Genomic DNA, 144,179 nt, shown 5'->3' with positions numbered 1-144,179 from the left:
ACATTAACACTTTTTAACAAGAGCATTGCATCCAACTATTATATAAGACACACATTCTTTTCAAACACACATGGAATATTGACCACATGACAAATGGCTACGAACAAGGCCATAAAGCAAATCTCAAAATTTTTTTCTAGGTTTGGTATTGTTACATCATTTTACTACAATGCAACTGAGTTAGAAATCAATTTTTTAAAAAGAGAGAGAAAATCTGAAAGTTATAAGGACTTAAAAGAATGTAACAAAACTTACTCCGTGTGTATTATATGATCATAGGCATAAAAATTCCAAAATAATCTATAGAGCAATTATTAGTGCTAATAAGACCATCACATTTTTATACATCAGCAATAAACATCCAAGATATTCTTTATGAAAAAAGAAAAGGTGTGTGTGTATGTGTGAGTGTGTTGCCTAATCAAATATGAAGACCTTTTTTTTTTTTTGGCCACTCCATGAGGCTTGCGAGATCTTAGTTCCCTGACTATGGATCGAACCCAGGCCTATGACAGCGAAAGCCCAGCATCCTAACCACTAGGCCACCAGGGAACTCGCAAGACTTAATTAGAGCAGAATGATGATGGCACAGGAATACACAAAGTGACTAATGGGACAGAATAGGGAACTGAAAAACAGATCCATGCACGTATGGAAAACTAGTTCACGACTGGGCAGTTAAGACTATTGGGAAAAGGAGAGATTATTCAATGAATTGTGTGCTGGGACAACTGGTTATCCATATGGAAGAAAATTAAATCATATTCCTTCATCACACCATACACACAAATCTACTCCGGATACACTCAAATCTTAAAGAGAGAAAAAGTATAAAATTTTAGGAGGCAATGGAGGATAGTACCTTTGTTTCTATGTATGGGGTAAGGAATAATTTCTTAAACAAGCACTAGGAAAAGATTGAAAAATTCTACTATATTAGTAAGCACTTCTGATCTTCAAAAGATGCCATAAAGAAAGTGAAAAGTCAAGTCACAAATTGGGAGAAAATCATTGTAACACATATAAACACCAAATAAATATTATGTGGAAAATATAAGGAAGTCAATCAGAAAAATATTAACTACTGATATGAAAAATGGGCAAAAGACAAGAACATACATTTTGCAGAGGAAACACAAATGGCAAATAAATTTATGACAATGTACACAAACTCATTAGTAACCAGGGAAATGCAAATTAAGACCACAGTCGAAACCGGGAAAACAAAAATTAAGAAGTCTTGACTCAATAGTAATAGTTGGAGAAATTGTGGATGATAAATGTTCACTGCAAGTGGGAGTAAAAGTTGGCTTGATCACTTTAGATAACTATTTGGCATCACTCCATAAAGGTGAAGATTTATATACCCTACTTCTCAGCAGTTCCCCTCTTTGGCTACACCCCAGAGAAACTTCTGCTCAGTGGGAGACAGGTACAGAATGTTGAGAGCAGCTCTGTTCATAAAAGCAACACTAGAAATCATTAAAAAATAAACATTAGAAATCACCTCTGTATCCACCTACAGGAGAATAGATCATATGTGTTATGATCAACATATGAGAATAAACTGAAGCTGCATGCAGCAACATGCATGAATCTTAACACATAATGTTGGGTAAAAAAAAGATCCCTGGAGACTATCTACTCTATGATACAATTTTGTAAATCTCAAAAACAAGCAAAAATATATATACATAGGGAAACACTACATGCTTTTTACATGAAAAGGAAAAGCTAAGGTATTTAGAATAATGGCTACATCTTGAGCAGGAGGGAAGGTGTATTAGTCAGCTCAGGCTGCCATAACAAAATGCCACAGACTGTGGCTTAAACAACAGACATTTATTTTCTCACAGTTCCAGAGGCAGGAAGTCCAAAATCAAGGTAGTGGCTGATTTGGTTTTCTGGCGAGAACTCTCTTCCTGCTTTCTTGCTATGTCCTCACATGTCCTCTTGCTATGTCCTTTCCTCAGTGCCTGTGAGCCAAGAGAGGGCCCTGGTCTCTCCCCCGCCCCACCCTTGTTTTTGGCTGAGAGGCTTGCGGGATCTTAGCACCTGGGCCCACAGAAGTGAAAGCACAGAGTCCTAACCACTGGACTGCCAGGGAATTCCCTGTCCTCCTCTTCTTATAAGGACACCAGTCCTATCGGATTACAGCCCCATCCTTATGACTTCATTTGACTTTAATTACCTCCTTATAGGTCCTATCTCTAAATACAGTCACATTGGGCTTCCACATATGAATTTGGAAGGGACTCAATGAGTCTAGAACAGAGGAGAATGTGATGAGAAGAATCATATATACTGATACAAGTTATGTGTGATATTTGAGTTGGGTGATGAGTGAATATTTAATTTATTATTATGATTTATAACTTATGCTACATATATTCTTTATATCAAAAATTATATTTAAGATTCAATGCATCCTATGAAAATTCCAATGGCATATTTCACAGAAATAGAACAAATAATTCTAAAATTTGTATGGAACCACAAAAGATCCTGAGTAGCCAAACAATCTTGAGAAAGAAGTACGAAGCTGGAGGTATCACACTCCCTGATTTTAAACTATACTACAAAGCTACAGTAATAAAAACAGTATGGTACTAGCACTAAAACAAACACACAGATCAATGGAACAGAATTGAGAGACCAGAAAGAAACCCACATTTATATGGACAATTAATTTATGACAAAGGAGCAAATAACACAATGGAGAAAGAATGGTCTCTTCAATAAATGGTGTTGGGAAAAATGTACAGCCACATGCAAAAGAATGAAACTGGACCCTTATCTTCCACCATACACAAAAATTAACTCAAAATGGATTAAAGACTTGAATGTAAGACCTGAAACCATAAAATTCTCAGAAGAAAAAATAGGCAGTAACCTCACCAACATCTCTGTTTTTTTTTTTTTAAATGTTTGTTTACTCTTTTTTTTTTTTTTTTAAAGGGAACACTATTTATTTATTTATTTATTTTGGCTGTGTTGGGTCTTCGTTTCTGTGTGAGGGCTTTCTCTAGTTGCGGCGAGCAGGGGCCACTCTTCATCGCGGTGCGCAGGCCTCTCACTGTCGCAGCCTCTCTTGCTGCAGAGCACAGGATCCAGACACGCAGGCTCAGTAGTTGTGGCTCACGGGCCTAGTTGCTCCGCGGCATGTGGGATCTTCCCAGACCAGGGCTCGAACCCGTGTCCCCTGCATTGGCAGGCAGATTCTCAACCACTGCGCCACCAGGGAAGCCCTCACCAACATCTCTTAGTGAAGTTTTTGTGGATCTGACTCCAAAGGCAAGGGAAACCAAAGCAAAAGTAAACACATAGGACTACATCAAACTAAAAAGCTCCTGCAAGGCAAAGGAAACCATCATCAAAACAAAAAGGCAGGGGCTTCCCTGGTGGCGCAGTGGTTGAGAATATGCCTGCTAATGTAGGGGACACGGGTTCGAGCCCTGGTCTGGGAGGATCCCACATGCCGCGGAGCGGCTGGGCCCGTGAGCCACAACTACTGAGCCTGTGCGTCTGGAGCCTGTGCTCCGCAACAAGAGAGGCCACGATAGTGAGAGGCCCGCGCACCGCGATGAAGAGTGGCCCCCGCTTGCTGCAGCTAGAGAAAGCCCTTGCACAGAGGCGAGGACCCAACACAGCCAAAAGTAAATAATAAATAAATAAATTTATGAAAAAACAAAACAAAACAAAAAGGCAACCTACTGAACGGGAGAAAATATTTGCAAATCATATATCTGATAAAGGTTAATATCTAAAATATATAAAGAACTCATACATCTCAACAACAAAAAACCCAAACATCCCAATTAAAAATGGGCAGAGGATCTGAACAGACATTTTTCCAAAGAAGACATACAGATGGCCAACAGGCACATGAAAAGATGTTCAACATTACTAATTATTAGGGAAGTGCAAATCAAAACCACAGTGAGATAGCACCCCATACCTGTTAGAATGGATATTATCAAAAAGATAAGAAATAACAAACGTTGGAGAAGATGTGGAGAAAAGGGAACACTCATACACTGTTGGTGGGACTATAAATTGGTGCAGCCACTATGGAAAACAGTACAGAGATTCCTCAAAAAAAAATTAAGAATAGAACCACCATATGACCCAGCTATTCCACTTCTGGGTATTTATCCAAGAACACAAAAACACTAATTTGAAAAGATATATTGCACCCCAATGTTCATTGCAGCTTTATTTACAATAGTCAAGATATGGAAACAACCTAAGTGTCCATCAATGGAGGAATGGATAAAGAAGATGTGGTATATATACACAATGGAACACTACTCAGCCATAAAAAAGAATGAAATCCTGCCATTTGTGACAATAAGGATGAACCTTGACAGTATTATGCCAAGTGAAATAAATCAGAGAAAGACAAATACTGTATTACTTGACTCATATGTGGAATATAAAAAAAAAAAAGAGCAAACCAACAAACACAGATATAAAGATCAGATTAGTGGTTAACAGAAAAGAACTGGGTTGGGTGTAGGTGAAATGGGAAAAGGGGGTCAACTGTATGGTGATGGATGGTAACTAGACTTGTAGTTTATATAGACCGCTTTGTAGTGACCTCTTTGTAGTATATACAGATGTTGAATTATAATGTTGTACACTTGAAACTTACATAAAAATTATATTTAAAGATTAAAAGTTAATGAACTATAGCTGTGTGTATTAATATCAGTGAAATTCAAAATAAATGTTAATGCTGATTGTACGTTTATGATATGTGTGATTTTCTGTATGTACAAAAGATTTAAAAGTAACGTTTGGGTGAAAAAAACAAAAGCAAAAAGAATACTTACCATATGATTTTATTTATGGTAAGTTCAAAATCATGCAAAACTAAACAATATATCGTTGAAGCACACATGCATAGGTACTAAAGAAAATCAAGAGAAGAATAATTACCAAATTCAGGTTACCTCTGGGAGTATGGAAGGAGGGGCACCCAGGTTGCTTCACATTGCTGGTGATATTCTATGTTTTATGCTGGGGGAGGGAATATGGGGGAGGGGGAATGTTCATTTGAGCATTATACTTTTTTTACTCATATTAATTTTAATTAGTCAAAGATTGTATATAATTGGTTCCTTAAGATGACTATTTTCCAAATGCTTATACTCCCCTTTGAGATACATAAAAACGAACCTGTTTAGTTACTATTTTCACTTCTGTCCTCTTCCTGCTTTAGTCTAAATTCAGCAAACAATTAAATATTTGTCAAGTGAAATCAAGTGGTGTAATCTCACTCTTCCACTCAGATTGGCACCTGTAGGAGGAACACTGCACTCCTCTGCTATCTTGGAGATGTTTACATTTTGGCTGTAAAGCTCGGGGACATTATACCTGCAAGCCAGCTCCAGGTCAAGCTTTTGGGTTAGCTGGCTGTTGCAGAGGGACACTCAGAGGGATATTTTCTTGCTCTTTAACTCTTTCTGAAATACTCTTTCATAAACAGTCCTTATGATCTTTATTTGTTTGTTCTTATCAAACTGGAGTTTGTGTTCATTATGGAATTTTCAATTTTAAACTGGTTCTAATGGCTCTGTTTGATTTTCATTCTGAGGAGTAACCAGGACTATACCTGAAAGAGGGAGGGCAAAGATTCATGAGAAAAGGTTTTTGTTGCTTTGCAGTTCCTTCCTTTATTTATTTAATGAGCATTATTCTTTATGCTCTTTATGTATAATATATTTAACAAGAGGAAAGGAAGAAAGAAAGAAGGAAAGAAAGAAAGAAAAAGAAAGAAAGAAAGAAAGAAAAAGGGAAGGAGGGAGGGAGGAAGGGAGGAAGGAAGGAAGGAAGAAGGAAAAAGAGTAAAGAGAAGTCAGGATGACACGGGAGAGAGGTTAAGAAAGCAAGAGTCAGTTAATTCTTCAAAGAGCCAACCTGTGACTCATTCTTCCTTGGGTGGGAAGTCCAGAGAGATGATCTCTTGGGTTCCTTTATTTTTTGTTTTAAATGTATAATTTCATTATTTTCATTCCATTATTATAATAACATTAAAGGAAATTCTAAGGAAGAAAAACTAATCACCCCTAATTCAATTAATCTATTCTATTATCTTTGTAATAGATTTATAGCGTCTAGACTTACATCCATTGGTCCAGCAGGGGAGGTAGCCAGCTTTCCCCATCCTCCAGCAGGGATGCATTACTCCTTCCTCTGCAGTCTGTTTTTCTTTGCTCGTTCCTCAGCATATCCTGCCTTGCTTCCTACTTGAAAAGTTTGGCCAGGGACATTTCTGATGTGTCTGGTCTTTCTCTTTTGCCTTTCTACATAATTTAACATCCTCAGAGATTCTAGCCTGAGAGGTGAAATCTCCCTTCCCCATCCACTGAAGTCATTATATTTTTGGCCACCAGGGGGCATCCACAGACTTGCCATAGACTCAACCCTGCCCCTCCTCAGGATATACACCTCTGGGTCATTTGAGGAGAAAGAGGTCCTTGACTAATTGGTTTATCCCTGTAGAACTATTTTTAACTTTTGTTTCTGTTTTCTACAGCAAATCTTTCTTCTCCTTCCTTCTGATTGTCTCACATGCATGTGTGCTCCTAAGAGATTCTCTGAGACAGCTTCACACTCATTCATGTCTCTTTTCTCTTGGGACATTTGTCCTCAGATTTTGTGTATATGAGGTAGAAGTCTGGTCGTACTTCTGCTTGTCTGAACATCCTCTCTTGGGGGGAGGGGGAACTTCAGAAACTGCAGCACATTCTATTCAATGTCTCCGATGATGAAGAGTTGAAATCCTTTGAAGGTCCAAAGCTACTTAGAAGCTGAATCTTGGCTGTTAGAAGAGTGATCATCCTGGGTAATATTGTTTTTGACTCAAAATGTGGTCTGACAATAAAATAACAAGACTGATTTCCCCAAATGGCTCAGGACCTGGCCTTGGAAATCACTCTCAAATTGGAGTTTAGACATGGGTCCAGCAATGGAATAAGTGTTTTGTTTTCCGAGGTGACTACGCTGGAGGACAAAAAAATCAGGTCCCATTGCTTTGTTCTCACACCTCCTCTATATGTGGAGAAATACTTCTTCGATTTTACTTAGTGATTTGGAGATCTTAGAGAGGAGTGTGTAGGTGGTGAATCTAGTGGAACCAACAAACACATAGGGAAAAATGGAGATTCCAGGTTGGAGATTTGACCCTCTTACTGCCTTGAGCTCATGGGCCTCTTATTCTAATCATGAAGACTTCCTTGGTATTTGGTGGACATGAATTTGAGAACAAGATCGGTTTCTTCTTAAAACGGCTTGTGCTTATGCACAGGCTGTTCTGAGAAGTGGAATTGCTGGATCATTGGCAATGTGCATTTTAAATTTTAATAGAGATAGATAAATTACTCTCCCAAAAGGCTGTAAAAACTTACAATCTAAAGAAAATAATCCAATTAAAAAGTGGGCAAAAGTGCTGGACAGACATCTCACCAAAGAAGATATACAGATGGCACATAAGCATATGAAAAGATGCTCTGCAACGTATGCCATTAGGGAAATGAAAATTAAAACAAGTGAGATGCCACTACACACCTATTAAAATGGCTAAAATCCAGAGCACTAACAATACCAAATGCTGGCTAGGGCGTAGAGCAACAGGAACTCTCATTCATTGCTAGTGGGAATGCAAAATAATACAGCCACTTTGGAAGATAATTTGGCAGGTTTTTACAAAGCTAAACATGATCTCACCATATGATCCAGCAATTGCACTCCTAGGTATTTACCCAAATGAGTTGAAAACTTATGTCCACACAAAAACCTGCATAGTAGAGTTTTGGTAGCAGCTTCATTTATAATTGCCCCAAATTGGAAGCAATCAGGATGACCTTTAATAGGTGAATTGATAAACACACAATGGTACATTCACACTAATGGAATGTTATTCAGCGATAAATAGAAATGAGCTATCAAGCCACAAAAAGACATGGAGAAACATTAAGTGCATATTGCAAAGGGAAAGAACCCAGCCTGAAAAGGTTACATGCTGTATGATTCCAACAATATGACATGGAAAAGACAAAACTATAGAGACAGTGGCTGCCTGGGATTGGGCAGGGAGGGGAGGAGGAATGAACAGGTGGAACACAGGGATTACTAGAGCAGTGAGAATATTCTGTATGATACTATATGATATAATGGTGGAAACGTGACATTATGCATTTGGCAAAACCCATAGAACCATGCAACACAAAGAGTTAACCCTAATGTAAACTATGAGCTTTAGTTAATAATGTATCAAAATTGATTCATCAGTTGTAATAAATGTATCACACAAGGGCAAGATGTTAATTATAGGGAAATTGGTTGGGGGAAAGGAGTATTTAGGAACTCTCTGTACTTTCTGCTCAGTTTTGTTTTGTAAACCTGAAACTACTCCAAGAAATAAATTAAAAATAATAATAAATTTACAGACTCATCAAGAATGTATATCTCATTTCTACTATCTTTGTTTACATTGGTGACAGAATTTTGACAGATGTGCAAGTTTGGTCTTTTATTATTGTTTTAATTGCATTGCCCTTTGTTCTACGCAGATTGACAAGTTTTCCAGATCCTTGGACTTTCCAGGTTTGCTTGTTGTAAATCACCTGTTCCTTTCCTTTGCCTGTTTTTCCAGTTGATGATTTTTTTTTTTTTTGATGTGGAACTGTGGCAGTTAATTTTTTTCCTTTTTTTGCTTATTCATTCTGTTTTTTACATGCTGCAAATGTTTTCTCACAATCTGTCATTTGTTTTTCAACTTGGATAATGATGTCTTTTGTCCCATTAGAAAGTTTTAAATTTTGAAGGAGTTTGGCCCAGAAACATGCTCTGGGGAGACACGTGATGTGATCTGAGCCAGACCTCCAGATAAAGCCCATTTCTCTGGCCAGCCTTGTCTTTTTTACTCCTGATTCTTCAAGCTGAACCCAGAGCTCTCTGCTCCAGGGTGTCCATGGAGGCTCCTCTTGACCATGTTCTGAAACTGGCACGGCTTTATCTAATGGGATGAACCTGGCTAAAGAGATTAGCAAGATGTCTTGTGGATCCCACTTTTAATCTGCAGCCTTCAGGCTGTCCCTCCTCTGCTGGGAAGGGAGCTGCAGAAACGACACGTGGAGGACTGGCCCCTGCATGAGCTGTGACTCTGAGGCCCCTGCTCCCACTAGTGAGTTTACGGGGGTCCCAGGCTAGGGGACGCAGCATGGGCAGCCCCCAGAGCAGCTCCCTGCAGCTTGGGCCATCTGCACCCTTCCCAAGGCCCTGAGTCTTCAGGCTCCGGGCTTACTGAGGTCAGGAGTGAGAGGCTGCCTGGACTGCACTCTGCAAGTATGGCATTGCTGAAAGTCAAATTTGACCAGAAGAAGCGGGTGAAGTTGGCCCAAGGGCTCTGGCTCATGAACTGGCTCTCCGTGTTGGCTGGTATCATCATCTTCGGCTTAGGGCTGTTCCTAAAGATTGAACTCAAGAAGCGGAGCGATATGATGGACAATTCCGAGAGCCATTTTGTGCCCAATTCCTTGATAGGGATGGGGGTGCTGTCTTGTGTCTTCAATTCTCTGGCGGGCAAGATCTGCTATGACGCCTTGGACCCTGCCAAGTATGCCAAGTGGAAGCCCTGGCTGAAGCCATACCTGGCCGTGTGTGTCCTCTTCAACATTGTCCTCTTCCTGGTGGCTCTCTGCTGCTTCCTCCTGCGGGGCTCCCTGGAGAGCACGCTGGCCCACGGGCTCAAGAATGGCATGAAGTTCTACCGGGACACAGACACCCCAGGCCGGTGTTTCATGAAGAAGACCATTGACATGCTGCAAATTGAGTTCAAGTGCTGTGGCAACAACGGCTTTCGGGACTGGTTTGAGATTCAGTGGATCAGCAACCGCTATCTGGACTTTTCCTCCAAAGAAGTCAAAGAGTGAGTGGCCTCCAGTCCTGGGGTCAGAGTGATATGGGGACACGGAGACACGAGCCTGTGACTCCCCCTGTCCAGTGCCTTTTCCTCCCCATTGGGTGCTCTGTGTGCGCAACTTACTACTGCGTGTGAGGGTGTATTTGATTGGACCATATGTAATTGTCAATATTCTATCATTTTTGACCTATAAAAATAGCAGCTTCATATGGTCCAACCTAATGTTTGGCTAAGATGAGAGGAAAGTGTCAAGTTATAGAAACTATTTGAATGGGGGTCACCAGGGGGAGACCCAGCCAGGACTGTGTGTCTGCTTCGTTCAGGGGGAGGGAATTCATGGATCACATATACTGAGACTTTATCTGGCTGCTTGTCTCATTCACTCAAAGTGAATGGATTCGGTCCTAAAAGCATAAATTTCTGGGTTGGTTCCCTTGTTTTCCAACCTTTCAACCCTGAGCAACCATTCTCAAGGTGTTTGTCCTTGGATACAGTGGAAAGAGCAGAGGATGGGGCAGTCAGGGGGTCTAGGATGTAGTTTTGTCTCTGTTGTTAATTAGATGGTGATCTTGGATAAGTCATTTGACGCCCTGGGCCTTTGCTTGCCCATCTTTTAAAGGAAGGCACCAGGATACACAACTTTGGAGGTCACTTCCTAGCTCTGTCTAGAGCCTGGCATACAACAGGTGCTCAATAAATGCCTGCTGGTGTTTACTACTTAAATCATGATAGTGCAACTCGATCAAGTGTTTCTAAAGTGTTCTTAGCATGTGTAAATAAAATCCTGAGCGGCAGATGTAGCGAGGTGTTGGTGAGAAAGAGAATCTCACCCTTTGTGCTGATCCCAGCATACCCCTTCCCAGAGACCCACCATCGCGGGTCTTGAGTCGTTCTCCAGCGAAAGGTCAGCCTGTCCAGAGCCAGTGGCTCTCCCTCACCTCTTCCTTCTGTCCAACTCTACCCATTCCCTGCCTGAGGCTAGGGCTTCAATTGTTCATCCAGCTGGTTTATCCTCTGAGTGAGGCTGGTGAGTCCAAGGGGACATGCACCCTGGGTGCTGGGCACACTGGCATCAGGACATGGTTGAAGCCCGGACAACACTGGTGAACCCCAGATGGCTAGCTTAGCTGCTCCTCAGATGGAAGCGAAGTCAGACTGAAGGTCACTGCTTGGGATTGTATTTTCTCTGTGGGTGGGGATTACTGCTACAAATCCCTTGTCAAGGAGGCTTGTAAATCACTCTGCCCTTCCTAGGGGACAGATCCTCAGGGACAGCACAAAGGGGCATGATTTATATGAGTTGCCCTAGGAGGGTGTGAAGCCAGAGGGACAAGCAGAATTCCTGGGGATGGGGAGAGTGGGGGGAGCAGAAGCTGAGGGTAGAACTAGCCTTTGTGATGGACGGGAAGGGGCTTCTCATCTTCTCCTCTGTCATTTTCCTTGATCATCTTCTGCACAGAGTCAGTCCTTGATGAGACTTACAAGATCTCTGTGTAATCCTCAAATCCCCTTCTGTCCCCTGGGGTGGAGAAATGCTCCAGGGTGAAGAAATGCTCCAGGCTGCTCCACTCCCAATGGTCGGCATATCCAAATTTTCAGGCAAACGTTAAACTTGATCGAAATTACCTCAAGGCCCCACACCAACTTATGGGTGTGAAACAATCTTAACTCTATTGATTTGGAAAAAATTTTCTCTGCTACACACACACACACACACACACACACACACATACAAATATGGTCACAAAATTAAGAGAAACTGAGCATCCCTAACTGAGCCTGGCACTTGTGAGCTTGGACAAGCATGGAGGGACGGCTGGTTTTTGGAGATTTCTCAGGGGAATATTTAAGGTCAACAGCTGGTTCCTGAAGGCTCCTGATCTAAACATGGAGATCAGGTGGGAACAACTCAAGATTTTTTTACAAGAATTTACAAGCCTTTGACCGCACCCCACCCCCACCCCAGCCTGCCCTGTTGCTAAGTTGCTGGGTCTTTGGGGAGGAAAAAGGCCCTTATTTGGTGTGCACAAAACCTCTCCTGGGGGGTTTGTATTTTTGTTGTTGTTATTGTTAATCTCTATTTTGTGGATGAGAAATCTGAACCTCAGAGAGCTTAAGGGATGTTCCTAAAATCTCATAGCAGGAAGTGGCAAGCTGGGGTTGGGGGTGTGGGGCAAATTTTTGGAAAAACCAACCAACCACCTTTATGGAGATATATTCCACACACCATACAACTCACCCATTTCAGGTGTGCAATTCAATGGTTTTTAGTACATTCACAGAGTTGTGCAACCAATACTGAGGTTGACTTTAGAATGTGTTCACCACCTCACAGAGAAACCCTGCACCCTTCAGTGTTCACTCCGGCCTCCCTTGCCCCCAAGCCCAAGTAATCACTTCTCTACTTTCTGTCTCTATAGGCTTCCCTGTTCTGGGCATTTCCTTTGAGTGGAATCATATAATATTTGTCCTTTGGGGTCTGGCTTCTTTGGTTTAGCATACTGTTTTCAAATTTCAACCATGTTGCAGCGTGCATCAGCACCCACTCCTTCTTCTTTTGGGATGGTATCCCACTGTAGCGAGTGCCAGGTTTTGATTCTGCTCCTTCCACTCTGCCTCATACAGATTCGGTGTTAGGTGAGTGCTTGTTCTCCGACAGCTGAAACCTGGGGGGCGTTGGGGGGGGAGGGGCCTCAGGTCTTCCCTCTTCCTCTCTCTGTCTTGCTCTCTTCTTCCTTCTCCAGAGGGACAGTGGAAGGTGTGGGCAGATAAGATACAAGCTCGACAAACACCTGTGGATCGTGATGGGATTCTGGTCCTTCTGTGCCAGGGTCTCAGATCACCATGAGGCCCCACAGAAGCCAGAACTGCCCCCCCGCCCAGGCTCTTCGTGGGCTGTGGCACGTGGGGCCATGCTGTGCTCCATCCTCCTGCATCTGTGTTTCCCTTCTCACTCCCTCCCCAGCCTGGTGGTCCTGGGGTGGGGGTGGGCGGGGACACTCTGTTATAACTGGGGGAGGCCCTCAGAGGGAGGAGTCCAGGAATGCCACCTCCCTCAGCGATTCAGTCTTCAGAGCGAGATATCGGGATATAGATTTGTGATTCTTAACCACCAGAGCTGCTTTTTTTTTTTTGCATTTTCAACTTTTATTATGGAAGATTTCATGCATTCACAAAAGGAGAGAGATTATAACAAATCCCCATGTACCCTCGCTCCCCCATAACATTTTCCCCCTTCTGAGTATTAAGAAGCAAATCCAGGGCATTGTTTCCTCTTACCTGTAAACACTTTAGGAGGAATTTCTAACAGATAAAGAGGGTTTGCTTTATTGTCTTTTTGTTTTTAACAGAAGCACAATATTAATCATGCCTACTAACATTACTATCGTCTCATACCCAGCCTGTGTTCAATATTCTCTGATTGTCTCAAGATGTCTTTTACAGGTGGTTTATTCAAATCAGGATCTAAACCAGACTTTGCATTTGGTTGTTTGGTCTCCTAAGTCTCTTTTAGTCTAAATAGTTACCTTTTTCATGCCATGTGTGTCTTGGAGGAAGTTGGCCATTTGTCCTGCAGAATTTCCCACATTCTGGGGTTGGGCCATTGTAGCCAAGTGCTGTCTTCTAACGTGTTCTTCTGTCTCCTGTATTTCCCTGTAAACCAGTAGTCAGGGCTGAGGTGTGGCTGGATTCAGGTTCAGTTTTGGCAAGAGCACCCCCTAGGGTGCTGCTATGGGTACCTTACTGCATCACACCAGGAGGCACCTGAGGTCTTCAGCCAGTTTATAACAATTCCTTTAAAGTTCCCTCCTGTTTTCAGGATGAGCTGAGCTTCAGTGTCTTGGGGTGAGAGGCAGAGCATGAAGCAGCTCAGAGGTCTTGGCACTGTCAGCCTGAAGGAACTGTCAGCCAGGAAAGCCTGGCCTGGGGCCCTCAGTCTGAGAAAGAAGCTGGCACTAAGCTCTCTCACTTTACTGTCCTTCCCACGGAACCCACAGGCTATGACACCTGTTCCCTCTTCCTAAACAATTAATAGATATCTAGAGAATTCTGGACCTTGGCTAGGAGATTCCTGAGGGCAGGGCTGTGTCTCCCTTAAGATTGGGGCTCTCCAAGGCAGGGCTGTCTCTCCCCTCAGACCGGGGCTCCCTGAGGGCGGGGCTGTGTCTCCCTGAGGGCGGGGCTGTCTCCCCTCAGACGGGCTCCCTCAGGTCAGGTCTATTTCTCCCGACAAGACCGGACTCTGTTGCCATCTAGATCTCCCGTCGGATTGGTTCTCCCTGATAGCAGTGCTGTGTCTCCCCTCAGACTGGGGCTTCTTTAGGGCAGGGCTGGGTCCGCTCCTTCTTGTGTCCTCCCTCACCACCTGCAGTTCTTTATATCCAGTGACTACTCAAAAAAGAAATAAAATATTATTAGTATTTCAAAGAAATACTAATACTGCACTTGTTGTATACCAGGTGCTCTATGTGTATTATCTCAATTAATCACCACCACACCCGTCAGAGACTTATATTGTCATTTCTCAGGTGAGAAAACTGAGGCTCACAGAGGTCAAGTGAGTTGCCAAGATTCCACAGGTGCCACTCAGCTGCCATTTGGGTTGGGGATTGACACATTATCAGTTACACTCCAGGCTCCCTCCTCGCCCCTCCCCTGCTCATTTCCATATGGCTTTCCTTATTGATTTATTGATTCACCTACTAAATTATGTTGCTTTTTCCAGGAAAACTCCAACATGATTTTCCCAAGTCATATGTAGCTTGGCTATGGGAGAGTGGGCTAAAAGAAAGCCTTGTCTTAATTAAGACCCTTACAAGTCTTGGTGAGCCCTGAGCAGAGATTTGTAGCCTGGGAAACACTCTGATATAAATAGCCAGCTCACCACCTAAGGAGCTCTCCTCTGCCTGGCTCTGTCTTAAGAGGGTGAGTGGAGCCTTAATCTGTGGCTGGAACCAGGGCAAGTGCTAAGTCAACAAGACAATGCTTCTGATGGAGAGGGAGGGCTAGTTTCAGAGATGTGGGACCCAAGAGGTCCTAGGCTGGGGATCTGGGGGAACCCCAATGTCCACCAAGCCGGGCCTACCCTTAGGGTCCCCAGTCTGAGGGAAGACACAGCCCTGCCTCAGGTAGTATGAGGCAGATCTGTAGGCTTCACCCCACCTTAGGGACACCTGGAGAGTGCATAGGAGAGATGGTGGAGGACAATGAAGGGCTCCTGGGACAGGGAACAGGGGAGAGAACTCACACTTTCCTAGTAAGTTTAGCTAGAAAAGCCAACAGGCAGGAAGGACCTGAGAGGCTCTGAGGAAACTCAGAGGGGAGGGGTGGGCAACTGCTGTGGGCTGGACTTCCACTTACTGTGTAACTTTGGGTGAGGCCCTGCCCTGCTCTGGGCCCCACTTCCTCCTCTGTAGAACAGTCTGGTGGGTTGTAGGGTCCCCCCAGATGGCCATGAGTGGGGAGGAGCCAGCATTCTCCCAGGGCCTGTGTCAAGTGCATCCTCCTACTGCCTCATTTAAACCTCCCACGGCCCCTGAGAGGGGGTGTGATTATCCTGCCTCGCACAAGTCCACAGCTCACAAATGCATATTTGAGACTCAAAGGCCAGCTCTCTGTGCTCTACCCACTCCGCTCCACGGGGACACTGGGAATGGCCCAGGTGGGACCCTGTGCAGGTGGAAGCGGGCTCCAGGGACAGCCTGCAGGTCAGGAAGAGGGACGAACAGTGTTTGCATTTGGGGACCAGGCCTGCTGGGGTTGGTCCTAGAGGTAGGAGACTATGTCTGCTCAGTCCTGGGGGGGGTTGGCTGGTCCCTCAGGAGGGGGGTGGGAGCCCCAAGCTGAAGGGCCTCTGCTCCAGTCCTCCCACTGGGACCAACCAGGACCACCCCAGCCAGCGGAACCAGGTGCTGTGCGGGGCTGTGCAGGGAGAGCTGCTCCCATGGCGCTCGGTGCAGTTGAGCTTCAGCAGCGGCCACTTCCGTCACTGGACAAATGTCTCACAGACCCTGCCTCGGGCTGGCAGTGAGCTCTGCCCCTGCAGTCTTTTTTTTTTTAATTAAAAAAAAATATTCTATTTATTTTTGGCTGCATTGATTCTTCATTGCTGCACGGGTTTTCTCTAGTTGTGGCGAGCGGGGTCTGCTCTTTGTTGTGGTGCGCGGGCTTCTCATTGCGGTGGCTTCTTTTGTTGAGGAGCACAGGCTCTAGGCGCGCAGGCTTCAGTAGTTGTGGCAGGCGGGCTCAGTAGTGGCTCATGGGCTCTAGAGCACGGGCTCAGAGTAGTTGTGGCGCATGGACTTAGTTGCTCCGTGGCATGTAGGATCTTCCCGGACCAGGGCTCAAACCTGTGTCCCCTGCATTGGCATGTGGATTCTTAACCACTGCGCCACCAGGGAAGTCCCTGCCCTTGCAGTCTTGGTCACAGAAGGCACTCTTCTCCACAGCTGGCAGAGGCCACACCACCCACTCACAAGTGACTATTCCCCAGTGGTGTCATGTGGTCTGTTCCACTGTCACAGCTGCTCCCCGACGACACACAGAGCTCACGTGAAGTGAAGGCTCTTGTTCTGTCACCCTTCCCAGCCCCAGCCCAGGAGTCCACATTTCTTACACACTTAGTACATACCAAGCACTCTTCTTAGCCTTTTTACGTGGATCCCTTCATACAACTCTTATGTCAACTCCATTTTACAGATTAGTAAGCTGAGGCCTGGCGAGGTTAAAGAATTTTTCCAGAGGGATGAACCAGGAGTAAACTCAGGCTGTCCTGCTCTTATCATGGTCCTGGTCCTGGACCACCTGTGCACCCAGGGCCAGCTGTTCTCTGGGCAGTTGGTTCTGTCCATGAAGCAGAGGGCAGGGACTACAGGGTGTGTGGAAATACGGTCGCCATAACCCAGGCAAGGATTGTTCTGGAACCAAGGAGACCACATTTTTCAGAGCCTTCCTCAGGTCTTAATCATACCGATCAGCAGACAGTTCACTGAAAAGAATCCACAAATGGATCTTAAACACATCAAAAGATACTTAACTTCACTTATAATGAGAAAGATGGAAATCAGAACAACTCTGAGATACTATTTTTCATCTGTCAGGTTGGCAAAGATCAAAAACAGGACTTATGTGGGTGTGGCTGGTGGGGGTGTGACTGTACAACCCCCGAGAGGAGAAATATGGCAGAGGTCCGGTGCAATCACAGGTGGACCCTTTGATGCAGAGATGCCTCTTCTAGGAATTGATCATCTAGATATATTCCCTATATGCAAAATGACCCATGTCCATGTTTGTATTAATAGGTCACTGGGGGGACTTCCCTGGTGGCACAGTGATTAAGAATCCCCCTGCCAATGCAGGGGGCACGGGTTTGAGCCCTGGCCCGGGAAGGTCCCACATGCCACGGAGCAACTAAGCCCATGCGCCACAACTACTGAGCCCACACGTCGCAACTACTGAAGCCCGCGCGCCTAGAGCCCGTGCTCCGCAGCAAGAGAAGCCACCGCAATGAGAAGCTCGCGCACCGCAACGAAGAGTAGCCCCCACTCGCCGCAACTAGAGAAAGCCCGCGCGCAGCAACGAAGACCCAATGCAGCCAAAAATAAAATAAATAAATAAATGTTTAAAAAAAAAAGAAAAAAGAAAAAAAGAAAAATAACAAGACACTGGGAAAATCCCAAATGTCCATCAATAGGAAATGGACAGTACCCTATGGGCCATCTGCACAAGGGGGACACCATGCACCTCATTAAAACCTGGAGAACACTCTCCATTTAACAGATATAAAAAGATCTCTAAGGTATTGCTAAGGAAAAAAAAAAAGATTCAAGACAGTGTGTATATAATGCTACCATTTGGATAAACAAACAAACATACAGGAAGAATAAGAACTCTGCAAAATCTGAGCTTGCTTATCCATGCTTGAAGCTTCTGTGAAAGGATAGAGCTGGCCACAGTGAGGGAACTTGGGGGCCAAGGGACAAGAATGAGTGGGAGACTGTTTTGTATTGAGGGGATTTTATTTAGAAGTTGAACACGAACATCTTTTTTTTTAGAGTATAATTAACTACCATTTCAGTGAACATTGTTGGAAACAATTTCTATTATGAACAATTACATGCTTCCTATTCTTGTGCTGTAAAAGTCTGCTGCTATTATGTAATGCATTGTTCATGTGCAACTTAAAAAAAAAAAACTTTTCGGGCTTCCCTGGTGGCGCAGTGGTTGAGAGTCTGCCTGCCAATGCAGGGGACACGGGTTCGAGCCCTGGTCTGGGAAGATCCCACATGCCGCGGAGCAACTAGGCCCGTGAGCCACAATTACTGAGCCTGCGCGTCTGGAGCCTGTGCTCCGCAACAAGAGAGGCCGCGATAGTGAGAGGCCCGCGCACCGCGATGAAGAGTGGCCCCCGCTTGCCACAACTAGAGAAAGCGCTCGCACAGAAACGAAGATCCAACACAGCCATAAATAAGTAAATCAATAAATAAATTTAAAAACAAAAAAAAAACAAAAAAAAAACCACAAAACTTTTCTACTCAAGATAACATGCACACAGTCAAGGGTGCAAATCTTAAGTGCACAGCTCCATGAATTTTTTTTTTTTTTAATTTTTGGCTGCGCCATGTGCCTTGTGGGATCTTAGTTTCCTGACCAGGGATTGAACCTGCGTCCTCTGCAGTGAAAGTGTGGAGTCCTAACAACTGGACCTCCAGGGAATTCCCTCCATTAATTCTGACACATAAAGTTGCCTGGGTAACCACGAGCAGGTCAGATGGAACATACCCAGCCTGCCTGATGGGGAGGGAGTGAATTTTCATTATAACGATGGTTGCCCCTTTTGAATTTTGAACCTGCATGAATGTATGGTGTGCTCTAACCAAATATACGTATAAGTAGAGAGATGCAAAAGTTGTGCAAGTTGCATCCTTCAGGTGAGTATGGAGCTCCCACCCAGCTGGGGGCAGAGGTCAGTGTGGATGGAGAGCAAGCCATGGGCAAAGATCCATTCCCTGCTCCTGCAAAGGCCCAGGGACAGAGCAGGCCTTCTGGAAACATCTGTTGAGCAGAAGTGATCTGGCCAGAGGGGACCTTGGTCCCCAGTGATCTGTAAGGAGGAGATGAGGTTGGGGACGGGGCTGGGGGCTAAAGTTGATGGTCATGAATGCTAGGCAGTCTTGTCTCAACAGTCACCACCTGTCCTGCTACTCTTCCTACCAGCTTGGCATGGGCCCAAGAAATCACTGCATGCCAGGGCCTGGCAGCACACAGAGTGGTTGATTTTTTTAAAAAATAAATCTTTATTTTGCACTTTACAATGCAGTACTCCACAGACTGGTGTTAAATGTTGTCTACAGTGCAACATCCATGTTCCAACACACATAATAATTGCCAGGAGTACAGTGCTCTTGTCGATCTTGTATTCAGTCAGGTTAAAACAATGGGCAATAAAAGAATGAACACGTTTCTCATGTGTGTGACTCACTCTTGTCTAAATGCCCCAACTTGTGACTTCTTTACTATCTATACCGTTAGTTATCCAGGATCTTGAAGAAATCCTGAACCTCTAATAGGCCATCCTCTGGCAAATCAGTCCAGTGAACAGCATTCTGGATCTTAGTTTTACCAAAGATTGCTCAGAGGCTTCCAGGGCGTAAATGCCAGGCAGTTTCAGGATCAGCAGGTCCGCAGAATTCTCGAAATCTCATTGTAAGGTTTTGTTGAATCTCTATTGCTCCACAAGGGCTAGAATACATATGTTCCTTATTTACTTGTCTCTTGGTTTATCATCTATCTCAACCCTCTAAACATAAGCTTCAGGAAGGCTGGGGCATTGGCTCTCTAGGGTCACTGCTCCATCTTCAGCACCTAGAACAGTGGCTGGCGCATAGTCGGTGTACAGCAAATATTTCTCAAGACAGCAAATGAATGAATGAATATTCCAGATTTTCAGAGGTGGGGGATGGGAGGAGCTGGCCCCTGGCGAGAAGTTCAAGAAGCTGGTCGTAAGCCGTCTGTTTCTCCTCCAGTCGTATCAAGAGCAACGTGGATGGGCGGTACCTGGTGGATGGAGTCCCCTTCAGCTGCTGCAACCCCAGCTCGCCACGGCCCTGTATCCAGTACCAGCTCACCAACAACTCTGCACACTACAGCTATGACCACCAGACGGAGGAGCTCAACCTGTGGGTGCGCGGCTGCAGGGTCGCCCTGCTGAGCTACTACAGCAACCTCATGAATTCCGTGGGTGCTGTGACGCTCCTCGTCTGGCTTTTTGAGGTAGGCCCTGGGCCAGTGGGGGGCAGGGCAAGAGGGAGCCACCTGCCCCATTGGGATTTGATGGGGTGGAGCTGGGCCTGGGTCTCCCTCCTGGGAACCAGCCCTCTGCCCGCCGTGCAGGCAGGCCCAGGCTTGAATACCAGCACCTCTATTTTTTGTTTCTGTCCCGTCACTTAAAAAAAAGAATTTGTTGAGTTGTAATTCACAGCACATAAAATTAACCATTTTAAAGTGAACAATTTGGTGGCATTTGGTACAATCACAATGTTGTGTGACCACCACCTCTACCTTGTTCCAAAATACTTCCATCACCCCCTCAAAAAAACCTCATACCCATTAAGCAGTCAGTCCCCCTCCTCCCCTCCCCCTAAGCCCCTGGCAACCACCAATCTGTGTTCTGTCCTTGTGGATTTATCTATTCTGGACATTTCATATAAAAGGAATCATATACTATGTGACCTTTTAGGTCTGGCTTCTTTCACTTTGCATGTTTCAGAGGTTTATCCTGTGTCTCCACTTTTTGAGTCTAAGGACTTGGAAAGTTATTTAACATCTCTGTTATAGGGGGCTGCCAGCATTTAGCTTTGGAACTACTGGGAGGCAACAGGAGATACAGGCACATCAAAGTGTTCAGTCAATGATTTGTGCTTCTCTTGAGATTCTGGTAGCAATTTACCTGGTATTCTAATTATTTGTAGGTTCATCTTATCTCATCTGTTAGGTTTAATTCCTCTCTGTAGCTGCAGGGCTTGGAATATAGCAAGCCCTCATTCATTCATTTATTGAAGAAATAGTTCTCAAGCACCTACGAGTGCTGGGCGCTGTCCTGGGTGCCGAACGAGAGCCCACTGTCAGCGACGGGTAAACCAAGGTGGCACAGAGAGTGACTCATGGGCTCATGCTTTGAGCTGACAGCAGAAATACAAACTCCAAAACCTAAATGTACAAAACCAGAAACATTAGGTGGGGAAACTTTGCCCATCAGAGAAGATTCACTGAAAGGTTCCCTTAAGTAAGTCAATCTTTAGTGCTATGGAAATTCACACACAGCTGGGCTCTCAGCTGAGACGCACCACTTCTAACTTACCACATCACACCAGAAGAACTGTACTGCCTGTTGAGGGGGTGAGATGGGGAGGGAGGCCTTCTTTTCACATTAAGGCAAACGCAAGCATATTCATGATGATTTATTAGTCACCAGCTCCTTGAGGCAGAGTCTTGGGAATAAGTGGGTAGAATAAGGAGAGAAGCTTACTACTAGAAGTTCAGAAGTTTGCATCCCTTGAAAACGCATGAAAAGAAGACTGAAAGGATAACTGAAGTCAGTGGGAAAATGGAGTTCCATTGGCTGCCTCTCAGTTTACCCACCTTTCCAGGAACCTAGTGACTGCTTAAGAAGAGGAACTGTTCGCTGGGAACAGGGAGTTTGAATCCCCTTTCACTTTTCCCCTGAGGCTTTTAGTGGGCAGAGCTCTGTGATGGGCACAAGGGGGGCTGATAAGATTCTGCCCTCAGCCTTGCCCTCCTGGGTCTCACAATCCATGAGTCCACATCTGACTCATGAACCAAAGGGAGTACCATTACCTAGTGCAAAATTCAGTGCAACAGGGGGCCTTCTTGAGGAAAGCAGGAAGGAATCAGAGTGGGTACACGCACACCAGGAGGACTTCCTGGAGGTGAGTCTTTCCACTGTAAAAATATCTTATTAAACTTTCAGTCAACAATAACAATAACCTAAAACTATTAGTTACTATTATCATCTACTGTTGTAACTATAAAATGCTCCCAGAGCATTCATTCAACAGATGTTTACTGAGGCCCTACCACCACTGGGTGCTGTTCTAGGGGCTGGGACAGCAGGTGAACAAGATGCATCAAGGCCACCTCTGCCCTCATGGGGTGGATGTTCTCCATTAGTGGGCCTAGGCCTCTCACAGAGTTTGCTATACCATCAAAGGAAGACTGTAAGACGGCAAACCAGGAATTTGTGTAGAAACAAGTGGCTAACACAATACAGGGTTAGAAAAGTGGAAACAGTACTTACCACGCTCACTAATAACCAACTACAGCTGACATTCCTATTCATCCTTGCTGTGCACCAGGTACCATGCTCTACACATATTGAAGCATCACAGCATGCCCATGGAGCAGGCGGTACTTCATCTGAAAATCTGCAAACCAGATGAGTAAACTGAGGTTTCCTGGTCACATGGCTGGCTAAGTGCCAGGGCTGAGGTTTGAACCCAGGCATTTTGGCACCAGAGTCTGCTGCAGTGACTTCTAGTGAACAAATCCAGACAAATCACCCACTCATCCTCTAGTATCAAAATAACAGAAGTAGAGGGAAATCGTATTATCACTATTGTTTGCAAAAAAGGAGATGACTTTTTAATTCTGTCCAGCAAATAGTTGCTGAGCACCCGCTATGTGCCTAGCAACATGCCAGGAACGAGGTGGGGGTGGGGGTGGACACAGAGAGAAGAAGCCCAGGATTAATGCCCCCAGGAAGGGGGAGACCTGAGGGCAAGGAGGGGAGAATTCAGGAGCAGGGGCACCCATAATGTTCTAAGCAGAGAAAACAGCAAACGGTAAAACTGGAGAGGAGAAAGGCTGGGTGTGGGCAGGATCCAAAGAAACCCAGGGTGACTGGAAAGGGAGGAGAATGGGGTCTGAGATGAGGCTGGAGCACAGGCAGGTATCGCGAGCACCCAGGCCTTGCTGGGGCGGGCAGGGCCTCACCAACCCAGCCCCAACAGAACCTTGTTTGAAGGGCCCCCAGGATGAGCAGGCTGGTGGCTGCCACGGTTTCCTGGTAACCCCTGCCCCAGCTACTTCTCCCAGATCTCCTCTAAGTCTCCTCTCCCCACACCAGGTGACCATCACCGTCGGGCTGCGCTACTTGCACACAGCGCTGGAAGGCGTGGCCAACCCCGAAGACCCCGAGTGCGAGAGTGAGGGCTGGCTTCTGGAGAAGAGCATTCCAGAGACCTGGAAGGCCTTTCTGGAGAGCGTGAAGAAGCTGGGCAAGGGTAACCAGGTGGAAGCCGAGGGTGTGGATGCAGGCCAGGCCCCAGAGGCTGGCTGACGGTCGCGGGACCCCCTCCCCTCTGAACACTGAAAAGTAGTGGACTCCAGGAAACGCGGATACCCCCTTGATCCAATCTGAATCTCCCAAGGAGGGCGGCTGTCTCACAGAGACTCTTCTGGATGGTGGGATTTAAAATTCAGGGTCCCTAAAAATTTTCGTTGAATGACTGTCTCAAAATGTGAGTGAATGAGTCCCACTCAGGCCCACTGCCCTAGGACGCACCCTCACAGTGGACTCAGCGGGGCCTCTCAGTGGATGACTCTTCATGGCACAGGAATTCAGTTCCACCCTGAGGCTACTGGCTACACCTGAGGGCTGCTCCCTTTTTATGAGTTGGCTGTTACGATCAGCTCCAAGTTGCTTCATTCTATATCCAAAGTGTCACTTGATGCATAAGCTTAAGAGTCTGAAAAATGTACTGGTCATGCTGTCATGTTTTTCAAATGCGAAGATTGACACATCAGCCATTTTATTTAATTACAGAAGGTGAGGGACAGTTACACTTTTCTAAGAGTAATGGTCTCTCCAGAGCACTGAGGGCTCAAAAGAGGAATTCTCAATCATGAGGCAAGAGAACTTAAAGAGAGGGGATTATGTCCCTCAGCAAAAACACAGCTTTTGTGTCACCTTCACAAGCCCTCAGTCACTTAGCCAGGAGTGAGCCGCGGGCTGAAGGCATGTTCTGGCTAAACTGCCGGGTGACCTCCTTTGGCTTATCTGTGGAAGCACTGGGTTAGACGGCTGCCCTTCTGTGGAAGAGGAGCAACAATCAGACAAGAGTCCACCCTTTGGAGACCAGGCCTCACCTCCTGGGACGCCCACACAGGTGCCGTGACAGGCCCCACGGACAACACTGTCTAGAGTGCAGGACAGAGTCCTCTGTGAGCTTCGTCCTGCTTCTTGCCCCAGATACCCATCCTGCAAAACGATATTTCCCGAATGCCTCCGCATTAAAGAAGATTCTTTGAGACAGATCATCTTCTCATGCTAGCAACTGCGAAAGAAGTTTTTACTTCCTTCTGGAAAAAGAGAGAAAGGAAGCTTTCAGGGGAAGGAGGGAATGATTTCACTGCTGTCCTGAGTTTTCAGTGTGGACAAAATAAGACTTCTGGTGCTGCCTGGGGTATGTTCTGGGGCTCTAATTCTCCCAGGCTTAAGGCCAGATCAAAGATGTTTGGACATTCTGTCAGATTTTGGTCCCAGGTTTAATTCAATTCGACTTCTGAGTGTGGAGACCAAGGAATGACCCACATGGACAACACTGAGGGAGTCAGCCCCTCTGATGAGGGTCCCGGAGCTCTCCCCTCCCAGGAGCGCTGAGAACCATCAAGAAAATGCTGCTCTAGGCCCACACGTGTAACGATGCTGTTGACAGCTGTACGATAGACATTAAAAATTATACTGTATGAAAATCACTTTTGTTAAGTGCCTGTCTTAAATGTACGTGCTACATGTATGTAGCACAGGATCCCTGATTCTTGCTAACATTTGTTAACAAAACCAAACCAAACCTGACACTGAAAGGTAGCACTGCTAATGATCAAGGCAGCTGTTTCAACAGCGTGGGCGTCACCTCTCTCCCTCTTGCTATCTCTTATCTGCAAGAACAGGGACTATTAGGTTATCCAAATAATCTCAACATTTGCTAGTTTGGACCAGAGCTGAGTTCAATATTTTAGTATGTGGAATCTTAATTTAGTGATTTAAGCAAAAATTCCATTTTCTATCCCCCCTGCTCTGGTCAGAATCTGAGAGCTGTTGGGAGGATCAGGGGCAAAATGATCCCACAATAAACACCACCAGTTGGTTCAGAGCAGACTGTGCAGGGGGCCTGGAGCTGGTATACTGAATTAAGAACATGCAGATTATGACCCGCTGAATGAGGGGGCACAAGCCACCCACACAAGGTTGGCAGGTAGCTCCCTCAGCACCCCAGCTCCCACTTTGGCGAAGTGAAAACCCCAGGGTTGTTTTGATCAAAGGCAGTTTCAAGGCACTCATACAAAGGGAGTAAATTCACAAGGTCTATTACTCGCAGGTCCCAGAACAGAAGCGAGGGGTGTGTGTGCAATGAGCCAGTGGAAGGGTGGTCCTCCATTCCAGAGCAGGAGACAGAGAGCAGGGTAGCAAGCACCTATTACTTAAGAGGTGGTTGGGACGGGCTCCACTCTAAGTGGTTATTTTGAAACGTGCCTCGGGAAAAGCAAAGCAGGAATTCCAGGGACGGGAAACCTGAGCTCAGGTCCTTATCTAAATGTCCTGAGCAGGGCTGTCACACTGTAAATGCTCAGGCAGCAACTCACAATAGCTCTTTTCTCATTACACAGACTTAGGGTGGGCTGCATCCTCATAGTCTTCTCAGGTAGCCAGGTAGTTGCTAGAGGAAGCTGCCCATCTCATTTGGTCATCTACCAGTGCCCAGCAAGACTGGGACCAGGTTTTTCGTTATGTCTAACCTCAGTCTTTCTTTGGGCCAATGTAGGTTCATTTCTCCCAAGGGACTCAGACAGCTTTTCAAGTTCTGTCAGCCTAGCCCTGGGGAAGGGTGAGAGGTAAAGACAGTGCCTTAGAACTTTTATTTCTGAAACAATTACTCCATAGTGAAGTAGTAATAGCTACTTATTCCCAACATTTAGGAAAATAAGTGTCCTAGTGTCTGCAGCCTCAGCTCAAAGAGCCCATAGCCTCTTGCAACATTTTCAAGCCCAGGACTGAGCCACCAGCCAATAAACCCTTAGTAACCTCAATTCAAGTTAATAAGATTAGAGGCTTGCTCCGCACACTCCCCCGCCTCCCCTCATCCGGGCACCTGTAATGCTAGGTCAGCAGGTTTGCAGCTTAGCCAGGGGCCGGGGCGGGGGGGGGGGGGGGGGGGAAGGGGGCACTATGAAAATTATGGTCTCTGACCTGCTACTAGATAAAAAAAAAAGGCTCCTTATGTCACTGTGGCAAGCCAGCAGCACCGTGTGTTAAGGACTAGGAATGTGGGGGAATAACACGGAAGTTCAGGGGGAGAGCGGATGCCCTTTTGGTGTTCAGAGGACATGAGATTGGCTGGAGGGGAGGAAATATCAGCCCTTAACTCCTCATGGCATTATATCTTGTCCTTCAAATCAGAGGATGCGTATAAGTAAGCAGCAAAGTCAAAGTGCAAAGTGCAAAGTCAAAGTCAAAGAGGATGGTGTAGAGTGGATTAAGATATGAGTCAACTCCTAGCTATTTACCTGACGGGGATGAAAACTTAGGTCCATATAAAAACCTATAACAGGATTGTTTGTCATGGTTCTATTCATAACCACCCAAAACTGCCCAAATGTCTTTTACCTGGTGACTGGGTATACATCTGCACAATGGAACACGATTCAGCAACCGATTCAGCAACCAAAAGGAACGTGGACGGCTCTCAAATGCATCAGTCTTCTTAGAGAGAAGCCAGACTCAAAACTCTACATATATGATATATTTATATAACATTCTGGAAGAGGCAAGACAAAGGGACAGAAAAAAAATTAGTGGTTGTCAAGGGTCAGGATGGGGGAGAAGGTGCCCACAAAAGGGCATGAGAGAACTTTCTGGGGTGATGGAATTGTTCTATTCTTGAGTGTGGCTTGTTAAAACAACTGTATGCATTTGTCAAAATGCATAAAACCATCCACTAGAAAGGGTGAATTTTACTATTTGGGAAATAAACGTCAATAAACCTGACTCAAAAAACAAAAGTAGGGACAAAGCAAGGAAGGAGCATGTCAGAGGGAATTAATGAGTCCTGGAGCTGATGACATTAGGACCAGGGAAGGTAGTAAGCTAGCTAGGAGCAGCATTAATGACCAGGAGACACAGAAACCTATTTTTTTTAGTTTGATGCTTTCCTTTTAAGAGGATTTTCAAGAGCACAGCAGAACTTTCATAGGCAATGACTCCGTTGCAAATATAGGATGTAGCTTCCTTCGTACATGTGTCTTTTCTAAGCAGAAAGTGTCTGGGGAGTGTGTTAGAACAGGGACCTGGAGATCACTACGTAAGGATAAGCAAGAAGAGTTTAAACCTTCTTGGAGGAAATGACTTGGAGCTGGGAGAGACTTCGAGTGCCCTGTTTTCCCAGTGATTTGAGGTCCACAGTGGTTCAGAAAGGTCACAAGCTGTCATAGTCAGTGAATATGAAACTTAATCAGCTGAAATGATGATCAAGCTTTCTTCAGAAGGTCAAGATCGTTTGGCCAACAGCCATAACTGACACTAATAATATAAGCATCTTAAATTTCAAGCTAATACAGGTGTCCCACTTTATCTATAGCAAGGTGACATGCGGAACACGTCCACTGCATTTAACTGTGTGAAACAAAACAGAAAGAAAATGTAGGCAGATGCAAAGTAATGTCAACACCTAAGGCATTTATTTGGATATCTTTAAACTTTTTACATATGATACATTCCAAATTTTACAAGTTGTCCACAGATAATAAAGTTATAGCCAATTTTTTAAACAGATATGATTTTCCCTGATATGGAAAGCATGTTATATAAACATTTCTACAATAAACATAATACATGCGGAACAAATCATAAGACTAAGATGATTCATTAGTTAGGGAAGACAATTAGATTAATGATACACCCACCAGAAGATAAAAGGGCGCATGTGTTGCTATCTCATGTAAATTCATCTTCTCTCAGACTCCCTGACATTCTCAGAGAATGGAATCCAGGGACACCCTCTGCTAACAACAGGCTTATATGAAATCAGCTCTGAAAGCTGAAGTATTGTTATGATTTGGTGAACATGTTTATAATTCAACTACACAGGGAGAAACCTGGTCTTATCATTCTAAATTTAAGCTTGGTTAACAACTGGAGAAAAGCCAAAAGAAGCTGAACTTAAAAGCTAAAGGAATGAGGATGTGACAAAGGCCAAAATAAACATTAAAATCACGATGCCATCCACAGCCCATACCACCAGATCTTATGAATGGAAGGAAGGCCAGAAAAGGGGGGTGAGCGCTGTGTTCTAACGCAGATTTTCTTCCTCTTGGGTGAGAAGCGCCTCCCCTCAGATGGGTGACTCAGTCCCAGGCAAGAAGGGTCAAGGTCATCCTTTCAGAGGAAGGGGTTCTTCACACACCACCCTGGAGAAGCAGTGAGTGTGGCTTCTACATCTCCACTTACTTTAGCTGAAAAGTCTGGATTTCCAACCTTCCTCCTGGGTGTACCGTGGAGTGTGCAAAGCTGAGCAGGATGGAACTTTTAGATGCAGAGTTCAAAGAAAACTGAGTGAAAGGGTTATTTTCATTGGCTAAAAAAAATCCAAGAGCCTCTAATTATTCATTTATCCCTTAGCCTCACCTCAGAGAGGCTCTGTATTTATTCTTCCACCAAATCTGCCATCACTCTCCATGTACCCAAGCTCTCAGCACATGTGTATCACACAAGAGTGGTACATGGCATGTCATGGTTATAAACTATTTTACTAAGCGGCTATCAATCTAGGAAGGCACCTCTTAGTAAGAACAATAATGTTTAAAAATAATAAAAAGCCTGGGCGCACAGGTGTCCCAGAAATGTACTAAGTGAGTCAGCAGGTAAACAGCAATTCATCTATTCCAGGAAATGCTGGAAGGGGTGGGGGTGAGGGAATTTTAAAACACTGAATTCTCATTTTTTTGCTAGTGTTTGATTCTAGATGTATACACTCTTTCAACTTAGCCTTAGAAATAAGAGACTATATCATCTGAAAAATTAGGATACTCTTAAGTTTTCAATAAGCCCTTTAACATGAGTTTTTTTCCTCAAAGCCAAAAGTCTTGCAAAAAATAAAAGGGGGAGGGGCGGGGGAATCCCACCTTGTATAGCCCTGAAAATCACCCAGCACACAAAGACACCACCTTCTCTCCTTCTTCCCACAGTTTCCTCCAGCATGAGTGTCCCCCAACCCCCTCACAGCCGGTGGAGACAAGGGAATGCCACTTTTGAAATCCACTGTTTTGCTTAGAGGTAGGGTCCCATCAGCTGTGGGGACACTGACCCAGGCCCAACGTTGAGAGTCACTGAGAGGGATCAGGAAGTGTGACCCCAAAAGACCAGAGACTTTGTTTCCTGCTGCTGTTGCATCAGCTTCAGGCCTGGAGTTCCCTGTGTTCAGTAATGTGACACGGCTCAGACTACTGGGAACAGTCAAATGCAGTCAGATGCCCACAAAGGGGTTGAGTCCAGCCCAGGAAGAGAAGCTCCTTCCTGGATTCTAAAATTCAAGAAGTTACGTTTGAAGTACACAGCAAACGATGCAAGAAAATCTGCTGACAGAAGATGATTTTCATCAGTCTCTGGAGCCAGGAACTATAAAAATAAAACTGGGAAGAAAAGCTTAAATAAAGAATTTATTTCCAAATTCAGTAGAACCTATTTCCTATTCTCTTTCTTGAAAAGCGAACTGGGTTACAAAAATCCAAATTTATGTATTTGGTAGTGAAGTAATTATAAATGTTGCCAGTCAATGCCAACCAGTGTCTGATTTGCTTCCTGTGCATGTCCAATTTCCTCTGTGATACTGTGCTGGTGCCAGAGCTTCTGAATCTTCTTAAATCGCTCTCTGCACAAATGTAAAGGATTTCCCCGTCTAGAAAGAAGACACATGTCACTCAGGATGCATTCGGTTTATTCATCTATTATACTCCAACCTTTCCTGATTTAGGAAAAGTTACAAGTTATTGGTTTTAGATCCTCTGCAGAATATCTCTTTGGCAGGCGCCTGTGGCTATTAATGTGTTAGCTCTGACGGTTTGCTAGGAGCAGCTGAAGGGGAATAAGTGCTGAAAAGAAGAGGAAAATGAACACAAGCTACACCTACTCAGACTGGGGTGAGGAATTGGGGGTGGGGTTGAGCAGGAGGGTTTACGTTGAGAGGCTAAAACTATGCATTTATTATCCATTTTGTTGGTAAAACGTAAAACAGGGAGGGGCAGGGGAGACGATGGAAAAATTGCAGGGGTGAAAATGTTCTTCTAAGTACTGTCTTTCAGCTACAAAGTCTAAGCAAAGCAGTCAAATGTGAATAACTCTGGGGTCTAATTTAACCAAAGCACAGGCACTGGTGAGCTCATGCCTGGGGTCTTGGCTCCTGACTCAGAGTGCCAGTCCTCTCACTCTCCGTCCAGAGCTCTTCCTCCTAAGAGCCCACATTTCTCAGAGCAACGGTAAGAACCATCAACAGGTGGCACAAGCCCGTATCCTTGCAGTCAAGTGCCTGAGGAGCCCATCTACTTATCTTGCCTTGGTTTCCAGGCCTTCAACTTCTGCTCCCCAAGGCTGGGAAGTTACATCTAGGTTAAGACTTTTATCCCATTTGGGCAAAAAGAAATGGTCTGAAAGTTCTTTAACAGTGCTTGAAGAAACTGCTGTTAGCATTTTGCTTTTGATGTAACAGAAGCTACCAAAGTAGAAGTGATTAAGCCTCAAATACTGTTGTATTGCTCTATATGTTCTAAATCTTTGTTCTCTCAGATTCTTATGTAGTAAGATAAGCACATCTCTTATCAATCAAGATTTGCTCTTTTATATCACTTGAAGAGGACCGGGTCTCCCATACAAAGCCGCACAAGTTACAAAGAGCTATCCCTGCAGTGCTCTGATGCTGTGGATGCCACAGGACAATTCAAACAGCTCTCTGGAGTAAGAAATGGAAAAAGGTTGCACTCTGTCCCATTTTTTCCACAAAGCCGCACAAGTTACAAAGAGCTATCCCTGCAGTGCTCTGATGCTGTGGATGCCGCAGGACAATTCAAACAGCTCTCTGGAGTAAGAAATGGAAAAAAGTTGCACTCTGTCCCATTTTTTCCCCTTATGTATCTTGATGGCCTTCATGACACTCTGAGGGCTGGGAATGGGAATGTCAAACCAGACAGCCAGGGTAGCCTCCTTGGAAGAGTCCACAGACAACAGCCACTTGTGCTAACCCTTCAGGCAGTTAGCAGGCAGGCTTCAGGACCACAAGGTTCCTTGTGTTCACCCCATGCTGAAGGCTCCGGTGGCCCAGAGCCAGTCAACCTAGTTCCCCAGGATGGGCCTTACCTGAGTCCCTGGTCAGTCTCCCCATAGTCATCAAGGTAAGGAGGAGAATAAAAACAGCCTTTGGTTTTGCCAGCTAAAAATAGCACTTGACATTCCCGTACTCTGTAGAGAGACCATTTATACATTAGTAACCAAGGTTTGGATTCAGTTCCAAATGGACTGAAGTCTTATAAAAGTAAACAAAACCATTGGGAATACGGGGTTAACAGACACAAACTATTATACATAAAACAGATAAGCAACAAGGATTTACTGTATAGCACAGGGAATTATACCTAATAACTTGTAATAACCTATAATGGAATATAACCTGCAAAAAACAAAACAAAAAAACACTGAATCACTATGATGCACACCTGAAACTAGGGCAGTATCATAAATCAACTATATATCAATCAATAAATAAATATAAACAAACAAAACCACTGTTGGAAGAGAAGAAATGGCGTTTATAGCAGAGACACATGAAAAAGTATCAACACCCCTGCCTAAGTTTAAAAATAACTAAAAGGATTGTATTGTAACCAATATAAGGAGGGGGAGGGACATTTAGGATTAGGATTCGACAGCTCATATAATAGTGGCATTTAAAAAATTAAGTGTGAGAAAGTTAACTACTTTAAACATAAGGTAGTTATTTATGTATCAACCACTATTATGAGGAAATTATTCATTTAAAAAATTGTACACAGGGCTTTCCTGGTGGCACAGTGGTTCAGAATCTGCTTGCCAATGCAGGGGACACGGGTTCAATCCCTGGTCTAGGAAGGTCTCACGTGCTGTGGAGCAACTAAGACCGTGCACCACAACTACTGAGCCTGTGCTCTAGAGCCCGCGAGCCACAACTACTGAGCCCGTGCTCCACAACAAGAGAAGCCACCGCAATGAGAAGCCCGTGCACTGCAATGAAGAGTAGCCCCCACTCGCTGCAACTAGAGAAAGCCCGGGCAGCAATGAAGACCCAACGCAGCCAAAAATTAAAAAAAAAAAAAAAAAAAAAAAAAAGGTACACAAACATTACGAACTAGGTTGACCTGAAACACAAAGCAACACTCTACACGACTAAAAGAATTCTGAAATATGCCAAACAAGGTAAAATGCTACTTTTACATTTCTCCTAAGGGTTTTTAAAAAAATGTGTCTCCTGATCCCTTTGAGAGGTTTGCTTAACTTTTTCTGGTGTTAACAATTCAGCCCATCTCAACATTTATTGAGAACCTATCATATACAAGAAATTGTCAGGCACTGTGGGGTACTAAGATGACTAAGATGTGGATATAATCTATGCCCCAGAGGAGCTCAAACTCATGTCACTTCTCTCCTTCAGACCCTGCGATGGCTTCCATCTCATTCAGAGACCTCGCTAGGACACACCAGGCCCACGACTCTCCCCCCCTTGTGCTCTCTACTGCAGTAGCAGCAGCCTCCTTGCTGTTTCTTTTCTTTTTTTATTTTTCTTTCTTTATTTTTTGGCCATGCCGTGTAGCTTGTGGGATCTTAGTTCCCCGACCAAGGAATTTAACCTGCACCCTCAGCAGTGAAAGCATGGAGTCCTAACCACTGGACTGCCAGGGAATTCCTTTTTTTTTTTTTTAATAAATATTATTGAGGGATAATTTTTTTTAAAAGACCTATCCATTTTTACAGGACAGTTCGATGAATTTTGTCCTTGCTCTTTCTTGAACACAGCAGGCACACTCCCCAGCAATTCTGCACTTGCTGCTCCCTGCCTAGAATGTTCTCCCCACTTCTTTAGGTCTTTATTCAAGTCACGTTCCCAGGGAACCTTCCCTGGTTCCCTATCTAAAATTCAACTCTCCAGCTGCCATTTCATATTCCCCTCCCTAGTTTATTTTTTCTCTTCTGCATGCATCGCTTTCTAAATTCTTATTTTATTTTCTATCTCCCTCATTAGAAACTGAGCTCCATGAAGGCAGAGATCTTCGTATGCTTTGTTGACTACTGCATTCTCAATATCCATTACACAGTCACTGATAAGTATTTGCTGTATGTTGTCGAATATACACAACTACATACATCAGCCTGTGATATGTATGAATCCAACCATGAGGATACAACAAAAGGAGTAATTCTGACTGTGCTTGGGTAGAAAACCAAAGACAGCTAGAAGTTTCACATTAGAATGAGGCACAAAGAAAGAACAGAATTGTCATGGGGATGGAAATGATAATGAAAGAACAGCACAGAGTTAGCATGAGCCAAATATAAGATGTGTGGAGACAAGGCTCCCCATTTTCCTCAAATGAATAAAAGAGTGGCCTCAAATCTCTGCAATGTAGTAGTTTCTTGTTCCACCCCTCAACAGATGTCTACTGTGACAGATCCAAAGCTAGAAAGCTCCTTCCAGGGCCTTACCTCAGGAAGATGCCCACCCCAGAACCACAGGAGTAGGTGTGGGCGGTGCAAGCTCCCACGTCCTCCCCTTCCAACTCCGTCTGACAGCAGTAGCTCTGGGAGCACAGCAGAGTTCCACATACAAGGCACAGAGTTGGGGCTCTGCTCTTGTCACCACCTGATTTGGGGCACCTCCATGAAATAAAAAAGCACAAGTCAAGGCTCTAAAAGACTGGCTAAAGAGCTGAGGGTGGTAAAATTGCCCTGGAAAAAAATTCTGCAATACCAAGTAGAGCTGAAGATGCATACAGACTATGGACCAGGCAAATTTATTTCTAGAATAGGTAACATCTCACATACACACCAACACCAGGTACTGGAAACACTCAATCAACAAGTGGGGAAAAGAGAAATAAAATTATCAATAGGAGGAAAAAAATATGTAAATTAAAAAATTAAAAAAAAAATTACTGCTACTGCCATATAATGAAGTACTACACAATAGTGAAAACTGATGAATTAAAAATTATATGTGTCAAATGTACAAATAAATCTTACAAACAATGCTGAGTGAAAAAAGCTATAGGATAATGTACAATGCTATTCTAAAGCTTAAAATAATAATAATATATGCAAAATAATAATAACTGCTTAGGAATATAACCGTTTGTAGTTAATGTGTTATTTAAAGTGCAAATTGTTTAGATAACCTCTAATGAATCAAACTTGTCCCTCATCAACCCCTTTCTCATATCTTATTCTGAAACATGGAATCATGCTTTTTACAAGTTTGGTAGTACATGTTAGGTGGTACTACTGATGTTATGATTTACCTACCCAAACAAAAGAGAACAATGACAAAATCCTTCAAATTCTGTGTAGAGAAGTGAGTGTTTCCAGTGGTAGGAAGTGCTCAATAAGCTAATATAAAAACTTACGAGAAATTAGATGCTTGATTAATGAGGCTGCTGTAATCCTCTGGAAGGTCTATTAATTTGTTAGATCCTCTTGGATAGCTAAAACAAAACAAAAACCACACAAAAAACCCAGTTATTATGAGGACATATTGTAACAATGACAGGGAAACTCTTAACTTAGTCAAGATAAATAAAGGAAGACAATCTGAGTGACTGGGCACTACCACAGCAGCAAAAAGCCACAGTAAGAACTTTAAAATGCACGCTTAAATAACACAGGGCCTTAGGGTTCACATTTTTACTTGAAGAACTCAGGATGAATTATCAGGACAATAGGCTGTACTGTACACTTATATCCTGCTTCCTTCCTACTTCTTGCCTCCAACCAAGTCTTTGACAATCTTCAGCTTACCTTATAGCGTCTCTTTCACCTTCCAGGTATCTCTTAACTTCAATGTTATGACACCAACTTTAATGTAAATGGAGAAAAAAAAAATTTTTACTTTTGAAGGGCTAGAACTAAAAAATTTTCTTCTCTAAATCCAGTAAGAGAGAAACAGTCTTCTTGGCTTATTATATTTAGCTCTTCATAAGAAGCTTAGAGGAATACCACATATTTTGCCTACCATATTTTAAAATCAGAAGAATATGACCTTTGATTTTCTAAAAGCAACAATGTTTAACATATTAAAATTTGCTATTACCCCCACTAATGGGACACTCTGAAAAACCAGTCTGGGGAATTCCCTGGTGGTCCAATGGTTAGGACTCTGTGCTCTCATTGCCAAGGGCACAGGTTCAATCCCTGGTCAGGGAACTAAGATCCCACAAGCCACGCAGTGTGGCCAAAAAAACCAAACCAAAACCAAAACCAAAACAGTCTGAATCAATGAGAAGCTCTTATAATCTAGAGCTAGAACACTCACATAAAAATAAAAATTTTAAAATTGTGGTAAAATACACAGAACATAAAATTTACTATTTTAACCATTTTTAAGTGTACAGTTCTGTGGCATTAAGTATATTGAAGTTGTTGGGCAATCATCACCACCTCTGTCTCCAGAACTTTTTCAGCTTTCTCAAATGAAATTCTGTGCTTGTTAAACGCTAACCCATTCCTCCCCCCACCCCCAGCCCCTGGCAACCACCATTCTATTTTCTGTCTCTATGAATTTCACTATTCTAGGTACCTCATATAAATAGAAACATAATGTTTGTTCTTTTGTGACTGGCTTATTTCACTTAGCCTGCCTTCAAGTTTCATCCACATTGTAGCATGTGTCAGAATTTCCTACCCTTTTAAGGCTGAATAATACTCCACTGAATGTATATAACACATTTTGTTTATACATTCATTGGTTTATGGACATTTGGGTTGTTTCCACCTCTTGGCTACTGTGAATAATGCTGCTATGAACATGCGTGTACAAAATTCTATGAGTTCGTGCTTTCAATTCTTTTGCAATATACACCTAGAAGTGAAACTACTGGATCATAGAGTAATTCTGTTTAACTTTTTGAGGAATCACCATACTGTTTTCCAGAGCAGCTGTACCATTTTCTATTCCTACCGGCAGTGTACATGGATTCCAGTTTCTTGACATCCTCACCAACATGTGTTATTAATATCTGCCTCTTTCATTACAGCAGTTCTAATGGGTATGAAGTGGTATCTCACTGTGATTTTTATTTGCATTTCCCTGATGACTAGTGATGTTCAGTATTTTTTCATGTGCTTATTGACCATTTGTATATCTTCTTTGGAGAAGTCCTTTGCTCATTTTATAATGGGTTGTTTGCTTTTTTGTTGCGGAGATGTAGGAAATCTAGATATATATATTCTGGCTCTTACTCCCTTATCAGATATATGATGTGCAAATATTTTCTCCCATTCTGTGGGTAAATCAGCCAAATTTTATTCTTAACTTAGTCACTAACTTGACATGATTAACGGGTCAATTTCTCTAGACTTCAGTTTTCTCAAATATAAAGTGAGGACAGGGGGTCCCTGGTGGTGCAGTGGTTAAGAATCTGCCTGCCAATGCAGGTGACACAGGTTCGAGCCCTGGTCTGCGAAGATCCCACATGCCACGGAGCAACTAAGCCCATGTACCACAACTACTGAGCCTGCACTCTAGAGCCCGTGAGCCACAACTACTGAAGCCCTTGTGCCACAACTACTGAAGCCTGCACGCCTAGAGCCTGTGCCCTGAAACAAGAGAAGCCACCACAATGAGAAGCCCGTGCACTGCAATGAAGAGTAGCCCCCGCTCACCGCAACTAGAGAGAGCCCGCACGCAGCAATGAAGACCCAAAGCAGCAATCAGTCAATCAATCAATCAAATAAAATAAAAAAATAAAAATAAAGTGAGGATATTAGACTAGCTAACCCTTAAGGTTTCTTTCAGTTTCAAAAATCTACGGAACACAGTACTTAACAAGTAAGTTAATATGAGGAAATAAACATTTCCACCACTACTCTCCTTCCAGGCAAATCTGCTTATGCTATTCAGTAGGCCTGGCAAAAATCTTACCATAAAGGTAAATCCTTAACTAAGAAGGCCTAATAAATCACATGGATTGAATTCTGCCAGGCTAACTGAGAATTCTGTAAAATATGTGATAAACTGAAGTTTGTTTCCATATATATATATATATTCCAATATAAAGAAGAAAAGTGTATAATCATTACCTTTCAATCAGTAACTTCATTATCTCCTTATTTTCTTGAAAAAGGCAAATGAAGTTGTTTGGCAGGGAAAGATAGTTACATAAATGTTCAAAATGGCTTGTTCCAGAAGCTGCAAATAGAGAAGAAAACAGTTTTGCATATAACAACTAAGAGTAGATCCTATAGGGCAGTAAGCAACAGCAGAGCTTAAAACAAAAAAGGCACGAGATGAAAGAGTTCAATTTTGCTAGGTACATAACCTGTAGGAAGTAAATAAGATGGCACATGGAAGGGATCCACAGAAAATGCCATAACTGAAAGTGGAGTCAGGCGACTCCTTTACCAAACTGGTCACAATTTCTTGATGTTTCAGTTTTATCATCTGCAAAATGGGGTACCTGTGTGATATACTTCATGGGGTTATTTGTGAACATTAAATGACAAAAATAACATATGGGTAGCTCTGGAAAAGTATAAGGCAGTATAGAGAAATAAGATGATTTCCTCACTGAGAGATGGATTTAAACACTAACTTAATCATCACTGAAAATGATTAGGAAGGGTAAATTATTCTCTCAATGGTGCCTGGACAACTAGCTAAATGGAGATGCTATTCAACAAACTTTTAGAGAGCAGCATAACATGCAGGCACCCCATGACATGTGCCAGGCACTATGAGGTACAGTAAACTTTAAGTCTACCTTTACACTACTTTTATGAAATGAATTGAAACAAAACACAAAAAACAACTGTGAAATAGCAAATTCCTACATTAAAATCAGATTTATGGGGCTTCCCTGGTGGCGCAGTGGTTGAGAATCTGCCTGCCAATGCAGGGGACACGGGTTCAAGCCCTGGTCTGGGAAGATCCCACATGCCGCGGAGCAACTAGGCCCGTGAGCCACAGCTACTGAGCCTGCGCATCTGGAGCCTGTGCCCCGCAACAAGAGGGGCCACGACAGTGAAAGGCCCGCGCACCGCGATGAAGAGTGGACCCCGCTTGCCACAACTAGAGAAAGCCCTCGCATAGAAACGAAGACCCAGCACAGCCAAAAAAAAATTAAATAAATAAATAAATAAGTCAGGAGCTCTTAAAAAAAAAAAAAAGTAAAATAAAAATACAGATATATATAAAAAAAATCAGGGGACTTCCCTGGTGGCGCAGTGGTTGAGAATCCGCCTGCCAACGCAGGCGACACAGGTTCGAACCCTGGTTTGGGAGGATCCCACATGCTGCGGAGCAACTAGGCCCGTGTGCCACAACTACTGAGCCTGCGCTCTAGAGCCCGTGAGCCATTAACTACTGAGCCTGTGTGCCACAACTACTGAGGCCCGCACACCTAGAGGCCGTGCACCGCAACGAAGAGTAGCCCCCGCTCCCCACAACTAGGGGAGACCCACGCGCAGCAATGAAGACCCAACGCAGCCAAAATAAATAAATTAATTAAAAAAAAAATCAGATTTATGTGTAATTATGGCTATTTTGAACTTCAAGGCCACATGTTTCACATTAAAAAATACTTGAGAGGGGGCAGACAGCAGAAGCAAAAAGAACTACAATCCTACAGCCTGCAGAACGAAAACCACAATCACAAAGTTAGACAAAATGAAAAGGCAGAGGATTATGTCGCAGATGAAGGAACAAGATAAAAACCCCAGAAGAACAACTAAATGAAGTGGACACTGGCAACCTTCCAGAAAAAGAATTCAGAATAATGATAGTGAAGATGACCCAAGATCTCGGAAAAAGAATGGAGGCAAAGATTGAGAAGACGTAAGAAATGTTTAACAAAGACCTAGAAGAACTAAAGAACAAACAAACAGAGATGAACAATAATTAAAATGAAAAATACACTAGAAGGAATCAATAGCAGAATAACTGAGGCAGAAGACCGGATAAGTGACCTGGAAGACAGAACGGTGGAAATCACTGCCGCAGAACAGAATAAAGAAAAAAAAAGAAAAGAAATGAAGACAGCCTAAGAGACCTCTGGGACAACATTAAATGCACCAACATTTGCATTATAGGGGTCCCAGAAGGAGAAGAGAAAGGACCCAAGAAAATATTTGAAGAGATAATAGCTGAAAACTTCCCTAACATAGGAAAGGAAACAGTCAACGAAGTCCAGGAAGTGCAGAGAGTCCCAGGCAGGATAAACCCAAGGAGGAGCACACCAAGACACACAGTAATCAAATCGACAAAACTTAAAGACAAAGAAAAAAATCAACAAGGGAAATACGACAAATAACATACAAGGGAACTCCCATAAGGTTATCAGCTGATTTCTCAGCAGAAACTCTGCAAGTCAGAGGGAGTGGCACAATATATTTAAAGTGATGTAAGGGAAGAAACTACAACCAAGAATACTTTACCCAGCAAGGATCTCATTCAGATTTGACAAAGAAATCAAAAGCTTTACAGACAAGCAAAAGCTAAGAGAATTCAGCACTACCAGACCAGCTTTGCAACAAATGCTAAAGGAACTCCTCTAAGCGGGAAAGGGACTTTTTTTAAAAAAAATAAAAAACCTTGTACATACATAGACTGCTGTATCAAAACTGCACGGGAGGGCTTCCCTGGTGGTGCAGTGGTTAAGAATGTGCTTGCCAATGCAGAGGACATGGGTTCGAACCCTGATCCGGGAAGATCCCACATGCTGTGGAGCAACTAAGCCTGTACGCCACAACTACTGAGCCTGTGTTCAAGAGCCCGCGAGCCACAACTACTGAGCCCATGTGCCACAACTACCGAAGCCTGCACGCCTAGAGCCCGTGCTCTGCAACAAGAGAAGCCACCACAAGGAGAAGCCTGCACACTGCAATGAAGAGTAGCCCCCGCTTGCTGCAACTAGAGAAAGCCTGCACGCAGCAACGAAGACCCAATGCAGCTGAAAATAAATAAGTAAAACAACAACAACAACAACAAAAAAAGTGCATGGGAACAGCAAAACCAAAACCTACGATAGATACACATACAAAAAAGAAAAAGCAACCCAAACACAACACTAAAGATGGTCATCAAAACATAAGAGAAGAGAACAAAAGGAGAAGGGAAGAAAAAAGACCTACAAAAACAAACCCAAAACAATTAAGAAAATGGCAATAGGAATACACATATTGATAATTACCTTACACGTAAATGGATTAAATGCACCAATCAAAAGACACAGACTGGCTGAGTGGATACAAAAACAAGACCCATATACATGCTGTCTACAGGAGACCCACCTCAGACCTAGGGACCTATACAGACTGAAAGTGAGATGGAAGAAGGTATTCCACACAAACGGAAATCAGAAGAAAGCTGGAGTAGCAATACTCATATCAGACAAAATAAACTTTAAAATAAAGACTGTTATAAGAGACAAAGAAGGACACTACACAATGATCAAGGGATCAATCCAAGACGAAGATATAACAACTGTAAATATATATGCACCCAACATAGGAGCACCTCAATATATAAGGCAAATACTAACAGCCATAAAGGTAGAGATCGACAGTAACACAATAATACTGGGAGACTTTTAACATCTCATTTTCATCAATGGACAGATCATCCAGACAGAAAATCAATAAAGAAGCACAGGCCTTAAATGACACATTAGACCAGATGGACTTAACTGATATTTATAGAGCATTTCATCTAAAAGCAGCAGAATACACTTTCTTCTCAAGTGCACACAGAACATTCTCCAGGACTGACCACATGCTAGGCCACAAGGCGCGCCTCGGTAAATTTAAGAAAACTGAAATCATATCCAGCATCTTCCGATAACAATGTTATGAGATTAAAAATAAACTATAAGAAAAAAACTACAAAAAACACAAACACATGGAGGCTAAACAATATGCTACTGAACAACCAATGGATCACTGAAGAAATAAAAGGGGAAATAAAAAAATACCTAGAGACAAATGAAAGCACAACGATCCAAAATCTATGGGATGCAGCAAAAGCAGTTGTAAGAGGGAAGTTTATAGCAATACAATCTTATCTCAGGAAACAAGAAAAATCTCAAATAAACAACCCAACCTTACACCTAAAGCAACTAGAGAAAGAAGAACAAACAAAACCCAAAGTTGGTAGAAGGAAAGAAATCATAAAGATCAGAGCAGAAATAAATGAAATAGAGACAAAGGAAGTAAGAGCAAAGATCAATGAAACTAAAAGCTGGTTCTCTGAAAAGATAAACAAAACTGATAAACCTTTAGCCAGACTCATCAAGAAAAAAAGGGAGAGGACTCAAATCAATAAAATTCGAAATGAAAAAGGAGAAGTTATAACAGACACCACAGAAATACAAAGGCTCATAAGACACTACATGTGGCTATATGCCAATAAAATGGACAACCTGGAAGAAATGGACAAATTCTTAGAAAGGTACAGTCTCCCAAGACTGAACCAGGAAGAAATAGAAAATATGAACAGACCAATCACAAGCACTGAATTTGAAGCTGTGATTAAAAATCTTCAGACAAACAAAAGTCCAGGACCTGATGACTTCACAGGAGAATTCTACCAAACATTTAGAGAAGAGCTAACACCTATCCTTCTGAAACTGTTCCAAAAAATTGCAGAGGAAGGAAAACTCCCAAACTCATTCTATGAGGCCACCATCACCTGGATACCAAAACCAGACAAAGATACCACAAAAAAAAAAGAAAATTACATGCTGGGACTTCCCTGGTGGCGCAGTGGTTAAGACTCCGCGCTTCCAATGCAGGGGGCCTGGGTTTGATCCCTGGTCAGGGAACTAGATCCCACGTGCATGTTGCAACTGAGAGTTTGCATGCCACAACTAAGAAGCCCGTATGCTGCAACTAAGGAGCTGGTGAGCTGCAACTAAAGAGCCCACCTGCTGCAACTAAGACCTGGCACCACCAAATAAATAAATATTAAAAAAAAAAAGAAAAAAAAAGAAAGAAAGTTAGAGGCCAATATCACCGATGAACATAGACACAAAAAGTCTCAACAAAATACTAGCAATCTGAATCCAACAATACATTAAAAGGATCATACACCATGATCAAGTGGGATTTATCCCAGGGTACAAGGGTTTTTCAGTATCTGCAAATCAATCAGTGTGATATACCACATCAACAAATTGAAGAATAAAAGCCATATGATCATCTCAAAAGATGCAGAAAAAGCTTTTGACAACATCCAGCACCCATTTATGATAAAAGCTCTCCAGAAAGTGGGCACAGAGGGAACATACCTCAACATAATAAAGGCCATATACAACAAACCTATAGCTAACATCATACTCAATGGTGAAAAGCTGAAAGCATTTCCTCTGAGATTAGGAACAAGACAAGGATGTCCACTCTCACCACCTTTATTCAACATAATTTTGGAAGTCCTAGCTATGGCAATCAGAGAAGAAAAAGAAATAAAAGGAATCCAAATTGGAAAAGAAGAAGTAAAACCGTACCTGTTTGCAGATGACATGATACTATATACATAGAAAATCCTAAAGATGCCACCAGAAAACTACTAGAGCTCATCAATGAATTTGGTAAAGTTGCAGGTTACAGAATTAATACACAGAAATCTGTCCCATTTCTATACACTAACTATGAAAGATCAGAAAGAAAATTCAAGAAACAATCCCATTTACCACTGCATCAAAAAGAATGAAATACCTAGGAATAAACCTACCTAAGGAGACAAAAGATCTGTACTCAAAAACTATAAGACACTGATGAAAGAAATCGAAGAAGACACAAACAGATGGAAAGATATACCATGTTTGTGGATTGGAAGAATCAATATTGTCAAAATGACTATACTACCCAAGGCAATCTACGGATTCAATGGAATCCCTATAAAATTGTCAATGGCATTTTTCACAGAATTAGAACAAAAAATCTTAAAATTTGTATGGAGACACAAAAGACCCCAAATAGCCAAAGCAATCTTGAGAAAGAAAAACGGAGCTGGAGGAATCAGGCTCCCTGACTTCAGACTATACTACCTATAGTCATCAAAACAGTATGGTACTGGCACAAAAATAGATATATAGATCAATGTAACAGGATAGAAAGCCCAGAAATAAACCCACACACCTATGGTCAATTAATCTACGACAAAGGAGGCAAGACTACACAACAGTGGAAAGACAGTCTAGTCTCTTCAACAAATGGTGCTGGGAAAACTGGTCAGCTACATGTAAAAAAAATGAAATTAGATGGTTCTTTAACACCATACACAAAATAAGCTCAAAATGGATTAAAGACCTAAATGTGAGAACAGATACTATAAAACCCCCGAGAGGAAAACATAGGCTGAACACTCTCTGACATAAATTGCAGCAATATCCTTTTCGATCTGTCTCCCATAATAATGGAAATAAAAACAAAAATAAACAAATGGGACCTAATTAAACTCAAAAGCTTTTGCACAGCAAAGGAAACCATAAACAAAATGAAAAGACAACCCACAGATTGGGAGAAAATATTTGCAAATGATGTGACCAACAAGGGATTAGTCTCCAAAATTTACAAACACCTCATGAGGCTTAATATCATCAAAACGAACAACCCAATCAAAAAATGGGCAGAAGACCATTATATAGACATTTCTCCAAAGAAGACAGATGAGAAGATGTTCAACATCGCTAATTATTAGAGAAATGCAAATCAAAACTACAATGAGATATCACCTCACACCAGTCAAAACGGCTATCATCAAAAAATCCACAAACAATAAATGCCAGAGACAGTGTGGAGAAAAGGGAACCCTCCTACACTGTCGGTGGGAATGTAAATTGGTACAGCCACTATGGAGAACAGTATGGAGGTTCCTTAAAAAACTAAAAATAGAGCTATCATTTGACCCTGCAATCCCACTCCTGGGCATATATCCAGAGAAAAACATGGTCCGAAAGGATACACGCACCCCAATGTTCATTGCAGCACTGTTTACGATAGCCAAGACATGGAAGCAACCTAAATGTCCATCGACAGAGGAATGGATAAAGCAAATGTGGTACATATATACAATGGAATATTGCTCAGCCATTAAATAGAATGAAATAATGACATTTGTAGCAACATGGATGGACCTAGAGATTGCCATACTGAGTGAAGTCAGTCAGAGAAAGAGAAATATCATATGATATCCCTTATATGTGGAATCTAAAAAGAAATGATACAAAGGAACTTATTTACAAAACAGAAAGAGGCTCATAGACTTAGAGAACAAACTTACGGTTACCGGGGGGAAGGGTGGAGGGAAGGGACAGTCAGGGAGTTTGGGATCGACATGTATACACTGCCATAATTAAAATGGATAACCAACAAGGACCTACTGTATAGCACAGGAAACCCTGCTCAATGTTATGTGGCAGCCTAGATGGGAGGGGAGTTTGGATATATGTATATGTATGGCTGGGTTGCTTTGTTGTGCACCTGAAACTATCACAACATTGTTAATCGGCTATATTCCAATATAAAATCAAAAGTTAAAAAGAAAAAAGCAACAAAAAACCACACCTGAATTTGTCACTTTTCACTTTTTAAAATCTGAACAACCCAGTTTATGAATAATATACAATTGAACAATTTTAACACCTGAAAGCAAAACAAGTACATTTTTGTACATGTACAAAATCAGTACATTTACTGACATCCAAATAAAATCAGATATTTACATAAATATGCATCTAATTCTATAATCTGTACATCACCATAGTCAATTAGCTATGACCTAAACTTTTAATAAGTTTTCATTTTTGCAATGCACTTTAATTCTTAACTTGCTAGAGTGAAAGACTACATACATTTCCTACATTTTGAAAGAAATGAGAAATTACCTTGAATTTCAGGTGGGGAAGGAACTCCATTTAAGTAATGGAAAAACAAAGCAGAACACCTAAGGAAAGGCATGATTCCAGCTCTGACATTCCTCAACAGATGCCAACCAGAGTGCATTTCTTTCAAGGCACTGTGAAAGAGAAAAATGATAACTGGGAAATGTAATTAAAAAATGGTCATTCTAGTTATAGCACAGTGTGAAAACAGACAACTACTATTTGGAATTGATAGCACGTTGGCTTAAAAGGTATGGGTAGCCCTAACTATTACAGGACGTCAGGTATAATTGGTGATATACCCTCCAATGCTGTTACTAAAATTTATAAAAGTTATATAGCTATATAAAGAGAAAATTTGGAAAATAAAAAAACTATCCACTATTCTATAACCTTGTATCAGCAGGTATTACTTTGGCAAACTATTTTCATACTAATCTGTCTTACACAGTTGTACTTGTAACATATAAAATTTAAAATTAACATGATTTTCAGATCATAAACCATAATTTTATTGGAATTTTAATATTCTGGATAACATCAATCATAACCTACACTAAATTACTTCCCTGTAAGCAAACTCTTAGATTGCTTTAAATTCTTTGCTAATATAAATAATATCAGTGTACATCTTTATATCTATAGGTTTTTCTATATGTTGGATTATTCTGCTAGTGTGGATTCTCAGAAATGGGATAACTTAGTCAAAGAACAAACAGTATGGTTCTTGACATATACTGTTAGAAAGCCAAGTGAAGGGACTTATCTGGTGGCTCAGTGGTTAAGAATCTGCCTGCCAATGCAGGGGACACGGGTTCAAGCCCTGGTCTGGGAAGATCCCACATGCCGCGGAGCAACTAGGCCCATGCGCCCCAGCTACTGAGCCTGTGCTCTAGAGCCCACAAGCCACAACTACTGAGCTGGCACGCCACAACTATTGAAGCCCACATGCCCTAGAGCCCGTGCGCTGCAACTACTGAGCCCACGTGCCGCAACTACTGAAGCCTGTGTGCTGCAACTACTGAAGCCCGTGTGACTAGAGCCAGTGCACCACAACAAAAGAAGCCACTGCAATGAGAAGCCCGTGCACCACAAGGAAGAGCAGCCCCTGCTCGCCGCAACTAAAGAAAGTCAGCGCGCAGCAACGAAGACCCAACACAGCCAAAAATAAAAAAAATTAAAAAAAAAAAAAAAAGAAAGCCAAGTGAAACTGTCGTAACCAAATCACAATGACTCCAATAACATGAGGTTCTAAGAATGTCACTGCACTCCTGCCAGCCCTGGATATACCTTAAAAATGTGTGGGAAGTGCTGTCTATTACTCCTCTCTCAGAGATTTCCAATCATGTTAGTATATTAAAAGTTGAGAAGTCCTGCAGGTCACTCCCCCATCTCTTATTTTAAACATGTCAACAGACAGCAATTTCCCTTATTTAACAAATGAATTCGTTTTTCATACTACCACCTCCTAATATTCGGGGAACTGCCTATCATGTAAAGATTACGACCTCACCTTCCTGTATACTGGTGAAGTGTTTTATACAAAGCAAGAACTGCTAATTCTTCTTCCCCAGAAGCATTTTCTTGATCCATGCCATTCTCTTCTGAAAGATAAGGCAATATTAGTACTCTGTATTTGCCTACTAAGTGGATTGATGATCACACCATTTAAGCACTCAAATATATTCATACACTCACATGTAATATGAAAACACTCTCACAAAACACACAGAACTTTAATCCCTCAGGTCAGAACATAGTATTGATCTCCATCCTAACAAGGAGCCCCTTAGGGAGAGGAAGCCAAAGTGCCTCAGGGCGCCAGGCAGCAAGCGGTGAGTAAAATCTGCTAAATATACAGCCTGTGGTACTCAAATATTACTAAACTTATGAAATAAAAAAATAAGTAAAAACATTCACATCACTAAGGTTTTTAACAGAAGGGAAATTGTTTCAAAAATTTTCACATGAGGATAAACAGAATTTTACTGTTTATTTTACTAATTACTACTACAAGTAGCCTAATTATAGTTTATATATTACTCTCATCCAAGCACCTTTTCCTTTAGTACTTTTTTTTTAAACTGAAAAAACTCCAGTACTTCAAGAATCTGATAAAAAGGAGTTACCTGTACATGAGGTAAGTAAGATCTGTATGATGTGTGCCATAGTAACCAGATGGAAAATGTGAAGGTCCCCAGTGCCAAGGCTGATCCCTGAAAAATCTTGACACTGCAATGCCGGGAAGGCGAGCACCAAGCCCACCTGGATACCAAATACAGAAGGTCAGACGGAGCACCTTTCCTTTCACAGCTGAACACGTTTCCATTTTCTTAATGTGATCTCTTTGTGAGCTCAGTCCCTCCCCTTAAGAAATCTCTGTTCTTAAAGGGTACACATGTTAGAAATTCCACTAGGATTGACTAAAGAAAATTATTTAGAGCGTTATTATTTCATTTGATGGGCATTATTATTTCGTTTATCCAGTGATTCCCCTATATATAGTTTATTGTTAATAATAACAAAAATAAAACTTGAAATCTTTCTAGGTAGTGAGCAATGGAAAAAGCATGAGTTTTGGACCCACAAAGATCTAGGTATGAATCCAAGATCCTCTTATGAACCTTTTAGACAATTCCTTTGAGTCTCAGTTTCCCTGTTGGTAAGCTGGCGATAATATACGTGTTTTTAATACCTCAGTAATAAGGATGTAAGGACTAAATGAAGATGAATGTGAAAGCGGTCAGGTATACAATAAATGCTAGCTCTCTTGTTAGCCTCCTGCTGCCTGTATGGTGGTGTCAGTGGTGGTGGTTTTCAGAGGAGCAATGGGAACAATAACAATGGCTAACATTTACTAGGGACACATTGCTCTAAGCTCTTTACATTGATTATCCCATTGAGTTTTGACACAGTTATATCAGGTAGGTATTAACCAACTTACAGGCACAGAATATGATGCCCAAAGAGATTAAGGGGGCAGCACTTGGGGCTGCTGTGCATGGTGGTACACTCAGTGTCCTGAGTAAGGGGACCTGGTTGAGGTGGGGCTGAACTTCAGCCTGGCCAGTGCTGACCTGGCACCACCCGCACCTGCTCAGAAGACATGACTTTCCCTAAATCACACAAAGAGACTGTTGCTAAGCAGTGTTACCAGAGGGCTGTATCTGCCCCAGAGCACCGTATGGGTTGGCAGCAGCCCTTACATTACTAGTGTTTTTTACTTCTCTAGAGTGAAAAGCATAGAGAGGTTACATTACTGACCTCAGCCACAAGGCAAAAATAAGACAGATTGGATTAGACACCCAGGTCAAGTCTCTCAACTGGATTCCTTAACATTTTCTTTTTGAGGATCTTCAGAAAAGAATTATACTCAGAAGTAGTAAGAATAATAGGTGATAATTCCTCTTGTCTGCCTCTGCATTACTCATCAAGTCTAAGATAAAGCTATATAATATGATAAAAATTTCAAACACAAATTACAAGATACCCACCAATAAATGAAACATGTCGATATCTAATATGCATGGAAGGTCTCCATGGTTGTCACCAGGCACCAATGCTAATGTTTAAAGAAAAATACATGAGCACATATTATATGTCAACGTAAGTATTAAATTATTTTTAAAATGCATATAATCTAGTTTAAATTTATTTTTTGCAAGCTATATATGAATTCATGAGCTAGAACTTGTATATAAGACAAACAGTATTACCAAAATGTTTCTTTCAAAATGGAGGGAAGTTTCACCACTAAAAACAAAACTACAGAAGATGAGAAATTATCATAACATATATGGTACATGTATTAATACTCACATGCAAAAAGTTTACAAAAGTGTCCTTGTACCACTGAAAGTGATGCCACTGTCCAATGTGCTGCAGCAAATCTTGTTAGTGACCTAAGACAGTCATCCTGAAATAAAGAGACGACAAAATTAACAAAGAAGCCAGCATATGAAGTAGTTCTCCTCTTTCAGGAATGTTAGTTCAAAGCACAGCTAGTTGAAGTAAAGCTGGATGCACAATGAAATCTCTAGATGGTATGGAACTGAATCTATGACATCTTTAATGGCATGTCTCTAACACGGAATGCATGGAATGGAAAATATCTAATTGTATGCTGAATAAAACAAGGCTGTCTCCTGTTACCATGCTGCTAGTTCTCTGTGGAAAAGTTAAGAAGGACACATGCGTCAAGACAGACAGCAAACAAAAGAGACTCCCAGGAATGTGATGCAGTATTTCTTTATATTTAGTCTAAATAAATACACTAAAATGTGGGAAACACTTCAAATACTGGGGAAACTACGTGCAAGAAGATGGTTGTACAAAACAGGGTGCCTGTAAACATCAAAAACTGTTATGGAGACTATGTAGGAACAATGAGAAAACTCTTAATGTAAAGTGAAGAATAGAGTAGAAACAAAACTACATGTAAATATCTATTATAATAAAGTATAAACATGTTAATGAAAAAGACAGATGGGTGATTGACTTAAGTTTTTTCTTCCTGCTTAATTCTCTATTTTCTAAATTTTTTGTAATGTTGTTTGGTTCAATAGATATTGAGGACCTACCATACGCTAGTCTTGGTTTTGAAGATCTCAAAATGAAAACTCACTCCCCCACCCCCTGCTCTCAAGGAGCTCACAGCCTTGAGGGTGGGAAGGAAAAGAAAAGGTGGGGAGGGGACAGCTAAAGGAGGCAGCATCACAGATGAGGTATACCCCACTTCATGGCTCAGAAATTTCCCAGTGAAGGCAAAGCTTGAAGAACTTCTTAAAGAGGAGTCATCTGCTTAGGGCACTCGAGCAGAGGCAAAAGACTGGGACTAGCATTTGGGGACCAGTAATGATTCTGCAATCCTGGCCCATGGATGTGGGGATTGGCAGGAGGTGAGTGATAATGCAGAAGTAACATTTAAGAGATATGATCAGGGTTACTTTTTAGAGAACCTCTCTGATAATATATTAGGAGAGAGTGAGATTCAGGGTAGAGACAGTTACAATAATCTAGGCAAGAAAAGATATAGGGGCTGAACCAAATCAGCAGAAGTAGGAATGGAAGAACTAGGACAAATATGCAGGAGAGAAATTCAACAAACTCTGCTGATCAGTTGGATACGAACATCCAGACCAAATGATGCATCCAAAAGGACTTGCAAGTTTCTGGCTTGGTCACCTGGATGGACAGTGGTGACATTACCTAAGACTCTAAATATAGGAAGAAAAATTAATTTGGATTGTTCAGTTTGAGGTATCCTTAGGAGATCCAGGTAAAAAAATGAAACAGGCACTGAGAGATAATAGATCTGGTTTAGAGATAAACAGGTGGGAATCATTTGGATATAACTGGAATCAGAGACATAGATGGGGCTGACCAGGGAAGAGTATCAGATGATTGAGTCATGGGCCAAACTCTGGGGGTTTAAAATAACATTTACAGCACAAAGGAGGGAAAGCAGACTGAGAAGGAGCCGCCAGAAAGGTAGGGAGAAAACCAGGAATGTCACAGAAATCAAGAGAGAAAATGAGTTTCAGAAAGAAGTAGTTATCAGAATTAAGTAAATAGAATGTCAAATAAGGGCTGAAAAATGCCCACTCACAATGATAATGAGATCATTTGGTGAACTTGGCAAGAGGTGTTTCCGAAAAGTGAGAAAGTGTCGGCGAGGGGAAGCCAAACTGCAGGGAGTTGAAAAGTGAAGAGTTAGCAAGAATTGGAGCCAGAGTATACATTATTGTTTAAAGATGTTTCGCTGTGTATAAAATTTCTCTTAGGATGTGAAGTGAAATTAAAAACTGTAGGTGCTATTTATCTGTATTTAAACATTTTTCATTGCATGGTGAAATAAGTGAAATATGCTTTAAAATGGCTTGCTTGGTCATAAAAAGGAATGAAAAAGCTAGGGTGATAGAAGATAATATTGAGGGCAAGAGTAAGAGGAGGAATAATGGAGCACACTTGTGAACAGGGCAAGTGCCAGGAGTGAAAGAGGTAGAAGAAGGGATAACTGATGGAGAGGGGATGGATTCCAGACAATAGATGGAAAGATAAGCTACTTTTCCCGGAGGTCCCTTATCCTCTGATATAGGAGGGAAAGGTCAGTGGAGAGGTACGTAAATTTGAAAAGCGCAAGTCAAAAAAATAGAATGAGTTCGTCCCTAATGGCTATATACTTTAAAAAATTAAATTTCTCTTATGAACGTAGAAAAAAAACTTAGATAAAATATTAGCAAATCAAATATAATCATATACAAAAAGGATACTCTACATGACCAAGTTGGGATTATTTCAGGAATGCAAGGTTGCTTTAACAATCAATATAAACAGATTACACAAAATCATATTAGCAGAAAAATAGATGAAGAGCCAACAGTGTACCAAAGAGGCAGAGTGAAGTACACAGAATCAAGAAAATGTGTAAGAACTGCCTTAAAAACCAGACAAAATAAACTCTATTCTATACATTTGTGATTGCCTTTTCAATATCAGCATACTTACCAACTCTTATTTACTGTAGCAAAAGAACGTCAGTCAACATTGATAGTCATATCCCAATCCATCATATATCACAGTTAAGAACACAGGGAACTGCTATTCTGCTGATTTACCACAAAGATACAATTCAGGGCAGTTTTAAGACCAGGGTCTACTCCTACATATTCCAATTTAATAAGTCAAAGTGACCAGGTATCTGTATTTTTAAAAAACTCCAAAGAGTTAGGGCTCTTACATCAGTGGTTCTCAATCCTGGCCTCGGGGTGGGGGGAAGCTTTTAAAAAAATATTAATGCCTGGGGCCTATCTCCAGAGATTCTGATTTAACTGACCCATAGTAGGGCCTAGGCACTTTTAAAAGCTCCCCAGGTGATTCTACGTGAATAAAATTACATGCACTTTTATGATTATAAGTTTGAATGGTTAAGTAGAAGAAGAAGCTGACACTAGCTACATTGTAAAAATTAGCAAGCTTTAATTGTATATTCCTTCACTTTTCTAGGCATTAAATGTACTGTTTTGACATTAATTTGTATTTATTTACATGTTGCTTATAATGGGTAGTCAAATGTGGTAGAGGGTCTGTTCTGATCTCTATTTCCAACTACGGCACTAAAAATTCAAGAACAAGCACTTTGTTTTTAGTTCCCCATCCCCCCATCTTTTCGCATGTTTAACCAAAAGAGATGAAGTCTATTTAAAAGAAAAATAATGAAAAATTAAATTATAAACATTACGTCTTCAGTATTGTTACAGAAAATGGGTTTTACCTCAAAAGGAGTGAACCTATGCTTAAATAACCATTTCAGGTTTTTTGGATTAAAAAAAGCAGAACAATCTAATTTCTACTCCACCATTCCATGAATTGAGTAAACTGATAACTTACCAGTCTGCAAGGCAAAGGACTGAACAACGGTTTATCTTCATCACTTAAAATTCTTTCTGAGGATTAAAAATGGTAAAGATGGTAAATTTTATGTTTTGTACATTTTATTACAAGTTTAAAAAAAAGTAAAAAAAAATTCTTTCTCCCGAAAGCACAATATTGTCAGGTTTTAAAATCTTTAAGTCATTTCACAAGAATTAACTTTGAGTAAGAAGTAAAAATGAGGAAACATTCCCTTAACTGACAAGAAGCTATAACCACCACTAAAATGAGTTCTCTGTTGCTGTGGTTAATTTATAAACTGTCAATCTAATATTTTGTCAGCACACTACATTTCCTGCTCCAAAGTCTTTATATTATTTGATATTGTTGCCCACTTTAAACATCTCTGTTTAAATACAGGATTCTACACACAACTCATGTCAATGTATGTCTGAGATTTAAAGACACAACTCTGAATCTCTTACCTATGCTTTGGATGGTGTACGCGCAACTACCCCAGCACATTATGGGGACACGGGGATCCTCTTCATTGGGATGAACCTTTAGTCCCACCTTGTAAGTAGCAGTTCCAAATGTTGTTAGCATTTCTTTTATGCTTTCAGAATAAGGATTCCTGAAGTGAACATGTACAGGATTAGCTCAAAACAATGTGCTCACATCAATCACAGGGCTCAGTTTCTTAACAGCTATTTTCTATGTTGGAATTGAACCACTGAAACTACCTAAAGATAGTTGTATGAAAAGGGGGGATGAAAGACATGCAAACGGTCCCTGCCTGAGAGGGGTTATGCTCTACTTGGGTTGGCAGCAGTGAGGCACAGGCCTGAAAACAAGGTATTAGGGTGAAGGATCCTGAACTATTGGATCCTGGACCTCTTCCCCATCTCAAGAACATCAGCAATGTGTACCCACTGCCATAGATTTTAGTTTCTCCAGTGAAGAATTCTCAGGAAAAGTCATTTTTACACATTGACATTTGGGGGTCCCAAGTGAAAGACTGGTGGGGGCCTGATCACCTCATTGTGAGGCTCATAGGTCAGCAAGCTCCAACCTGCCCACCAGGTATCCAGTGAACTCCTTAGTGCCTTGTTCTTGAAGTCACCGAAGGACCAATAAATATTTAAGAAAAGAAACATCAAAGACATAAACACCAAAATAAGCAGAAAAAAAGGAACTCAGGGAAAACAGAGACAGGGTAGAAAACAACCAATTTATAAAAAAATTAGGGGACTTCCCTGGTGGCGCAGTGGTTAAGAATCTGCCTGCCAATGCAGGGGACATGGGTTCGATCCCTGGTCCGGGAAGATCCCACATGCCGTGGAGCAACTAAGCCTGTGTGCCACAAATACTGAGCCTGTGCTCTAGGGCCCACGAGCCACAACTACTAAGCCTGCGTGCCACAACTACTGAAGCCCATGGGCTTAAAGCCTGTGCTCCGGAACAAGAGAAACCACCACAATGAGAAGTCTGCACACCGCAACGAAGAATAGCCCCTGCTCGCCGCAACTAGAGAAAGCCCGTGTGCAGCAGTGAAGACCCAATGCAGCCACACATACATACCTACATACACACCTACATACATACATATATACATACATACATACATAAATAAATAAATAAGGGGATCAGTCCAAGAGGGCCAAGAATGAACTAACAGTAGGACTACCTCAAAGAATGGAAAAACCAAGAGGAGAAAATTATCTAAGGAACAAAATAAAACATTCCCCAACCTGAAGGGTATGAATCTTCAAAGAGCCTGTTGAAAACGTGGCGAAATGAATGAAGAAAAGACTCATATGTCAAGGAATATCACAGAGAAATTTCAGAACATTGGTAATTAATGAGACAACAACAACAGTTTCCAGAAGTAATAAAGTTACAAAGGAACAGGAATCAGAATGGTGTTAATTTCTCAGTGGGTGCTAGAAGTCAGTAAACACTGCCTTCAAAATCTAGATGTAAAGTTACTTCTAACCTATAATTCTATACCCAAACCATCCATCAAGCATATGGATACAATAATAAATGTATTTTCAGACATGGAAAATTTAACACCCAGGCACCTTTTCTTAGGAATCTGCTGGGAGATGCAACATGAGGGACTAAATTAAGAAAGGAAGGAGAGGACTTCCCCAGTGGTTAAGATTCCGCACTCCCAAAGCAGGGGGTGTGGTTTCAATCACTGGTCAGGGAACTAAAATCCCACATGCCACAGGTGCGGCCAAAAAAAAAGAGAGAGAGAAGGATACAAGATCCGGCAAACAAGAGGAGCAGGGCTAGGGGAAGTCTCAGGGTGACAGCTGTGCCCTGTCCTGATTGGCGTGGGAGGGCAAAGGCTGTGGGAGGAGGGCTCCGGGAAGGAAGATCATCTGATGAATCTGAGCACTGATAGCTACTGCTAGGCATCTGACAGGTCTATTGCAACGTTTAGGGGAAAAAAGAGTATTATATACATAGAAAACCAAGTATATGAAAAAAAATAAGGTAATTATTAACCACAGGAAAACAAACTTGTATAAGAAAGGAAATTTAATATACAACTTATCAGTAGAAACAATTATAATATAAAAACTGACAAATGATTTAACCAAAAATTGTGAAATAACTCTATAGGTAGACTGGCGAGGAATAGTGAATAGGGTAGAGGTCAAAGTTGAATCCTAAATTACTAGTCAACAGAAAGATACTGTTTAAAAAAATAATAAATCAAGACACAGCTGATTAAGCATTTTAATTAGAAATATGGAAGTACGTAGCAGAAGAAACAAAATGACAGGACTGGGGATAGGGAGGAGGAATTTGAGAGGCACAGGACTGATGTTCTTTCTGTTTAAGCCCTCCAGTAGTATTTTTACTGAGTAATTTAGTATTTGCCAGGCACAGCTTCCAGGTAACGTTAAATGTATTGTCATTTTATCTTTATAACACTTATGAGGTAGATATTATTATCTTCCCTTTACCAATGAGGAAACTGAGTGAGATACAGAGAGGTCAAGCAATTTGCACAAAGTTGCACAGCTTATAAGCAGTGGTGCTGGAACTGAACAAAAGCAGTCTAGCTCTAGAATCTGGGTTATACCTTGTAACTTACTGGCTATGGGTAAAATTGGGCTGAAAACACTCTGGTTTTGGTCCTGAGTTACTAAGAGGTTGGTGGGGCCATAAATAGAAAACAGAAGTCAGAAGGAAGCATGGGCTTTGGTGGGGGAGCTGAGCAGCTTAGGTTTAGATGTACTGATGAGGTGTTGTCAAGGAGAGCCAGATAAAGGGGTGTAGGAGGGAGTCAGGAACATAGACTAGGAGAGGTTTGTGAGAATTAAACATGCCATGTAGTTCTTAGGTTTTTATCAATACACCTGCAGTAAATATTCTTAAGTCTCAGAATTCAAGATCAGTGTCCTATAACATTTTGCTCCCTAACTTGACAAACGATATTCTTACTAACTGCTCACTTAATTTTTCATTTCAAGTGGGCCAAATTTAAAAGGAATAATATACTCACTTAGGATGAAAATCAGGCCTAAATCCTTCAGGGAACTGCAATTCATCCACATTTTCCAAATTCCTTGATAAGGCAGTATCTACAGAAACAAGCATTTTATACTATTATTCTTTAGCCCACAATATTTCTATAAATTTCAGTCATAAATTTCATTCTAAATTTAGGTCAAAGAAATTAAAAACAATGGGAAAAATTCCCATTAATGAAAACCAGTATAATATATATTCAAAGCATGAGAAACACTATTGCTCTGGATGACCTAGGTACCTTCTTCAGTCACCTGTGCTTCTCCTGAAAAGTAAAGCCACTGGAATGTAGCTAGGGAAGGTAAGAAAAGGAAGAGTATGCTGTTTTGTTTCCTTATAAACCAATGGTATAAATTCTGCTCAGACTGCTTTCCCTCAAGGTCGGAGGTGCAGTGCATGTCTATCAAACTTGGGAAGCCCTTGGTAATGCCAACAATATAGTGAGTCAGCCCACAGAGAATAAAGCCAGCTCTTCCATACTCAGTTACATCTCCCCCACCCCCAGAAGCTCTTCAATAAAATGGGGGAGTAAGTGAGAAGTATTTATCATAAACTTCACATGAGCTTGTGTGTTTTCAAGGAATAAGGAGTAATGTAGCAGATTCAAATTTAGTTCATTAAGACAAAGAAAATTAGAGAAAGTCAAATTTTAAAGTGAGAGGTTTCACTTTTAAAATATTTTAAAACAATTTATTCTGAAACTATATTTCCCAATGGTCTCAGACGTTAGGGAAAAATGAAAGCAGGTTATCAGAACTTACTAGGAGTATTTTCTTCTTTCCTAAGAACCTGTAATGCTTTTATTTGCTGAGATATTGTTCTAATCCACTGAGTCAGATTTGGTTGGTCTGAAAAATGTAACCTGCTAGAAAAGATTATAGAGAGTGTTTAGTATTCTGTTGCTGCTTAGTTTAAGATACAAAAAGACTCCTTAAATGATCACAGGTATATTTTAGACACACTTCAAATATTAAAAAAACAAAAAAACAATAAAAAAACCTAGGGGAAAATTTGTTGCTTTTTAAAAAGTCAGAATAGATATTTACCAATGGAAATGAAAATACATTATTCGTCAATATGATGCTAATAATTATTAGCAACACAGTGAATTATTTGTCAAATATTTCACTTTTTTGGTACTGGAATTTATTAGTATTTCTTAAATATCACAATCACCACACCACGGACACTATTTATTGAGTGCTTATTATGTTGCAAGCACTTAGTTATGTTGTAAGCATTTTACAGTATTATATTTAATCCTCAGAATCTTCTTAATGAAATAGGTTATATTATTGTCCCCATTTTACAGATGAGGAAACTGAGGTTTAGAGCTATGTTACTTGACTAAAGCCATATATGGGACAGATGTGGCATTCAAACCCAGCTATATCAGACTCCACAGCCTGTGTTCTTTTAACAAATGTGCCGTAACTGACTCTCCTGGGAAAAAAAGCAAAACCTGAACCACAAAAGTGATTGTTTTCTCCTTACATGCAGAGAATTCTTAATCTAACAATGACTAATTTCTTTACCAGTTCAAATGCAGGTATAAGTCAGCACCATGATATGCTTTTTTGATTAAAAAGCATGAGCTTACATGCATATCTAATGGTATTTTAAGAACACTGTGTGGTAGCATAGACTAAGACACCATGGTTTTAACTCCTAAAATTGAAGAGAAAAAAACCGACCCTGCTTTATTTAAACCCAAATAGTAGCACAGAAATAAACAGATGATTCATATTTACAAAACTCAAATTAGTATTTGTGAATGTAAGACAGCTACCATAACTGAGTAACAAAGGTCAGGTTTGAAGAGGAGACACTACCAAATTCATATCTGAAATGAGTATGTCTAATACTCCTATTAACTAAAAGTGCACTAAAAATTATGAAATGACAAAAACTTTGTATTTTAAATACACTAACAGATTTTCACTTTTTGGTCCAATTTTTGAATTGGCCAGTAAATTGCAAAAAATTATATTTAATTGTTAGTATGTTCAATAATGTCAGTTTGAGCTGCCCCTTCTACCCCTAGCAATTTACTGAGCATCTCTTAAAAAGTATGAGGGAGATATTTAAAGTGGGGTCTTAGAAATAAAGGAGACAGTTTTCATGAACACATGGGAACTTTGTATCCTTTACAGTGCTTACAGGTGAAGAAACTGTTATATTTTAGCTTGTTCCTTTCTAAAAACCAAAATCATATTTCATAGGTCAGGTAGAAGAAATAACTAAGTAAAAAGTTTGGAAAGTACCTGGAAAACATTATGCATTTACCTAGAGTGATCTCCTCACCCAGCTGTGGTTTATTATTTCATTACCTTCAAAGGAAACTAGTTCTTTGATATAAAGGTTTTATGAGCCAAAACTTACCTATTAAAAATATTTCTTGGAGGAAGCAGCAGAGGAATAACAGTATTACTCAAGCATTCACAAAGGGGACAAAGGAATTCTCCATTTTCTACATCATAGCTTGTATGTAAGCGTAATCTCTGTTGCCTTCGCTGTTCTTTAGCTTGAACGGAATCAAAATACCTTTACAATTAGAAAACATGAGGCATCAAAAACAATGGTAATTTTTAAAAATGAGAGCCACAAGCTTCAACATTTTAAATAATTTGTTTCCACAAAAAAATCTAAAAATTAAAATCTTGAAATGACCTGAATTACTTTTAACAGTCATACTTTGAGTTGTTGTAATTACCAAAATGGGTTAAGAGTTCTAAAACAGGAGAATCGAAAAAAAGACTGCCTTGCAAACAATCATTCACAATGTAGCATATTTCTTGGTCCCAGTGCTCTGTGGTTACTCCCCCAGCCAGGGCTGGTGACTACTTACTAGGGGCAGTTCATAACAACTCGATGAGCAGAGTACTAGAATAACAGCACTAATTTGTTGGTTTTGCAGAAGCATAGAAAGCACCAAAGTAGAATAAGTTTGAAGTTATCCCATCTTAGCTCAGGGAGCCATGACAATCTTAGGAACTAACCAGACAAGTGCTAGCATCTTCAGAATCAAGAGTTGTTCACCCTGGACCCAAAGAAAGACATATTTCTAGGGTTTATACCACTGTGAAAATCCTTTACTTCATCTAGTCTGTTAGATCCCCACATTAAAAAATACACTTGATATACTATGAAGTTTCTAAGTCACTCCTTTAAATGTAATGACAAAGCAAATTAATTTTGTTATTTATTAGGCAGTAATACGGAGTTTTCTTCTTCAAACATCTTTAGTTCTTTTTCCCTTTTTCTAGATGGAATTTCCTTTATTAAAAAATTTAATTTTGAGCCTTTGGATAAGCTTCTCTTGACTAATATTAAGAATATAAATTACCTTTGCCAACAATGGGCATGCATAATGTGCCCACAGCTACCAGTATGTGTTCCACAAGACAGATCAGGGTGCATGAATAATGGATCATATTTTTCTGCATTATAAAACAAACAAAAAACAAAGCGAAAAACCAAGCATTTAATATTCCTGTAACAAATGTACAACTTTAAATTGTGAAATCCTTACTAAGGGCTTGTAAACTTCAAATGAAATGCTAGTTTATTCCTTTGATTTGAGATACCAATAATTTTACCAATAAATTTATAGAAATTTATAATAATTTATATTTATACCAATAAATTTATAATAATTTATGCAAGACCCCGGATTATTCAGAATACAGGACTCTCTAATTTTCATTACCCTGAGCAAGTTAATGAAACATCCCTGAATTGTTAACTGAGACTGGAATCCCGTATTTAAGTACATCTAATCTTTTGAACATTTCACATTTTCAGGGCACTGAGAGACTCCTATTCCCTGAAAATGCCCTGAGCCTGAGGTAAAAGGGATATTCTTCAGGGAGAGGTCTTTAATACCTTCAGGGCAGCTGGGTCACAATGATCTCTAACAAAAAAGATGTCCTGGCCGTAGAGGAGAATCTGCCTAAAGACAATCACGCAGAGACTAGCCACAATTACTATACCAGAGTCAAAGCTGCAGCAAAATATCTGGGACAGCAGCCCAGACGAGAGTAGGGAAAAACGGGCAATTCAGACAGTCTTCTGCTCTGGTACTAATTTTTTATATTTAAAGGAGATGAAAAATGAAGACAAACATAAAGTGGGTAGCTGGCTTCTTTGGGAATTCTTGGAATTCTCTACATAAATTAGCATAATCTTAGAAATTCCCTAACATTAAATTACTCAAGTTTCAGTTATTTGTAGTGAGATGGATGGACCTAGAGTCTGTCCTACAGAGTGAAGTAAGTCAGAAAGAGAAAAACAAATACTGTATGCTAACACATATATGTGGAATCTAAAAAGAAAAGGAAAAGAAACGGTTGGGAAGAACCTAGGGACAGGACAGGAATAAAGACGCAGACATAGAGAATGGACTTGAGGACATGGGGAGGGGGAAGGGTAAGCTGGGACGAGGTGAGAGAGTGGCATGGACTTATATATACTACCAAATGTAAAATAGCTAGCTAGTAGGAAACAGCTGCATAGAAGAGGGAGATCAGCTCAGTGCTTTATGACCACTTAGAGGGGTGGGATAGGGAGGGCGGGAGAGAGACGCAACAGGGAGGAGATATGGTGATATATGGATATGTATAGCTGATTCACTTTGTTCTAAAGCAGAGACTAACACACCATTGTAAAGCAATTATAGTCCAATAAAGATGTTAAAAAAAAAAAAATTACTCAAGTTTCAATTTGCTTTATATAATGGAACAGTGCAAATTTCACAGCATAAAGAAAATCTTTTATGATATAAATTGTGAAAGCATTAAAAAAATCCACTTATAGGCAAGTACTAAATATAATTGGTGACTTTATCTTCAGCCTGGAATGAAATTTGTAAATCGTCTAGTACAAATGATCATTTCTTAAGGTGAAGCTGACCAATGTATCTTAACTAGGGTGCTTGAGAGCCACACTGTGAAGACTTTCATTATAGAGAAAAGGCAAACTTACCAGTGGTCTCTCAAACCTCCTTCCAATCATACAATGTGAAAAGCACTGGCTAAATAAGTGCTTTGAAAATTAAAACACAGTTCCTACTCTCAAGAAGTTTACTGGTATCACTGAGGCATATGCACACATAAACAAATGTAAGAGTAGAAACATAAAAGTATCTGCTGTGGACATAATAAGGTGTAGCCCAGAAGCCCCTGCAGGAATGAATGACTTACTCCCTCAGCTGTTAGAAGAGGGCACTCAACTGTTATCCCTCTTTAAGGGACTTTGCTCAGGGTCACACTACTTTGATCAAGGTCACACCTCTTTCCAGAGGTAGGTCACAACCAGTCACTGATCAGTGTCAGGGTATAAAGACCCAGCCCCCTTGCCCCAACTTGGGACACCTCTGAAGGGCCATCCAGCTCCAGACCTCCCATGGGGTTGGCTAAGGTCTTTTGGGGACTGCATCATAGCTCAACTTCTCCCTTTGCCCAAACCTGCTTCCTTCCCCTCCATCCCATAGATGTTGATCCCAAGACTCTCTTGAATAACATCCTGCACTGCATGGTAATCTCTATCTCAATAATCTAAATGAGAATCTGGCTCAAGGACAGCTTCTCACAGGGGTGACTCACACCACTGTTCTCAAGGGATTCCACCCTGGATCTATCTATGAGATAAAATAATTATTGAGATAAAATAGTTATTGTTATTTCAGTGTCAACTAATTATTGGACTTTACAAATGTGAAGAATGGGAAAGACTGTTAAGTACCGAAGTATGTTAATGAAACAAAGAACAGCTTTCTTTTGAATCCCTGCTATTTATCAGCTGTGTAATTCAGGCATAATACTTAACCTTCTGGAGTGTTTCCACATCTGTCAAGTTCATTCCTGTCTAAGTTACCTGCTCAAGATACCACCAAGCCTACAGTTATTATTAGGGTAATAAAATCTCTGTATATCACCTACCATACTATGTGGCAGTCATTATTAATAGGGAGGATGAGGATATAGCTATGACTTACCTGGATCCTGAATGAATTTACTTCTGTTTTTTGATAATACAGTTGATCTCTGAACAAATGCTGCCAGGACCATTGCCCTGCTTTCCACCTTGACCTCTTGCTCTTCTTGACACAATATACAGGTAACAAATTGTCTCTGTTCAGGGACCCGAGTTTGTGCTGGGCCCAATGCCGTAAGAGTCATATCTGAAACCATAGGGCTGCAATAAAAGGGTTAGGAGTATAATTAATGAGCCTAAGAAGTTTCTATAGAATCATAAAACAGTAGATTCTAAGTAAGTAGAAACGTATTTAAAACACGCAGTTTTTTGTTTTTTTAAAAAAATATTTATTTATTTATTTGGCTGTGCCGGGTCTTAGTTGCGGCACGTGGGATCTTTGATCTTTGTTGAGGTGTGCGGGATCTTTAGCTGTGGCATGTGAAGTCTTAGTTGCAGCATGTGTGATCTAGTTCCCTGACCAGGGATCGAACCCACGTCCCCTGCATTGGGAGCGCAGAGTCTTAGCCACTGGACCACCAGGGAAGTCCCTAAAACACACAGTTTTGATGACTTGATTTGAGAGACCCAAGTCTTTCATATGTATCAAAACCATCTCCTTCAATCCTCATAGCAATCCAATATGCAACACATAAGCCAGACACTAAGTTAACTGAGCCCAGTGTATTCATTCTTTTATGAATCTCAAGGGTCTTCTGTATAACTTACATTTTAAGCATACATATGAATTCTCTTATCTATAGTCAAGAGACATGCTCATAATCATATGCTAATAAACTCAGATTTCTAAGATTAAGTCCTCTAACTACGAGGCCACGAAGTTTATCTATCAACTCTTCTAAGTTATTCTAGGATTAAGTGTACTTATAAAGAAAAAAAACCAAACATCTTCCTCAGTGGAGAACCATGGTCAAGAGTTTCAAAAATTGTGATTAATTTTTACCTATTATCAAGAACAGCAGAGATAGAGGCATCCAGTTCTAATGTCTGCTGAAAGAGTTCTTTGTTCTCATCAATAAAGTGCCGCTGCATCTCAGACATCTGGGCCATGATCTTCTCTCTGCGCAGTCTGGCAATCTCGGCTTTTCTCTTCCTCTCAGCTTTGTCTTTGTCTCTCGAACTCTGAAATTACGCTTCATTTAATTAGACCATTAGAGGCTAAATGCACATCTTTTCCCCCAAAGCAGAAACATCTCTATTGTAAATACTAATTAAAAACTATTCTATAATCTCACTTATCTAAACAAAGAGAAAAGATTTCTTAATCAACCTAACATGTTAAAAGAAAAAAAAAAAGTGCAGTCCAAAAAGACAGCTACAAAAATATAAACAAATAGTGGCACACTTCTTGGGATTTACATGTTTGTGAATAATATCAACTACCAACTTACTGCAGATAAATTTAATTGTTTATAGTGAGCTTGCCACAATTTTTCAGTATTACCACAATATACATCTTATACCTCTTCCATTATGGTTCCTTCTGTCTCTGCCACAGGACTGGTGGATGAACTCTCCCTTATCTTCTTAATAGCATTAAAAGTCTATGAAAAAAAATATCGTTATTCTGAAGCTATGAAACATTATAAAAATTTAAAGATAAACATGTAATATTTCTCACAAAAAGCAGAGTGATGCAGGAAATTTTACCTTTAATATCCACCTAATCATATCTTTGTGGACTTCTAGGTAGGGAGCATTTTGTAGTGTTTCCAGCATAGCTAGTATGCTAGGAGAGTTGTTTGGTGCTTCACCAGGTTCTGAGGCGGAAGAAAAAAAGGGCACACAAACAACAGCTAAGACTTCATAGTGCTTATTACTATGCACAAGAAGATAAATGAAGTTGCTTATAACATTTGCCCATCATTTGCCCATCATTTGATTACAGCTCTACTTAGAAATTTTCAATACCTCTCGAAATGTGATATATTTGTATTCTACAAACAAGTTAACAACTAGAATGCTTTAATCATTCAAAACTGACATCTTATACAAAATGATTATTTTAACATAGCCTCTAGCAAAATTAAATAAAAACCCAGCTGAAAGGTCTACCTGAGATTTTACAAGTCTAAGAAAATGAACTAGGATTATAGGAGTCCATGTGTATGTAACATGTATCTATTTGTTTTGACCTTTTCTTTAATGAAAACCTAGATTCAAAAGAAAACAAATTTCTTCCTCTATGGATTACTTTTTTATTTTGAGAAGAAGATACAAAAGTCCATTACTCTCAAGAGTACATTTAATCCAATATTAGCTAATTTAGTTTTATAGTGGGAAATACCCAATTATTAATTTTCTTGATTTAAGAAACATTTCTGGCAAAATATTACTCTAAGAGGGTAAGAGACTGAACTATGTGATCTTTTTGAAAAAATGTAATTTAATTTAATTGTTATTTTTTGGCCGCACCACATGGCTTGTGGGATCTTAGTTCCCTGACCAGGGATTGAACCTAGTTCCTCAGCAGTGAAAGCTCCGAGTGCTAACAACTGGACCGCCAGGGAACTCCCTGAACTATGTGATCTTTAATACTCTTCCAGATCTGAAATTTGGTGGCTTTGGATTAGGGATCTGACTCTAAATAGTTTGTCTTTTGTTTGTATGTATGTATGTATGTATGTATGTATTTATTTATTTATGGTTGCACTGGGTCTTTGTTGCTGTGCGCAGGCTTTCTCTAGTTGCGGCGAGCGGGGGCTACTCTTCGTTGCGGTGCGCTGGCTTCTCATTGCGGTGGCTTCTCTTCTGGCGGAGCACAGGCTCTAGACGCTCAGGCTTCAGTAGTTGTGGCACGCGGGCTAAGTAGCTGTGGCTCGCGGGCTTAGATGTTCCACGGCACGTGGGATCTTCCCGGCCCAGGGCTTGAACCTGTGTGCCCTGCACTGGCAGGCGGATTCTTAACCACTGTGCCACCACAGAAGTCCCAATAGTTTGTTTTAATTATATAAAATGTTTAAAGAGAAATAGGAGGACTGTCTAGAGAAAATGATGATTGTTGAAAGAAAAAGAAAGAAAGAAGCAAAAGAGAACCTGAGATCAAATGAAATTAGGGAGTTTTCTGTGTGGTTATCCCAAAGTAAAAAAACTGCAGATAAAGAAGGTGCAACAGATACAATGTTAATGTTAATTGATAGAAAGAAACACTGGCAGAGAAAAGAGCTGGGAAAGGCTGGCACCCAAGAATATAGTCTTCAGTGGGGAAAGACAGCTCCCCTTCTTCCTCCCACTTACCTGGATGTGGGCAAAAAGGGAAAAATAGAGATTTAGCAGCAACCAGGACTATTCCTCCTCATCCCCCAGTAGAGCCTAGTATTCTCACAGTCATTATCTTTTAGGAAGAAATGGCAGAGAACACAATACTAAACAAAGTTACAGAAATACTCCCTTGCAATCAAGGAACTCAGAAACTCCTGTTATACCACCACAAATTCATTTAAGCATCTCAGCAAATCACTGATTGCAGGTCTGGAGCAGGGAAAGTACAAGATGAGCCTCAGACGCCTTTTGTGCCAGAAAGCAAGATGGTGCTCAGATACTAATGGGGTTGGGTCAAAAGGACACAGAGCCAATTGAACAGACTCCCACTGCCCAGAAGTGGCACAGTTTGAGCATCAAAAGGAGTACTGATTATAACTGCCTATAAAACACTGAAAAAAAACCCATGAGTAATATTAAAAAACAAAAGAACCACAAAAAAAAAACGTAAGCAAACAAAAAAGATTCACAGTTGCCACTACTTCAGGTAACTATTAGAACAACTGCTTATTCTGAAAACTAATAAAGGAAACGTTTTTATTTAGAGATGAAATATTATGACATCTGAAACAAATGGTTCAGGGAATTCCCTGGCAGTCCAGTGATTAGGAGTCTGTGCTTCCACTGCAGGGGGCCCGGGTTCGATCCCTGGTTGGGGAACTAAGATCCTGCATGCTGTGCAGCACAGCCAAAAGATAAATAAACAAAAACCAAATGGTTCAAAAAAAGTGTTCAAATATAAAGCAAATATAGCAAAACACTAACTACTGAATCTAGGTGGCAGGTATATAGATGTTTACTGTACAACTCTTCCAACTTGTCTGTATGTTTGAAATTTTAATATTAAAAAGCTAGAAAAAATATTTCTTTGGCCTTCTCAAAAAAAGTCACATTACTTTATATAAAACGTAATCCTCTATAGCTAATTTTCTTATTTTCATTACTTTTTATAAGATAATAGCAACAATTTAAAAGTGAAATCCTAATAGCAAACTCTGTGTTTTTAAAAGTATATACTAGAGTTTAAATGTATGTGCTATATACTGATTTCAAACTAAGCACTCCTCATCACTTTTTCCTGTTTATGAATTAAAATTTATGTTTTTAAAGTATGGGTAGGCCCTAAGTATTTTTATAAAAATGTATCAGGATCTGATATAGTACACAGGATCTGATATAATACACGGGTGAATACAGACAGCCTCAGAAGTTTGGATCAATATAACCTACTTAAAACTTATATGATCAAATAAAAGAGGTTATACTACATTTAAAAATCACGGACATGTTGAGTTAGTTTAGTAAAAACTGTATACATACTCGATATCTTCTGAGTGAAGGTAAATGTTACTACATGCTCCTCCATGACATTCTCTAAATGCTGTTTTTCTTCTTGTAGTGCCATTCCAATTAAATGTAACACCTAAAATACAATGTTTTGTAACTTTTAGTGAAACAAAAATCAAGTACATATTTTTATAAGAAATAAAAAAATTCACTATTGAAAAAAGATAAACTATTAAACACTAAGTGCAGTAAATAATAATTCGAAGTATGAATTTTCATGAAATCCAAACGCTAAAGTTCATTTTCTAATAAAGAATTCTCAGCAAGGAAACAAAAATTTCTATTTCACTTAGGAAGAAAATTCAATTGCAAATTCTTAGGGTAAGTTAAAATTACTAACAGCTGTGACCAGCAATCCATATAATTTTCAGTTTTATTCCATCCCTACACTACAGTCTTAAAAATCACTGATTCTAAGAATCAGTGGCCAAATAATTAGACCTGAAAGCATCTATCACGCAATGATCTAATCTATAATACTCCTAGTTCAGTTTCTCTAAGGACTAAAAATCTTAATCATCTAAGAGACACACTTTTATCTCTAATGCCACATCATTTATAAAGATGCTCAGCATACCTCATGAAAAATTCCTTACTAGACTTCTAAAAATATAACTACACTAATCTATTTGCACTTTTATTGTTCTTTATCCTGCTCCCCAGTTTTTGAAGGAGATACGCGTGTGGTGTCTCTGTATCGTTCCCTACACATAGGGCTACTGTGGTTGTCAGACTTGGAAGAACTAAGTTAGCCTGAATGACATAAAGCAAATGTATATATAAGATAAATGATGTTCATTCCTCTTTTCACCATCATTTCACATACATCTTTTGCTCATATAATACTGATGGTCTCCAGTATACTGCAACTCCATGCTTTTACATTTTAAGTGTATGTTTGTAAACTGGAGGGGGGTATACATATACAAATATCTTAGCCAATGAGATACTTGAGCCTGCTGAGACAATGGGAGGAACAGTAGCTTTGAAGGCAGGCTCTGGAGGATGGCTCACCTTCATCTGAATTCTGGCTTCACTGCTTTCAAGTCCCACTAAGCCTAACTTCATCATCTTCAAAAAAAAAAAAGCTTTCCTCTAGAGTTTTGAGGGTTACAAATATGGTACATAAAAGTGCCTAGCATAGAATAAGGCACAGAGTAGGCTAATTGTATTAACTGAGTATTATTATTATGTTACTTACTAGTTGGGTAACATAGACAAGTCTATCTCACTGAAACTTGCCTTCCTCATCTATACAGTGGAAAAACTACTGATACTCATAGGGGTATTACGTGAATTTAATGAGATAATAATTTATGAATGACTTACATTCAATCTATAAAGTAAAATACAAACAAGGTTCTAGACTTGCCACTAATTAGTTATAGGAACATAAGTCTCTGACTTTCAATTTCTTTAACTGCAAAACATAAGTATTAATGAACTCACAGGTTTTTAAAGAGAATTAAGTAAAAAACAAATGCAAAGATAACACATTATACAAATATCAGAGTACTGTATAAACAAAGACATATCAGGACCAATCAATGAGAGCAAATCTGCCAACAAGACCAAGGTAACCACAACCATGTGGTGTAAAAAAATCTGCCAGGCTCTCATTTTTATGGTCAGACACAAATAGTAACAAAATACTATATTTCAAATTAAGTTAACACTACATTTTATCCTGTTTTCTGTGTACAGATATTGACAGGAGTATTTTGTATTCTGGTTTTTACTACAAGACCACTAAAATATAAATAATAAATGTCTTCAAACTTACCCTCTGCAGCATGGACTCAGACCAGACATGTCCGTTATGTTCTACAGTCCATTGCAATACTGTTCTCATGATTAACAACATGACATCTGACTGCAAAATGTTAACCAGACTTGCAAACAGAGGGCAGAACGGGGGCAAAACTGGAGGTGGAAGTGCTGAAAATAAAGTTATAATTGGCTTCTTTTGTAGAACATGCTTTAAAAAACAAACGAACAAACAAAAAAAACACCAAAAAACTATCCCTTTGTTACATACTTTTGATAGTCTTCAAAGAATATTCATTTACACACATCTTAAAGCTGTATCTTACCTTCTCAGGTCAGTCAAATGCATAAAAACAGCTCTGTAAGTAGCAGTAGTACAAAAGAAGGCTTTTCTTTTCCCTAGAAATGTCTCAGGATCCGAGATAAAACCATTAACCCAAAGGTGACTCAGTACAGACTATGTCTACATTAGTGTATTTATTAGCCCTTCAAAGTTCACTCATGGGGCTTCCCTGGCGTCCAGTGGTCAAGAATCCGCCTTCCAATGCAGAGGACGTGGGTTTGATCCCTGGGTGGGGAACTAAGATCCCACATGCTGCAGGGCAACTAAGCTTGTGTGCCGCAACTACTGAGCCCACGTGCTCTAGAGCCCAGGCGCCACAACTAGAGAGCCTGCGCGCCACAACTACTGAGCCCACATGCTCTGGAGCCCGTGTGCCACAACTAGAGAGAAGCCCGTGTGCCACAACGAAGAGCCCACGTGCTGCAGTGAAAGATCCTGCATGCTGCAAGGAAGATCCCATGTGATGCAACTAAGACCCAAATCAGCCAAATAAATAAATAAATTAAAAAAAAAAAAAAGCTCACTGAGAAAGCTTGTATTTAAATCTACCACTTCATTAAGAATCATCAACATAGTCAATAGAAAACAATGTTTAACAAGTAAAAGAGACTGACACGAGATTTTGGGAAAGATTAAAAATACCTGTATCTTCCTTATTTTGTCTTTTCAATTTCCGCTGGGCTTCCTCTGCCTAATAAAAATGAATGTAATTTGGACAGGGAATTAGTAACATGAAACAATTTAATATCCAAAACTACTGATATATGTTAATCTTTGCCATACTAACTTCTGATTTTAGAAGATTTCTATCCTTAGTTTTGCAACCCCCCCCGCCCCGAAATTGGTATCAAGGTTAATTTCCCCCTGCCACTAAGAGAATCCCAAGTGGATTCTTTCTTGATTTAAAATGCAGGGGAAACATGCACCAAACAAAACCAAAAACTTATTCAGATTTGAGCTCTATTTCATGCATCAAACACTAATACACACTGCTATATATAAAACAGATAACCAACAAGGACCTACTGTATAGCACAGGGAACTATACTCAATATCCTATAATAACCTATAAGGGAAAAGAATCTGGAAAAGAATATATATATACGACTGAATCACTGTGCTGTACACCAGAAACTAACACAACATTGTAAATCAACTATACTTCAAAAAAGCAAAAACAAAAACAAAACCCCAGAAAACTAATAAACAAAAGCTTCATGCTTAAGTTTTGTTTACTGCCATTTACTGAAAACTTATTTTTAAGAGTAGACTGCTAAAAGGCAAAATTTAACCCGCTAAGAATGATCAGGAAAATTCCTTAAGTCACCATGGAAAAGCATACTGTTAAGTACTAGCAATTCTGAAATGAGTGTAAAATAGGTTAACTGATTAGAATACACGTTGATGATGTCTTCAAAAGCCAATAAAATACATACAATTAGATATGTGTGGGTATGTATATAATTATATAGATCTTTCTTATGCATGCACAAAATAGGGGAAAACCTCAAATGCTACGTGGTGGTATTATAGGTAATCTGCACTTTCTTCTTTATACCTTTTCATATTTTCCAAATTTCCTACAATAAAAATGTGTCCTTTTTCAATCTGTGAAAAGCAGTAAAAGTTGTTTAGGAAAAAACAAAATAAAAACAAAAAAACTCCAAGCAACCCTTTCTCAGTACACTTTTAATTTTCTCAATTACCTTGGACTGCTCTGCCCTTGAAAAGTGATAGAAATACAAGTTGAACTCTTTGGCACATTCTGGTTTCAGTTCATACATGCCTCGTCCTGTTAATCCAGGTTTCCTTTGGGGGAAAAAAAAATTCTTAAATCTCATCTACTGTTGGTGAATGTAAGCTGGAACTACTTTCTGTGGGTTCATTTAATCATCTACATCCAAAGCTTTATGTGCGTCCACTTTATCTAGCATGTCCACCTTGAATTTATTCTAACTGGACAAGTGAATGTGATGGTCACTGTAGTGACAACAATTTAAAGTCTAACAACAGGGGACAGGTTACACACATTATGACATCTCCAAACAACTGAACACTATTAAAATTGATGTTAACTTGTATATTTTGACAAGTAAAGATGTCTGTGATAAGTTCTACCAAGTGAAAAAAAGCAGATGCAATTTTAGGGTTTAGAGAATCTTTTCTATAATTTTTTCTATATTTTCCCTAAAAATATGCATTGTTTTTAAAATCAGCAAAAATAAAGACAATGCCATTGGAATGAAGAGCACAGAAAAAGCAGGATTAAGAAACTGCCTCAACAACCTTAAGGGGATAGACTATTGATAGTTTACTGATTGGGCAACACACTGGACACCGAAGAAAGCATTATTCAGAGGCTATCCCACAACTTAGGTGGCACATTCAAATGGAAACAAAGAAAGCACAATGCATTTACTCAGATCACCTGCTCAGGTTAGTTTCAATTATCTGAAACTATCAGCTAGGGAACACCTGAAAACTGAAAATTCTCATAAAGCTACTTCAAGTTGCTAAGTGCAGGGCTAGAGCATAGAAGTGAAATGTCAGTGAGAAATCTAGTTCAGAATTGTATGTTTGAAAGTGGTTGTCACTCTCTGAAAACAACAATTTTATTCTCAGTTCCATCAAGGGAAACACTCTAAGAAAAATTAATGTATAAAATAAAATTGAATGTGAAAAAGCAGAAAATAAACTCACTTGAAATGGGCAACTGCTTCAATTACACTCTCCATGCCAGTTTCCTTGTTCTCCTAAAGGTACAGGAAACAAATAAGTGTGTTTCATGTTAATAATAATATCTGCTAGCACTCTGAGCATTGTGCTTTTATCTCATTAAGCTTCTTCATACAGCAATCGTATAAAGCAGATATACTATTCTCCCGATTTTCACAAATGAGGATTCCATAGTAAACATAATGATTAATAGGCAGTTGGGGAAATTGAGTTGGTAAGCTAACATTCATTCAGACTGATATAATTAAAAACAAGTTACTACCATATGGAATCAAGGTGCCAGCTTTCAAAAGGAATAAAATAAAAACACAAAGTACACATAACGTTTAAATTTTATATTTTAAATTTATATATTTGCAATATTTTGTGAAATAGCTACACTAATTTCTTATCTATTTTTGTTAAAACATCATTTCCCAAATCATATCCCATTCACGACAAGCTGTTCATAGGAATTCTGTGAAATATTCTCTGGTCAAAAATGTTTGGTAAATATAGATGCCATCACTTTGTACAAGGCAGTTACACTTTTAAAATACTGTTTTAAATTTTATTTCTTCCTTATTCCAATGGTCTAAATGAAACTGTAATTGTTTCCTCATTTCCTGCATTAAAAAGTACATGTATACACAACTAGAAATGGAAATGGCAAAAGTAGCCCATTAACAAAGACCTATTAAAAAAAGTACATGTAATTTTTATTCTGACTAGATATTCAGTGATATTAAAAAATCATTAATTATTATTTTTTTTGGTGTGATAATTGGCATATGCATAGGTTTTTCTAAAAGCTCGTATCTTTTGGATCAACGTTGGCACTACTGACATTTGGACGAGACAGTTTTTTGTTGTGGGAATCTGTCCTGTGCACTGTAGGATGTTTAGTAGTATCCTGGCCTCTGCTGAATGGATGCCAGTAGCATCACACACCCTGCCCTGAGTAGTGACATTGCTAAATGCCACCCCCCCCGGGTGGGGGGGGGGGCAAAATCATCCCAGGTTGAGAACCACTGTTTTAGATATATACAATTCTATTTATAGATGAAATGGTAAACCTGGTATTCTCTACAAAATAACCCAGTGAGGGTGTAGAGATCAGTGGCTGGGGTATAAATAAAATGAGATTGGTCATCTGTTGAAGCTGGTGATGGTTCACTATACTATGTTTTCTATTTCTATAGATGTTTGAAGTTTTTCAAGTTTGAAATAATACAAAGTTTAAGAGAAGTATTACAATGCAACAAATAAAGGTTTAAATCCCAGAAGAATGAACATTAAGGTTAAGAGTTTTGATCTATGTTTCAAATTTGGGAAATCACTTTGAAAAGCCTCGATGAAAATAAAGTCCTTTCCCAACCAACTGTAATCTGGGTTTCTGAAAAGCCCCAGGGCTGAAAAGTAGGTGGCAGAGGAACTTAAGATCCTGGCAGGAAAAATAGTTACAACTGAATCTATGAATGCCCATATGAATATTAATTTACATTCACTAAAATGAGAGAGATGGCTTAGCATAGTCTTTGGATGCTTTAGAAGGAAAAAACTCTAGCAAACTTTAGTCAACACAGCTGAGTAGGTATTTCTAGGTTATAAAGCATTATCTCTACCCATGCAACTTTGTACTAAACACCCTATAAAAACCCCTCTTTAATGGATATATAAATTCCATTCTAAGGAACAGGTTTTTTATCTTTTTTTAAAAAAATTAATTTTATTTTTGGCTGTGTTGGGTCTTCGTTGCTGTGCGTGGGTTTTCTCTAGTTACAGCGAGTGGGGGTTACTCTTTGTTGTTGTGCGCAGGCTCCTCATTGCCGTGGCTTCTCTTGTTGCGGAGCACGGGCTCTAGGCGTGCAGGCTTCAGTACTTGCGGTGCGTGGGCTCAGTAGGTGTGGCTCACGGGCTCTAGAGCACAGGCTCAGTAGTTGTGGCGCAGGGGCTTAGCTGCTCCACGGCATGTGGGATCTTCCTGGACCAGGGCTCAAACCCATGTCCCCTGCATTGGCAGGTGGATTCTTAACCACTGTGCCACCAGGGAAGTCCTGGAACAGGTTTTCTTTTATTCAGCATCCTTATCTCTTTCAAGGCTTCATTGTAAATGATTCTATCCCCAGGCTGCTTTCCACTCCCAGTCCCTAGTATTCTCTTTTTCTAATTATTTCTAATAACAGTGACTAGAGTTACACATGTTCTAGAATTGTAGTTTTTACAACTATGGAAAAGATACAGAGAAGTAAATCTATACATACTAGACTGGCAGGTAGGGAAGGATTTCCATAATTTTCTTTTCTTAAAATGTAGGTACTTACATCTTCAGGTAAAGACTTTACCAATTCACTATGAGCCATAGGTTTGATGCTCAACTGATGGATAATCTCTCGTTTAATCTCATCTGTAGCATTTACCTGTCCAACTCCAGGACTAAATCTCTCTCCTGTCAACAGTGAATAAGTACATATACACACACTTAACAATCATAATACTTATAAGTGATATATATTTATAATTCATGCAACAGAATATATTTTTCTTTCTGTGCAATGGGAAAGCAATGACTGGTCTGGCAACAAGGTAGGGTGAGAGCAGCTCCTAACCATCTTTCTGAGTCTCTGACACAACAGGTGAGCGTAGTCTTCGGCAACAGAGAGAGCACTCTGGCTGCTGTTTTGAAAGAATGGGATCAGAAGGTGGGAAAGGATTAGAAGTAGTCAAGAATTGGTACAGCAGTAGCTGTACTAGCAGCCTAGGTAGGAGGGAGAGCCTTCCTTTGTCCTTTTATCTAGTGGCAAATAAGATATCACCTTCTGAGACCTTCTTCATTGGTGTTACCTCCTGACAGTAGCCAGGATTCTCTGCTCTATGGACTGTAGAGAGACTGAGATAGTACGGGAGGTGGGAGAAAGTAAAGGATAAAAGAATAGGAAAGATGGAGGCAACAGGACTGAAAATTTAGGTAATAAGAAAAAAAAAATCTGTGTCTATTAGCCACAGGTCTCTATTAACTTGGAATTTTCATATCTGAAGTCAAGAGGGCACTTTTGTACCACAAAACCATGGAGAAAAACATAGCTAAGATATAAAGTAACTGTAAATAGCTCCCAAATATCCTATTCTTGTTTGCTAAATTCTCCTGTCCCCCGTTTTATTCCCAACACAGTCTTCCAGTTTATCCTGCTTTAGCAGTTGTCCTCTCTCCTTCCAAAGGATCACAGTGCTGTTTCTCTCATCATTACAGTAACCAGAGGGGAGATAAAAATAGACACTCTCATCTCCTTCCCCTAAAACTGAGTAACTGCTCAAATAGAGGAAACAGTTCAGATTCTAAACTATTTGCTACCACAAAAGTCAATATAATACATAAATGTTCCAAAAGATCCAAACTTACCAACAAGCATTATAATGAGGTATAGCATTTCTTCTATTAGAGTGTTGTTCTGCTGAACTAAATCCTGTAACAATCGGGGGTAGTGGGAGAAAGTTCATAGATAAGAATAAGAGTACTGTATTACCTCAGATGATCAAAATAACCAAAAAGAATGAAAGATGCTTCTCTAACAGTGTATTGTGGTCTCATAAAGCATGCTCTTACCTTATGAGTAGTCTCAGAACTAATTTTTTTTCCATAGTCTGGAGTACTGAAAATCTGATGAAGTTCAAAGCGGCTAAGCATTATCATCAGGAAATGATTTGGATCCATCATGGAGACACCTGTCTTTTTTTAAAATGTTTGAGATAAAGGAAAAGAGGAAGGTCAAAAGGGCTACTAAACAACTAGTGAGAGATATTTTGGCTTGCACAAGAGAAAGCAGCTTACTCTTTCATCAATTCCAATAAAAGATGAAAACCCATTTAGCCCCAATCTCTACTTGTGGTAGCTACAAGTGTGGACAGGGATCTACGCTGGTAAAACAAATCAAAATAAAACACTCCCTAAACCCATATATCATAATCCCTACAAATTCAGTTCAAAGATTTGTGTCAGGGCTCTTACCACTGCCAGGTGTATGGACAGAAACGTGGTATGGTAATAAAAATTCTAGCATTTAAAAAAATATGTATCATATTAAACTCTTATCAAGAACTCAAACTAGGGCTTCCCTGGTGGCGCAGTGGTTGAGAATCTGCCTGCCAATGCAGGAGACACGGGTTCAAGCCCTGGTGTGGGAAGATCCCACATGCCGCGGAGCAACTAGGCCCGTGAGCCACAACTACTGAGCCTGCGCGTCTGGAGCCTGTGCTCCGCAACAAGAGAGGCCGCGATAGTGAGAGGCCCGCGCACCGCGATAAAGAGTGGCCCCCGCTTGCCGCAACTAGAGAAAGCCCTCGCACAGAAACGAAGACCCAACACAGCCATAAATAAATAGATAAATAAATAAAAAATTATAATAGCTTTACCTTTAAAAAAAAAAAAAGAACTCAAACTAATTTTTAGTGATAAATGCTATACTAAGTGAAATGACAGCTTTTAAATATTAGTTTTAATTCTCCTATAATTCCTGTATAGCTTCTCAATCAACTTGAATTTTAATTTATTTTGAACCAATAATTTTTTTTTTTTTGAAATTTACATTTTGTAACTTTTTCTATAATTTCTAAATCCATTCAGCAATAATATGGAAACACTACTTTGTGACAAGCATTGTGCTATGTAAAATGAACATAAAAAGGAACAAGACAGAGTTGCCACAGTTTAGTGCAGGGGACGAAAAGTAAACAGGCAACCACAATCCAGACTAATGAATGCTATGGTGGGGATGAGCATCATGCTATGGGCCCTCCCCAAAGGGACACAAAGCCACACTTTAGTGTGTCAGGGAAGGCTTCCTGGAGAAAGTGACTCTAAACACGAAGACACGCAGGAAAACATTATACGTGGTAAACAGAAAAGGAAGCGGGTGGGGTGGGCAATCTAGGGAGCAAAAGAAATAAATGTGCAGATTTTCTTTTTGTTTTTTTTTTTAATGTGCAGATTTTAAGACTTAAGGGAGAGTATGACAAATTCAGGGAATTTTAAACATAGCTAAGTACTGAAGGCCTTGAAAATCAGTTTGAGGGATTTGGGTCTTTAATCAGACGACAGTGAAGAAAGGATGGCTTTCAGGTTTCTGACTCTAATAACTACAGATTGTTGAATAATTCACTAAGGTAGGGAAACCTCAAAGATAGGAAGAAGGTATGGAGGACACAAGAGGAGTTATTTTGAATATGTTAACTGTGAGATGTATCCAGGAAACTAGATGGAAATGTTCTATCAGCTGTTAGCCATATGAGTTTGGAGCTTAGTAGATAAGGGCTAGGCTGCAGTTATAGATTTGAGAGTGATCATAAATGATTGGGTCCTGTGGAAATAACAAGAAGAAAAACTCCCCACAACCTTTAAATTTAATGCTTTTTACCTGAAGCATTACTATATCCTTGTCAAACATTTCACGTCTGCATTTCACATTGTGGTAGTAATAAATCTAAAAAAAAAAAGTAATTATATTGGGTAAACAGGTTTTTATTTGTGCAGTTCCCTCCTCTCCCCACTCACCAAAAGAGCACATGGCTCTTGTGCATGTGAGCATGAACATGGAAACGTGCACACATAATGTGGCTTCCCCAGCAGTTAATGCTATCTTAGTAGAGATTAATTAATTAGAAATTTCCAGATTATAGTAGTCACTCTATGGTTCACATTTTGCAGCCAACTTTCTGGGTCTCCTAACAAAGTGCTTTCAGTGAGATTTATTACAGCTATCAAAAACAGAAAAATCCTATACCAAGCCTTGGTGAGGTTTAAAAATTAAAACCTCAATTTCAGAGCTATACTAACAGAACTTTTATCTTTTAACCCAATTTAAGTAAGTGAAATCCAGATTTTTTATGTTTTTAAAGATATCCAACTTTGTTCTAAAAATGACTGCAAGTGAAAATAAAGCTCATTTCTACTTTTGATATTGTTTCTTAACAAAATATGAATAAAAGCTCTAAAAAACTTTTTGGTTTAAGGTTACATTTCTTTTGTCAAACAGTTTTTTAAAAAAAAATTCTTTTAAGGTTCGTTTCCAGGGGCCACAGTTTTAATATAGATGACTTTCAGTGACTAAGTACACTGAAAATTATAACCTTCATAGAAGGTAAAGAATGGACTGAAAACTCTTCGTAGAATTAAAAAACACTTACTTGATTTACAAGAGAGAAACCATTTCTTCTCCACATTCCTGCATGTACTTGGGCACATAAAACAAGGCATCTAAGAGGGTGTTCTATCAACATGGGTGGGCTAAGTTCACTCTGTGTACACAAAAAAACCACAAAAATCTCAACTCTATAAAGAAGACTGGTTTACAGGGACGGAAGCTTTATATAAAACACAAGTCAAAATTATTTTAAGGTATGTTTGTGTGATAGTTAATTTTATGTGTCAACTTGGCTGGGCCATGGTACCCAATTTTTGATTAACGCCAATGTAGATGTTGCCGTGAAGGCATTTTGTAGATGTGATCAGTATTTAAATCAGTAGACTTTGAGTAAAGCAGATTACTCTCCATGATATGGGTGGGCCTCATCCAATTAGTTGAAGGCCTTAAGAGAAAAGACTGAGGCTTCCCCAAGGATGAAGAAATTCTGCTTCCAGATTGCCTCTGGACTTCAGACTGTGACATAAACTCTTAAACTCTTAGCCTGCCAGGTTGCCAGGCTTATTTCAAACTTGCCAAGCCCCATGACTATGTGAGTCAATTCCCTACAATAAATCAATCTCTGTTTCTTTCTACACACACACAAACACACACACACTCACTCACTCATTCACTCACTCTTTATTGGCTCTGTTTCTCTGGAGAACCCTAGTATTTTGTTTCAAAGTGATTTCAAGTACGTGGAACATAGTAAATACTTACTTTTATTTATTTGTTTGTTGATTACTGAAATATAGTTGATGTACAGTATTATGTTAGTTTCAGGTGTACTACATAATGATTTGATATTTGTATACATTATGAAATGATCACCGTGATAAGTCTAGTAACCATCCGTCTCCATACAAAGTTATTATGATATTATTGACCATATTCCTTATGCTGGATATTATATTCCCATGACTTATTATCTAACTGGAGGTTTGTAATAGATATCTACTTTTAAATGTCAGCACTACTTACTAGAGGTAGGAGCTCTGGAAATTTATATGCCACTTCACTTTTGCTTACCAATACATGCAAACCTGCACGGAGAACAAATAAAAAAGTATTTTTATAAGTGAAAATCATTCAGATAAAAAAAAAAAACCCTAAATATTCACTCAACTTTATAGCTAACTTCTTTTCTGTTTCTCTTTGGGAACCTATCATGTTACACATTAGGATATAAAATGAATTGCATCCATAAATGAAGCTTTTCAATTGTTATTCTCATGAACCTCAGAATTAAAGGCACACTTGAACTGGAGTCTTAATTACATGTACCAACATACACTGATGACATTTTACAGAAGTAAATGTTAGACATACAAACATAGCAAAAGCAGCTATATAACTATCAAAGCAATTTGTATACCAATTTTAAGAGTCATATTCCACTGGATCATGGAGTTTGTTCCATTTAAAGTATAGTAGTGAGAGATCCTCCTGGCAACTGAACAGAGAAACTGGCCATGGAATTCATGGTCTGCACTGATCCTGACCTCAGAATTCAGTTCCCCAGAACTTCCAGTTTAGGATCAAAGCCTCTTTAGTCCCTAACTGCAAAGGGCTCTTTTATAGCTCAACCTTAGTTAATTCTGTTAACTAAGGATTAATTGTCCTGTTTGTTGTTGTCTAAACAGAGAATGCTTTTTACAATCTTATCACCCCAATTTGGGACTCACTCCAACCTGCTGATTAAAAAGGTTATCAATAAATAAGAAACAGCTTAGAGAGAGAGGAAGTCTAGGGTGGTTTCAATTTATTAGCAATCACTTAAGTGACAGACCAATTTGAATCCTAACAACACAGACTTAGAAGCTGGGTTGAGATAAACAATAAAACATGTGGTATATGTAGTTAAGAAGTCTGAAGAAGCACTATGGTATGGTCATTACAAACATGGTTTCTGGTAGCAAACTACCTCAAAATCCCTACTCTGACTTGTTGCGGTGTGATGCTAAGTGAGCCACCTCCATGTCTCAGTCTTCCCATTTGTGATAAACCTAACAACAATACCCACCTCACAGGCTGTGATGATTAAATAAGTTAATGCATGTGAAACTCTCAGAAAAATGCACTGTAGGTATTCAATAAATATTAACCACAAACAACAATTTAAAAGACAATTTCAGGGTTCTCTTTTAGGGAGAAATGCTTTACCTGCAAGTAAGCGAGAAACTGGGAGGTGAATGCTAACTTTTTCTTTGGAAACACAGTATCTGATCGTTTCCACTGAATGTCCACAAATGCTTAATGTGACTGGCTGTTCACCATCAGTAAAACCACCGTGACACTGCGTCAATACAGCAAGGCATTTCTTGTAAGCTTCAATTAATACTTTTTCCTAAAAAAGACAGTTTTCTGTAAGTTACTCAAAGGTTTCTACAACATTAACCAAGCACCTCAAATTCAACGATGTATAAGTACCTCAAATATCAATATGGGCAAAATTAAACTCAATCTTTTCTTCCCAACTTGCTCCCTCTTCCAGGGTCCTGTCTCAGTAAATGACATCTTTATAGAGCTGTAGAAATCTAGAAGTCATTCCAAAATCCTTTCCCTCCTTCCCTACTTTTTTTTTAATTGAGGGATAGCTGATTTACAATATTACATTAGTTAGAGGTGTACAGATAGTGATTCAAAATCTTTATAGATTATATTCCATTTACAGCTATTTTAAAATATCAGCTCTATTCCTTGTGCTATAGCATAATCCTTGTAGCTTATTTATTTTATACACAGTGGTTTGTACCTCTTAATCCCCCCTATCTTGCCTCTCCCCACCTTCCTTCTCCCCGCTGGTAACTACTAGTTTGTTCTCTATATCTGTGAGTCTGTTTCTGTTTTGTTATATTCATTAGTTGTTTTTTTTTTTTAAGATTCCACATATGAGTGATAACATACAGGATTTGTCTTTCTCTGTTTGACTTATTTCACTAAGCATAATACCCTCCAGGGTCCATCCATGTTGTTGCGAATGGCAAAATTTCATTCCTTTTTATGGCTGAGCAATATTCCACCACACACACCTGCACACGCACACACCCCCACATCTTCTTCATCCACTCACCTACTGATGGACACTTAGGCTGCTTCCATATCTCGGCAATTGTAAACAATGCTTTAATATACGAAATTTGTTTTTCTCTTTCTGACTTACTTCACACAGAGGAATGGATAAAGAAGATGTGGTACATATATACAATGGAATATTACTCAGCCATAAAAAGGAAATTGGGTCATTTGTAGAGACATGGATGGACCTAGAGACTATCATACAGAGTGAAGTGAGTGACAAAGAAAATAATGCTGCTATGGACATTGGGGTACATGTATCTTTTTAAATTAGTGTTTCCGTTTTCTGCAGATAAATACCCAGAAGTGGAATTACTGGATTATATGTTGGTTCTATTTTTAGTTTTTTGAAGAAACTGCATACTGTTTTCCACAGTGCACCAGTTTACATCCATACTAACAGCGTACAAGGGTTCCTTTTCTCCACATCCTCGCCAACATTTGTTATTTGTGGTCTTTTTGATGACAGCCATTCTGACAGGTGTGAAGTGATATCTCACTGTGGTTTTGACTTGCATTTCTCCAATGATTAGCGGTGTTGAGTATCTTTTCATGTGCCTATTGATCATCTGTATGTCTTCTTTGGGAAAATGTCCATTCAGGTCTTCTGCCCATTTTTTAATTGGGTTGTTTGTTTTTCTGATATTGAGCTATTTATATATTTTGGATAATAACCCCTTATTGGGCATATCATTTGCAAATATTTTCTCCCACTCAGTAGGCTGTCTCTTTGTCGATGGTTTCCTTTGTTGTGCAAAAGCTTTTAAGTTTAATTAGGTCCCATTTGTTTCTTTTTTGCTTTTGTTTCCTTTGCCTTAGGGGACAGATCCAAAAAAAAAAGTTGCTACGATTTATGTCAAAGAGTGTTCTGCCTATATTTTCTTCTAGAAGCTTTATGGTTTTCAGTCTTGCATTTAGGTCTTTAATTTGAGTTCATTTTTGTATACGGTGTGAGGAAATGTTCTAATTTCATTCTTTTATGTGTAGCTGTCCAGTTTTCCCAGCACCACTTACTGAAGAGACCATCTTTTTTCCATTGCATATTCTTGTCTCCTTTGTCGTGGACTAATTGACCATAATGTGTGGGTTTATTTCTGGGCTCTCTGTTTTCCTCATTCCCGGTTGTCCAGTCTGGCAAGCTGGCAATTTCATCTAAATTTCTCTCAAACCTGACCACTGATTATTTCCAGTAACTCAAAGGAAAGCCAACATGTCTCCACTGAACTCCCTGCTTCTACTCTTACCCTCCTCCATCCATTCTCCACACAGAGTAACTTTTAAAAACATGTAAATTGGATCATGTCACTTTTCTGCTTGGGAGTCTCGAATGGCGTCCCACTTTAATTAGAATAAAATTCAAACTTCTTTCCATGGCTTCCAAGGCCCTGCAAAGCCAGGCACCTGTTTACTTCTCTATTTTCAACCTCTGTTCCGACCAGAGCCTTCTCACAGCTCCTGGAACAACCGTACTCGTTCTCATCAGAGAGCATGATGCAGCTGTCCCTCAGTCAGGAATATTCTTTACTCTTTCATCAGTTAACTCTGACACACAGTTCAGATCTCACAGAAGCCTTCTCTGACCTCCCAACTTACACAAGCTCTCATCTAGATTTTATAGCCAAAGGAATGCCAAAATAATTTTAAGACATAGGACAAATGTACCAATAGTAAAATTTCATTTTTGGATAAATTTATAAACTTCTTTTTATATGCTCAAAATCTTGATGGGATTATATATATATATAAAAGATAGTAACATAAGAGAGGGTGTGGATTATATCCTCCTTTATCTATTTTCCAAGAGTTTTCTAAGGTTTCAGAATTTGAACTTTTATTGAATATACAGGGGAAAGCAGAAAATATGCTGTTTTATGAACATATCACCACTATCCTCTCCAAACTGCCTCAGATTTTACGTAGGAAATTGTTTATCTCTGTCTCTCCTCCATTTATCTCCTATCCCTGACCCCAGAAGAGACTCACATCTAAAGCACACCAGTCCTGCATCATTGAAATGACATGTGTTAATTTCATTTGTAGCGTGAAGGCTGCTTCCCACTCTGGTTCCATTTCAATATGCTGTCCTACTTGACGTGTAACTGGATCCATTCCCTTAAAAGAAGTGAAAAGATTTTTAAATAAACTAAAATTACATCTGTTCTTTTACATCGAAACTTAAGAAATAATGCAGAAGAAATATTGATTACAAAAACTCATAAAGTAGAAGTTCTAACAGGAAGTTTCAAGTAGTATGAGAAGTCCAACTTCTTAAATAACATGTTTATGTAACATTCTCTAAAATTTTATAAATAAAAAATCCCAGTAAAATATAGAACAACTTATTTTAGAGGCAATCTTCTATATGTTTTAGACAATAAAATGTATATAGTTCACTGCAACAATCCTTCAAATCCCTTTTTAGCTCTATCATCCATAGAAAAAACTGTCAGAAGAAACTTGACAGACTTTTAAAATGCTACTGAATTTATAAATATGTTCTATAATATACTAAAATACAATTTTTATATTTATTTGTAATCTGTAACTAAAAGTTTTCATAGGGCTTCCCTGGTGGCACAGTGGTTAAGAATCCACCTGCCAAGGCAGGGGACACGGGTTCGAGCGCTGATCTGGGAAGATCCCACGTGCCGTGGAGCAACAAAGCCCGTGCTCCACAACTACTGAGCCTGCCTTCTAGAGCCTGAGCTCTAGAGCCCGCGAGCCACAACTACTGAAGCCTGCATGCCTAGAGTCCGTGCTCTGCAACAAGAGAAGCCACCACAATGAGAAGCCCGCGCACCGCAACAAAGAGTAGCCCCTGCTCGCCGCAACTAGAGAAAGCCCGCGTGCAGCAACGAAGACCCAATGCAGCTATAAACAAACAAACAAACAAACAAACAAAGTTTTCATAGAGACTGAAAGAAAGCAAAACAAGAAAAAGATAAACAGCTTTTAATACAAAAGAATATAACTTTTTTAGAAACTAGCCGAACTACCCTGGTGCATTGGAACTGATTAAAAATAATAGAAAATACAGGACACTTCAAGTATTCAAAATGACCAAGGTAGATACTGTTTCCATAGGTACAAGGAAAAAAATAGAAGTACTATAATAAAACACCCAGAAACTACCACCAACGTGGGAAATAGAATATATCCTAAAAATGATAGGTTAACTTTACTTATTCCTTTCTTAAGAAAGCCAGAAAGCTACTAAAGGAATCATAATGATATTCCTCAGATTTTCTGCAACGTCATCTATCTTTTTACAGTTAGGGGAATTCCCTGGCAGTCCAGTGGTTAGGACTCTGTGCTCTCACTGCTGGATTTAATTCTTGGTTGGGGAACTAAAATCTCACAAGCCTTGAGGCATGGCCCCAAACAAACAAACAAACAAAACCAAAACAACAAAAAACTGGTTAACTATACCAGTTTCTGCTTCTAGATTCTATTTTGTATACAGAAGTGTTTCCAAAAAGAAAATTAAATGGGGGGGGGGGAGTTCTATACTATATCATATAAATATGGTATCAATAAAAGAAAAATATGGAAACATTAAGAAGACAAACATTATAGTTTCCTAAATAACTAATTTGACAATACTTCCATGTAAGGATATTCAAAACAAAACAAAACAAAACAATCTGCAACCCCCAAGGAAAGAACATTAACGGTAACCAAAAGAATAACCAGATACAAAAGTACAGCAGATGTCAGAACCTCTGCTGGGATCTCATGCATTCTACGCCTTTCTAAGAGTTTCCATTTAAGAGGAGCTTCTTGATCCTAACTGTAGCTATCCAAATTATTCTTTTAAAAATGTGCCCAATATGAAAAAAATGCATAGACAGAAAGGTATTTAGCTCAGTGAACCGAAAAAGGGGGAAAGTAAATGTTTCAACTTTTGAAATGTGTCAGCTTATACATACCTGCATACATTTGAGTAATTCCAAAAAGGCATCAAATCCTTCTAGGAACTTCTGCCTCAGATCATCTGACCATTCAGTTGGTTTGCTAATTAACACATACCTGAACAAGACAAAAACAGCAATGAATATATGGACAAACAATGACCTTTCACAAGTTGCAACTGGTTCAATAATTAAGCGAAAACTTACTTAAGATCTAAAATAAGGCTCTGAACTCTCCTAAACTTGAAGGCTTGTAAAGCAGTATATCGTTCAAACTGAAACCTGCCCTGGGCATCTCGATGTCTCAAATGATCCATAAAAGTCTTAATGATAATGGTCATTAGGTTTTCTTCTGTGATGAGCATCCGAGCCTAGGACAAAGTATATCAGAGTACATGGTAATAAAAAACTATTTACCAGAAAGCTAAAAAAAAAAAGTCACCAACATTGGTTAGCTCTTTCAGTTTAGACCTTTTTCAACACAACTATGTAATATCATAAATGCATTTTTGTGTATTTCTAAATAACAATTACTTACTCCAATTGCCACGTGTATGAAGCAACAATTACATCACGGAGAAAGATGCCAGAATGTAAGGAGACAGATCCAAGGCTCATTATTCAAAGACAATTCAGGGTGGGGGATCTGAACCAGGCTGCAAATTTTCCTTAACTGAGACATTTAGACACCTATAATAGTATGGTATAATTATTCTAGGATCCACAGGTTTATATCACAGATTCTGTAGAACTCAGTATGAAACACCATACTTCCTCTTAATCTTAGTTGAGATTTATTTTTTTGTTTTTCTTTCTATATAGATATATATATTAATGTATTTTTTAATAAGCAAATACACTTAAATGATGCAAAAAACAGGTAAAAAGTCTCCTAGCTCCCAAAGTCCCCCTTGCAAAGGCAATCTCTGTTAGCAGTTTTCTTGCATATACTTCCAGAGATGGTGTGTATATAATATATACGTGTATGCACATATACACACATATATACATTTATAGGACATGGATAACTGTTATTAAGTAGATATAAGTATGGGTATGTATAATGATCTCCCCCCCTGCCCAAAGGATAGCATATTATAAACACTGTTCTGCACTTGGTTTTTTCACTCGATATATTTTGGAGATTGTCCCATACCAGTTCATATAAATTCCCTCACTCTTTTTAATTATCCCCAGTACTCTTTTCTATCATACTTTATTAGCCAGGCCCTTACTGGTGAGATATTTGGGTTTTTCCCAGTCTCATGCTATTTATCACAAAAGATACTGCAACAAATATCTACTATGTACAGTTGCAAGGATATTTATAGGATAATTTCCTAGAAGTGGAATTACCGGGTTAATGTGTATATACATTATAAATTTTGACTGATATCACCAAACCCCTCAAAGAAGACAAAACAATGCAGAAGTTAGATGTCTAAGAATATAGTAAAACTGTATTCTAATGTAGAGGTTAAGTTGTAAAGTCATCAGATAAGGAGAAAATCGATACAGTTAAACATACCTTTGAAAAACTCTTAAATAATCATCCCATTGCCAGGACTTAGGCCCCAAAAAGCTCAAAAGTCAATAGGATTAATTTCTGTTAATTTTCCTAGACAGTGAAGACTAAGTTCAAGTTCGAAGGAGGGGAGGTGTTGACAAGTTAAGTAAAAGGATTTTCCTTCTTGTTTGCTATATTAGTCAATTTTGAGACAATTAAATGAGTATATGTGATTTCACTGACCTAAGAAAAAACTCTGGTCTCGGGAAAAAGCTTTTACTATTTCGCCATCAAGCATAATGTTTGCTTTGGGTTTTTACCTTTTGCTTTGTTTTCAGGTATTTTATCAGATTAAATTCTTTCATTCCTATTTTATTTGCTAAGAGGTATTTTTCGTTCGTTTTAAATCATGAATTCAGGAAAAGCATCTGATATGATCTTTTCTCTCCTTTTTGTCTGTTAATAAGTTGAATTACGCCAGTTGATTTTTTTTTCAAATGGTATACTACTCTTGCGTTAAGGAAATAAAACCAAACTTGGTTGTGATATATTATCCTTTTTCTATATTGCTTGATTCAATCTGTGCAACCTCGTTTGTGAGAGAGATTAAATGGTAATTTTCTTTTCTTGTAATTGTTGGGTTCTGGTATCAAGATTACAGAGGACTTAATTAAACTGGCAAGTATATTCTCTTTCTCTGTTTTCTAGAAAAAGTTATATAAGACAGGTATTATTTTTTTCTTGAATATTTGGAAGAATTCCCCAGTATAGCCTTTGGGCCTGGGGACTTCTTTGTGAGAAGATTTTTATATTAATTAAAATTTTCTATTTCTTGTTTCTCTTCTAACGACCTGTGTTTTTTCTTAGGGATTTGTTCGTTTCATACAAATTTCCAATTATATTGATTAATTTGATCCTAATATTGCCTATTTTCTATTTAAAATCTGTAAGGTTTGTAGTTTTTTGTAGTCCTTTTTAAATAAAAATTTTTCTGTTTTTCTTATTAGACTTTCTAGAGATCTACCCCCATCCTTTTTTTTTTTTCAGAGAAAAATCTTTTTTGTACATTTACTTTGTTTTATTAATTTCTGTTCCTTACTATTTCCCTTTTTCTACTTTCCTTAGACAAAAAATATAAGTACTTGTATTACAATGGCCTTCAAGGTCTGGCACTAATCCACTCCCATGTTCCCTTTATCCCCAGACTCAATGACCTCATGGATCAGTCTCCTCCTCACTCACTCTAGCAACACTGGCCTGTTCTGGGTTCCTTCTTCCAAAATGCCAAGTGCACATTCACCTCAGAACTTTGCACTTGCTGTGCCCTCTGCCTAGGAGGCTCTTTCACCAGTTAGTCACATCACTCACTCCCTCATGTCTCTGTTCAAACACCACCTCTCTGAGAGGCCTTTTTTGATAACCTTGCATAAAATATGACCCTTCCACTGTCACTCTCTAACCCCTTAACCTGCTTTCCTACTTTACAGCACTTCTCAACATTTGATTTATAATAAATATATAAATATGTAAATATTATATACATCTGTCTCTCCCCAATTGCACTATAAATCCCATGGGAACAGGGTCTTTTGTCTTTTTTGTTTACTGCTATATTTATCTCCAGAGCCCCAAACAGTGCCTAGTTAATAAAGGTGCTAAATAAATATGCTCTGAATAAATGAATACATATGTTATTTTTCTAGTGCTTCTAACTAAAGGAGTCAGACAAGAAACATAAAAGGTTGAAATATCGGAAAAAACCAAAGATTATTATTTGTAGATTACTAGAAATTCCAAGGAATCAACACAAAATATTAGAGAAAATGTTAGTAAGAAAACCAGACTGATACAAGATGGATATATAAAAATCAGTAGTTTTCTTACATACTAGCCATAGTGAGATTAAAAATATGAATAATTTACAATAGTGTCAAAAATATAAAACATAAACACTTTTAAGACAAGTTATGTTCCTAGATGGGCATACTCAATATTGCAAAGATACCAGTTCTTCCCATATTATCTATAAATACAACATCTTTTCAGTCAAAAACCCTAATGTGGTTTCTGAAATTGACAAACTGATTTTAATTCTTCTTTAAAAAAAAGAAGCCTAAAATAATTAAGAATTTTTTTGAAAAGAATAATGAAAGAAGATTTAGCTCTATAAAATATCAAAATGGAATAGTAAGCTAATATTATTAAAACTGGGTACTGGCATGGAAATGGACAAAAGGATCAATGGAGGAGAGAAACAGATTTGAACACACATGGGATTGTCTCAGAGGCTTCTCAAACTCATCCCTGACTAAACTGAAAGCAACACTTTCCCTTTTTATAAGTTCTACTCATTCTCCTCTTGGTTACAAAAGTCAGAAACCCAGAAATCACCTTTATATTTTCCCCTCAAACCCAACAACCAATCACTCACCAAACCTAATATTCCTCAAACCCAACATGTGGCCCGTCAGTAGATTTCACTACTTACATATCTCTCACAACTTCTATACCCGCTGCCACAATCCCCACAGGTTTCCCACATCCACTACTGCTCCTGCAAATTTGTTCTCCAAATTACAAGAAGCATCATCTTTTAAAAATCACAAACGTGATGCTATAAGTGCCACCTAAAACTCTTCAGTGCCTTCCAATGTTCTTAAGAGAAAAACCAAAATCCTTAACTTGGCCCAAAATATCTCATTAGTGGCTAAATAGACTTCAGACAGCTTCAACTGTCCTAGAATATACCCTTGAACATAAAAATAATCTGGGGAAAAAACAGGCATTAAAAAAAGAAGCTGGAACATAACACCTTGTTAATAAAATAACTGTAGAATACTCTTAACTCCATACAATTAGGCCCTTGCCTATGTTTCTGGTCTCATTTAACTCCGTGTTCAAGGATCTTCGACCATACTTCTTCCCTTCTCTTCCCTTCCCTACTTCAGGATTTTTTCAAGTGTTGGTTCCTCTGCATGATTCCTCTTCACGCTCCTGCATAAAGTTACCTTCCCTACAGAATCCTCTTCTGAACTGTGGGAAAAGGTCAGATCTCTCCTACTCTACCAAAACAACAGAATTCTTCAGTTTTTATTATAATTTTAATTACCATTTACGTGAGTCTTTCCCTCCCTACTGTAAGTTTCATGAGGGCAAGGCCCATGTCTGTTCACCATTCATTCCCAAAACCTAGAATTGTGCCCAATAAATAATAGGTGCTCAGTAAATTTTTTTTAATGAATTAAATATTAATAAATTATTCAGTAGAACTAAAACATAGTGATGCCTCCTGGAACAACTAGCGAAACTTAGTACAAGATCACCCAATCATCATGATTCAATTGCCTTAGTTACCCCTTCCCTTAGCAGGGAAAAGGAGGCTTCTTAGAATGTGAGATCATATACAATATGCTGTTTCTTCTTTTTTTGGCCACGCCACGCAGCTTGCAGGATTTTAGTTCCCCGACCAGGGACTGAACTTGCAGGCAGTGAAAGCACTGAGTCCTAACCATTGGATGGCCAGGGAATTCCCACAATATGCTGTTTCTAATGGATAAATTTGTTAAACTAATGAGTTTAATTTTAACTCATCAGTTCAAAACCTCGGGGAAGTACTATGAGAAAGTACAGATTAAGTTCAAATGACTTTCCCCCTCCAGATTACACATTCAAAGATACATGTTCTGGGCTTCACTGGTGGCGCAGTGGTTGAGAATCTGCCTGCTAAAGCGGGGGACACGGGTTCGAGCCCTGGTCTGGGAGGATCCCACGTGCTGCGGAGCAACTAGGCCCGTGAGCAACAACTACTGAGCCTGCGCATCTGGAGCCTGTGCTCCGCAACAAGAGAGGCCACGATAGTGAGAGGCCCGCGCACCGCGATGAAGAGTGGCCCCCGCTTGCCGCAACTGGGGAGGCCCTCGCGCAGAAGCGAAGACCCAACACAGCCAGGAATAGATAAGTAAATAAATAAATAAATAAAATTAAAAAAAAAAAAAGATACATGTTCTAGTATGACTGAAGGCATGTGAAGTCTGATCACCCATTAATAAAATATTCTTCTATTCAGGAATATACAGATCTCAGTTCTCTATTATTTTAAGGCTTTACTTCTTCTAATGGAAAACAAGAAAATTCTTCTTAGTCTTTTAGTACTTACAAGTGAAGGGACTGTGAAAATCTGAACCGAGAGGTCTGCGACTGAAAACTCTCTGTCGTGGTCATCTGTCACATAATCACTCTGCAAACGCTCATAGTTCTATTAAGAAGGCAAAAAAAGGCAAGGAGTGCCAACTATCAGTTACAAAGAAAAGGCAAGCACTACTCACCAGAGTAGGTGCGGTGAAGAACTGGACAGACAGAGCAGTCACGGACACTGCTCGCTCGTGATCATCCTCCATAAAATCTCTCTGCAACTGCTGGTAATTCTAAACAACAAGGGGGAGATTCACCTCTAATCCACAATGACCAATGTTTAAGGATTATAATGAAAAATCAGTGCTGGAGGAGTCAATAAGATATTCTATGAGAATGATGACTGGAATGTGCCAACTAAATTCTGTGTAAATATCAATTCACTATACAATCTTCTTTAGCACAATGGCAATTTGTGAGCTCAAATAGGAGTAACAGCTACTAAAATCCTGGGACGTCACTGTACATGGGTGGAGCCAAATCACAGTAGCTTTACACTGTCTCTGATGAAACCAGACTTTCATTACTTCTGGATGCCTATCAGAGTCACCTGATGGCTCTTTCAAAGTATACATGCTTGGGCCCCATTCTTGGTGAATCTGCTTCAGTAGGTTTGAGAATGGAACCCAAACACATGCATTTTGAAAGAGCTCCCCAAATGATTCTTGTATGTTTCCTTGGTTAATAACCCCGAATTCAGGTGAATAAAAAACCCAAGCAGTTAGCTTAATCACATGCTGCTGAAAGGGAGAAGAACATAATTCAATAATATCAACAACCTAGAGTTATGATTCTTAAATCCCATCCAAATATACAGGTCGTTTCAACTAAAATTATCTTTTCTTACACAAAATTTAATAGGAATAACATAATTCAATGACATAGGTTTAAAGTCTTCATTTATCATTTCACATCATACACACTGCATAGATGGATATTCACATTATCATGGCAGATGATAAACAAGAAAAACCTCACTGCTAGAATTTTATTCTATTGATGAAAGATAAAAAGATCATTTATGAAGTTTCTTAGAATTTAAAATCAACCCACTGACATATTACTATCAGCTGTTAATTTTACAAACACTGGATATAATCATGGACTACAGTTACTCTGTATATAACCTATTTCGTTAATCTTCAAAAGTGAGAAACTACTTACCTTTGCAAATCGAACAGCAAACAGTTTCTTGTATTTCAAATCCATAAGTAGACTGCTCATGAACAACTGATGATACACACTCCTAGCACCTTTTACAAAAAGAGCAGATGTAAGATAAGGATATATCTAACAAGCCAAAAATTACGTTTCCAAAGTTTTCATATGATCAACTGTATTTTAAGTGTCAAGAGCAACACTCTACGTGTGTTCCTTAATCAGTTTTTCTAAATATATTTTTCAAACAAAACATAAAGGTGATTTAATTTGGATCATGGATCCCCAAATCTGTTTTTTCCCCAAAGAATAAGACTGCATGTGTTAATTCTAAAAACCATCAATATATTTATTAAATACCTCCCCAAATGAAAAAGAAACTAACATCCCAATTACCTGTGTAAGTTCCCCTATACCTTAAAAGTAGTTAAGATATGTACCTTTCCACAATTTGGAATCACTAAGCATCAACCTATCCACTAGAGAAGAGTTTTCACCATTTGGCCCTTCTTGTAAACCAACTTGACATAAAATTCGGCGAAGACCATCTTAAAACAAGAAGAAAAGTAGTCAAGAAACAGTAACTTCAAATATTAAAATAAAATGACATATTAGTAGAAATTTTCAAATGGATCTACTATAGAGTCTTACTATTTCTTTTTTAACTTAAGGTCAAATTTATTCAGAAAAAGTAAACATACTATTTTATTAACATGTTCACAAAATGGAGAAAAATTCCAAATCTTGCATTATACACCAACTCTTATTCCAGAATAACAAAATACATGTGTATCAGAATGGCAATGACCTCTTATGCTGTAAAGAATTTAAATAAGCCACAAAGAACCCAAAAGCCACTGAAATAAACATGGTTTTTTAAGCATCTATGCTAATTAAGCCAGGTTACAGTAAAATTGTTACATATCCCATGATAACTGAAGATAGGTATAATATAAAATTGTGCTACCATTTAAAAGAAAGAATACATTACCTCTGTACTTTTATACCAGTCCATTTTATTAATGTTATGCAAAATGTTCTTCATTAAACAAAAATACACTATGTACTTATGTATACCTACTATATGAGGGGCTTTGGAAGGCAAATTCCATTATATTCTAAATGTTAAACTTAAAAACTATATATAAGTATTAACAAAACCACAACTTTAATACCTTCTAGTTTCATATTTAAAATCCACTGTTTTAAAGTATTCTACAAGCATGCAAAATAATCCGAAAAAAACCAAAAAATAGAGTAACTTTAAAATTTAATTATAAGAGTCACCAAATAGAAATTGTTTACAAGGCTAAAGAGAAAACTTTATATATGAATTAAATAATAGATAAGGTCTTTAAATTGTTGATGATAAATAAATTTTCTCAAAGAAAATTTTCAGCAGAAAACTGCTTCCATGATACTATTCATTAATGCTGTAGCACAGTACTTGGCATACAGATATCCAATGAAAACACCAAAGCCAAAAAAAAAAAAAAAAAAAAAAAAAAAGGAGAGAAATAACTGGAAAGACATTTAGATTAAACAAACACGTTCTCCTAAATTTCCACACCTCCATATTTTCACCTGTCAATTCACAGTGTGGCAATACTCTTTCTAGTAGCCTTTTAATACAAATGTTTTAGAAATTTTCTTTATAGCAAACATTGGAATGTCATTTATTCAAACCACCTCCCTTGCCTGAAGAACAGTATGACAGCTTAGATCTATTCCTAGTTTACTCTTCAGTGTTACACAGCAAACTTGTATTTTTGGCATTGGACGTGAAGGTTCTTAATTCTGTTTATCACTACCTTTAAAAGATTATCTAATTTGTAGACTGTGGAAAAACAAAAACTCAAATACACAGTAACTTCAAATTTGCAAATTTTCAGGGTTGCAAATTATTAGTAACCACAAGTCGTAGAAGTCAAAACAAAGACATCCTTTAAACAGTTAATCATTTAGGTTTTATATACAGTAGCATTATGCAGCTTGCTTTGTGGAAGAGAATTCCACAGGATACGCCATTAAGAAATAGGTTCTTTTATCAAGTTGGTAAGATTTAGGTTTCATTAGCATATTATAGTCATTTACAATTGTTTAACCCACTGTTTCCTGCATTTATTTGAACACAGACTCCTCTGTATGCATATAAAAAAGATCCCGTGGATCAAAACTGGGAAACAGATTTTTTTCTACGTATAAAGATATTATGAGATGGTGTTTTAAAACATGAAACTAAAGCAAAAAAACGATTCCACTTGCTATTTTTTCCAAAACAGTTTGGCAAAGGCATATGAGCTCATTTTTAAGTCAATTAGCACAAGTATGAACCTACCTGAATATCCAATAATACTTCCCAGCCAAGACAAAAGTTTCAAACCAAAATTCTGATGTGCGACAATAGACGAATGCATAACTTGAACTTTGAGTGGCTTTGTCTGTCTACTGGTATTTCTCTTAAAAAGAAATGGCAGGATGAAAAAACAAACTTAAAAAGGCTATTTTAGAGAAAGAAGTTAATATTTTTATTTAATATAGCTACACTCTCATCATTATAGGGGAGTTTTTCATGTATGTGTGTAAGAAAAATACCACGTGGCTTGCTTTATTCAGATTCTAATTTTCTAGAAGCAATCTTAGGATTCTTACAAAAAAGTAAGAAGTTACAGCTTTAAGTAACCTGAATTTTTGGTCTTATATTTGAAAATCTGCCCCACCAATTATAAATTATTTAAATGCTTAAATTGGCTTTATGTCTTTAAACTAATTTTTTAATGTAATTACACACTAATTTAAATAATTTACTTGATTGCACAAATGTGATGTTATCAATACTTTAAAAAAAATTGTAGTAAATACACACAAAACTTTCCAACTTAACCATTTTTAAGTGTGCAGTTCTGTAAAGCAGATTGTTGTATAACCAGTCTCCAGAACTCTCTGTCTTGTGAAACTAAAACTCTGTACCCATCAAACACTCCAGGTACCTCATACAAGCAGAATCATACATTATTTATAATATCTTTTTGTGACTAGCTTATTTCACTTAGCATAATGTCCTCAAGGTTCATCCACGCTGTAGCATGTATCAGAATTTTCTTCCTTTTTAAGGCTGAATAATATTCTATTTTATGTATATAGACTTTGTTTATCCATTCATCCATTGATAGACACTAAAGTTGCTTCTACCTTTTGTCTACTGTGAATAATGTTGTTATGAACATGAGACCCTGCTTTCACATCTTTTGTGTATATACCCAGAAGCAAGACTGCTGGATCATATGGCAATTCTATTTTTAATTTTTAGAGGAACCACCATACTGTTTTCCATAGTGGTCGCACCATTCTACATTCCCACCAGTAGTGCACGAGGGTTCCAATTTTCCCATATCCTTGCCAATACCTGTGATTTTCTGTTATTGTTTTGTTGTTGTTGTTGTTTGTTTTTAATACCCATCCTAATGGACATGAGGTGGTATCTTATTGTGGTTTTTACTTGCATTCCCCTAGTGATTAGTAATACTGAGCATGTTTTCCTGTGCTTTGGCAATCTGCATATCATCTTTGGATAAATGTCTATTTAAGTCTATCAAAACTTTTAGTTTAACATGTTTTCCCCCCCTTTTCCTTTTTTGCTTGGATCATCGTTCTACCCACCAGTTCATCCCACCTCCATAACCCACATTAACACAGTACACCTTTGCATACTTTATCCATCTATATGTATTATATATGTACACATTTATAAAGGTTTTATTTGATTTACAAAAAATGGGATACTACACATATTCTGTCGCATCTTTGTGTTAACAGTTTTTTTTTTGGTTAATGACTCATAAAATTCTGTGGTGTGGATTTATTTAGACATTCTTTAGAGAAGGGCATTCATAGTCTCTTTGTTTTCAGTCTTCTATGACTACAAAAAACGTAGTACTGAACATTTTGTACACACACTAACTGGTGCTTGTATTTTTACAGGATAAATTCCTAGGAGAGATAATAGATGTTACTAGATTGTTTTCCAATTATGTGGTAGCAATTTATTTTTACACGAGTATTTCTGTTCTCTGCATCTCTGCCAGCAAGGTACTTTATCACTCTAATTTCTCCATCTTGTTGGGTATGAAATCTGTCACTTTACGAAACTAGTGAGTTTGAGTCTCTTTTTACATATATTTACCACCTAGATCTTCTCTGTTGTGATCGTCTTTTCATATCTTATGCCCATTTTTCTATTTTGTTGTTTGCTCCCTACTTGATAATCTATGAGTGTTCTGTTTATCATAAACATTAAATGTCTATCCTTTGTGTTAGAAATAATTTTTCTAAATCTACTGTCTACTGACATTTTTTATAATATTTTGCTATGCAAATTTTTTTTTTTTTTTTAAATTTAATTTATTTATTTATGGCTGTTTTGGGTCTTTGCTGCTGCGCGTGGGCTTTGTCTAGTTGCCGTGAGCGAGGGCTACTCTTTGTTGCAGTGTGCAGGCTTCTCATTGCGGGGGCTTCTCTTGTTGCGGAGCACGGGCTCCAGGTGCGTGGGCTTCAGTAGTTGCAGCACCCGGGCTCAGTAGTTGTGGCGCACGGGCTTAGTTGCTCTGCGGCATGTGGGATCTTCCCGGACCAGGGCTCGAACCCGTTTCCCCTGCATTGGCAGGCGGATTCTTAACCACTGCGCCACCAGGGAAGTCCTATGCAAATTTTTTATGCAGCCAAAAAAAAAAAAAGTTCTTTTCTAACTCCTGGGGTTCTAGTCTTGGTTAAGAAGCTCTCCTCCTCCCTTAGAATGTACTTGTTTCCTAGATTTTCCTCATACTAGTATCTATTTCTGGACTTTCTATTCTATATTATGCATATAGTATATCTATGCAGACACTACCAGAGATTACAAGTACTGATTTTTTAGGGAAAAACTGAAATAACACTATGAAGCAACAAATGTAAAGGGAAAAAAAACACCTTCTCCTTTACCTGGATTCATCTACTGTAAACATTCTATTCCAATTGCTTTATCATTTGCACATTATCTTTCTCCACACAGACACACACAAGCATTTAAAAAAAAAAACAAAACAAACCACTGAAGGTTAAGTTATATGCATAATGTCCCCTTATCCCTAAAAACTTCAGTATACATTTCCTAAGAATGGGAATGTTCTTTTTATACAACCACAGTGTAGTTTCTGATGGATTATTGAGTATGTCCAGTTATCAATAAAGAATTTCTTAAATAAGACACAAACTCATGAAGAGAAAAATATATTTTGCTACATTAAAATTAAAGCTTTTGCTCAAGGAGAAGCATCACAAATAAGCTTAAAATAAGTCACATATTAGGAAAAGACACTGCAACAAAAGATCAGGATTCAGATTATGTGAAGAGTCCTTACAAATCAGTAAGAAAAAGACAAATAACCTAACAACAAAAAAATGGGTAAAGAGTATGAACAAGAAATTCACAGAAAACTTAAACGACCAATACAATAAATATGAAATAAGATACTCAGTAATCAAGGCAGTGCAAATTTAACTGATGAGATGCCATTCATACACATCAGGTTGGCAAAATTCTAAAAATTTGACAATATATAGTTTTGACAAAGCAGTAGAGATATGGGAACTCTACTTCAGTGCTGGTTGGATGTATATTGGTACCACCATTTTGGAGATTAACTTGGCAAAATCTAGTATAGCTGAAAATGCCCAAAAGCTAACAACTCAGAAATTCCATTTCTTGGTATATACCCTGGAGAAACTTTTGCTTCTATGCAACAAGAGGACAAAAAAATGACCACAGCAGGACTGATAGTTATAGAAAAAAATTGGAAATATCCTAATTGTCCATCAACTGGAGAATGGAAAAATTATGGTATAGTCATCAATGGAATACTTACAGATACATGTATCAACACAGATAAATCTAGAAACAACACTGAAATGAAAAGGCAAATTGCAATATAATACATTCAGTATGAATCTTGTTATATAATGTTTAAAGACTTCCAAATCAATACATATAATATGGATGGATATTTAACAGATGAAATATAAAGGCATGTATGAAAATGAAAGATAAATTAATGAAAGTAGTTATCTCTCGGGAAGGAGGAAGGGGAATGGGATTTAGAAGGGATAATACAAGGGCTTCTATACTATTTTATTTATTTAAAATATGTATGAAGAAAATAAGGTATAATGTAGCACACAGGCATTTTCATCTGTATATTTAAAATATTTCACAATATATAAAATATATAAAATTATATTTTAAAAGGACATTTACATAAAATGCAGTTACATGGAATAGTTAAAAACAATAAATTCTAACTTTTAAAAATAAATCTAAATGTGGGGAATAGTTTTCTTTCAGATAAATTATACACTAAATGCTATTAGGATATGCAGCATACCTTGCTATTAGGTACCAAGAAACAACTTCCCTTGAATTCTAATCTTGGTGCTAAAGGCCAGTATAATTCCTAAAAAGTAATGTGAAACCCTATCAAAAACAAAACAGAAAGCAAAAAACTTTCTAAGACGTCTCTGATGAAAAAATAAGAAGACAGAAATATATACATATATATCTCATCTAAACATTCATTTTCTGTATCAATCTTACATAGTTTAAAAAAAACTAGATAAAGCAATAAGCAATGCTCAAGTAACATATATTTAAACATGATTTTTGATTGATGTGGCTTTACATTCAGGAAGGCAGAAAAATGTGTTCATAAACACCAAAATGTGGGACTGGTTTTATACTAATAAAAAATAAGAGTGTAGACATATTTTTAAATTACTTACCACAATTACTGATTTTGCTTGTTCACAATACTGGAAGTCTCCATATCGAACAGACCTACGTCCCTGTAAATAAAGATATTTGAAATTAACTTGTAAAAATATTTATATTCAATATTAATAACTTTTGAAACAGTAAACAAATAAACACAGTGTTATCTGAGCACATAACAACTCTGGTCAATTTTTAATATCTACAATGTTTATTCTATTCATTAATTAAAAAGTAAATTAAAATATTTTCCTTCAAAGCTATCTTAACATTTTTCAAGCCATTAATAAGTTCAAGTTGTTATCCTTGAACAATACAATATTTATTCTTCTAGGCTGCTATAATTTCTATTTTCATAACTGAATATTTCTAACCACTGTGTAGGATGAGAGCAACTGTATCTACGTTTCCTCCTAAACTTTCTGACAATAGCTTACAGTTATATCCAATATATATTTGGGCCAATATTCATATGAAATTAAAGAAAAATAGCCTAGACATATATACCTCTAACTCAATTTTCTAGGATAACTTATCTGTATTAAAAGTTTAATATATTATGTGACATCAATATAATGAAATTACTTACATCTCGATCTACTGTAGTCGCAAAGCCAATGGCTTCTTTTTGTGTACAGTTAACAGCTTTCTGAAGAGTATAAATAACTTGTTCATAGGTATGAACCTCATCATTAAACAGCATGCAATAGTAGGTGTCACTCTTCTCTCTGTGGGATAAAACATTAATTATATATTATCTATTTGCATATCACCTTGCTCCAGGATGATTTATTAAGAACACACTTTGTTCTAGGGAACGTGCTAGGTACTAGGCACATACCTGTAATGAAGCCATCTGTGGTCCCCACACTCTATGACACTACTGGCTGGTGGGAAAGATAGATACTATACATATAATCTATGTGAATTCGCTTTTATCAAGAAGAATAGGATACTAGAGTGGGATAAAACCAGTATGGGAGTTCAGAGTACTGCCAAAGAAGTAATTTGAGAGCTGAAGTCAGAATTGGCTATCAGTGGTGCTCAAGTGGGGGCAATTCTCTACCCTCCATAGATGACCACTGGGCAATGTCTGGAAACTTTTGGTTGTCATGACTGGGGTGGGAGTGCCACTGGCATCCAGTGGGTAAGGGCCAAGGATGCTGCTAAAAATTCTACAATCCACCAGTTAGAGACCATAATATCTGGGCCCCAAAGCCAACAGTGCGAAGGGCTAGAAGAAAGTGAAAGCAAAGGCCCTGAGGTGGCAAAGGTAAATACTGGGAGCTGGAACACAGGGAGGAAGGAGGAGATTAGATTGGAGAGGGGCAGAAATCTTAAAGACCTTGTAATGGATTTCAATTTTGCCATCCTAAAGGCAATCAAAGATTTGAAAGTGAAATAGGAGCTATGGTCAGATTTGTCTTAAAGTTCACTTTGGCTATATGTGGAGAATGGACCATGAGAGACACGAGTGGATATGGCAGTCTAGTTAGGGACGTCATGTTGTCCAAGGATGAAATTAACACAATGTGGACTAGCATAGTAGTAATGGAGATGAACAGAAGTAAACAATTTGACAGAGGGAGAACCAGCTGGACCTGAAATCTAAGTGGATATGCATGACTCAGGTTTCTGGGTAGATGAAATGCCATTTACTAAGATGGGAAAACATTACAAGAGGCGCAAGTTAGATTCTTTTCCCTTCTATGCTGGTGGTCCCAAACTTACAATGGAACAGAAAAATAAAAACACAACTCTTCTATTCTCTATGGTTTAAATTTGGATCTCAGATTTAGATCTTAGTTGGTCCCCAACTCAAAATACATGAAGATAAAGTTATGAGGTAACTAAGCCATTTTCAACATTTCCAAAAAAGGAATACTAACTCATTTTACTAAAAAACAACCTACAACCTAATTATTTGGAACACTGTTGAGAAAGCAAAAAAGAAACACCACCAATGTCCTTTAGACTCTCACTTGTATTCAACCTTAACTGAGAATACAATTCCAACAAGCTTGGCTAGAATTAAAAGTAGAAGAGAAGGCTGCTTGAGGCAAGCACATTCATGCAGAAAAGTAAGCCCTTAACCTTAATACAGCTATAGCAGAATCCAGCTCTCTGGTCACAAATTTGCAATTTCCTCAATAAACTAAGAACAAATGGTAAAAATGTTAGATGTATTGTAGAAGAATCACAAAGTGTAGAATAAATTTTATACAAATTTAGAATCAAAAATGGTTAAAATTGAATTTGTGCATTTAGTCAAACCAGAAAACTCACTTAGATCAAAGTGCTCATTCCCTAATCAAATCTCATAAACAAACAAAAAGAACTGTAGAGTTAACTTAACAGCTTTATCACACAAAGAAGAGAAAAATGCCTGTGCTTGAAACCAGTGGTAGAGCCTTGATGTGGCTAAAATATGGCTATAAATCAGCGAAAGCGACAACAGGGAAAAACCTTTACCAATTAAATGGCTCACACATATTTAAAAACTATAAAACCAAGGTTATTATTATGCTGAAAACTAATTATTAAAAAAGATTATGTTCTATCCTAGCTGTATTAAAGTTAATTTGAGGAATTAGAATCAAAATGCTTAAAATTGAGTGTGAGCAAATACAAATACAAGGAATAAATGGGTTGTACTTACACCATCTCTAAATCTGGTGGCAATTCACTTTCCTTTTCCCAGGTTAATATCTCTACTGCATACCGAAACATAATAGCAAAAATGTTATAAGTTCTTGCTATCACATCTTCTGATAAATGCACAAGAGGATCCTGAAAGAACAGAAAAAAAAAAAATGCAACCGTGTTAAATGTACATTAATTCTCCTTTTTCCCATTCTGCCTCCCTCCTCAAAATACTACTGTAAAAAGCTGACTGATCTTCCAGCTTCAGCTTCTCTTCAATTTGATCCTATATGTTACATCTCAGCAAGTCAAACTTCCTAAAACATTCTGTTCATAATAATCCATATTACTGAATCATATGAACCACGATATTCCACGGCACTCCAATGCCTAATAAATAAATCTAAAAATTTTAGAATGGCATTCTAGGATCTTTAAAACCTAACATCAAACCATGGTTACAGCTTCACATCCCTCTAATCCCCAATTTCCAGAATAAACAAAGGAATGTTATCTAAGGATGGACAAGTAATATTTAGTTTTATAGGTCTAAAGGAGAGCCTGATTTTGAGGATTCTAAAGGGGAGAAGTCAACAAGGTCAGAAAACTGCTCCTCGATGTTAAGAATCACTCACTTTCTCTCAGCGAGTCAAGTTGTGTATGTATTTAACAGAGAACTTCGTACATTAGACTTAACAGTGAATAAGTCACTAAATTTCAAGGTTAATGTAAAAAAGTATTACTATAAACATACTCTAAGGTTATCTTTCAGTCAAGGTTGGCAAAATGTTTTACACAATCTAATCTTAATGCTTTATCAAATCTAAACATGTTATTTAGCTTAATGGCTAAATAGTGTTATATTCATCTCTCAATAAGAAAATCAATATATTCCAACATCATGGAATGGGAACCAGCACATTCTTGAAAATATACATAAGGATACAGAACATTTTTGTGCATCCTCACCAAGGATCAGCTTAGTGGAACTGATATAAAACAAATGGAGAAGGAGAATAATATCAAGGATGAAGGAAAAAAGACAAAGATTCCTAAAGGAGATGGGTCTAGGACTTAAAGAATGTAAGAAGTAAAGTAAGAAAAAGATTTTCCAAAGTCTTACACAGCACTTTTTACCTACAACTCTCCTCAATAAACTGCTTTATATGTCCCATCAAAAAAAAATTTTTTTTATACTGCTACCAAGGTTTGGTACTATTTCTTATGGAGACTTTAGAAGTTAACATGGCAAAACCACCTGTTACAGAGAAGGTATTGGAACTGGTACCTTCTGGGGATTCATAAAAGAGTGGCTATTAATCGTAAAACGAACCTCACATTGTACTAAAACAGAAAGTAGAACCAAAACTCAGTTTTCTTCGTGATACTATCTCACTATACAGTTATTCCATTTCTAACAATTACGTCCCATAATACAAGACATTTAGAGCATTGAAAAATTAAATGGTGTTGGGACAGAAACAACCGCCAATTCTTGAGAATCCAAGCCAGGAGTGTCCAAACTCTGTTCTAAAAATCCCAGGGCCTGGTAGAGATGTTTCCTATTTGAAATACACACCAGTTTAAAAACATATGATTATCCATATTTTTAAATGGCCTATGGATACAGATTTTTCTGCCATCTTTGTATGCACATGTTAACTTCTTGAGAATGGGTTACTGATGAAGAAACATTATTTCTGAAGTGAAGAGATGCGAGGCTATGCAAGTCTACTCGTGTACAATGGTAAATTAAATGCTATTTGAAAAGACTTCTGTTCCAAGTGCTCGTATCACAGCATAAGTCAGTTGGAATGAGAAAATAAATAACCATCTCATCCTATGTTGTATTATCTAAGACTAATAATTGTTTTTGGTGACATTTATGTTAGAGAATGCAAGCCTTTGTCAGTGAGTCAACTTTGATTTATTATTCTTCCAAACTAGAAGAATAGCATGCTGTTAAAAAGGTTACCTGTGGTTGGGACTTCCCTGGTGGTCCAGTGGTAAAGAATCTGCCTTATGATGCAGGGGACGCGGGTTCAATCCCTGGTCAGGGAACTAAGATCCTACATGCTGCAGGGCAACTAAGCCTATGCGCCACAACTACTGAGCCTGCGTGCTGCAAACTACGGAGCCCATGCACTCTGGAACCTGCGAGCCACGATTACAGAGCCCACGCGCCCTGGAGCCTGCGTGCCACAACTAGAGAAGAGAAGACCTGCCACCACAACTAGAGAGAAGCCCACACACCACAATGAAGAGCCTGCACGCTGCAACGAAAGGTCCTGCATGCAGCAACTAGACCCGATGCAGCCAAAAAAATCAATCAATCAATCTTAAAAAAAAAAAAGAAAAAAAAGTAAGCACATATTATAATAGAGTTTAACTGTTGTCATATGCAAATAAGGTATGAATGAGGGTTTTCTCCACACTGCCCAACTAAAACTAGAAATAAACTAGAAACCAAAGTTATGAATCGACTTTCTAACAAGAAATAAATATACATTCCAACTTATAAAAAATAAATTCATTAGTAATACTGCTTTTATCTGTTTTATTATTGGGATTTCTTAATAAAAATTTTATTAAAAAAAAATTCCACTGCCAAAAAATGTTTTCAAAAACCAGTATACTGTACTGTCAGAGTTGTCTATACTACCTAGGTTTAAAGCCCAGCTCTAGCACTTACTATGTGGGACACTGTAGGCAAGTTTCTTAATCTAAGACTCAAGCTTCCACAGCTATAAAATATGGGTAACAGTAGTATTTATCTTACAGGGCTGTTCTGAGAGTTAAATGAGATAACCCAAGAATCGTATTTAGCATGATATTCAGCTACTAGTTACCACTGATCTATATTCAAATGGGATGAAAGCAGCATTGATAAGTGAAAATTTCAGATAAAAAATTTTTCACTGAGGTTGTTCATTCAGTTAATATATGTTATTGAATTAAATTTCATTCCATAAAGGATTTACAGCAACTTTTTTTGGCCAAGTGCAGCTTGCGGGATCGTAGTTGCCCGACCAGGGATTGAACCTGCACTCTTGGCAGTGAAAACATGGAGTCCTAACCACTGGACCTCCAGGGAATTCCCCTTCAGCAACTAGAATACATCCAGTGTAATAAAACAGTATTAAAAAATAGATATACAGGGCTTCCCTGGTGGCGCAGTGGTTGAGAATCTGCCTGCTAATGCAGGGGACACGGGTTCGAGCCCTGGTCTGGGAAGATCCCACATGCCACGGAGCAGCTAGGCCCGTTGAGCCACAACTACTGAGCCTGCGCGTCTGGAGCCTATGCTCCGCAACAAGAGAGGCCGCGATAGTGAGAGGCCCGCGCGCCGCGATGAAGAGTGACCCCCGCTTGCCACAACTAGAGAAAGCCCTCGCACAGAAACGAAGACCCAACACAGCCAAAAAAAAAAAAAAAAAAAAAAAAAAAAGCATCAGCCTCAAGTCCAACCCATTCCTTAAAAAAAAAAAAAAAAAAGATATACAAAGCAGGTAAAATGAAAATAAAGGAAGGAAAATAAACTGAAGTCAAGATAACGTCTGTTTATAAATGCCAATCATATAAATTTCCATACAGCTACTACAGACAAACTGTTTTCAAGACGCCCCAACAAAAGGAAACACAGTCAGTTACCAGACTCACACCAAGAGAAACGTAACATTTCCTAATGCAGAGACCTAAGAGAAATTTCTTACGGTTTTTTATAAAGATCAACAAAGGAGACAATAGGAAAGGTACCATCCCACCAGCCTCCGTACTCACCCCCCGTGCTCAAGGGCCCATTTGGAAACCTAGTTGGGCATTTATTGTTGTCACAGTGATGGAAGATGCTATTACCATTTAATGAGTGGGAATTAGGTATAATAAACACAGTGCTTCTGACAGTGTACACCTGGGGTCAGTAAAGTTTTTCTGTGAAGAGTCAGTAAGTATTTTAGTTTTTGCAGGCTACAGGGTCTCTGTCATAGCTACTCAGTTTTGCTGTTGTAGTGGAAAAGCAGCTATAGACAGTACATGAACAATTAAGCGTGGCTGTGTTGCAATAAAATTTTATTTATGGATAATGAAATTTGAATTTCACATAATCTTCACATGCCACAAAATATTACCCTTATTGATTTTTCTTCAACTATTTAAAAATATAAAAACCATTCTTCGATTATGGTGGTGCCAGTAACAGGTTGCAGACAAGATCTGGCCTGTACAATGAAGAATGTCCCACCCCAAATGCCAAAAGTTGAGAAGACCTGTGGAACTTCTAAACACTACCCCAACAGAAGTATATAATCAAATTTTTTCCAACTTTTTCTTAAGATGTAGGCTGAATGTATAACAAAAAAATTATATTCAATAAAAACAATTCTATGACAGGCTAAAAAGGTTCATTTCAAATATTGTATAGCCTTCTTCCATTTCAAGCATAAAATAGAAAAACCCTAGATAATGTATGGATTTAATGAGTGGGGACCAGGTATGCTAAATATAATGTTATTTGTTATCTTTTTAATATCTTATAGTCTTTTCTCGAAGACTTCATTTCTCTTAACTGAATTCTTAAATAGGAATTAAATGGCAAAGTCTGGAGGTTCGATCCTCTGTCAAGTTGCTGGAATATATATTCTCCAGGCAGGACCATACAATTTCAGCCAGGCAGGTTATTTTGCTGGCATCTTCTAAAAATTCAGGAAACTAACCAGAGTCTTCATTATTTGATAGCTACCCCACTAATGTATGAGGATAAAGCCAAGAGAGTAACTGCAGGCGGATTCATAATTTTTCTTAGAAAATTTAAAGTGAACAATCTGGTGGTATCTAGTACATTCATAATGTTGAGCCACAATCACCTCTATCTAGTTCTAAAACATTTCTATCACTTCAACAAAGTAAAACCCCTTACCCATTAAGCAGTTTTTCTCCATTTCTCCCTTCCCTATTCCCTGGCAACCACCAGTCTGTGTTCTCTACAGACTTATTTATTCTGGATATTTCACATAAATGGAATCATACAGTATGTGACCCTTCGTGTCTGGCTTCTTTCACTTAGCATGATGTTTTGAAAGTTCATCCACGTTGCAACATGTATCAGTACTTCATTCCTTTTTACAGCTAAGTAATATTACACTGTATGTTTATCCATTCACATACTGATAGACATTTTGACTGTTTCCACCTTTTGGCTATTATGAATAATGCTGCTACTAATGTGTGTGCATGTACTTATTTGAATATTTGTTTTTAATTCTTTTGGGTATATACCTAGAAGTGAAATTACAGGCTTACATGGCAATGTTTAACATTTGAGGAATAGCCAAACTGTTTTCCACAGTGCTAAATCATTTTGCATTCCCACTAGCACTGTACAGAGTTCCAATTTCTCTATAGCCTCGCCAACACCTATTTGCCACTTTTTTGATTACAGCCATCCTAGTGGGTGTGAAGTGGTATCTCACTGTGGTTTTGATTTACATTTCCCTAATGACTAATACTCTTGAGCATGTTTTCATGTGTTTGTTGGTCACTTGTATTATATCTTCTTTGGAGAAATGTCTATTCAGGTCCTTTGGCCATTTTTAATTGTGTTGTCTTTTTGTTGTTGAGTTGCAAGATATATATTCTGGATACCAGACACTTATCAGATATGACTTGCAAATATTTTCTCCCAGAGTCCTAAAGTTTTACACTAGCTTTCAATTATTTTTTAAAAGCAAAACCATTTTTTCCAATTATGTCTTTGTTTGCCTTACTTATATTTTTATATACAGAATGCCAACCCAATATGTAAGAGATAAAAACAGAGCTGCTCCAATTGCAGTAGAGAAATCTGAAACCCTGATCACTTGGCATCTCTCTGTAGCAAATCCTAGAACACATGCACAAAGCAAATGAAACACAAATATATATGTTTTCTATAGCACTGAATCATTTTGCACAAATTTTCATCTGTCTAAAACACAGTGAAACACAGTCTAAAAGATACTGTCCTACACCATAAGTTCTCCGGTCATTCTGTTAAAATATCTGAGACCAGGAAGACATGTGCACTAGGAAGGACTATTAATGTCCACTTGCCCCAGATCGGTATCAGACCTACTTACTAACAATGCATAAGTTCTTTTAATGTACCCACCTCTCTGCCATTTAAAATTAAAATCTGAAATAAGGATCTTAAATCAAACATCAGATTGTCACAAACGGCAGAGTTTCAAGTATTTATTTAGTGAGAGCCCATTATTTCATTACAAATATCATTTAGAGAAAAATAATAAAGGAGCAACAACAATTTTAGAAAGCACATATTTACAGCTGGAACGAGTATAACTTGTACTGAGCTATCATCCCAGTGTTTGGTCCCATCACATATCCAATGACATTGATTTACCAGGAGATGATGAGTAGGATTGGCTGCCATGTAGGACTACAGATAAGAAAGGTATCTGATCTACAAAGTCTTAGTCACAAAACAAACAAAAACCAACTAAGTTAACTGATCTACATATATAGGAAAAATAATCCCTTTAATAATAAATGAGGACTTAAAAAAACTCATATATGCTTAAAATAAAACAAACAAATGCAGAAGTCCAAATTAAATTAAATTTCTATAATTTCAAGTGTGTTCTACTAGTAATGGTATGCCATCCATAAAATGCAAAAAACTTTCGAAATATATACTTGGTCACTGTTAATAGTGAGAGGACTATTGATATTTTACTTATCCATTGCTATATTATAACCTAATTCTTATGTCTGAAAATATTTCAAACACATGGTTAACAGTACTTCCTTAGGAACAATTTTGTGAAAATGTTTTTACCTCTTCTTCCTCAATTTCAGAGGAGTTAAGTTCATGTTTCTGACAGTAAGGACCCTCTTTCCAAGCTTCAGTATCACCACAGTCACAGAAACCTCCACCTCCTGATGTTGTCATCTTGAAAAAAAATTGTAAAGTATCTTGTCAATAAGTATTTACTGAGGGCTATCGGATTATAAATAGGAATATCAAGTGCTAAGGAAATAACATTGCTGAAGTGTTAATTTCTTTGGAGGGATAAAATTAAATAAAATGCCAAACCTCTCAATGTTTTAAAGCTGATTTTAAATAAGCCTATAGGCTAATTTAAGTGATTTCAAAATAAAATAAGCTACTCTGTAGTGTCTAGCAAGCTACAGCTATTTTAAAGAGGTAAAATATGTCCACTTGCATGACTTCCTAATTAGGAAAATAACAAGGGTTTTCTTGCTAGGTTTTGGCTAAATTGGTATACTGTTGGTATCTATGCTACCAGGTTATAACATAACAGATTCAAGAGTGACAAAGATTCCTATAGCTGCTGTCTTCTACAAAAGTCTAATAAGAGTGCATCTGCATTAGAGAAAGTGACCAAAAAAACTAGAAATAGTTTATTTTTCTTTTCTAACACTCTCTAAATAGCATTCTTTGAAAAGGAAGGAAGCTCTGGAAACAGAAACATGGAGTGCCTAGTCATAAAACCTTTTACCACCTGTGGGCTTCAAAATTATTCATGCTTCCTTAAGATGTAGCAATGATTCAAGGAATCTGGCAAGATAAAACCTATTATTTAATAATTAGTAGACTGGAAATTCTGCTTTTTAAAAAAATACTGTGAGAGTTTATAGATGGGTATGAGAAGGAAATTTTAGAAACAGCCTTTCATATCTTGCCCAAAGTAAGTATTTGTGTGTTACATATCACAAGGTAATTAATGTAAACTCACAAATGACAGTTATTCTTAGGGGCTGTAAAGATATATGCCAAGAAACATGGGCAGGCAGCCATACGGAAAATGATAACCTCACCCTATAGCTTTTATGCATGTTCTGGTAACCAAAGATAGGTAGAACAGTTTAAAGGAAACTAGGATTCTCTTACTGATTTATGAAAATAAAAAGAACATATAAAAATATGAATTCAATTTTGCAGCTGTTTTAGTTCACTGTTAACAATACTCGGGTAGAGTAAATAAAAACAAACAGGAGGAAAAGTCCTGAATCAAAAGTCTTGAATTAATAAGAAGATTGCAGTATTTCTTCTCTATCTTTATTTGAGATTAGGGTGAAAAGTTCCAGCTACTAACAGTTCCCTAAATTTTTGAATGTTCATAGCTCTGTCTTCAGCTTCCAGTAGAGGAACCAGGACAGGCTTAGCAATAATCTGCCTACGTATTTTGTATCCCTGACTTAAAAGCAAACATACTTGATTTTTGGAAAAGTAACGATTGCATTACAGCAGTTAAAAAAAAAAAAAAATTGGTTAGTCTTTTGTTCTGAAGTCGGCCCTTTTCTACATTGTAGTAGATGCCTCTTTAATATTAAGAAATGACAAATCTTCTGCAGAAGCTGACCAATAGATAGAACCATTTCTTAAAGGTATAATCCTGTCACTTTTACTTAATTGCTCACTCATCTCCCTTCAGAACCTCCCTCTTGCATTTTAACTCTCACCTTTATCCTCTAATTTTTGATAACTTGCTTTATAAACCTAGAATTATAAAGATAATAAACATTAAAAAAAAATAACAAAACAAACTAGTTGAAAACCAATACTGAAAGAGCTGCTATCTATAGTCTTTTCATCTTAAACCATGTGTTCCATGAAATCTGGATTCATAATTCATCTCTACACTGCCATCGTATGTTTAATGGTATTTGAATAACACATTTCTTAAACCACTCTCCCCTGTTTCAGTGTTAAATCTTGGAATTTTAAAAAGAAAAGGTATTGAATATAAAATTCAATACTAGGTGTGGTTATTATCTGGATATTACTAACCCTATATCGATGGTCTCTGTGAATACTTCCCAAAAAGCACTCCATGCATAAAACACAAGTTGGATCAACTGCACAGTCTCTGTAAAGTTAAAGAAAAAAAAAATCAGAGTGTCATAAAATAACTGTATATTTTACCACATAATATTTCAAATTGGAATCCATCTTGGAAGAGCCAGAATAGTGAAATGCCTTAGTGTTAGAAGAAAAGAAATTATTTTTCCCAAAGATCTGTGAGATCTTTGATCAATGGAGTCAGCTTAAGAACCTGCTTCTCATACTGGATGTGTACTAGGGGGTCTTAGAAGGCACATATTACTAGAATGGCAATTTTCCCTAAAGATTTGGGGAAATCCTATTTTATATTAAAACACACAGATGTATATGGAATAGATTTTAAATATTATAAATTCTTAAGATATTTTAACTAATTAAAATGGCAATAACATATTAAGTGTTCAATATACAGGCTGACGTGGGTCTCCACACTCGGTCTGTATATCTGATGGTCACACAACACTTATGGTTCATAAGACATCCTGATGGGGGAGTAGGAGTTCCACAAAGTGAATGGGTTGACAGTGGTGCCTTCGATCATTTCATTTGCTTTTATCATACTGCCATCTAGATACATTTACAGATCATATCTTAACTAATTTCTACGATTCTATGAAATGAGATGGGGAGTCATGAAAATCTTTAAATTTCCCCTTATCCTTGTTTCTGTATCCTCATAGGCAACCACCCTACTATGCCTACTGTGTGCCCTTTAATTTGTATGTGTTCTTGCAAAATGTTTTTGAATGCATGTATTTAAAAAAATTTTTATTTTTTAAATTGTAGTTGATTTACAATATTTCATTAGTTTCACGTGTACAGCAAAGTGATTCGTATATGTGTGTGTGTATATATATATATTTCAGATTCTTTTCCATTATAGGTTATTATAAGATGCTGAATATAGTTTCCTGTGCTATACAGTAAATCCTTATTGTTTACTGAGTGCATGTATTTTTGATGTGTGCAAATCTTACTGTGTTATATCTCATTCTGTTCTTTTTCAATTCTGTAACATAATCCATTCATTTTGTCTGTGTACATTTGATTTGCTGCTTCTGATTGGTATATAATATGCCATGGCATGTATCCAAAACATTTTTTCTCTCTACTATCCATGCACCGGACACCTGGATTACCTCCAATGCCTTTCTACCACAAATAATGCTGCAATGAATATTCCTGTAAATGTTTTCTTATGGATCTGATTGAGATTTTCTTCGGCATATAAACTCAAAAGCAGAATTGCTGGGTCATATACATATAGAGTTTTAATTCTGAGTGCCATACTACTGTCCAGAGTGGCTACATGTGCCCCAGCAGTGTGTAAGAGTTTTTATAACCTGCATCTTCATCAGCATTTGGTTTTTATCTCGTTTGCTAATATGTGCCAGCTTAACATATATGAAATATCTTACTGTCTTTTTTGTTTTTTGGTTTGCTTGTTTTTTTTTTTTTTGGCTGCATTGGGTCCTTATTGCTGTACGTGGGCTTTCTCTAGTTGCAGCGAGCGGGGGCTACTCTTCATTGCAGTGCATGTGCTTCTCATTGCAGTGGCTTCTCATGTTGCAGAGCACGGGCTCTAGGTGCGCGGGCTTCAGCAGTTGTGGCACGCAGGCTCAAGAGTTGTGGCTTGCGGGCTCTAGAGCGCAGGCTCAGCAGTTGTGGCGCACGGGCTTAGTTGCTCCGCAGCATGTGGGATCTTCCTGGGCCAGGGCTCGAACCGTGTCCCCTGCGTTGGCAGGCGGATTCTTAACCACTGAGCAACCAGGGAAGCCCCTATCTTACTGTTTTAATTTGTATTTCTCTGACTGCTAATACATTTGAGCAACTCTTCATATGCTTACTGCTTTGAGGATTTCCTTTTCTATAAACTGCCTGTTTATATCCTTTGCCCATTTTTCTGCTGGGATTGCTTTCTTTATCTTGTTTATTTGCAGGAGTTTCCTATACAGTCTAGTTTAGAGGACATTAATCACTTGGCAATTTAAACATTGCAAATATTGTCTCCCATTTGTCACATGTGTATTAGTTTTGCCCATGGGGTCCTTTGTTAAATAGAGCTCCCTCTTTTGATGCAATTAAATTTACACACAAATTGTTTGTGCTTTGAGGTTTTAAAAGTTCCTTCCCCAACCCTAGGTCACAAAAATACATATGTTTTTAAAGAAAATAATTTTCTTCTATTAAACCTTTTGGTTTTATCTTCCACATTTAGGTGTTTAATCCATCTGGAATCTACCTTTGCATATGATATAGGATAGAGATACTGTTTTATTTCTCCATATATAATGAGCTGCTTTTTCTAAAACCATCTACTAAACAACCTAACTTTTACCTATTGATTGTGGTGTCACCTTTATAACATACTAAGTTCCCATATATCCTTGGGTCTATTATCTAAGTTCTCTAAGAGTGATCTATTTGTTTGTTCTTGTACTATACCACACTGTATTACTATGGCCTTTTGTAGTATTGATATATCTTAATATCTGATAGGGTAAATTCCCCTTTATTCTCCTTTTTTAAAGGTTGATTTAACTATTAATGAATTATTATTTATTTTTCTACACAATAAGTTTACAGAGTTCCTCGAAAATACCCAGCTAAAATTTTGACAGAGATTACTTGGAATTTATTGATAAACTTCAGAAGTAATAACATCCTTATAAGAGTAAATTATCATGTCCACGATTATTTCCTGTATCTTTTATTGAAGTTTTAAAGTTTTCTTAATATGAGTCCTGTGTATTCTTGATTAGACTAATATCTAGACACTTTCTAGGTTTTGTTGTTTAAATGATACACATTTTTTTAAAATTTCATTTTCTAGTTGGTTAAGGATGATGAAAAGAAATAGTATTTATTTTTAAGACCCTTGATGAACTCAAGGCAGTTTTAATAGTTTGCTGATTCTGTTTTATTCCCCTGAAGTAAATGAGTAATACAGTCTGTACATAATGACAATTTAATCTTTTTCCTTACAATAGTTATTCTTCTTCCCTTGTACTGTTGACAAGGACTTCTAGTAATATGTTAAACAAGAGCAGTAATAGTAGGCATCCTTGTCTTGCTTTAGATATTAAAGTAAACACATCTAAGTATTATGTTCACTGTAGGTTTACTAAGAAAGTGCTCTTCTAGAAAGAATCAAGCATCTATCTTGTCTTTCCTATATAAACTGTGCCTCAGGGTTATCGAAGGATCGACGAGGGACTGTTTCTTTCATAGAAGACTAGCTTATAAACAAAGAAGAGATGATAAATTAGTAGATGATAAAGAGTAGCACCATTTTGCTACCCCCTAATGAATAACGACCCAGGCAGCAAGCATCAGTGACTGCTAAAACATTAGGTAAAAAGGCTGATGGAGGGACTTCCCTGGCAGTGGTTAAGACTCCGTGCTTCCAACGCAGGGGGCACAGGTTAAATCCCTGGTTGGGGAACTAAGATCCCACGTGCCACGTGGCGCGGCAAAAAACATAAATAAGAGGCTGCTGGAGGCCTTCACGATGGTTGCATGTGCCAGGTACCTAAACCCACTGATCAATTTTAACAAAAGCAGCCAAGCATCATATACCTCCTGATATCAAGAATTAAGAAGTTATGCATCAGGCTTCCTTGGTGGCACAATGGTTAAGAATCTACCTGCCAATGCACGTGACACAGGTTCGAGCCCTGGTCCGAGAAGATCCCACATGCCATGGAGCAACTAAGCCCGTGCGCCACAACTACTGAGCCTGCGCTCTAGAGACCTTGAGCCACAACTACTGAGCCCACACGCTACAACTACTGAAGCCCGCGTGCCTAGAGCCTGTGCTCCACAACAAGAGAAGCCACCGCAATGAGAAGCCCGCGCACCACAACAAAGACTGGCCCCTGCTCCCTGCAACTAGAGAAAGCCCGCGCAGCAACGAAGACCCAACGCAGCCAAAAATAAATAAATAAATAAATAAAAATAATAAAGTTCCCTTAAAAAAAAAGTTATGCATCAATAATTATGAAACTATTATCCACCCCACCCCCCCAATAATAGAAGTTAATCAAGCCTAACTACCTGTTTTGAGGAAAGATAGGGAAAAAAGAAACATTTAAGCAACACCATGGGGCCACAATCAGCCAAATCTAGAATGTGGAAAATTCCATAGGACAAATGACCTGGTTTCTTAGTAACATAATGGAAAAAAGAAGGAAGGAAAGAGGTAAAAGAGCTATTACAGTTTAAAAGAAAAAATGAAGAATAACAGCCAAATGCAATGTGTGAACACTGAATTCACAGTTATGAGTCAATCAGGACAATTTCAACTCTGCTAGACAGCAGATAATATTAAGGAATTAGTGTTAATTATTTTAGGATATTAATGGTTATAGAGAAAAAAGGTACATACTGAGTATTGATTAAAAAGAGCATGTTGTCTGGAATATGCTTCAAAATAATCTAGCAGGGCAGGAAAAAAGTGTATGAGAGTGTATGTGTGTGTATATAGATTAAAAAGAGTTGCCATATATTGATAACTGCTGAAGCTGAGCAATGATTATTACCTGTCACGTCTATTGTACCACTCACCCTACCTTTATTATGTTTGAAACTGTCTATAATAAAAAACTTTTAAAAATCCAATACACAAATACTCAATAAAGTTCCCTTATATATTCTTTGTTTGCTGAGAATTAAATCACAAACAATAATTGAAATACATAAAATGCTTTTCTGAATCAAATCAGAAAAACATTTTTCTTTTCTCAACTATTAAAATGGTGAATTACATCAATAATCGTTTTAAAGATGAACTATCTTTGGATTCCTGAACTAAATTCCATTTGATCATGATGCATCACTCTTTTAGTATATTCTTGGATTCAGACAGCTAATATTTTATTTAGGATCCCTTTCATCTACATTAGTAAGGGAAATGGCTTTATAATGTCTCCTCTTGAATTTATCAGGGTTTCAAATCAAGCTTATTAAGTAGCCACATAAAGAGTTAGGCAGCTTTCACTCTTTCCCTCTTTTCTGCAGTAACTTGTTTAAGAAAGGAATTAACTGTTCCTTCAAAATTTGATAGAACTCACCCATACACAGTCATCCAGGTATGCGATTTTTGGGAGGCAAGATCTTTGATTACCATTCCAATGTTTTCATACTATATTCAAGTTGCCTATCATTTTTCTACAAATTTATCCATTTCATCTACATGTTCAATTTTTTTTTTTTTTTAGCATTTACTTATTCGTAATTCTCATATTTCAGAGGTTGTCAAACTTTCTTAGTTCATAGCATCTTTAGTGTCTCAACAGTTTCTTTCAGGGTATCACTAGACCAAATGAAACACCTAATCATTCTATTTATCAAACAGTTAGACTCAAAGAACTTAGTACCTGTTAGGCACCGCACAATTTCTCAAATCTTAGAATCAGACTGGATACCACCACCCTCATTTCTTATTCCACAGGTATTTGCTTTTTAATCACAACAATGGAGAGGACCCAGCTTCGGCAAGAAATGACATCACTAAAAGGAATGCAGTGAGTGTACTTCTCAATCTTCATTCTGAATTTTACATATGTGCATCTTCTCTTTTCTTACTCAGTCTTCTCAGAAAACTACCTTAATAATTCCAAAAAGTATCTCAACTTTTTACTTTTGCTTCATTTTCTGATCTTTTTATTTCCTTTCTTCTTTTTCCTTTGAATGTGCTCAATTCTATTTCTACAAACGTCTTGAACTCAATGTTTACCTTGTTTATTTTTCTTTTTTATCTTTGAAATAATTTTATTTATAGAAAAATTGCAAAAATAGTAGAGTTCCTTTACACCCTTACCAAGCTTTCCTTAATGTTAACCATAGTACAAGGAAATTGTACAAGGAAATTGTACCAAAAACATTGGTACAATATTATTAACTACAGACCTTATTCAAATATCATTGGTTTTCCCACTAAGGTCCTTTTTTTCTCTTCTGGATCCAACACAGGCTCCCACATTACATTAGATGTCATTTCTCCTTAATCTCCTCTAATCTCCAAAAGATTGACAGTTCCTCAGTCTTTTCCTGACTTTGAGACCATAACCCTTTTGAAGAGTACTGGTTAGTTATCTTGCAGATGTTCCACAATTTGCGTTTCTGATGTTTTCATGATTAGATTGAGTTATGCATTTTTGGCAAAAACACCAGAGGAATGATGCTGTGTCTTTCTCAGTGCATCATAACACGGGGCACGTGTTGATTTGATATGTTTTATTACTGGTGATGTTACCTTTGCTCACTTCATTAAGATGGTGTCTGCTGGATTTCTTCACTGTAAAGTTGTTATTGTTCCTTTTGTAATTAAATATATTTGGGGAGATATTTTGTGACTATGCAAACATCCTCCTATTTCTCCTCAAAATTTCACCCACTAGCTTTAGCATCTACCAATGGATCTAGACTACAATTATTACTGTGTTATTTGCCTAATGGTGATTTTCTGTTTTATTTATTAACTGTAACTCTTCAATACAGGAAAACTACTGAAAACATCCCTTCTCTCCTGTTTATTTACTCAAAGAGTATGGACTCATGGATATTTATTTTATTCTATGGGTTATAATTTAATACTATCATTACTTATTTTATTACCCAAATTGTTTTAGCTGTGGCCATTGGGAACTCTTTCAGTTTGGTCTCCATGCCCTTTCAACAGGCCCTGTTCCTTTTTGAGCACTTTCTTACCTCTGGCAACATAACATGTTCCAGGCTTATTTTTTATCTTCCTTGTCCCAGCCCTGGAATCAATCATTCCTCCATGGAACTCTGATTCTTTTTATTGGACAATGGTATTTAGAAACCAGTATTTGGGTACCAGGTATGCTCACTGCTATGGTAGTTTCATGTTTCTAGGCCCTTTCAGCAGACACAGCCAGGAAATGTATGTTTGTGTAGTTTATTTTTAACCTTTCTTTTTTTTTGGCAAACATTTTAAAGTTATACATTTCCTTCTAAATACTACTTTAGCTATGTCCCCAAAATTACAACATGTAATCTTATATTCAGTTCTGTTTCTAAATTTCCTCAGTAATTTCAGTGATTTTCTTTTACTTAATGTTAGCAATGTTAGTTCCCAAACTTTGTTTAACCTACTCTTTTGTTATTTGTTTCTAATTTTTTTTTGCAATATATATAGTGGGAGAACAATCTGCATGGCTCTAAGCCTTGAGAATTAAGTGAGGTTTGGCCTTTAAGACCAAATATACAGATCACTTTTTAAAAAATTGAGATATAATTCACGTATTGTAAAATTCGCCTTCTTAAAGTATACAACTTAGTGGTTCTTAATATATTTACAAGGTTGTGCAACTATAACCAACCGGAGCATTTAGAGAAATGTCTATTCAAATCCTTTGCCCATTTTTTAATCGGGCTGTCTTTCTGTGTCCCTTACGTTTTCTACCATAAATATTATATTTGTCAAATATGAAAACTGCTACTTTAGCTTTCTTTTGTATTGTACTTTTTGCCTGGTATATTTTTCTCCACTGTTTCTATTCCTATTTTTAGCGACTTTCTGTTTTACTTTGCCTCTCACAGATAACATTTTTGGATTTTTAAAAATCTGAGAACCACTGTCTTTATATTTTTATATAATTATTAAGAAAAGTAAAGCCAGTGGCTTGTCCTCTAGGAGCCCATCATTTAACAGAAAAGACAAATGTGCATAGTTACTGTACCAGTTGTTAAATGCCATTATATTAACGGTAACTTGGGGGTTGGTGAAAGCACCCATCTCCAAACTCTCTTGATCATGGATCCCTTTTATTAAAATGTTTAGAGCACGCACCATCTATCTATATGTAAATACACTCATATTACATATATATTTATATTAATAAGTTTATATTGATAGGTTATACATATGCACTGCTGTACTAATTAGAGTCCCTCAATTATACTGTAACTGGAGTTCCAAGAGTGGCAAAAACAAGGCAGAAAATATATTTGAAGATATAGTAACCTAAATTTCCCAAATTTGGTTAAAGACATCAACTTACAGATCCAAGAAACTCAAGGAGCCCCTAGAAGATAAATACAAAGAACATATAGCTAGGCGTATCATAATCAAACTGTTAAAATTCAAAGATAAAGTAAAAATCTTGAAGGCAGCTAGAGAAAACCAACACATTTCACATAAGGGAATATAGATATGCTAATAAAAGCTGACTTATCATCAGAAGTTATAGAGGTCAGGAGTGGAACAGGATCTTTAAAACACTGAAAAGGAAAAGAAAGTATCAACCCAAAATTCTATATTCAGAAAAATATGCTTTAAAAAAATGAGCACAGACTTGCAGTTTCCAGCCCAGCATGTAAGAAGTTTGGAGGTCGCCACTGTCCTAACAACAGTAAAAAGCTGAACAAACTGAAATATCAACAACTCTTCTTAGATCTGTAAGACAAGTGAAGTCATAGGGCAAACTGCTAACCCCAAAATTGGAGAGACCAACAGGTGAATACAGAGAATCACAACTTATGAGAGCAGAAAGCCACTAGCACAAACCTCCACAGGAACCAGTGCTGAGGTAGGGAAACACGAACTGTAATTAACCAACTGTTGAAGGCTCAGTGTGATCAAGTTTGAAAAATTAAAAATTCCAGGGGGACTTCCCTGGTGGCACAGTGGTTAAGAATCCGCCTGCCAATGCAGGGGACACGGGTTCGATCCTGGTCTGGGAAGATCCCACATGTCGTGGAGCAACTAAGCCTGTGCACCACAACTACTGAGCCTGCGCTCTAGAGCCCGTGAGCCACAACTATTGAAGCCCGTGAGCCACAACTACTGAAGCCCGCGTGCCACAACTACTGAAGCCCGCACACCTAGAGCCTGCGCTCCGCAACAAGAGAAGCCACCGCAATGAGAAGCCTGTGCACCGCAATGAAGACCCAACACAGCCAAAAAAAAAAAAAAAAAAAAAAATTCCAGCGACCCGGTCATTGGGGGTCCCACACTTTAGTGAGTTTAATTTCCTGGAGTTCTACTAGGTTCTCACAGTGAATATCAGAGAAAAATTCTCTCATGCTTCCAGCAGAAGAAGGGTAAAAGGAACCACTTTGAAATATTCCAGAGCATTCTGTTCTTAACAAAAGTCTGCCTGCAGAAGAAACTATTTAATCAGAGTCTAACCTGCTGGGGTATTATCAGTCAAACTGACCTGAAAAAAGGGAAATACCCAATTCCAGCCCGCTCTAGCCATCCTGTCCCAACCAAAGGGGGAATGCAGGGGCATTGAGAAACACATGTGAAGTTCATAGCTCAGAGGTACAGGCACACTAAAAGACTGAGACTTAATCACATGACTACAGAATGCTTCTACTCCCTGACCCATTACCACCACGTTATTTTTTTTTCTGTTATACATTTTCTAGCAGATGCTTTTGTTTTTTTTGAAATTTTATTGAAGTATAGTTGATTTACAATGTTGTGTTAATTTCTGCTGTACAGCAAAGTGACTCAGTTATACATATATATATTCTTTTTCATATTCTTTTCCATTATGGTTTATCACAGGATATTGAATATAGTTCCATGTGCTATAATGTAGTACCCTGTTGTTTATCCATCCTATATACAATAGGATTGCATCTGCTAAGCCCAAACTCCCAACACTTCCCTCCCTCACACCCCCGTCTCCCTTGGCAACCACAAGTCTGTTCTCTATGTTTGTACCACCACATTATTTATTTATTTTTTTTAAACATCTTTATTGAAGTATAATTGCTTCACAATGGTGTGTTAGTTTCTGCTTTGTAACAGTGAATCAGCTACACATATACACACGTTCCCATATCTCCTCCCTCCTGCATCTCCCTCCCTCCCACCCTCCCCATCCCACCCCCCCAAGGCGAGTACCACCACATTATTAAAGGACTATTTACAAGATCCCTTATACCCAGTATATCACATGCCTAGCGATCAAGAAAAAATTATAAGACACACTAAAAGACCAAAAAATACAGTTTGAAGAGACAGAGCAAGCATCAAAATCAGACTCAGATATTGGAATTACCAGACCTGGAATTAAAAACAATTATGATTAATATGCTAACGGCTCTAATGGATACAGTAGCCAGCTTGCAAGAACAGATGGGCAATATAAACAGAGACTGAAATCCTAAGAAAGAACCAAAAAGAAAAGCCAGAGATCAAAAACACTGAAACAGAAATGAAGAAAGACTTTGATGGACTTATTGGTAGATTGGATATAGCTGAGGAAAGAATCTCTGAGCTCAAGTATATCTCAACAGAAAGCTCTAAGGCTGATATATGGGAGGGGAGTTTGGGGGAAAATGGATACATGTATGTGTATGGCTGACTCCCTTTGCTGTGCACCTGAAACAATCACAACATTGTTAATCTGCTATACTCCAGTATAAAATAAAAAGTTAAAAAAAAAACAAACCTTTAAATATACGTCTTGGGGGAAAAAAAGAAAGCTCTAAGGCTGAAAAGCAAAGAGAAAAAAGACTAGAAGGAAAACACAACAGAATATCCGTGAACTATGGGACACCTACAAAAGGTTTAACATATGTGTAATACGAATACAAAAAAGAGAGGAACGAGAGAAAGGAACAGAATATTGAAAACAATATTTATTGAGAATTTCCCTAAATGAATAGCAGGCACCAAACCACAAATCCAGGAAGTTCAAAGAACATCAAGTGAGATAAACATCAAAAAATCTTGTACCTAGTCATATCATTTTCAAACTACAGAAAATCAAAGATAAAGAAAAAATCCTAAAAGAAGCCAGAGGAGAAAAACAACTTACCTACAGAAGAGCAAAGATAAGAATTACATCTGACTTTTCCTCAGAAACCATGCAAGCAACAGGAAAGCAGAGTGAAATGTTTGAAATGTTGAAAAAAAATGCCTACCAACCTAGAATTCTGTACCTGCAAAATTATCCTTCAAAAGTGAAGGCGAAAGGAAAACTTTCTCAGGCAACCAAAGTGGACTTGGGTTAGCTGTAATATATCACAAGTTCTAGGGCAACCACTGGAAAAGATAAAAAATATATATAACACTGATATGTTATGAAAGGAGTGGCTATATCAACATCTGACAAAACAGACCTTAAGACAAGGACTAGTACAAGAATTAATAAAGGTCACTGACATTTCATAATGATAAAATATATCAGTATATAGCAATTATAAATATCTATGTATGTGGTTAATAAAAGAGCTTTTAGATACATGAAACAAACTGATAGAACTAAAAGAAGTAAACAAATCCACAATCACATTTGGAGATTTTCATACCCCTTTCTCAGTAATTGAAAGAACCAGTCATAAAAATCAGTAAGTATAGAAGACCTGAATGGCACAATCAACCACCTTGTCCTAATTGACATTTATAGATTACTCATCCAGCAACTGCAAAATACACCTTCTTTTCAAGTGCATATGGAATGTACAAGACTGACCATGTTGCTAAGTCATAAAACAAGTCTCAATGAATTTAAAGATTGCAACCTTACAGAACTTTGTGTTAGAAATCAGTTACAATATGATATCTAGGAAAGTCTCAAATATATGAAGATTAAACAATGCGCTTCTAAATAACCCATGGGTTAAAGAATAAAATATGAGCACATTAAATCAAAAGTAAGTAGAAAGAAGAATAAAAGTAGAAATCAAAACAGATAAAAAAGAAAACTAACAAAGCCAAAAACTGATTCTTTAATCAGTTTTATTAATCTTTTCAAAGAGAGAAAACACAAATTACTAATATCAGAATGGAAGAGGGAACCTCACTATAGATACCACAGATATCAACAGCATAAGGAAATATGCACAGCTCTATGTCAATAAATTTGACATTATACAGTGAAACATATTTCTTGAAAAGTACAGTGTACCAAAATTGCACAAGATGAAATGAAGTTCTAAATAACTCTAGTAAGTATCAAAGAAATTTATCAAAAACTTCATCTGAAGAAAATACCAGGCCTTAGCGGTTTGTTTTACTGGAAAATTCTTCAAATGCTGAAGGAAGAACTCATACCAATTTTATACAAATTCTTCAAAAATACAGGAAAAAGGAATACTTCTCAATTCATTTTATAAGGCCAGCATAACTCTGCTCTACCAAAACCAGATGAAGACATTACAAGAAAGTGACAGGTTTACATATTTTCTTTTTTAATTTTTAAAAAACATATAAATGAACTTATTTACAATATAGAAACAGACTTACAGATATCCAAAATAAACTTATGGTTACCAAAGGGGAAACGTGTTGGGGGGGGTGGTGGTGACGATAAATCAGGAGCTTGGAATGAACATACACACACGACTATATAAAAGACAGATAACCAACAAGGACCTACTATATAGCACAGGGAACTCTACTCAATATTCTGTGATAACCTATATGAAAAAAGAATCTAAAAAATATATGTGTATGTATAACTGAATCACTTTGCTGTACACCTGAAACTAACACATCATTGTAAATCAACTATACTCCAATGAAATTAAAATATTTTTTTAAAAAAAACAACGGCAGAGGACAGGGAGAAGGAAGCTGAGCCCTGAATGATATGATTGAGCCACTGAATCAAGCAACCTGAAAGCTTGCCCCATTCTCTGCACTTGCTGTTCTGACAGGTTTATGTTATAAGTGACAGTGTTATATTAAGGTTTTTTTGTGTCTGTAATCCATGAAATGTACAGACACAAAAAACACTTTAATATAACACTAGCAAACTGAATCCAGCAATCTATAAAAGTTACAATACATAATAATCAAGTAGAGTTTATCTCAGTAATGAAAACCATTTGGAAAAATATCAGTCAATGGAATAATAATAATAATAATAATGGAATAAAAAAGGAAAATTATGACAATCTCAATAGATGTAATAAAAGCACCTGACAACATTCAGTCATTTATAAAAAAACAAAAAACAAACAAAAACACCACTCAGCAAACTAGGAATAGAAGGAAAAGTCCTCAATGAGATAAGGGTGTATATGAGAAAACTATACCTAACATCATACTTAACGGTAAAAGACTGAATACCTCCCATCCAAGGCAAGGATGTCCTACTTTTACCAGTGCAATGAGGCACAAAAAAATAAAAGGCAGAAAGATTGGAAAGGAACAAATAAAACTGTCCATTCAGAGAGGACACAATTATGCAAAAATCCTAAGGAACAAAAACCAGAAGATAAAAACTACTAGAACTACTAAGCGAATTTAGCAATGTCACAGGACATAAGATCAATATCAGAACCCAACTGTATTTCTTTACATTCACAGAAGAAAATTGAAATAAAAACTAAGAAACTAAAACTAAGAAAAAAGAATACCATCATAAAATACTTAGAGGTATGTACAAATTCTACATAAAAACAAAAGACATGGTTAAAAGAGATTAAAGAAGACCTCAATAAATGGAGAGATATAAGATGTTAATGGATTGGAAAACTCAATATTGTTAAAACATCAATTCTTCCCAAATTGATCTATAGATTCAATGCAATCCTGATCATAATCTCAGCAGTCTTTCTTAAAAATAAACATTGACAAGCTAATTCTAAAATTTATAAAATGTAAAGGATCTGAAATAGACAAACGGAACTTTAAAGGAACAAAAATGGAATCAACTCAAAGTTTACTACAAAGTTACAGTAATCAAGTTAATGTGGTTATTGGCATAAGAACAGCCATATCAATGAATGGAATTGATTAGAGTGTTCTGAAATACACCCGCACTCATATGGGCAAATGGTTTTTGATAAGGTACCAAAGCAATTCAATGGGCAAAAGAATAAACAGTGCTAGAACAACTGGATCCCCACATGTAGTAAGTAAATGAAACTCAACCCCTACACCTCAAGCCATACAAAAAAAAATTAGTTTTGAAACAGATCACAGACCCACAAATAAAATCTAAAATTTCAAAGTTTATAGAAGAAAACCGAGAGAATGTCCTTGCCACCTGGGAGAAGGCAGACATTTCTTTAACACAGGAAACAATCATCATAAAATTTAAGTTGGTAAGTTAAAACTCCATCAAAATTGAAAACCCCTGCCATCAAAAGACACCATACAGGGACTTCCCTGGTGGCCCAGTGGTTAAGAATCAGCCTGCCAATGCAGGGAACATGGGTTCGATCCCTGGTTCGGGAAGATCCCACATATCATGGAACAACTAAGCCCGCGTGCCACAACTACTGAGCCCGCGTGCCACAACTACTGAAGCCCACGCACCTAGAGCCGGTGCTCTGCAACAAGAGAAGCCACCGCACCACAACGAAGAGTAGCCCCCACTTGCCGCAAATAGAGAAAGCCTGCGAACAGCAACGAAGACACAATGCAGCCAAAAAAAAAGACACCATATAGGCAAGTCACAGACTGGGAGAAAATATTCACAAAACATGTCTGACAAAGGACTCGTACCCAGAACACATAAAGAACTCCAGAGAATTCCCGGCAGTCCAGTGGTTAGGACTCTGCCCTCTCACTGCCAAGGCCCCGGGTTCAATCCCTGGTTGGGGAACTAAATCCCATAAGCTGCACAGCATGCCAAAAAAAAAAAAACACACACACACACACACACACACAAAGAAACAGAACATATAAAGAACTCCAAAACTCAGTAATAAAAAATATAAAGAAGCCAATAAAAAACAGACAAAAGACTTGAACAAAAACTTCATTAGTTAAATGGGCAATGAACACATGCAAAATTGCACCAACATCATTAGTCATTAGAGAAAATTAAACCCATATTGAGATATCACTATATAGAACAGCTAAAATTTAAAAGACTGACAACATCAAATGTCGGTGAGAATATGGAGCAAGTGGAATATTACTGGTGGGAACAAAAAAATATTTTAGAAAAAGTTTTGGCCGTTTCTTATCAAGTTCACATATACCTGCCCCTTGACACAGCAATTCTACTCCTGGAGATTTACCCATGAATATTTAAATATATGTCCACAAAAAGACTTGTTTTGCAAACGGTTGTAGCCAGCTAAGAGTGTCCTCTCTTAGATAACGGTCTAGAAAAGCCTATCTTAATGGTGTCTTAATATTCCTAAATGTTTCATAAAAAGCTGAAGATTTTTAATAGTGCAAGATTTATTATTTGGTATTTTATTTTATTTTATCTTATCTTATTTTTATTGTTTGGCTGCGCCATGCAGCATGCAGGATCTAGTTCCCCAACCAGGGACCAAACCTGTGACCCCTGAGGTGGAAGTGAGGAGTCCCAACCACTGGACCGCCAGGGAATTCCCTTATTTGGTATTTTAAACACACAGATTTATAGCTGAGTACAAAATAATAATGCCTAATACTTTAATGTGTTGCATTTAATATAATGTTGGCATAAGCTGATATGATTCATGAAATAAACCATTTTCCTTAGCTTTAAATATTTAAAATATCTACCAAAAAGTAGAATGAGCTGATAAAAAAGAAGTCATAGAAGCCTTATTTATGATACCCTGAAATTGAAACAACTCAAATGTTCATCAGTAGTACAATGGATTATGGGCAATTACAATACACTCATACAATGGACAACCACTCAGCAATAAAAATGGAAACAATTTCTAATAATCATAGGATCATGAATGAATCAGATATATATTATGCTGAGTAAAAAGAAGCCAGGCACCAAAGAGTATGATTTCATTTTGATGAAGTTCTAGAATGGACAAAACTAATCTAAGGTGAAAATATCAGAATAGTGGTTACCTAAGGGCTGGAGCTGTTAACAAGGAAATCTCTAGTTAGATGGAAATGTTCTCTATCTTGGGAGGATGTGAGTTACATGAGGTTAACTATTGTCAAAAATGTACAATTAAGATTTGTGCCTTTTGAAATATGTAAATTTTCCCCTAAAAAATAAAGAACTCAAATAGGGTATCAATAGGAAAATTTTGGCGATATAAATCCAAGTTTCCTTACCCGAAAGGATTACCAGTAATCTAGTCATACCTCTATTATTTCCTAACATCTGGACAAAGGCATACGTGTAAAGTTGATATTATACCACACATACTCCTATGTTCGATCTTGCACCAAACTGGTGCATAAAGAATAAATAAATAAAAATGATCACAAATATCCAAACCAAGAATACAAGATTCATTTTAGACAACCACAGGAATCCAACCTATCTAGAAGATATCAACTTCCCACTCCCTGTTATTTTCCTAGGTTGGAGAGAGCAAGGTAGACAAGGGAAATTCCAATATATTGAAGGCCACAGTAATAATACACAGCATTGAAATTTTATTTCTAGGTATCTCCCTTGGAAAATACTGAAACTGGTATAAAAAGAGATGTGTACAAATAGGTACACAATGTTCTTTGTGGTGCAGTTTGCTACAGAAAAAAAAAATCCTAAAATTTACCGATTTCTAATTTCATTAACAGGGCTATCAAATAAATCATGGCCTGTCCGTACTATGGAAATACAGCAGTTAAAAGAATGATGTAGACTTACATATACTGACTGGGAAAGATCTCTAAGACAAATTGTTTCATGAAAAAAAGCCACATTTACAATACATACAGTATAATTTCATTCATGTGTCACATCCATAATTAGAGGTAACCAATATTTTTTAAACTAACACAGCATTCATTTCAATCTCTGGACCATTCATGTTAAAAAGAAACAGTCTTAGGAACTTCCCTGGTGGCGCAGTGGTTAAGAATCCACCTGCCAATGCAGGGGACACGGGTTTGAGCCCTGGTCCGGGAAGATCCCACATGCCACAGAGCAGCTAAGCCTGTGTGCCACAACTGAGCCTGCGCTCTAGAGCCCGCGAGCCACAACTACTGAGCCCGCATGCCGCAACTACTGAAGCCCATGCACCTAGAGCCTGTGCTCTGCAACGAGAAGCCATCTCAATGAGAAGCCCGCGCACCGCAACGAAGAGTAGCCCCTGCTCGCCGCAACTAGAGAAAGCCCACACGCGGCAATGAAGACCCAACGCAGCCAAAAAAAAAAAAAAAAACCAGTTTTAAAATAGAACTCTCCTAAAAAGAGATCAAGTGTTCAAGTTTTTTCAAAAGCAAGAAACTAACAAACAACTCTTCTTACTAGAAATAAGTGGTTCTTCCATATTAGAGCTTTATATTTCCAAACAGAAAAGGAATGAAACCATCTCTATCCCTCTGCTTAAGGTATTTATTACTCATGGCTCAGTAATGTATTTTAAGACTGAGTATTCGGCTTAAAAAATCTTACATACAAAAATTCCTTATAGTTCCCCAAGTGCTTTTATACACATTATCTCATTTCATCCTAACAACTCTGTGAGGGAGGAAAAATAACCCCCAAACCCTGAAGATCACTGAAAACACTTCTAATGTTCATCCACTTCCAAGTTTGCATCTCTTCCAGACATAGGAGAATTACACTTCCCTGCCCTGTTTTGCAGTTGGACAGAGGCCTTCTAACTAGTTCTAGCTAAAGGGATGTAGGCATGGTCATCATTTCTGAGCCAGAGCAATTTATTTGCTGTGCAAGACCCTCCTCTTCCCTTGCTGTGGTGAACCCTAAAAACATTAAGTTTATGGAGATGTTACATGGTATGAAGTAACTACCTAGAGTAGAACCCTCCACTCATCACCCCCACTGATCTGAATTGGTCACACAGTCTGAATAATAAATGTATTTTGGATATTTAAAGTCTCTGAGATTGTAGGGTTGTTTGTTATTTTTAGCATAACCTCATCCATCATTATTGACAGAATCGGAGTTAAAAAAAGTTAAACAAGCAAAACTGTTTAATAAAGTTTATAATAAAGCATCATAAAGTACTATCTGGAAACATATGCTAAGAATATTCCTAACTGATGGCAGCATAACTCCCAACCCCAAATTCTGGTAATCTATAACATTCACGCAGTAAGTTTTTAAATGTTAAAAAAGAATGTTTTTAATTTAACTATACAACAAAAACAATGGAACTAAATCTAACTTAGTTTAAGTTAAAATGTAAACCACACACCAAAGTATGATTTCATATTTTACTAGTATTTTATTTTTCTTAACGGTTATGAGATGTCAAAATATACATAGCTATGATCAACATCAACACTAAGATGACTGCCCCTAATAACAACCACCTCACAGGGGCAGGACAGGAATAAAGACGCAGACGTAGAGAATGGACTTGAGGACATGGGGAGAGGGAAGGGTAAGCTGGGACGAAGTGAGAGAGCGGCATGGACTTATATATACTACCAAATGTAGAACAGATAGCTAGTGGGAAGCAGCCGCATAGCACAGGGAGATCAGTTCAGTGCTTTGTAACCACCTAGAGGGGTGGGATAGGGAGAGGCAAGACAGAGGAGATATGGGGATATATGTATATGTATAGCTGACTCACTTTGTTATAAAGCAGAAACTAACACCATTGTAAAGCAATTATACTCCAATAAAGATGTTAAAAGAAACACAAAAAAACAACCACCTCTATTTAAAAAGAAATAACAAGTGACAGGTTTGATTACATTTTTCCTAATAGAGAACTAAGTACAGACAAATATAAACATTAGCCCACTGCCTGAAAACACAGCTTTTTCTGACATCACAGAGGCTTCAGAGAGATAAGTTGGGACCTACACAATTTTAGAAACAATGAACAAATAACAGAAAAATTAACCTAATTCCCTTCACAGATTCCTTTTCTAAGTACTAAACATAAAACACTCCTGAATATCATTTTTTCTGGTTAAAGAAAACCTCCACCCTATAGACATAAGTCACCTTTATCCTGAAGGGTCTAGTTTACAAACTCTCCCAGAATTCCAACAACCATATTTCATCTTTCCAAGTAATAGACTCCATTGTCATTTTATCAGGTTCCTAGGGTTTCATGGGAACACCTACTTTTAACATAAGACATTCATCCTCAGGACCCCAGCATGGCCATTTACTAAGAGTTTACTATGTACCAAGTATTGTGGAAAGCACTACACAAAGGACCTCATTTACCTTCTCAACAACTGTGTGATAAAGAATCTGGCTGACCTTTGTCTAGGGTTCCTAGGAGGTAACCTGTAAATCCTCGAAATTTCCCATGTGATAGCAGTGTCTTTGCTAGTCATGCTCCCACCCCTCCCCCACATATCTGAAAGTTTATACTAATGTGATAACTTAGAGTGGAGGTTGGCCATATCAGAAAAACCAACCACGTAATTAGAGGGCTGGGGTTTTCAGGCACATAATATTAGCCCCACCTCTGGGAAGGGAAGTGGAGCTGGATATTGAGTCATGCGGGCAATGATTCAATTAATCATGCCTGTATAATGAAGCCCCAATAAAAACTCTGGACACCTAAGCTTGGGTGAGCTTCCCTGGTTGGCAATACTCTGTGTGCTGTCAAGCATTAATGTGCCAGGAGGATAATAACATGTCACTGAGGACAACAAAAACTTTGCACTTGGAAATCTTGCCCTTTGGCTGGTTCTGATTTGTGTCTTTTTGCTATGATAAAACTTTAATCATAAGTGCAGCATTTTCCTGAGTTGTGAGTTGTTCTAGTGAATTATGCAACCTCAAGTAGTCTATGGAGATGCCTGAAATTTGTAGCCAGCTGATGAGAATTGAGGATGGCTCTGGGGATCCCCAAACTTGCAGTTGTATTTTAGACAGTCTTGTGGAAGTCTGGGCCCTTAACCTGGAGTTGGCCAACTTCAAGTCACAACAAAGTTTAGAAATATCCTCTAAGAGTCTGGTTCAAACTTGAGTCCTAGTGGGGCCATCATATATTATATCCCTCTCCCCCATTCCAGGCTACTTGTCTGTCCAAGTGCAGGTCCCCAGATACTGCTTTCTTTCTTCAATAGTTCAGGGAATTGGCCAATCTGCCTCTTCTTTCTGGCTGCCACAGCCTATCCTCTGCTCCCCGGTTTCTTCCCCTCATAAGGCTGGCTGAAAGACATTTTCTAATCTCTTCCATCATAACTATAGCAGTTTCTGTTGTTTGTCCTCCACTCTGCCTTTCCTCCTCCAACTAGCGTACTGTATCTCCTTTTCATTTTGTAAGTTTTTGCTACTGGCTGTTAAAAGGAAATAAATGCATGCATCCTTCGACCCAGAAATTCTACTTCTAGGAATGTATCCTGTGTATACACTTCTACACGTGCACAAAGACACACACAAAGTATAATAATGCAGTATTATTTATAGTCCCAGAAACAACCTAAATGTCTACTAATAGAAGACAAGTAGGTAAAGAACAGAACATCCATACAAGAGAATAATAACCAGCCATTAAAAAGATAAGACAAAGTCAGCTCTCTCTCTATATGTTATGTAACAATCTGAAGGACAAATTTTAAATGAAATAAGCAAGATGAAAACAGTTTATGTGGTATGCTAGCATTTACTGAAAAAAGTATAAATGTTTGGATCTAGATATTCATATGATATCTAGATGAATACACAAGAAGCTAGTAACAGTGGTCACTTCTGGATAAGGGAACAGGGAAATTAAGGGATGAGTGGGAGAGGGTACCTTTCATGGCATATACTTTTGTACCTCTTGAGAGACATAACCAAATACAGGTTTTGTCTATTATATTAGTTTTTCAAGTCAATTTTTAAAAAGCAGTGGCTGGGCTTCCCTGGTGGCGCAGTGGTTGACAGTCTGCCTGCCAGTGCAGGGGACACGGGTTCGAGCCCTGGTCTGGGAAGATCCCACATGCCATGGAGCGACTGGGCCCGTGAGCCACAATTGCTGAGCCTGCGCGTCTGGAGCCTGTGCTCCGCAGCGGGAGGGGCCGCGATGGTGAGAGGCCCATGCACCGCGATGGGGAGTGGCCCCCACTTGCCGCAACTAGGGAAAGCCCTTGCACAGAAACGAAGACCCAGCACAGCCATAAATAAATAAATAAATAAATAAATAAATAAAAATTAAAAAAAAAAAAAAAAGCAGTGGCTAATGCCGTTCTTGGTGTTCTCTATCCTTAATAAATGTATCCTTGTGACCCTTTAGATGATGTCATGAAAATGAAAATTCTCTCCTCAAACCATGAGGCAATCCCCTTACCCAAGGTGCCTTCCTTTTCATTAATTCCATACATCCTCTAAATATACAGTTAGAGTCCCAGGATAGGTATGAATGGATTAACCTATACCTCCACGCTCTAGTGAAATGATTTTTATATCTCAAAGAAACTCCAGACTGACACATCCAAGTCCAAACTCCACCAGGCACATACAGGAAAACTCTGCTGAGATCATCCCTGACTTGGTTTCATCCACAAATCCTTTAGGCACACTTAATCTTCAAGTACAGGCAAACAGCTTTTCAGCGCACCACTTTCATTGAGGGGATAGATATACTCCTCCTCCCGTCATCCCACCTCTACTCCTCCAAACTCCCAAAAGCCTAGTCCATGAACACTGTTGAAAACACAATTCTTCCTCCTTCTTCTTCTAGTAATGGAAGCTCTCAGAACTCTGTCAATTTAATCAAGGCCTTCCTACAAAGCATTCAAACCTGCACCCAACCTGTTCTCCTCTGGGATGGACCCACACATAGACACATATGACATCAGCAGAGAAGGGAGTTAAAATATGCAAAGGAAGAAAAGAAGAAAGAATCCTGTGGTGTTGGACTGGAACTAGAGGGACCTACAGATACACAGATCCACTGACAGGGCCTGGGATTAGTGACATACCAATGGCAACAGGCACACTTAGTATCTTATTTCTGAACATTAATCTCTACTAAAAAAGAACTAGGCTCCTTAGAGAAATGGTTGATTTCAGGGCTGGGGTAGGGAAAAGCCCAAGATGTGTCCAAAATATCTTGTGTCAGAAAGAAAAAGGAAGTGCTCAAAGAATGATGGGGACATGAAAAAGAACAAAGACAGATTGAAGGGCCTCCCACTGGTCAAATCCAGAACAATTCTGACCACAAGAATAATGGAGCTCTATGAACATATACTGATATAAATAAATTAAAAAACTGAACATTGATAAGAAACAGGATATTTAATAGTCTCAAAGTATCTCCCCACCAAATACTTACTGATTAAAGAGGGAAAAAGAGTAACTTTACAGTGGAGAAGGCTTGCAGAAATCCCCTTAATCAAGTGATCAAACTTAAGAGTTATTGAACCAAATCAAAATCATATACTACTAGATAGGATACAATGAGAACACGTGATTTCTGCAGTATTTCTGTGAAAGAGGCAACCTGACTCTAATCATGAAGAGTATCAGACAAACCCAAGTTGATGTACATTTACAAAATAAATGGCCTGTAATCTTCAAAAGTGTCAAGATCATGAAAGTCAAAGAAAAACCGAGGCAACATTCCAGATTGAAGATTAAAAGACATGACATACAAATGCCTTCTTTGGAACTGGATCTTTTTGCTACAAAGGATGGTACTACAACAGTTGGATCTCAGTTTTCTCAAATCATGAGGTTGAACTAGATCTATTGCTCCAAACACCAATAAAGGACTCAAAGAGGTTTCTGTATAGACAAAAAACTAGATCTAACAGCCTTTCAATATATAAAAAGATCTCTATTGGTATTCTAACCATGCTGATAAAGAAAGATTACAATAGACACCCGGAGGTCTTAACCAAAATTAAGCTTATTAAATTTAAGTTGTATGGGAAAAAGTCTTAAGAAAAAAAATGACTCTATCAATAGTATATCCAAACAATGGAATATTACCTAGCTATATCAGCTGATATGGACAGATGTCAAGGTCAAGATTTTGTTAAATAGAGAAAGGAAAATGTAGCCCAGTATAGCTAACATATTTCCTTTTCAATGTATGTCTACGTATGTGTATGTTTAAGATAGCCCCATATGTGGGCATGTATATGCATAGAAAATTTCTGGAAGGACACATAAAAGTATGTTAACAATGATTAGTTCTGAGAAACAGGAGTAGATAGTCATAGTAGATAGTCATAGTAGACAGAGCACTTTCCTCTCCATCTTCTACCCTTGTATACTTAATTCTCAACAAGAAATCAAAAAAAAAAAAAAAAAAACTCAACCTAGTAGCAGTAAGTACATATAGCACCCAGATCATGGTTTCTAACTAACATTCCCAACTAAAAGGAAATTCCCTGCATAAATGGCTGATTCTACATGTGGGTCAGAGTTAAGTACAAAGTGAGGTGTGGACATCTTATGCCAGAAAGCAAAGAGGCACTCAAAAACTAATAAAGGCATGTGAAAAGGACAAAGAAGCTAGTGTGATGGGGCTCTCAAAGGCCAAATGTAGGATAATTCGAACATCAAAAAGAATCACTGTAACCATCAAGAAAAGCAAGGAAGTGATTATTACAAGAGTCAAGGTAGGAGCTAATTATGGGGGAGGAAGAAAGAATACAATGGGTTTCTGGAATGCTGGTGATGTTCTATATCTTGACCTGGAAAATAATTATATAATGTTTGTTTATAATAATTTATTAAAACATATATATTTGTTGTGGAAACTAACACACATATATACATATATATAATACTGATATTTCATAATTTGAAAACAAAAACGTAAGGTTTCAGGAAAAAAAAAGTCAAGTAAAGACAAGGAAAGAAAGAAAATGACAATATCTTACCTGCAGGAGTATGTAGGTTCTCCCACTTTAAAAACGCGACCACAAAGATGAGAAGGTTTGTTTGTTTGTTCAAGTTTTGAAAATCCCAACTCAGGATCTTCACCACAAAGGTACCATTCCATTGGTCCCAACAAAACTTGGTGTGCCAACATGTCTTCTTTCTGTGGAAAAGGGTTGGGACCCCTGCAGTAGATTTTGGGTACATAGTAAGCCAAATGTTGGTTCACTTCTCTAGTGAGGTCAGTTGCTTGCAGCCATTTCTTTAAAAAAAGAAAAAAGAAAAAATAGTTTTAAACAAGGTCAATAAACTGCTAATTTGAATAAACATACTCTACTTTCTTTTAGGTGCAAAAATAATGATGAATCTTATAAATTATTTTATTGACATTCATCACTGCATGTCTTCTTTCCAAAAAAGGATAAAACTCAATTTAGAATTTTACTAAAATGCCCAGTATTTTAAAATTCTACTTAAAGTGAAAGTAAAGTGAAACGAGCCCATCTCCTCAAAATGACTCTTGAAGCAACCTTCTGTAGGCAATACAGGAAAATGAGCACAACATATCATCTTATAAGACACTAGCCATTGAGCCCATCTGACTTCCTTCCTGATTTCTAATGCTTTGCTCAAATGATATTCTGATTGTGATTTGGATTCTCCTGTCGGTTTGCTGACAGGAAGAGCATACAGTGAACATGAACAGCCAATACACTAATTCTATTTCTCAATGATTATAAAGGACACGCCAGTTTCTTATGAATGTCAGTCCACAAGAGAGTTTGTTCTATCGATTATATCTTTATTCCCTGATCAACCTCTCTATAAGCCCTTTCTCCTTTGCTCTCCCTGTTAAAAACGTTTTAAAAAGTCACTTTTCCCTGTCCCCAAACTTTCATGTCCTACTACCTGTGATAATTACACTTAGATATCTAATAGATACTGTGATATTGTAATTTATGATAAGAAAAACATATTTGGTCTTCTCATTCCTAGCACAGAGCTCTTAAAACTCTTCAAATTTCCTAAGCGATAAGTGAGATAAAAGTGAAAGGAATGTCTTTTGTTATTCATAACAAGCCCCCTTCAATCAGACCTGAGTTGATATTACTAAGGTGACTTTTGGAAAGCCCCTAAGGATGGGAAGCTAGTTGCCAGGGGAACTAGCCACATGATTAGTAGGGTGGAACTTACAGCCTCCACCCCAACCAACTTCAGGGAAGGGAGAGGTGCTGGAGGTGGAGTTAAGCACTAATGACCAATCATCTGATCATCATGCCCATGGAGGCACAAAGCCTCCATAAAAATCCAAAAATGTCGGGGTTCAGAGATCTCCTTGGTTGATGAACACGCAGAGGTGCTGGCATGCCCAGAGAGGGCATGGAAGCTCCGCACCCCTTCCCACACACCTTGCTCTATTCCATCTGGCTGTTCCTGAGTTGTATCATTTTATAATAAACAAGTAATCTAGTAAATAAACTGTTTCCCTGAGTTCTGTGAGCCATTCTAGAAAATTATCGAACCCAAAGACGGGGTCACGGGAACCCCCTAATTTGCAACATAAGTTGTGGGTAACCTGAGGACCCACTGCTTGTGATTGGCATCTGCAGTAGTGAAGGGGGGCAGCCTTGTGGGACTGAGCCCTTCATCTGTGGGATCTGATGCTAACTGCAGGTGTACCGTGTCAGAACTGACTGAGTTGTAGGACACCCAACTGGTGTCTGCTGAGAACGAGAGAATTGCCTGGTGTGGGAACCCCCCCCCCCCCGCCCCACGTTTGGCAGCCGGAAGTATTGATGTGAGAGTAAAAAGAAAAGGAAGAAACAGTTTTTCCTTTCAGACGCCAACTCAATATGTCCAAAATTGAACTCATGATCTCCCACACCACAAAAAACACCCTGCTATTTTCTCCATTTCTCTCTTTTAGACACCAGCATCTACCCAGGTATCCAAACCAGAAAAACTCAGAAATCTTTTTTCCTCACCCCAACATCCAAATAGTCATCATGTCTTGTCTATTAGGCCTCCTAAGTATCTGCTGAATCCATCCATTTCTTTCTCTCCATCTCCGGTGGCACTACTTCCACTACCCTAGTCCAAATTCCCCACTCCTGTCTTCTGCAAGGATTAGTGCAACTGTGTCCTAACTAGTAATCCCCACTAGTCTGGTCCCTCTACAGTCCATTTTTCCAACCTCACTACCAGAGTGTTTCTTGCAAAATGCCAGTCTGATCATGTCATTCAGCTTCCCCTTCTATTTAGGATCAAATCAAGTCCACTGACATGGTTTATAACAGTGGTCCCCAAACGTTTTGGCACCAGGGACTGGTTTAATGGAAGACAATTTTTCCACAGACGGGGGGTGGGGGGGTGGTTCAGACGGTAATGCTAGTGATGGGGAGCGGCAGATGAAGCTTCGCTGGCTCGCCTGCTGCTCACCTCCTGCTGTGCAGCCCGGCTCCTAACAAGCTGCAGACCACTACCGGTCCTCGGCCCGGGGGTTGAGGACCCCTGGTTTACAAGGTCCTTTGCCTTGTATCATACTTTCCAGTTTCCTCCTCCTGATCAGTATTGCTCCTCTCTCTCTGCTTTACAGGGCTATTATCTACTCATTCTTCAGATCTCAGTTTATGTTTCACTTTCTCTAAGATGTCTTCTTAGCTCATTCCTCACCCCCATCTCCTGTTCCCCTACCCCCCATGTCTAAAACAGAACCAAGCCCCAGTGGGCAGTTAGTAAAATCCGTTAACTGAATGACTATAAATATGTATATACTACTGACTGTCATTTAACATTGACATTACAGAAAGATGTTTGGCTTTAACGGAACGTGGCTTCAATGGATGCAGAAATAAAGCAGATCCAGGCCTGCAGGTTCTTAAAAACCAAACCAAATAAGCCCTATATAGGCATACTTCAAGCCACCTCCTTTCTTTTCCCTTTCTATTTCCTTAAGTCCTAAGACTTTCCCCTATATTCTGTCATTTATTTATTCCTGCCTCCCATGCCAATTCCATCTATGTGTTTATTTGTCCTCCAAATAAACATAATTTATTTAGTTATAAATTATGTAATTAAGACTTGCTCATTTTGGCTCTAAACCAAGTGAAAATTTGAAATCAGAAAATATGAAACAGGGCTTCCCTGGTGGCGCAGTGGTTGAGAATCTGCCTGCCAATGCAGGGGACACGGGTTCGAGCCCTGGTCTGGGAAGATCCCACATGCCGCGGAGCAACTAGGCCCGTGAGCCACAACTACTGAGCCTACGCGTCTGGAGCCTGTGCTCCGCAACAAGAGAGGCCGCGACAGTGAGAGGCCCGCGCACCGCGATGAAGAGTGGCCCCCACTTGCCGCAACCAGAGAAAGCCCTCGCACAGAAACGAAGACACAACACAGCCATGAATAAATAAATAAATAAATAAATAAATAAATAAATAAATAAATAAATAAATAAAGGAGTTCCTTAAAAAAAAAAAAAAAGAAACAACTCACTTCTACAAAAATGCAGTTAACTGTTAACTCATAAGTCCAATGTTTACCTATAGATTACAACCTAAATTTCAAATTACATCCTTGTTATAAAGAGTTTATGAAGACTGGGATTGACACATATACACTATTGATACTATGTATAAAATAGACAACTAATGAGAACATACTGTATAGCACAGGGAACTCTACTTAATGCACTGTGGTGACCTAAATGGGAAGGAAATCCAAAAAAGAGGGGATATATGTATATATATAGCTGATTCATTTTGCTGTACAGTAGAAACGAACACAACATTGTAAAGCAGCTATACTCCAAAAAAAATTAATTTAAAAAAAAAGTTTACGTTTATGTGATGAGTTAAGAGTATAAGGTCTTCTTTTTAACTATTACTTGCACAATCTTCAGCTCACTTCCTTCCTTTGAAAAAATAACATATATAGAGAGATTTTACATATTCATGAGGTGATATAGACTACCTTTCTAGTCAATTTCACATTTTAGAGAACTTTTCCTAAAAATGTAAAAATCTCATTCATAAGTTAAGGGGCTGGATGGAAGCTTATAACAGTGAAAAACTTTTCACCCTGGAAGTGAAACAATCCTTTCTAAATGTTACTAATTTTGCTGTGTTTGCTTTATGCAAGTAGGAAAGAGACTAAATTACTCTTAAAACAGTACTTCCGGGGAGACAATCCCATAGGTTTAAGGATTGTTCAAGTGATGTCTAACACTGTAAGATAAGAGTATAAGGTCTTACAAGGAGAAGTGACTCCAAATCAAAATTATACACACACACACACATTAAGTTCAGTAATTATAAAACAAACGAGAAAAAAAAAAGGATAGTCAATAGTAAAAGACAGAGTCAACCAAAAAGCAAACAAAAACCTAATCCTTTGAGCTAAAAAACATGTTTTTGGCCACATCAAAGGGGTTTTCACCCACTGTCAGCAAACCCTAACTCAAAATATGAATGAAGGCAGTCAAATTATCCTAAGCAATTTATTGTTTATGGATGAAAAATTAAGCATTAAGATTCAAGAATTCACCTCCACAATCCTAGGAAACTATGCTTCAATTTTAATTTACAACACATTTAAAGGTTTTATTTTAACAGCAATTATTTGTTTTATATTTTATGTTCCCTTTTCTCTTAAAATTTCACTTTTGCAGAATTTTAATCCAGGGAGGATAAAGGGTGATGCTTTCTAAAAGAAATTATGTTGTCTTGTGGCTCCAACAACACTGATGGGTCAAATCTGTTCACAGATTTCTTAAACAAAAAATTCAGAAACTAATATCAGCTTCTGGTTAAGAAAAAAAAAATCAGCTGCCTTATACAAAATATATTATTAGTAAAACAAGCATTTCACTCTAAATATCTTTTATTATACATTATTATAAATTATTAACAAGACACAAAAGTCTGTTTCAAGAAAGGCAGGCATATGCTCCATTTAAAATCACCTAACAGGACTTCCCTGGTGGCACAGTGGTTAAGAATCTGCCTGCCAATGCAGGGGACACGGGTTCAAGCCCTGGTCTGGGAAGATCCCACGTGCCACGGAGCACATAGAGTAGAGTGCACCACAGCTAATGAGCCTGCACTCTAGAGCCCGTGAACCACAACTACTGAGCCCATGTGCCACAGCTACTGAAGCACGCACGTCTAGAGCCCATGCTCCGCAACAAGAGAAGCCACCGCAATGAGAAGCCCGCAAACCACAACGAAGAGTAGACCCCGCTCACCACCAACTAGAGAAAGCCCGTGCGTAAAACAAAACAAACAAAAAAACACCTAACAGATTTGGGATTTTAACTTTATTAAATTTAAACACTTAATATATAAAGCAAGACACCTTTACATGAAAAAATCTATACCAGAAATATAGAATTAGTGGTTAGCGACACTACAGATTTAAAAAAAAAAAAGTTGTGAAGAGAAAATGAGTAGGAGGAAAAAATTTCTGGCTGCCTTGAAGAATAATGGTTCACATATTTCTCAAAAGAAAGAAAACCTATAGCTTTTCATATCAGTTCTCAGTAACATAAGCTAACTGTAACTGTTTCTTCAACATGAAAAATTACTGATATTTCTAATTTGGTTGCATGTTAATCTGTCCTTATTTCAGACACCTGTGGTGGTCACACTAATGTGCACACCAGAGTAATAAGCACTATCTTATCAGAAGTCCTCAATAACGGAAGTAGAGAAACTGTCAACTCATTCCACTAAAGTAAACATGTTATGACAATGTTTGCAGGAGCTCTCCTTTTTCTGAAAGCTAATTTCAGCCTTGGGATAGAGAGCAAGTACAATAAACACAAAAATCAAAGAATCCCTAGGGGTTAGTCTTTTATCACAGTATCTAATTATTATTCTATGTCAAATTAAAATTGTATTCTATTTAATAAGCACATTTGATTTTGCTTTCGAACAAGGATAACCAACATGTAAGTTAACTACAAAACAACAATCTAAAACAACAATCGCTAGGGCCGAAATGGAGCTTTCGGGACTCTACTAAGAAAAAATTAGAACTAAGAAAAATTTAAAACAAATCATATTAAGAGTTCTAGAAATGAAGTAAAAACATTCACAAATCAAAATAATATAGAAACTCAGTAATAAAAAACAAGAGAATCTAAGTTAAAAATAGGCAAAAAAAAAAAAAAAACGAAAAAAATAGGCAAAAGATCTGAATTGACACTTCCAAAGAAGAAATACAAATAGCCAATAAGCTTATGAAAAGATGTTCAACATCATGAGTCACGAGGGAAATATTGATACAAATCAAAACTACAAGGAGATCCCACTTTACACCTAACAGAATGGCTATAATCAAAAAGACAGACAATTAACTAGTGCTGGCAAGGATGTGAAAAAATCCACTGAAAACTTCACATCTGCTAGTGGGAAGGTAAAATGATGCAGCCATTTTAGTCTAGCAATTCCTGACCCAGCAATTCCACTCCTGGGTATATGCCCAAGAGAAATGAAAACATATGTCCCCACAAAAAATTGTACAGAAATGTTCATCATAGCACAATTCATAATATCCACAAAGTAGAAATAATCCAAATCCATCAACGGATGAATGGATAAATAAAATACGGTATATCCACGTAATGGACTATCATTTGGCAGTAAAAAGGAATGAAGTATTGATGATACATGCTGCAATGTGGACGAACCTTAAAAACTTATGCTAAGTGAAAGAAGCCAGTCACAAAAAAACAACATATTACATGATTCCATTTATATGAAATTTCCAGAATAGGCAAATCTATGGAGACAAAGAAATAGGTTAGCAGTGGGCCTATAGTTTGGGAGGTTAGGAGAAAATGGGGAGTGTATAGCTAATGGATATAGGATTTCTTTTTTGCGGTGATGAAAATGTTCTAAAGTTGATTGTGGTGAGGGCTGCACAACTCTGCATATACTAAAAACCACTGACTTGAGTTGTAAGATATGTGAATTTTATATAAAACTGTTGAAAATTTTAAGGCAAAAAGTAACCAATATAGGTATAATACTCTACATAAGACTTCTATAATGAATATGTATTTCTTTCAGATTTGGGGAAAAACAATATATGTACTTCTTAAATCATAATCATCCACTGGAACATATAATCAAATCTGTGGAGCATGAAATGTAGATAGACTCAAGAAGTGTTGGGCAAGTCATACTTGTAGAATCAACTCTATCAAGGAAAAGAAAAAACTACAACAGAGGGCCACTTTAATATCCTAAACTTAAAATTATTGAAGTGAGTACTTAAATACTTTTATTTGTGAGGCATTCTGGTAAGAATAGATGGGATCACAAAAAGTCCTTCCTCCTCATAATACAAGTAAGAAAAGCAAGTGTGTAAATAAATTGTCCAAAAAATGCCACTAGTCGTTATTAAGTAACTTTAGATGGATATGATCCCAACAAATTACCAGCAACAGAGGTCTAAAGGCTGTAATAACTGCTTTGCTTGTTTACCCTCTCTAAAATTTACTTTTACCGGAGAAAACTTTGTTAATTAATTTTAATTTTTAAAAAAATATTTATTTATTTTTTTGGCTGCGTTGGGTCTTAGTTGCGGCAGGTGGGATCTTCGTTGCAGCATGCAGGATATTTAGTTGCAGCATGTGGGATCTACTTCCCTGACCAGGGATTGAAACTGAGCCACCTGCATTGGGAGTGCTGAGTCTTAACCACTGGACCACCAGGGAAGTCCCCCAATTAATTTTAAGTTGTGATAAATGGCTGGGCTGGGGCCTAAGCTGAAAGAACAGTAAAGTGTTATGCTGTTTTAATCAAATACAAACAATAAACCCCTCACAAAGTAAGGGCAAATTATACTGCTGGAAGAATCCTGTATTTTAATATTAAATGAAATCTTACTTAAGAAATTTTGTTGGCCTTCAGACTAAATTTTTTTTTAAATCTTATTGTTCAGAAAGTCATTTAAAAGTAAACAGAGCAAAGGGACTTCCCTGGTGGTCCAGCGCTTAAGACTCTGTGCTCCCAATGCAGGGGGCCTGGGTTTGAGCCCTGGTCAGGGAACTAGATCAAGCATATCGCAACTAAAGACCTGGCGCAGCCTAATAAATAAATAATTTTAAAAAGAAGAGTAAACAGAGCAAAACTAAAATGTAGCTCAGACTGTGAACTTCACAAACTCGAATTAAGTCGAAATTTATAAATTTTGACTGCATTTTCCTTAATTTCCCCCACTACATCTGAGAATTTCACTACACAAGGACTAGGAACATTGCTCTCTAGCACCAGTTTTATAACTAGTTTCCTCAGGAACCTCAACAAACTGGAGAAGCTCTAATCACTTGATAGCTTGCACTGTTATTTGTTTAATTTTTATTCTATATTGGAGTATAGTCCATTAACAATGTTGTGTTAGTTTCAGGTGTAGGTACGGCAGCTTGCACTTTTAGAATTGGAAAAACAAGAGTACGTAGCCTGTATCACTGGGTCAACAGACAAAATTTGGTGGGAGTAAAAAAAAAATTTTTGAGGTAAATAACAGGTTAGCTATCAATTTAGATATTGATAAGATCACATGGATAGGGAATAGCTGTCATTACCATTTTACTGTTTACTTTGAACACTGCTTTCGTTTTCTTTTTCAAACCTCTTGATAAGTGAAAAGGCAGATGGGAAAATCCTTGGGTTGTTGCAATACTAAGCGGAAAGTAAATGAAAACAGAACTAGACTAAACAAGTTGGTTTAAAAACAAACAAACAAAGATGCATCATTCAACAATGTATTTCTTTAAACTTTTCACCTCTACTCCTGACATTTATTTCCACTATGACTTTAGTGTCCTCATCAATTCACCCAAAATAACTCCTCACTAACCAACAGCCCCACAGCGCCCCACTAGAATTTTGTTCCTAACATTCAGATTGTTGACTGGTGCTCAAAAGGTCACTCCCTTCCTATCAGATTTTTAAATTGGAGGCCCTAGAGGTGGGGCCGCAGCTGTTTTGGCCCATTCAGAATCATTCTGGACAATCTGTTCTAGGGGGTGTTCCCTGTCCTTGAGGAAAGATACCATCGAGTTTTATTAATTATTTTACAACTCTGTTACTTATACAGCATATTCGTATTACAGTTTAAGTACAAGACTAGGTTTGAATGCTTTAAGTTGGGGCATAACTGCTCCCACTACGCTGTGACCAAACCTCACATTATTAGCTTCCATTTACTGAAAGCTGCTCTCTCAAAGTTATATAACGTTTGTTCTCCATCCAACTACCCCCAACTCCTAGACAAATTATTGTTTTAATCTCCCAGTCTCCAATACCACTTTCTCACACTCAGTTAGCGTGTCAAGACACTACTTTCCGCACATTCATCAACGTTGTAGACTGACCAAACCGGTGCGAAAACGCACTGAAGGGGTAAAGAGGGTGAACAGTGTCGCTGGCATCCTTTGGTGCCTAGGGCGGTCCCAGAAACAAAATAAGGTAGCAAGTTTCAGAGGAGGAGGCAAAGGAATCAGGAAGACAAAGTACCCAAAAAACCAGGAAGCGTCTTTCCCTCCCCTCTTCTAAGAGTTGACATAAAGGGCAAAGGCCCTGTGCTGGGGGCTTACTGGGAGTGTGGGGGAAAGCAAAAATAATGGAAGAGCGAAAGGGAACGTGAGGGTGGCTGGTGCACCCAGCAGCCCTGCGGGCTACTCGTGGATAAAGGAGGAAAGAAAGGGGCAAGATCTGGGGCCTCCCCAGGCCGTTACCCACAAGGCGAGGCCGGCGGGGCCAGCGCGGTCGTCACCCCAAGTCAGGGCCCGGCCGCTCCGGGATTTCCAGTAATCTGTTCCTCCCCCGGGGCGCGGCCTGCGACGGCCGGACGTCCCCGCCCGGGTCCCGGCACTCACCCCCGCGGTCTCCTCAGCCGAACATTCCAGCAAACTCCGGTCTAGGCCCTGCACCTCGGGCTCCAGCTCCGACGCCATCTTCCCTCCTTCGCCTCCCCAGCGCTGGCGCCGCTACCGCCGCCCCGAGGGCCGCGACCTCGCCACAGCCCCGGCGGCCGAGACCGCCACCGCTGCCCCGGGCGGTCGGTCCCGAGCCGCCCAGGCGGCCGCGGGTGGAAAAGACAGAGAGTAGCGTGAGGTGAGCCGGGCAGAAGGGACGGCGCCTCCTGCGCTCCCTCCCGGGCTCTGTGCCCAGAGTCAAGTCACTGCCTCGTCCCTGCCCCGGAGAAGGACACAGAGAACCCCGGACCTGGCACTCTTGCCCGCTTCTACCGCGTCCCGCACCGGGAAAAGGGCAACAACACCCAAAAGAGGAAGCAGAGCACTCTGGGAACTGTAGTCGTCCTCCGCACGGCCAGGGAAAAGGTGGGGCCCTTACAAGGAGGCCCCAGGATGGCATTGTGGGAGTTGTAGTCCATCTCCTCCTAAGAGCCTGAACAAACGGCAGATAAGCGGGCGGGCGGGGCTTTTGTGCCCAGCAAGAATCATAGACTAAGTGGCGAGAAGCGCCCACCAGGGAAGAGGCAGAAGCGCGAGATCATGTGTGGTACTGAGTTTTATTCCCTTAACACCCTTTGTTCATTTTTGTATCCCCAGAGCTTAGAACAGTGCCTGGCACGTGGCAGAACTCGAGTACTTTTCAAAGCCTGGCATATGGAGGAACTCAAATACTTGTCGAATGAATGAATTACGTTCTATCCCTATTGTTCTATGACCCTGTCATCCATCAACCCCTCATTCTTTAGACTGGTAACCGAGGTGTACATTTCTCAGATTTTTGAAGGTTTTAAGACATG

The 144,179-nt window shown here is 38.6% G+C and overlaps 2 protein-coding genes across 5 annotated transcripts; one reads left to right on the top strand and one right to left on the bottom strand.

Moving 5' to 3' along the window:
- The first annotated feature begins 9,353 nt into the window (after positions 1–9,353).
- PRPH2 (peripherin 2) lies at positions 9,354–23,285 on the top strand. Its single transcript, XM_068558766.1, has 3 exons — positions 9,354–9,934; positions 19,954–20,200; positions 23,073–23,285. Exons 1-3 carry the CDS (start codon positions 9,354–9,356, stop codon positions 23,283–23,285), a joined length of 1,041 nt encoding a protein of 346 aa, XP_068414867.1.
- A 4,393-nt stretch (positions 23,286–27,678) lies between these two features.
- On the bottom strand, positions 27,679–143,683 carry UBR2 (ubiquitin protein ligase E3 component n-recognin 2). 4 transcript variants are annotated; one of them, XM_068557112.1, is made up of 47 exons: positions 143,284–143,683; positions 133,400–133,659; positions 109,732–109,810; positions 107,755–107,868; positions 100,939–101,069; positions 98,869–99,007; positions 98,291–98,353; positions 93,819–93,939; positions 91,921–92,028; positions 91,487–91,575; positions 90,457–90,555; positions 84,832–84,995; positions 84,643–84,742; positions 82,697–82,825; positions 79,799–79,982; positions 78,617–78,678; positions 77,637–77,747; positions 76,868–76,933; positions 75,061–75,183; positions 74,857–74,920; positions 73,781–73,905; positions 71,442–71,494; positions 70,448–70,550; positions 69,384–69,432; positions 68,415–68,569; positions 66,605–66,707; positions 63,674–63,783; positions 63,487–63,567; positions 62,967–63,145; positions 62,025–62,224; positions 59,376–59,469; positions 58,412–58,573; positions 56,791–56,894; positions 56,004–56,082; positions 52,966–53,114; positions 52,499–52,554; positions 48,929–49,025; positions 48,604–48,671; positions 47,239–47,374; positions 46,623–46,713; positions 45,113–45,243; positions 37,314–37,422; positions 35,034–35,090; positions 34,643–34,720; positions 33,726–33,896; positions 31,350–31,451; positions 27,679–29,898 (listed from the first exon to the last, which is right to left on the bottom strand). In XM_068557112.1, the coding sequence occupies exons 1-47, from the start codon at positions 143,359–143,361 to the stop codon at positions 29,757–29,759; spliced, it is 5,268 nt and encodes a 1,755-aa protein (XP_068413213.1). In that variant the 5' UTR covers positions 143,362–143,683; the 3' UTR covers positions 27,679–29,756. The 4 variants fall into 4 exon arrangements, with proteins under 4 accessions (XP_068413213.1, XP_068413212.1, XP_068413214.1 ...); XM_068557111.1 differs by lacking the exon at positions 90,457–90,555 and adding an exon at positions 90,288–90,386; XM_068557113.1 differs by lacking the exon at positions 90,457–90,555 and adding an exon at positions 90,288–90,386 and having other exon boundaries at positions 56,791–56,891.
- Positions 143,684–144,179: the final 496 nt, after the last annotated feature.

This window comes from Eschrichtius robustus, chromosome 12 (genome assembly GCF_028021215.1).
Source record: "Eschrichtius robustus isolate mEscRob2 chromosome 12, mEscRob2.pri, whole genome shotgun sequence".
NCBI classification, from domain to species: Eukaryota; Metazoa; Chordata; class Mammalia; order Artiodactyla; family Eschrichtiidae; genus Eschrichtius; species Eschrichtius robustus.
Note: the sequence above shows the minus strand (reverse complement) of the source record. Positions and strands in the feature narration are given on the sequence as shown.

Coding starts and splice junctions, on each gene's coding strand:
- PRPH2 (XM_068558766.1), top strand. CDS start 9,354: ATGGCATTGCTGAAAGTCAAATTTGACCAGAAGAAGCGGGTGAAGTTG. Junction 9,935..19,953: donor TCCTCCAAAGAAGTCAAAGA/GTGAGTGGCCTC, acceptor TTTCTCCTCCAG/TCGTATCAAGAGCAACGTGG. Junction 20,201..23,072: donor TCCTCGTCTGGCTTTTTGAG/GTAGGCCCTGGG, acceptor TCCCCACACCAG/GTGACCATCACCGTCGGGCT.
- UBR2 (XM_068557112.1), bottom strand. CDS start 143,361: ATGGCGTCGGAGCTGGAGCCCGAGGTGCAGGGCCTAGACCGGAGTTTG. Junction 74,921..75,060: donor GTTCTGAGACTACTCATAAG/GTAAGAGCATGC, acceptor CGATTGTTACAG/GATTTAGTTCAGCAGAACAA. Junction 62,225..62,966: donor TCTGCTGTTCTTGATAATAG/GTAAAAATTAAT, acceptor CTTTTATTGCAG/CCCTATGGTTTCAGATATGA.